General features: G+C 43.0%; 1 protein-coding gene across 1 annotated transcript; it reads left to right on the plus strand.

The window, feature by feature from the left end:
* Positions 1-11,424: 11,424 nt before the first annotated feature.
* On the plus strand, positions 11,425-118,309 carry LOC126412993 (putative inorganic phosphate cotransporter). The gene is made up of 8 exons (XM_050082885.1): positions 11,425-11,511; positions 29,441-29,674; positions 29,756-29,843; positions 55,947-56,191; positions 68,410-68,565; positions 68,654-68,783; positions 110,783-111,024; positions 118,154-118,309. The coding sequence occupies exons 1-8, from the start codon at positions 11,425-11,427 to the stop codon at positions 118,307-118,309; spliced, it is 1,338 nt and encodes a 445-aa protein (XP_049938842.1).
* Positions 118,310-144,179: the final 25,870 nt, after the last annotated feature.

Genomic DNA, 144,179 nt, shown 5'->3' on the forward strand with positions numbered 1-144,179 from the left:
GCATTGGAGTCGACATTGCTCGACATCCCTGTCCTTACTTTCCATAACATCACTGACCCTCCTCCTGCACGTCACATAGCGGTCCGAGCTGCAAATGGTGGTTATTCAAGCTTTTGACAGTTGGTTACGTTAATGAGACTGGACGGTGTAATTGCAAATCACGGCCAGATCAGCGTAAGACTGAAATTTGGTGTGTTGGAGAACAATAGCTACGTTTTGATACGTAACGGGAGTGTTACGCAGAATGTTGTTGACTCTTTGTAAAAATTAGTAATAAGAGGTTCCGACTATAGACATCTTTAAATCCTTCACGAAAAACCGAGCGCGTTAGCGCAGTGGTTAACACTGGAACCGCATTCGACAAGATAACGGTTCAAATGCGGGTCCAGCCATACATACCTGAAGCAAACTCCGGGATGTTTCCTTCGAAAGGTCACGGCCGATTTCCTTACCTCTCCTTCACCAATCCAATCCTGAGCTCCCTCTCTAGTGAACCCTTTGATGACGGGACGTTAAACACTACTCTTCCATTTCTCAAGGACAATAAAAGACACTGATAAATTTTGTACATAATGAATTTTTACATGGAACTTTTGACCGAACACTGAACACAAGCACTTTTTTGACAACTTGCAGTTATGCGCCGGTGTACCGGCCGATGTGGCCGTGCGGTTCTAGGCGCTTCAGTCTGAAACCGCGTGACCGCTACGGTCGCAGGTTCGAATCCTGCCTCGGGCATGGATGTGTGTCCTGTCCTTAGGTTAGTTAGGTTTAAGTAGTTCTAAGTTCTAGGGGACTGATGACCACAGATGTTAAGTCCCATAGTGCTCAGAGCCATTTGAACCATTTTTTTTTAAGCGCCGGTGTCCTGACCTGCGCCGCATATCTTCTAAACATCATACGGTTTGCGTAAATTCTTCATATCATAATACAGTTGAATCTTCCTGTAACTGACAATCACGAACTTATACCTTTTGAATCATTTATGTTGTTAAAAATTCGCGGTACATTATTTACTTACGATATACGCCGTTCTGGATAGCGTCCACGACATTTCCGGTCTAATTAAGAAACATTCTGTATATTGAGTACGACTTATTACACTGTCTAGATATAATGACTTAGGAATTTGACTGTTGTGGTTGTAACTGTGCAACAAGCTACATCTTCCGGACCAGTGACTTGACCTATAGCTTTCTGACACATCTTCCTTCTTTTAAAATATCCTTTATTTCTTTAATAATATGGAGGGCTTATTTCAATAGTGCTACAAGTCCATTACGTCCACTTTTATGCCTATAATACTTCTCACATTAATGATCCAAACAAATAGAAAGAAAGGTTCATCTCTAGCAAGAGGCCATAAGCTTGAATATTTCTGGTATCTCAACTGCAGATTTTTCAGCGCTCATTTAACTTTGGGACTCTGTATCTCAAAATGAACAAAAATGGACTTGTACCACTATTGAAATAAGCCCTACATATATAATAAATTATTCACCTTCCTACAGGGAAAAAAGAGTCCTTAGGCTCTGAAACAAAACCATTTTTGTTCAAAATTCTAATTTCCATGCAGAAATAAGAAAATGTCTCAATCATAAAAGCATTGTTATCGTGAAATATGGACCAATTTCGATAGTCTTCTACCAGACACAGTCATTCGCAATTGGCATTTAATTTTAGTTTTTTCAATTTCTTAACTATAAACTTCAAAACTAAAGTACAACTGATCCTGAAGACTTATGGGGACATTGTATGTGAAATTCGTTGAAGTTTTACATTTTCAGTTTGTTACTCCATAATGTACTTTGGACTTTCCTGAACGTTTTGGTGTATAATACATTAAAATCAGACAATTGTGAGACCTTCAAATAATATTTTGAATGTTGACGTGTGACTGTCAAATTTCGTGGCTACGCATATACTGCCACAGTTGAGCAGTCATATCTTGGGAACTACACAGTCTAGAAGGCTGTGAATTGCTTTGTTTTGTGCCTACTGCTATGTCTCAGATGTTGGAATTACGAATAAACAAATCAGTCATTTGTTTGTGATACTAGTTTTCGTTGAAAGTAGTGTGATTATCCGCTATTTTTAGTGAGCTAACTTCTATTGCTTCTTATACGTAAATAAAATGACTAAGCGTAAAAGTAACTTCAAGAAACGCAAATTTGCGGGTAACATATATGTGAGACTTTTTTTCATCGAATGTCAGCCGATGAAAAACCATGTCATACTTTGTGTCCACCTCCACCAAACACTTGGTGTAAATAGAGGCAAGCTGAATTTTCTGGCACCCTGCATGAATCTACACATAAACATTCTCTTCCTTTGGCAGTAATGGGGGCAATCAAACCTATTTACAGAGATTTGGTAAATCCTGATCCAGAAAGTGAATGAGTCCTTCAATAACGTTGTGTGGTGCCGTGTGCCTAAAAATGTATTTGTTGCTCTTATGACTTTAAAGTTGGCAGTGTCTTATGCTGTATTAACTTTTAATGGGGGGAACTACAAAAGACTTAAGGTTCTGGAGAAGTTAGGGGTAAAATTTTGACAGAACACAGCTAAAGGACAGTGGGAACTGGATGAGCTTCGTGTACATGGAGCAGAGTTAGCTGTTCAGCAAATGACAATAGAAGCAAGAAAGAAGAGGAGGGAAGCACTGGACTGTTGTGACTCTGAAGAAGACGCAGACAATGGGCCAGGGTAATTCTAGTGCATAAAAGATGCAGAAATGTAAGTCTGTATAAGAATTTGTAATAAAAAAAGTTTTAAACATCAGTATCTCTGAACTACATTTTTTGCAATAAATGACCCGTTTTCTAAAAAAGTACTGATGGTAGAGAAGTGAGATTTTCACAGCACGCCAAGTGTAAGATTCAACATATATGTAACTAGAATAATTGAAATATCCTGAGTTCTTTTGTTTTTGTCTTTATTTATTTACAAAATTCTGTCAAGAAATTAAGTATATGAAGAAAAGAAAAGTTGACATGTCCCACAATACAATTTTAGTAATAATTCTAGTTCAGTGTATCTAGAAAGGTGCATTCAATAACTATGGAAAATTGCAAGTTAATGTCTTAAAAAGTTTCCAAGATAATGGGTCACAAAATTCGATATTTTAACATTGGCGGCATAGGGCATACAATGTCCCCCTTAACATTCCAGTGTGCATGATACTTCTCTATTCAGCTGAGATATTTCTTATCTTTACTTTCGCTAATACACTATTATTGTAGCATTAATTTTCGTAATTACTCACATACCTAAGATTTACCAGGAATAAATTTACATGAGAGACTAATAAATGACAAACTGACGTTATGTACCCCAGTAGCTAGTTGAGAAAAGCCAACATAGCCCAATGCAAATCTCAACTTTAATTGTCGCTTCAGTGACATTGGAAAGCAATAATAACCTTCTAGGAAGATCCAAAACAATGAACACTATGCTATGAAGTGAAAGATTAGTTCTGGAAAAGTCGTTAGACTATGAGGAAACCTTTCACCTCCAAGTACTTTCTCCAACGGGGTCTAGTTCAGCAAAGAATGCGCGAGATATCTGATGAGTTTGGAATGTGTATGTGTAAGGGCTGGATCTTTGAGTCATATCTTGTCTGCGAAGAACGTCGTTAGGAATGTTGTCCAGTTGTCCACGAAAGACAAGTAAACGGCTTCTAGAGCTGATCCAGAACTTCGTTTTAATCTACGAGACAGTTTCCCACACAGGGAAGTTTAGATTTTAAGTACATAATTGTGAAGCAGCTTTTATCAGTAGAGTTTTTTATAAAGTCTTACATCAATATGAGGTGGAGGCAATATCTGTCTGGATTCGGCAATCAATGTATGTTTGTTAGAAGACTTATCTAGGCGTTGATAATGGAATCACTTGGCAATCACTCAGTTCCCACATGAAGAGGTATTCTGTCTCACAAAGAAACAATAAACAATGAGTGTACTTCAGTTATAAATTGAACAAGAGGTAGATTAGTTAAAAATTTAAGATATTCCATACATATTGGATATTTGTTTTTCTTGTTAACAATGTTTTTGTACTTTCGTACGTCTATACCGTATTAAGAGTGTGCATAAGGCACTGCTTCAAATTTACTGACGCAATGCAGAAGTCCAGCCTTTAACTTATTCTCGATTCATTTAACGGTAATCAATACCTATTTTGTTTATGTATCTGCGCCAAAAAACATTATCTTATAGGAAATTACTCCTGCAAGAGGTACTATTTATATTTTCAATGACACTGCTTTATGAGGATCAATTGATGAACCAATGACTTAAAATTATAAATTTAATAAGTAATTTGTCAATCTGTTTAGCTGTTTAGGTTCCAAATAACGGTACTCATATTTTATCAGTTAGAAATTGACGTTTTGATCTGCAGTTTACTTTGGACGTAGAATCACATTTACTTTCAAATTATTTTCAATCAGCTAGAATTTTGTATTTCAGTTTGATCCGGTCAGAAGTGGTGAGAAATTGTTCCTAGAAACATTAGTAATTTAAATAGCTTGTATGTGACAGTATAATATTTTTATTTTAAGTTTGTGGATAGTAATAAGAGTGTTAAAAGGAGAATTACTAATCGTCAGAAATGCGCTAAAGTATTAGGTTTGACCCCAATCCTTTCCACGGTCTCTCATGGAGCAAGGGTGTGTCACGCATTCATCGGACGGAGCCTTTAAGTCTAGCCGTGCATTTGATAACAGTGCACTGGAATAAACCGCATTTCATCCTAGCCTTTCGGCCTAATTATTGCCAGAAACATAAACAAGACTCGACTCTCTTATAATCATTCGTCAAAATCACGAACAATAAAGGGTTTTATTTAAAATGTAACTCTCACATTCCACTGCCATCTCTGTTACTCAAAGTAAGCGAACATGTGTGTACCGGGCTGCAATGCAAGAAGTGTTTTCGTCTTCTGTACAGTGTGATTGTCTGATAAATTTGTAATTAGCCGTGTTAACATTCTGCACTGATATTCACGATCTCGCATCCGAGTGTCAAATATGCTTCCTTTTAAATTAAGTAAACGCTTCATGATCGGTTGCGATGTTGCCAATTACCGAATTTGTGATACAATCGCCGGTTCCAAACAACAGTACAACTCATGCCAACACCATTAGCACCTACTGAAATGCAGAGGGAATAATATGCGTATTTCATAAATTTGTTCTTTATTTGACCAACAAACACAAGAAGGCAGTATAAAACACGAAGCCTTTTTACGGGAACCCTGTCAATATTTACCCGAAGAAATTTAGGGCCCTCTGCCGGAATAGCAGTCCACTGCTTTAACCACTGTTTTACCTATCAGTTGTCCTCTTTCGCCGTTTCGATATTTAAAAGGGAGCTCCGCATAAACTTCTGGTCAATACCTACAGCTCTTCTTATTAAAAATCTTAAAAAAATCCTTCCTGTAAAGTAAAATCCTCCCTTGCATAGAAAAATTCGTTATGCTCCGAGATAACAAACTTTCAAATTGCGACAAATTATCACTCACAAGGCAATGCTTTTTCAGCAGCTGCATATTTATTGAAACATGTTTCTGCAAGCACAGTACGGGAAGCTATCAGGGTCCCCTGTGCGGCGAATTCCAGTTCTGCAGGCATCTCTCTCTTATTGGTGATTTGTATCATACAGAGTGAAAATTCGACCATTAGCCAAGAATGATAAACCAAAATTATCATCTGACTGTAGGTCAGCTCGGTCATAGCCTTGGAGTACATTATTCATAAACAGCTGATGAACTGTCGTAAGCCTTATGGCATCCACGGCTTCCCAAAACACCATAGAAAAGCAATTGCATGAGCCAAAGATGCTGACAATATTACACAAGACTGGTCATTCTAATGTTAATAGAGGTATCGGGCTGTTAATTTACTACTTGCTTGGAATGGTGCATCGGAAAGTGAAATTTATGATTTCCAACAGGTGGGGTATCAGATAGTTCATTTATTAATTTTGGGAGCTGAGTTATCGCATAACTTGTATATGAATGTGCTTCTGTCATCCAAATCAGTTTTGTAGTAACATGTGTGTTTTTTAAATTGTATTTTTATATTTTATTAACTATTAAGCTGAATAAACTCCTAATCAAATGAAATTATGTGTTCCAAAGACATAGTAAGTCACAACTTTATCTATGATAATGAATACAGGCCAAAGCAACGGATTAAAATTAGTACCAAGGCCGGGATTCGAGGGAGACGTGCTACAGTATTCCAGTCAGCGGTGTTAGCCCTAGTGCCTCAGTCGTGTTGTGGTTCGAGTATCTTCTCAGTAAGTGCGAGACCTGAGTTTGAATCCTGGCCTTGCTGCAAATTTTAATTCATTCCTCTGGCCTGAGTAAATTACTACTGTGTTTCATTACTACTTTATTTTAATGTATCAAATGTTTTATCTGAGCTATTGTAAATACTATACTGAAACTCAAAACATATTTACAGCTACTATACTCACCCAATCAGAGTCTATGAATACAAAAATAAATTTAAAAGAAATGATGATGATGATGATGGTGAAGTCCCATCCTCCTCGACAGCGCGTAGGGGACGATGAGGGAGACCCGCACCGCCGTACTTGGCAAGGTCCTAGCGGAGGTGGTTTGCCATTGCCTTCCTCCGACCGTAATGGGGATGAAGACGACACAAAAATATCCATTCATCTCGAGGCAGGTGAAAATCCCTGACCCCGCTGGTAATCGAACCCAGGACCCCGTGCTCGGGAAACAAGAACGTTACAGTCCACGAGCTGCGGACTGTAAAAGAAATAACGATAATTAATTAAAAATTAATTTTATACAAAATAATAACCGAATTCTACAAAAAGACAACGTATCCTTAGATCAGTTTTGCTGTTAAACAATTAATTGTATGCATGATCCTTGCTCTCGCGCCACTTTTGGCGGACATATGCTTCATTCAGTCCCAGTCGTGTTACAACTCGTGTTGAGAGGAAATCAAAGTGGTATGTGAGAGCTCATGAAGATGGTGTGGAGATATTTAATATTCATAAATAGAAAAAAGTCATTCCTGAAAAATGAGTTTTAAAAAAGTTAAGTTTTGAAATACTAATCCAGTGATCCAATATTAATATTGCCACGATTCTGGGACCAGATTACAATGGAACTCAAACAGTGGATAAAGCACTGGATGACAACAAAAGACCAACAATTTTTTGTTGCACTCTCAATTTGTTTAGCTAATTTCTTTTTCATAACATCCTAAGTAGCTTTTACACTTCTGAATACAATACAAAATCACATAACTTAGCCGTTAATAGCAAAATTGGGAAGCTACAACTGAAATTACAGCAGATATGATGCGACTGCTTTTTACATTACTTGATTTCAGCTAGGACTTTGACACTGTTTATTTTTATATATATTTTATGAAAATTAAACGGCAGAATTCCTCACAAAGTCCAATTGTATGGTCCAACAGGTAGCTGAAAAAATGCGATCGGTGAGTCTTCTATGACAAGAGAAATAATGGAAAAATTTGCTCACAGTTGTTTTCCTCTCTTTATATCAATATATCAGTGTCATTTCTCCTGTGTTATATTCCTGTAGTTGTAGTTAATATTCTGACGACATCTACCTGTATCTAACCGTCAGTCCTAAGAACTTATCTCCTGTCCTTTTTTTTTTTTTACTGGTGTGGTGTGGTACACGCTACGTATTACTCTCCTGTGCCAACCTCTTCATCTCAGAATAGCACCTGCACCCAACCTACTCAGTTATTTACTGGATATATATACCATATCTGTCTTTCTCTGCAATTTTTACCCTCTGCTGCTCTCTCTACTACCCTAAGGTTATTTCCTGATGCCTTAACAGATGTCCTGCCATTCTCTCCCGTCTTCTTGTCAGTATTTTCCGTCTTTTCGTTTTCTCGCTGGTTCCCTGGAGAACTTCCTCATTCCTTACCATATCAGTCCACCCAATTTTTAACATTATTCTTTTACACCACCTCTCAAATTCTTCATTCTCATGTTTTTCTGCTTTCTCACCATACTTAACTGCTGTCCATACAACGCTGTGTTCCTAATGCACATTCTCAGAAACGTCTTCCTCAAATGGGGCCTGTGTTTGGTACTAATAGACTACTTTTGGCCAGGATTGTTCTCTTTGTCATGTCACTGCTAGTCTGTGCTCTACTTGCTGCTTCCGCCGAGAGTTACTTTGCATCCTCGGAAGCAAAATGCCTTCATTTCTTGTACTTCGAGTTCGGCTATTTTTGCTGCTCCTCGTTACTTCCGCCTTTCTTCGGTTTATTATCCATAGCGTGTGCTCATTACACTGTATAATCCGTTCAGCAGACCCTGTCATTCTTCATCACTTTCACTGAGGACAGCAATGGCATCAGTAAATGTTAACATAGGTATACTTTCGCCTTGAGTTTTATACCCAGTTCACAGTCTTCCTTTTATTTCAGTAATTGCATGCATGAATGTCCGAAGGAAAGTTTCATCGTACTTTTGAACATCACAGATACAGAATAATGCATATACACAATGGATGTATGAGCGCAGGTTGTAGACACATGGTTGACGACATATGGAAGTTTGGGTCTGGTTGAGAGTCGCGCTCGGGTAGCCCAATAGTAAGGCGACAACTACTGTTAAGAAAGAAATTCGGGATCGAATCCTAGTCTGCTACAAAATTTCGTTGTCGTCACGCTGTTACACAGCTGTTGGTTGTCTGTATCCGCAACTGCGAGTACATGTCATGTTTCATAATTGGCTGAATACAAACACGACTGATATATCAAACAGCCACACGCAGTAGTACCAATATTTTGGTAGAAAGCTGCTACAAACTTCATTTAAATTGTTATATAAAGTACAAATTACTCAATGAATGATAAAAGCCACATTTTTTAAATACACTCTTAGTTCTGTACAGTAAATGATGAGCTAATTATCTTGACACACAAGAATTAAGTAGAATTCAGAAAAAACTTCGGCCGCGTGGAGTGGCCGCGTGGTTTCGGGCGTCATGTCACGGACTGCGTGGCCCCTCCCACCAGAGGTTCGAGTCCTCCCTCGGGCGTGGATGTGTGTGTTGTTCATAGCATAGGTTAGTTTAAGTTAGATTAAATAGTGTGTAAGTCTAGGGACCGATGACCCAAGCAGTTTGGTCCCTCAGGAATTCACATACATTTGAACGTTTTTGAAAAAAGTTCGGCTTTCCAAGTAGTTATATAAACATATGGGTTGGTGATTTCTAATCTGTACCTGTTTTTCCTGCAAGTGTAGATTTTTGCGTGTATTTGTCTTACATCGCCTCTCATAGACAAAAGCAGGTGTGTGGCTAGCGGCATATAGCGGTATGTTCAACAGAAGCATTACTCTTATGTAGAACTATTTTAGTGAAACTGTAGCCAGCCAATAGATGTATTAGGAGCGATTGTAACTCACGGTGGTGACGGATAGTAAATCCAGCATACATCAAAGGCACTGTAGCGTATGAAAGCTGTATTGCAGGATGTTTAAGAAATGGGACGGTATCAGTAGATTATATTATGATTTTAGCATCATATTTAGATCGTTTTAGTTGCCGTCGGCAGGGGCAGAGACAGCAACTGGCCATTTTAACGAGGTTCAATGTCATTTCATCCAGATGTCACCGTAGTATTCGTCCCCAGTGCTATTTTGGTAGATAGTAAAGGCATATAATTTCAAGTAATTATATCTATGTATTCACCGATTTTTTAAAACCGTGTTACATTTGTCCGAATATTACTTTACACTAAGTATCAAGAAGTCTTGGATGATACATTCCAATGAAACTTCATCACGGAACATTATCACGAATCAGTTTCTCCCACACTCCTTCATGGTTTCTACTCACTCTATTGAAAAAGGACTCCGTCGTCAGGCCACGAGTGGCCTACCGGGACCATCCGACCGCCGTGTCATCCTCAGTGGAGGATGCAGATAGGAGGGGCGTGAGGTCAGCACGCCGCTCTCCCGGTCGTTATGACGGTATTCTTGACCGAAGCCGCTACTAATCGGTCGAGTAGCTCCTCAATTGGCATCACGAGGCAGAGTGCACCCCGAAAAGTGCATGGCGGTCTGGATGGTCACCCATCCAAGTGCCGACCACGCCCGACAGGGCTTAACTTCGGTGATCTCACGGGAACCGGTGTATCCACTGCGGCAAGACCGTTGCCCCACTCTATTGAAAATCAGTAGAAGAATCTGTGCTACTGCGATGGATTTCAACTTAAAACGTAAACTCCGTCCGCATGCCCTTGCAGGCCAATAGTAGCCGACCAGCCGACATGTCATCCTCCGCGATTGGCATCACTAGATGGAGGGGCTAAGGGTTAGGGCACCGCTCTCCCAGGCGTTGTTAGTTTTCGTGACCTGTAGCCGCTACTACACAGCCAAGTAACTCCTTAATTGGCATCATCAGACTCAACGCTCCCTGTTCAAATTCTCACACCAACGAAAAATCCCTGGCAGTACTGGGAATCGAATTTTGGGCCTCCGCATGACAGTTAACCGCATTGACCAATAAACTACAGAGACGATCGTGATGTAGTTCAACACTTCACAAACAGAAAAAACTCCAGGCACTACTGGCATGTGAGATTCCTCTCTAGAACTTCTGAAGAGAGGCCAGACAGTCAGTCATTAGGAATTGCAGAGCTTCCTCGCTTTTGGAGAAATGCAAACGTACAAGGTGCCGTGCTCTCCCCACTAATAGATTCAAAGTCATAGCCAGCTTATCTCGCCCACTAGTGCACCAATGCAACAATGACATTGGGTTCAATTACTGATGTTTACAAACAGAATTAGAAAATTCTTTGCTAACCTGCTAGTCATCGGCTTGCCGGTGTGGCTGAGCGGTTCTAGGCGTTTCAGTCTGTAACCACGCGACCCCTACGGTCGCAGGTTCGAATCCTGCCTCGGGCATGGATGTGTGTGATGTCCTTAGGTTAGTGAGGTTTAAGTAGTTCTAAGTCCAGGGGACTGATGACCTCAGATGTTAAGTCCCATAGTGCTCAGAACCATTTTTTTGCCAGTCATCGCTTATAAATATAACTAACAATTACAAAGAGCGCCTTTCACTGGAATTAGGCTTACGAAAAATTTTATTACCGTAAAGAGATACAATTCGAGACTATAAGGAAAGTTTTTTATTATTTTTTCCGACGGCAGATAATGGTTGTGTTACACTCATGAAAATATAAAAAGAATTACGTTGTTTGAATACTGTTTTCACAATGTTGAGTGCGTCGAGGTCTATTGCAAAACAACTTTGTCTTTGGACTTGCATGTGTTACCTGTTGCAGCTCTGTTCCCACTTCGCGCTGCCATAGCATTTATGGGTATACTGGCAATCCTGTGCCAGTATATATTAAAGGTGACCCTGTCGGTGGCTATTGGAGGAATGGTCAAACCCGTTCCTCAGGAAAACTCTGTGGATGAAACTTGTCCACTGCCAGGCTCTGCAAACACAAGCTCGTCAGACATTGAGGTATGTGCAACTGCAGTGTAGTAACGCCATCTACAGTTTATTGAATATCACAGACGGAGTACAAATAGCGCAGATAAAATTTGTACCTGAAATGAAACTAAAGGGTTGACAGTTTAAATTTGTGCACGATAGATATTACTGAGTTTTCGATGTGGTATATGCTTCTCTTGTTTTGTATTTATTTGTTCATTTATTCAATTAATATGAATCAAGTTTTTGTTGATTTTGGATTTGATATGGTACTTATGTGTTTAAATAAAAGATAGTATTAGAAATTTATGTTTTGTATCCTTTGCAGTACAGGATCCAATGGATGTGAGACTTGAAGAAATTCATATCAAGGATTATATCCTTACAGCAGTTTTAATCAATTTCACCACACCATTTGTGGCAGAAGACGGTGATGATTGTGGTGAGGGTTGGGATTATAGTTAATGGCTTTATTACTGTTCTTAAATTGTATAACACATGTATACTGCCCAATATTTCTAGATACAATGGGAAAGGTGATAAAAGTGACCATTAATTAACTTAGAGAGTAGGTTATGTATACAGCGAACTAAGAGAAAAAGAAAACAAGGATAAAATCCAAAAAATAGTAACAAGAACTTTAATTATTAGTACGTAAACGGTGGTTAACATTTTCAGAACAAATTTTCACTCTGTAGTAGAGTCGTGCTGATTTGAAACTTCCTGGAAGATCAGAACTGTATGCTGGTCCGGGATCCAATCTTCGGACCTTTGTCTTTCGTGGGCAGCTGCTCTACCGACAGAACTATCCAGGCACGACTCAGACCTGCCCTCTGTACACCATCTCCCACCTTCCAAACTTATCAGGAGTTCTCCTGCGAACTTGCGGGACTGGTACTCCTGGACGAAAGAATACTGCAGCAGATATCCACACTATCCTTCCATCCAGGAGTACTAGTTCCTCAAGGCTGCAGGAGAACTTCTATTAAATATGGAAGGTAGGAGATGGTGTACAGCCGGAAGTAAATCAATGAGGGCGGGTCGTTGCTAGAATGCTTGCCCGAAAAAGGAAAATATCCCAAGTTCGAGTCCCGGTCCGGTACACATCTTTAACCTAGGGTGTCAAGATGTTTAGCATCTATGATACTACAGTTGTATTTAACATAGTTAGAAAAGATGGTATAACTGTGAACATTTAAGTAAATTCTGGAAGTAAAGAAAACATGCAAACAATTTGATCTCATTAAGGGCCTTATATTGGTGTGCATCACTGACACTGAGGAATACTCGTCACATGGAAGTAAATGTCTATTTTTTTAAATGTGTTTGCAGAAGGATCCGAAGCGTTCCATTGAGCGAGAAGGTAAAATTGAACATCAGAGCCGCAGCTGCGTAGTTGAACGCGCACGCTGCAGCAGTTTCTGTTTATATACATGTTTTAGTTTAACCTTTGTTCTCAAATGCTTCTGTGAGGAAATGAATTGCATGCGTGTATTGAACTGTGTTGGCTGGTGTCGATTAACTGATTCTAAGTTCTTACGAATTTTTTCGAGCGGTAGTGTTACGTGAGCTGACTTTGTAGGGTAGTGACAGCTAGAAAAACTGTACCAGCACTACTTACTGCATCTCGCATCTGCTAAGGTTAGTGTTATATTCCTTGCTGTATTCACGAATATAGACTAAAGACGGATAGGGACTACGCTTCTTGTGTACGGTTGCTGGGGGAACTTGTCACTGTTCGCAAACAGAAGATGTGTTGGCCACAGTAGACAGACTACAGGCTGTGCCCGGGGCTGCAGTGAAGTTGAGCCATCTGGAACAAACGCTTTGGCACCTCTGGTGCCTATACCGTCATCTGGAGACTAGAAATCAGAGAAGAGCTCCGTATACTCGCTTTAAAATCACCAGCGAGTCCTGTGACGTCATCACCGAACTCGCCGTCTCCGTGTGCCCCGTAGAAACTGCCGCAGCCCGCCCGTCGCCTGAGTCTGTTGTCGGGTACAAGTGGACTCAATTCGCTCTGGAAGGAGAGCGATTACACGAGTTGGGAAGTATAGCCGCGGACTCGCGGCATTCTCGCTACATAAGCAACTGTTCTGAAAGAAATTTCCGCCATTAAGCTGTAAATTACTATCCATTTGCTTCACACGATCAAGATTTCAGCTTCATAGTCAGTCGCAACTGCAAGTTGAAATGTCACAAAATGTCTGAACCGCCGAAATGACAGAAGCAAGTTATATACCACTTTCAAGATTCCATTATGCAGCCACCCGGTTGCAAATAACTTTTAGGTACGGAGGCCAAGGTTTAGACACCTATTAAGGATGTCTTCATTAGAATCAAATTTTGATAAACCCAATAAAATAATACAAGTGGTTCAAATGGCTCTGAGCACTATGGGACTCAACTGCTGAGGTCATCAGTCCCCTAGAACTTAGAACTACTTAAACCTAACTAACCTAAGGACATCACACACATCCATGCCCGAGGCAGGATTAGAACCTGCGACCGTAGTGGTAGCGCGGTTCCAGACTGTAGCGCCTAGAACCGCTTGGCCACCGTGGCCGGCAAAATAATACAGAGAAAATTAAGTGTGACAAGAAACACGTTAACCAAGACGACGATTTTTACGACGTACAACGTTTACTTACATAAAATTACATTGCTAAAAAGCGATAGTCAGAATTTAGAGCAGCTATGCTCAAGTCAAAAGTAAAATAAAACGTTCCAGCCTTTGCCACGTGTGCCCCACTAGGAACAACATCAGACTAATAGGCCAGTGGCTTCCATTGCTGCCACGAAAACAACGAAATTTGCTCGGCCTATCTGACGCGGTCAGTAACATGTGCCCATTTGAGACATTGTATTAGAAATGATTCAAAAAACGACAGTTACTTTTGAAAAAAATATGTAAAGGAAGAGATATTTTCATTAAGTCGCCGGAAGAGAAATACTTCAATAATTTTTCAGCTGCTGATCTTGGTATTTTGCCTTATGCTCGGTACGTAGAGACCTTCTGTTCATATACACTAGTTCCCGGGAAAGAATTCAGCATTTGTTTGAAACTTTTAATAGTTTTCATGAAAAAAAAAAACAGCTTTACTTGTGAATTAGAAACTAAAAGGCCGCCAGCTTAATTACTTGGATCTCAGTATTGTTATTGACAACGACAGACTTTTTTTCGGTATTTTTCGAAAAGTCACTAATACAGATCAAATTGTGCCCGCTACGTCAGTGCATCCTCATTCCCATAAGATAGCATTTTTCCATTCAGCCATTCATCATGCAGTTTGTCTACCTTTGTCGCCTGCATGTAATAAAAATTATTGGAGTTAATAACGGCTATGATCCCTCGTTAGCTGAAAAGCTCTTCAAAGCTAAAACTGACGCTAAAGTAACCACTTTACACAGCAGTGCTGCTCCTGACAGTAACAAGTACAAAAAAAATTTCTCGATTCCTTTTTTAGGCTCTATTTCGTATAAAATTTGTCATCTTCTGATTAAAAACGTATACATTCAAAGTTACCTTTTTCTCGAATAATAACTTGCAAAAAATCTCATCCTCTACCTCAAGTCCACAGTTGTTCCTATACACTTTCAGGAGTGCATCAAATCACTTGTCATACCTGTCCCGTTTATTATGTAGGACAATCTGGAAGGTCTTTTAGTGTCAGGTACAAGGAACATTTGTTAGGAAAAAGAGGCACTAATGTACACAATCCTGCTTTTGCTGATCATCTGCTAATTTCCGGACACAAACCGAAATGCGCTGAAGAAATTTCCATTTTACGTAGAGAAAGGAAAGGTCATAGGCTTGATGTATTGGAAGAGCTAGAGATATTTCTAAGAACGATGGCGTTATCGTAAGTGAACAGTTACAACTAAGTAACAAAAATTTTTTCAGTGGTTTTAGTCCACTGCTCGGGCAATTTTGATTCCTTTATTTTTACTATGTTTTCCTATTTCTGGTTCCGAAATATCATTTTCTTCGAATCTCATAGATATGTGCTACTAAAGTTACCATCATGCAAATATTTTCTGGATTGTACGGCTGTTTCTAAAATTCTTCTATATCATTCTGCCTTTACATAATAGTTATTTGTGTAAAGCTCTTAGTTATATTTGATATGATTGACTACTGTGTATTTTCAAAAAGATATTAAGCCTCCTTCTTTATATTTGTTTTTTTTTAAATTAACTGTCGTTTTCCCAATTATTTCTGTTATAATGTTTCAAATGGGGACATGTCACTGTCCGCGCCTGATAGGCGGACCAGCTTGTATTGTTTTCGTGGCAGCAATGTAAGCCAGTGGACCAATCAGCCCGATGTTGTTCCTAGCTGAGTACACCTGCCAAAGGCTGGATTGTTTTATTTCACTTTTGTCTTGAGAATATCTGCTTTGAATTCTGACCATTGCTTTTTAGCAATGTAATTCTACGTAAGTAACCTTTGTACGTCATGAAAATTGTCATCTAGGTTAATGTGTTTTTGTAATACTTAATTTCCTGTGAATTATTTTATAGGATTTATCAAAATTTCATTTTGATGAAGACAGCCATAGTAGGTGTCGAAATCTAGGTCATTGTACCTAACAGTTATTTGCAACCGATTGGCTGTATAATCCTATGTTGAAATTGGTATACGGTTGCTCAGTAACAGCCGTGTTTAAAACTGTTATATACAGCTGATCGTTTAGCAGTGAATATTGTTCTGTTTATACATACATTTATAAAGATACAATTTCTCGAAGACGGCTCTAAATTTATTTTAATATCTAGTACCTATTCAGAGAATGCCTAATATTTACATGTTTTCAAGGCGTTGCTGAGTCTGTAATGACAGTACCAGAAAACATGACATGAGGATGAAATGCAGTCTAAATGGTGGTTAATTATTCAAATAAATTACAGAAATAAATGATAAATCATACAACTCGTTGTTACCCTATAAACGCAAGTTGCCATTACCAAATGAATAAAAAAATAACACGTTTTATGGGGGCAGTATATGACAGCAACGTTAATGTGTGCCGGGTTTTCGTTCGATGCAGCACATATATTTTCTCACGGTGGAGCTAAAATAAACAAGAACACAACAATTTTGTTCGCACTGACGAAATTTGTGTGTTTTTCGTCTGAATCATGGACTGTAGCATGAAATTTATTCCCGATAACCTACCTCCTCCTAAAGGAACAGATTTGCAGTTCTGTAAACTTCCGTCTTACACCGACCACAGTATCAGAAAACACAGTTTCGTTAACGACCATCTGAGTCAGGCAATCGATCATTTCACATTGTCATTGCTGCATTAGAACAGCAAGACCACTAGTCACGACTAGCCTTACTCTCACAGCGCCACACTTCTGACTTGTCATATCCGCGGAATTACAGCGGGAACAAAAGAAGCCCATTAGCACTGATGTAATAGTGATGCCTTGATTTTTGAAGTACGCAGTCTGCAACATTTGTCTCGTTCTCGCTCCGTTTCTGATCGCTGCAGTAGACGCTGACGTTCCAGGGCCTTCCGATCCACTCTTCCTGGCCAGATCGACGCTTACCTCATGTCGTGAATCACAGTAGAGCAGCGATTAGCAGTCTAACAACACTTTATTACATACCCACAGAACATACAATACAACATGTCGAAGATACACTGTCCTAACAGTAAACAAACAGTTTCTCACTTGCCAGAAGTACATCACTCTGTGACATCCTCGCCACCCTGGTCGACCACCAAAGGTACGGCCAGCTGCACAGGACGACAAATGATGTGACCTTCTGGTGTCCGGAGTATTATCGTCCTTACCCTGCCGTCTCTTCCTGGTAGTACCTTTTCTATCCTGGCTTTCTTCCACATATGTGGATCACCACGATGTCGCCAGGGCGAAAGGGGATGACTCGTCCTGATGGGCGTTTAACTTCATGGTAGTTCCGTAGCTCCAATAGGTATTCTTTAATCCAACGGTTCCAAAAACTGTCACAGAGTTGCTGTCTCAGTCGGAATTCCTTTGTTAAATTCGTGTTCGCTGAAGGCTCTGGTCTAGTCGGAATAGTCATAAGTTTTTCTCCCGTCAGAAAATGGGAAGGTGTGGGTGCATCAGAGTCATCTGCTGGTGTGATGGGCCTGAAGTTCACCGCGGCTTCAATACTGATCAAGATGGTGTTCAGTTGTTCCTCAGTGAGCTTTGCGAGTCCCAATACCTTCCGTAGGCAACGCTTTATAGTGCCCACCATTCTTTCCCCCACCATCCTCCCCACCAAGCCGCCCGGGAGAGAATGAATTTCCAAGTAATACCGTGGTGGGCGAGGAACTGATAAGTTTTTGTGGTGGTTAATGCCTTCCAGATAGTGTGGAGTTGTTCACAGTTGGTAGCCCATTTTGATAAGGGGAGACTGGTCAATTTCATTAGGGTTACAAGTTCATAGTATATAGATATAACCAAATTATCACCTTCTACTCAGATCACAAAGTCGTCCATGTATGCAGTTTCGTTTATAAGTGGCGCTACGGTGGTAAATGCTGTCATACACTTGTAGGCAAGTGCTTTTAGTGTTGCAGAAAGTAAAAATGGGCTGCAGGTCAGGCCGAATGGGAGTCTGTTAAAACGGTATTCTGTTAGTTCGTCCGTCGTTTGAAGATTTCCTGTTTGATCCTGGTAATTTTGAACCAGAAGAATCTGATCAAGTCTTTGTCCTTTTCGTTCAAGGTTAATTGAAGGAAAGCTTGTGTGATGTCCGCGACGATAGCCGTAGAATATAGTCTGAAACGCAGTAAAATTTCCAGAATCTCTGTTAATAGGTTCGGTCCTACTTCTAATACCTCATTCAGAGAAGGAGGATTGTTTTCGTGAGATGAAGCGTCAAAGACTATTCTCCACTTAGTGGTTCCGTATTTCTCCTTCCTCACTGCATGATGAGGAAGATAAAATAGCTCCTTTCCTGAGAGTGGGGTGGGAGCGACCTCTACTTGCCCCTTCGTAATGTAGTCTAGCGTAAGATCGAAATACATTTGCTTAAATGTCTCTTGACGTTGAAATCTTTCCCTAAGGTGCTTGAATCGTTTTTCCGCGATAGGTCTGTTACTCGAAAGCACTGTATGTTGCCTTTTGGGAAGTGTAACCACTGCTCGATGATCCTTTATAGAGAAAGATGCTCTAAACTCTTCAAGAAGTCTCGTATCCTTGTTGTTCACAGATAGATCCTGGTCGGCAGTAATCCCTATAGTTTCCAAGTCCCAAAAGCGTCTGAAATCATTGTCCGAGTCCAGAGGAGATCGGTCAGTCTGAGCTAAATTTACCACGGTTGCATGCACACAGGCTTGTGACTTGTTATCACTAAGTATCCAGCCAAACAGAGAAGGAACTAACACTAAGGTTTCAGAGATGCGTATGGGCGAATTGTGCTCACTATCTTCCAATAAAAATCGCCTCCTACAAGAATCTCCACGGGAAGATCTTCTGTTGAATCGGTTTTCGGATCTGTTAGCGTAATCTTACGGGCATCTGGTAAACTCTTTATATGTTGTGGAACCGAAGGCTGGTGAGAAATAACATGAGTACTTTCGAAGGCAGTAAGTGCCACTGAAGAATTCTGCCAAAGCCCCTTCATATTAAACTGAACAAGCCTGCGGTGGCGTGGGCGTGTAGGGTTTGATTCAAAGGAACAAACGGTTAGTTCATGTTGGTCTACCGTTTGCAGTTTCGGATCATCAATCAGCGATTTTGCTATGAAGCTGGACTGACTACCTGCGTCCAGTAGACATCGCGTTGTCCTGCTCAATCCTGTAGGTCCTGAGACGCATACTTGAGCTGTCTGAAGGTACGTATATCCATGGGGAGCGACAGATACCTTTCCCACGGAAGTGACGTTTGTCTGACCCGCAGGACCCCTAATATCCTTTCGTTCCTCACAAATGGAATTATGATGCAGTCTTTTACAGTTAACACACCAAGCCTTTTCTTTCTTTTTGCAATTTGACACTTTGTGCCCACGTTGAAGACAAAGAAAGCATTTGTTTGCTAGTTTCAATTTATCTATTCGATCATTAACGTGTATGATCTTCTTACAGTATTGCGCCCAATGACCGCAAGATTCGCAAAAGACGCAGAACGGTCCCTTTACTCTGGTATCTTTCGGAGTCGATCTTTTAGATTTCGCGTGTACGTGAAGTGTGGACGATGTGGGAAGGTTACTAGAAGTGCTGGAAAATTCACCGTGTATCTTCTGCATGGTAAGCGCCCCGTCGACTTCCTCTTTCAGAAACTCCATCAGTTGCAAAATGTCCCCTTCGGATATTCCTGTACGCTTGGCATGAATTATCCAGCGGCTGCATATGTCATCCGGAAAAGCGCGTAAAATTTCGGCGCGAGGACTCAGCCGTATCCGTTCACGTCTTCCCCAAGTGCCCGGAGAGCTTGAATACGTCGCTGGCATTCAATGAATGTTGAATTAAGTTCCTCTGGGGTGGACAGCTGAATTGGTTTTATGGCTTCGAGATAATCTAAGTGGGCTTGAATTATTCGATCCTTGTTGCCATAACGTGCTCGGAGAATCCTCTTCGTTTCTGCGTACGTCTCGGCCGTCACCGCAATACCGTCCACTAAATGCTTTGGTTCTCCCGAGAGATAGCCGCGAAGAAAGATATGTTTATTAATTGTAGTTACCGTCGGATCTTTGTCAACCGACTGCTCAAACTGCTCCCAGAATCGCGCCCATGTCTCGAGATCGCCTGAAAAAGGCTCAAGCTTCATTGGCGGAAGTTTTACTGAAGCTGTGGGAACACTCATTGTTACAGATTGTACCGGCGGATTGTCGGGAATCTTTATGTCTGCTACCGATTTCGCAAGCTGTTTCTCTATTTCGTAAGACAATCGAGAAATTGTGAGTTTCGCGGTGTCTATATAATCTTCACATTTAAGAACATCTTCTTCGTATTCGTCATCGTCTAACAACTCGTGAATATCCTCATCTAATTTAACGAGGCGGTTCAGAACGCTTCCCAATTTTTTTTTCTTTATTGTGATTTTAATACCAGTATAACAGGTAGGCTGGCAGCAGCACAATACGCCGCTCTTCAGCCAAAGATAGTACAATGATAAAACAGAGAAGACATATGGGTTGGAACAAAACGCCGGGAGAAAAACAGGAGACACATGAACAGAAAAAAACATGAAGCCGTTCACACTCGAAGACAATGCACACTACAAACTGTTGACACGAGGCACAAACACTGAAGATGTTGATGGCACTGGTGAACGATGGAGTGTGACGGTGAACACTGAACACTAAACATGACGGCACACACGAAACACTGATGGCGGTGATCTCCGGCGCGCGAATGTCCACTTAGCGCGTGCGAGTCCGGGGACCTGCCAAGAGGGGAACAGGGGTGAGGTGGGGGAGAGGGGAGAAAAAGGATGCCAATGGCTGAGGAGACGGGGGCAGGAGGAGAGGGACAGGGGAGGGGAGGCCTGGGGGAGGAGGGGGGAGAAAGGGAGGAGGGAGGGAAAAGGGAGAGAAGGGAGGGAGGGTGCCCAGAGGAGCAAGCACAGGAGGAGAGTGGGAGGATCAAAGTTGGTAAGAGGGGTAGATGGAGGGGAGGAGGGCATCATCAGGGAGGGGGAGCTGGCGGAAGCCACCTTGGGAGAGGGTAAGGAGGGTGGAGAGATGGAGACCGGGTGGACGTGCGAATACAGGCGCGGCAGTGGGTGGGGGTGGGAGAGGATCGGGGAGACGAGCGGGTGAGGAGGATCGAGTTTGTGGGAGGTGTACAGGATCCGTATCCTTTCAAGGAAAAGGAGGAGGTGGGGGAAGGGGATGAGATCGTACAGGATCCGCGTGGGGGAGAGGAGACGGATGCAATAGGCGAGGCAGAGAGCATGACGTTCAAGGATTTGGAGGGATTGATAAAAGGTAGGGGGGGCGGAGATCCAAGCGGGATGGGCATAACAAAGGATAGGGCGGATGAGGGATTTATAGGTGTGGAGGATGGTGGAGGGGTCCAGACCCCACGTACGGCCGGAGAGGAGCTTGAGGAGACTGAGTCGGGAGCGTGCCTTGGCTTGGATTGTCCGGAGGTGGGGAGTCCAGGAGAGGCGACGGTCGAGGGTGACGCCAAGGTACTTAAGGGTGGGAGTGAGGGCGATAGGACGGCCATACATGGTGAGATAGAAATCAAGGAGGCGGAAGGAAGGGGTGGTTTTGCCTACTATGATCGCCTGGGTTTTGGAGGGATCGCTTCCCAATCTGTCATTGTAATATTTATAATCCACGATTTCCGATGTGTCTGACAACCTTGCAACTTCCGCTACGAGTCACGTAATGTTTGCTCTTTCTCTCATACGTTTTCTCTTTAGAGAGTGTAATTGTGCTTCTGGTTTGTGGTCTGTCATGTCCACTCCGTCCGATTACTCGAAAATTTAAAGCAGTGTCGGCTAGGGATCAGCTGGACCTAGTAAGGCGTTATCTTTGGAGCGCTAGTCGAAGTAGTTGAATCGATGGTCGCTAGATGGCAGCACTAGTCATAAACAATCTACAGGCGTACCGTAGGATATGATAATTCGTTAAAGCGCCAATCGAACAGCTACAATAGCAGTACAGAGCGGCAATAATGTAATCAGTTGCCTTTGCAAATGGCACTACAAAATATGTTGGGTGATAATTCAATTGAACTTAACTGTGTATGTAGCCGGTTGTCGGCGAAGAGCTTGTTGCGTGGTGTGACAAATCGCTGCGGTAAGCCCCCTCGTAGTATTGCCGCGTGACGTGCGTCCAGAATTCGTGTTTCACAACGGCAATCGTGGAAATTGTCTCCCGGGTTTCGGCACCAAATTTTTATGTCGTGAATCACACTAGGGCAGCGATTTGCAGTCTAACAACACTTTATTACATAGTCACAGAACATACAATACAACATGTCAAAGATACACTGTCCTAAGAGTAAACAAACAGTCTCTCACTTGCCAGAAGTACATCATTCTCTGACACCTCACGGTGAATTATGAACAGTGGCGGGGTCACGGTTCTCTAGGCGGAAGGCGATACTGAGTACTGGCCGCACGGCTGTCGTCTTAGGACTTAAAACACGGTTTGTCCAATGCTGAAAGTATGTCTGAGCCAGTACAGGGCGTCTCGTCTCCTGGTACTGGGTGCTATCACTCTGAAATATTTGGACTCGTATGGATTGTGGGTTTGCTGGCCACTGGGTGCTGGTTATGAAGCCCCTAGGAAAAAAGCTGGCTTGTCGAGAAAGAAGGCCATTGCCCACCCTGTTTGCATGGCGGGTGGACTGAGCTCACTCGGCGCACCCAAATGCACATCGTGGCACACGTCGGCAAGAATGACACCTGCCGAACGAGTTCAGTGGCTGGTTGCTTTGGTGGTAAGAGCTAACCTCGCATGCATTATAGACGCATAGCTACCCTTCTGATGCATCGTTCTCGAAATCGCTCGTGCTCTTCTGGTCTGCGCCCGGATGTAATGCTTGAATCAGATGTTAACATGTTTCTGGGACTATCTTTGATGCGTATTTCTCGATCTTGTCACGAAGAATTGTCAGAATAGGTTACGCGTACATTACAAGCAGGAAGCGGCTGCTAGGGTAACGCACGCGGTGAGCTCATATGGGTTTTTAGGATGACAAATACCTTCTCACGTACGATAAGATACGTTCCGATTTCAGAGAGGGAAGAATTTAAGTCCCACTAACTAATGGGACCAGATTCGTCGCAGCAGATCGGAGAAAGAATATCTTTGTATCGTGATAGTTAACGGCAGGAATGTCTATAAAGATGCCAGAACTAGTCTCACTCAGTACGCAATGCAATAAACGTTTTTATATTGATGATAAAATGACAATCACTGCACCAAGATCGATCCTCTGCAGCTCTTCAGACATTCCACTATAATTTTCTAGCGTTGCGACTTCTCTGTATATAATAGCAGCATCCACGAAAAGCTTCACAGAAGTTCTTAAGTTATTCAGTAGGTCATTTCAATGTGTTATATGGTCCTAAAAAGCTCCCTCGGGTTCGCCTGAAGCTAGTTTTACGCCTGAACGTATTCCTCTGTTAAGAATGACACGTTGTGTTCAGTTCTGCTGGGAGCTATTCAGTAATGGTGGTAGTTCAAGCATGTTTACAGCTAATATTTAGTGAGGTTAGTATAAATTCCGAATGGGAAATAATTTGGGTGAAGTGTTCAAGCGGGGAGCGGAGTCAAACATAATAATCGGATGCGTTCATAGTCTCGTTACCTCAGGGGCAGCAGTGGCGGAATATTTGAGGAAACATATGTAGAAATAAGCGCGTAAATTATGGCGGATGCTACGGACAAAGAATAGCGTGATACTGTTGGAAAAGCCTCATTTGAAAATTACGTTGAGCAGTTAATCCGACAACCGAATCGCGAAGGTAACATATCAGATGTCCTGAAACCCGAATTTTATGGTTCAATTAACGTAGAACAGAATATCTGTGAGCATAAGGCAGATGCTGCCGGATTGGATATGACTGTAGAAAGGAATATAAAGAAAGGTACGAAGATACGAGGGTCATTCAATAAGTAATACCCCACTTTTTTTTCTCAGAACATATTTATTGTTAAGAGTCAGAATTTTGTGACAATACAAATCAACAAGTCCTGTCCATATCCTATTTTTCTACGCAGTCTCCATCACGTCCTATGGCCGTACGCCAACGTTGTGGAAGAACATGTCTTCCCTGTGGGTAAAAGCTTTTGTCCTGTAGGCGTAGCCACGTTTTCTCTGCATGACTGACACTCTCGTCATGTTCAAAGTGTGTTCCGCGTAGAGGTCCGTGACAGAAACGCCTCTCCGTCGGTCTCAAAACGCTCCAACAATTCAAATGAAATTCCTTTCTTTGAATGTCGTGGTCCGCTATGAGCATTCGTGGAACTCATTGTGAGCACCTCTTTGAATGTCCGAGAGTCTCGATCTTTGTAGACGCACTTCCAATGCTGATCGACAACTGTAGAGCCAATCGTCGAGTTGTGATGCGCCGGTCGCCACGAATAATAGCATCCGCACGATTCAGCATGTCTGGAGCAGTGGCTGTGACAGGACGTCCCGAACGTGGCTGATCACGGAGCTCTGTTTCTGCATTTCCTGAGGCTGTAACTTTCCTTACCCATCCCCCAACTGTACTCCTATCAATTGTGTCATCGGCATACAATGCACACAAACGCTTACCGCGTTCACCACGGTTTCTTTTTTTGCACACAAGAATTCAATAACAGCTCGCTGCTTGTAACATGAGTCCTAGGTAGACGCTATTTTGACGCCGTACTACGGCTCTGTCATCTGCCATACCGGTTCGAATCTTCACCGGCGCACAGAACAAACATCAAATGTGTAGCACCAACAAGGAGGTTTGTCTACATATGTTAGTGGCTTTGTAAAAAAAATCTGGGGATTGCTTATTGCACGACCCTCGTATTTGTGCTTAACAAGTATGACAAGAGACTGATCTCATATTACCTGAGTGTCAACATGAAATATTCACCTCTGAGACTAAAAATGTTGAACGTAAATGGGCAAAGTTCAAGATTATTGTACAATATACTATACCTTTGACAGGTACGTACAAAAAATTTGTGACAGACGGGAAATATACACCATAGTTCGACAACCACGTTAGAAAGCTGCTGCGAAACCATAGAGAGTTTCGCTGCTAATTTCAATGAAGCCAAAATCACATAGACAAACAAAAACTGAGGGAAGCCAAAAGTTATCGCAAGGAGGACCCAGTGTGAAGCTTTCTACTAGTAGGAAACTAAAACTTGTCTCTACCGAACCAACAGAGAATTCTCAGAAGAATTGGTCTTACGTTAAATCAGTAAACGGATCAAATTTGTCCACACACTAGGTGACCATTTTCGCATAGAAAAGGAGGATCAAAAGTATTTCACTGAGGAAGATCGTACATTGTCAGACAAACGTCATAATGACAGATATCAAAGTAAATGACAGCGGTACTGAAAATCTACTGAAATCGCTCAACAGACGAGAGACGGCTGGACCTGATTGGGTACCTGCACGACTGTAGGCAGAGTAAGTGAAAGAACTTGTTCCGCTTCTGTCAGAAGTATACTGTATATCACGGGAGAAACGACGCATTCCCATGGGTGCATTAATTCGGAGGAGATTTTCGTTTTCAAGAAGGGCAGTAGAACAAACGTACAAAACTATAGGCCTATATCACTGACGTCTTTATGTTGTATTTTGGAGCTCGCTTTGTGCTCTCCGCTGTAGAAATCAAATGGATTTCACAAACAACGGTCGTCCACGAGACCCAGAAGGCAGTTGACACCGACGCCCAAGTTGATGTCCTGTTCCTTGACTTTCCGAAGGCATTCAACACATTTCCGTGCTGATATCTAATGAAAAAAGTACGACCGTATAGAATATCAGACCAGCTTTGTGACTGGAGTGAATAGCTCTTAGCAGAATTGAACGCAGCATTTTATTCTTAATAGAGAAATACCTTCTGGCGTAAAACTAGCTTCGGCCGTGCCCAAGGGAGCTCTGCACGACCATATAACACCGACAAATGACTTTCTCAATAGCTTAAGAAATTCTATGAAGCTTTTCGCGGATGTTGCTATTATATACAGAGGAGTCGAAACGCTAGAAAATTGTAATGGAATGTCTGAAAAGCTGAAGAGGATCGATGCCTGGTGCAGTGATTGTTAGTTTACCCTCAACATGAACAAATTTAATGCATTGCGGATGAATAATCATTACTGCATGATAGTGCGATTACAGAACGATCACATGGAAAAGCCACATCCCATAAAAATCCGGGAGTGTGCGTACGGAGGGACTGCGTGAAAATAATCCCAGGTAAGCCAGATTCATTGGCCGGTTCAAATGGCTCTGAGCACTATACGACTTAACTTCTGAGGTCATCAGTCGCCTAGAACTTAGAACTAATTAAACCTAACTAACCTAAGGACATCACACACATCCGTACCCGAGGCAGGATTCGAACCTGCGACCGTAGCGGTCGCTCGGCTCCAGAGTATAGCGCCCGGAACCACACGGCCACTCCGGCCGGCGTAGATTCATTCATCCCCTAGAAGTGTAGTGCACCCACGAAGAACGTAGCATAGAAAACCCCCGCTCAATCAATACTTGAATATTCGTAATTAGTCTGGGCTCTGAACCAAATAAGGTTGACAGAGGAGACAGAGAATTTCCAAAGAAGAGCAGTGCATTTCGTAACAGGCTCCATTAGTAACCATGAAAGCATGGAAGCTCATGGAATTCCAGCAGCAGAACCATCAAGAGAGGCGCTGTTCATACAGTGTGATTTACTGCTAAAATACCGAGAACGTGTGTTCTCAAGCGATTCAACGAACATATTGTAGCCTTCCATGTATATCTTTCAGGAAGATCTCGGAGGTAAAATTAGAGAGATTGTAACTCACACGCAAGCTCATCAACAGTCATTCTTTCCATTGGCCATTCGCGATTGGAACAGGAGAGGCCAAAAGCGACAGTGCTGCACAAATTACCAGCCGCTACACGCCATAAGATGGCCTGTGAAGTACTGATGTACGAGGGCAGTTCAATAAGTAATGCAACACTTTTTTTTCTGAAACAGGGGTTGTTTTATTCAGCATTGAAATACACCAGGTTATTCCCTAATCTTTTAGCTACACAACACTATTTTTCAACGTAATCTCCATTCAATGCTACGGCCTTACGCCACCTTGAAATGAGGGCCTGTATGCCTGCACGGTACCATTCCACTGGTCGATGTCGGAGCCAACGTCGTACTGCATCAATAACTTCTTCATCATCCGCGTAGTGCCTCCCACGGATTGCGTCCTTCATTGGGCCAAACATATGGAAATCCGACGGTGCGAGATGGGGGCTGTAGGGTGCATGAGGAAGAACAGTCCACTGAAGTTTTGTGAGCTCCTCTCGGGTGCGAAGACTTGTGTGAGGTCTTGCGTTGTCATGAAGAAGGAGAAGTTCGTTCAGATTTTTGTGCCTACGAACACGCTGAAGTCGTTTCTGCAATTTCTGAAGAGTAGCACAATACACTTCAGAGTTGATCGTTTGACCATGGGGAAGCACATCGAACAGAATAACCCCTTCAGCGTTCCAGAAGACTGTAACCATGTCTTTACCGGCTGAGGGTATGGCTTTAAACTTTTTCTTAGTAGGGGAGTGGGTGTGGCGCCACTCCATTGATTGCCGTTTTGTTTCAGGTTCGAAGTGATGAACCCATGTTTCATCGCCTGTAACAATCTTTGACAAGAAATTGTCACCCTCAGCCACATGACGAGCAAGCAATTCTGCACAGATGGTTCTCCTTTGCTCTTTACGGTGTTCGGTTAGACAACGAGGGACCCAGCGGGAACAAACCTTTCAATATCCCAACTGGTGAACAATTGTGACAGCACTACCAACAGAGATGTCAAGTTGAGCACTGAGTTGTTTGATGGTGATCCGTCGATCATCTCGAACGAGTGTGTTCGCACGCTGCGCCATTGCAGGAGTCACAGCTATGCACGGCCGGTCCGCACGCGGGAGATCAGACAGTCTTGCTTGACCTTGCGGCGATGATGACACACGCTTTGCCCAACGACTCACCGTGCTTTTGTCCACTGCCAGATCACCGTAGACATTCTGCAAGCGCCTATGAATATCTGAGATGCCCTGGTTTTCCGCCAAAAGAAACTCGATCACTGCCCGTTGTTTGCAACGCACATCCGTTACAGACGCCATTTTAACAGCTCCGTACAGCGCTGCCACCTGTCGGAAGTCAATGAAACTATACGAGACGAAGCGGGAATGTTTGAAAATATTCCACAAGAAATTTCCGGTTTTTTCAACCAAAATTGGCCGAGAAAAAAAATGTGTTGCATTACTTATTGAACTGCCCTCGTAGATACAGACCTTTTATAATTCCCAAGCAGCCTGCTAATATCCATACCAAACAATTTCGTTAACTCCTCATAAAATATCTTGCGAAATACATTTCAACCGTACTAAACAATCACTCCACCGGTTCTTTACACACTTTGTTCTAAACTATTTAAACCCCTACTTCCTTGCTTCCAACGTTTGCTTATTCCTTTCCAAGTTATCCACTCTAAACTAACCAGATCATTAACCAGAGTCATATTTTAGTTTTCATCTCGTTGCTCTGCCATTATAAAAGTCCAGACTCTTGCCTCATTTCGCATGTAAATCATAGGGGCATATTCATATTCTTTTTCAGATTTTAGAGCACACATTAGTTCTGCAATTAAATACATAGTTTTATTCAGCCATATTTGTCAGCTGTAGTGTTATAGTTTCTTCCCTACCGACTCTTCTCCTTATTTTATGACAAGTTTTAGAGAGCGAGAGGGATCACCATGATGTGTAAACACTAACAAGATATTTTTTATGTACTTTTACGATGTTTTAAAGATTATTAACTACGTTAATCTCTAAATAGTTTTGTTTTGGTGCAGCACCCCGAATACCAGCATCATCATAATTGGGAGTAGTGTGGTTTTCATACTCGGGTGAACATTTTGATTTAGGTTTTCCATCATTTCCTTACACCACATGAGGTGAATCCCGAGAGGGATCTTTCAACAGTGTCGCGGCCCATTTAATGCTTGTTCTTATCCAATGTGAGGTAACGGTACGTCTTCGAAAACTCTTCATCACTGTCTTTAGAACGTTAACTTACAGTCCTAAACCATAAATTTTCTTCTGTTTTTGTTTAATTTGCATGTCTACATCATATTAACTCATTATCGCGCTGCCACAAAGATACGAAATACATCGCTGGTGGTAAATGTTCAGGTTTAAATTACCAGAATCAACTTTCGGTTCTGACGTTATAGGTTACTACAAAAAATATATTAGAACTGACCTGGCTTCTTTTCACTCCAGCTGTTGATGGATTGTGTGTCACGTTTTGTGTGTTTCAGGGAGGAGAATTTGAGTGGGATGAGGTGATGCAAGGTTACATACTGTCCTCCTACTACTACGGGTACGCAGGAGTGAACATAGTGGCTGGTTACGTTGCTGCCCGGTATAGTGCCCGCTGGGTTTTAACCATAGGACTGCTCGCTGCCGGTGTTTTCACGATCTTGGGTCCCGTCTGCGCCAGTGCGAGCCCGGTGGTTTTCATGATAACACGAATACTCGTTGGAACATTTTCAGTAAGTACTTTTGAGGTACGACGTAACACTTCTGTTCTGCAGTCATTTCTAAAATACTGAACATGTTACCATTCTTTTCAGGGTGTTATTATACCATCAATGCACGTTCTAGTTGGGAAATGGTTCCCCGAAAACGAGCGACAAAGACTAGGAGGACCTATTTTCTCAGGTAATGTCCATTTCGACTTTCTAAACGCAGTGGAAATATTCTTCAAAGAAGGCCAACTTCCATGGGACAACGTAATAAAACATGTGACTTATGCATAGATACTGTAACATTTTCTCTCACTGTTATCACATCAGTTATAATGAATCCCGAAAGAATTCCGTATGAGCTAACGTACACTCTAAGATAAAAAAAAAGAACGAACCACGAAGGAACTATCCGATGGGATGGAAATCGGTAGATGTTATGTACGTGTACAGACAAACAAACGATTACAATTTCAGAAAAATTACGTGGTTAATTTAAGAGAAAGTGGTTCACAAATTGAGGAAGTCAATAACGCTTTGGTCCACCTCTGGTCCTTATGCAAGCAGTTATTCGGCTTGGCATTGAATGATAGAGTTTTTTGATGCCTCCTGACGATATCATGCCAAATTCTGTCCAATTGGCGCATTACATCGTCGAAAACCAGAGCTGGTTGGAGGGCCCTCATCATAATAATCCAAACGTTCTCCATTGTGGAGAGATCCGCGGACTTTTCTGGCCAAGTTAGGGTTTGGCAAGCACAAAGACAAGCGGTAGAACTCTCGCCGTGAGTGTGAGGGTTGAAATGCCGCTGTGTTGCAAGGGTGCCGCGGATCACAACCAAAGGGGTCCTGCAATGAAATGAAGTGGCACGTCAGAATATCACTCCTCGTTGTCGGGACGTATGCCAGACATCGGTCACGTGAGTATCTCACTGCCCACCGGGGCATCTCTAGACACGTCGTCATTGGTCAGCGAGGTTCATTTTGAAGCTGGACTCCTCACTAAAGACAGTTCTAATCCAGTCAATGAGATTCCAGTCCGAAGACCTCTTTGATTGTTATCTGCAGCACCTTTACAGCAAAGCGATATGTCGACGATATTCTACGCCCATTTTTGTTGCCCTCCATGACATGTCATCCTGGGCTCACATTTCAGCTCGATAATGTCCGGCCACAAATTGTGAGAGTCACTGTGAGAGTTTCTACTGCTTGACTTCATGCTTCCCAAACACTACTTTGGCCAGCACGATCCCACCTCTCCCCAACTGAGAACCTTTTGAGTATGATGGGCTGTGTCCTCCAACTAACATGCGATTTTGATGATCTAATGCGCCAATTGGGCAAAATTTGGCACAATGTACTTCAGGAGGACATGCAGCAACTCTATCACTAAATGTCAAGCCAAATAACTGGTTGCATAGGGGCAAGAGGTGGACCAATCCGTAACTGACTTGCTCAATTTATGGAGCTCTTTCTTTTCAATAACTCATCCAAGTTATCTGAAATTGTAGTCATTTGTTTATCTGTACATGTACATCACATCTAACGGTTTCCGTCCCAGTAGAATAATTCTTAGTCTTAGAGTGTATTTGATCTAGTCCAAAATGATACATGTTTAATTTGTTTTTCCAAACTGCGTTAATCACTCAATGAATTACTGTAAGTGACGACTGACGTAGACAACAAAAAGATTTCACAGAAAATGTTCCAAATGAGCAGCTGTACATTCATATCGCAACAAGTGTAGCAGATGTTATCCCGTTCTCCCAGTCATTTAAGAAAATTGGTATCTTTGTTGGATTTCATTCTCTAACATAGTTCGTTTAATTAATATGAATGAAGTGTCTGTGAGTTTACAGCCAGGCTCATGGGAAGGGATTTTAAGTTTCATTTTTGAGGTACAGTGGGTAGTCCATCTAATCAGATTAGTTCCAATCACACAAACTTTGAAAAGAGTGTTTTAGTTTTAAAATCTCAGCTATTCGCTGCTTACGATTTATACAAATATGTAACACTGCTCGAGGTAGTGTTCACACCTATATTCATCAAAAAGCACTCATATACTCAGATATCAGTTCTCCATAACAACTTCAGATCAATCCAGTGCGTAGTTATCCTTGAAAAGCGCAACATTCATTCCCAAATACTACTGATATTTACTCGCAAGCCAGATTAAATAAAATGATCAGAAATTTGAAATATATTATTCGTCGGGTAACTTCTGTACAATAAGTCTCGATAACTTCCTTTTGACATTTCCTTCACTGCTTACCTCCAGACAACGTAAGATTCCAAGATAATGGAAGGTTAAGCACTAAAAATTAAATGTGTTTTAATCACAATAGCTCAGGCAACAACACAGTTTAAGAAAATAGGGCGTGGTCAGTTTAGAATATACTGTGTTACATCAAGACAGCGTGAAACTTTCAGTGTAGTAGCAGGAACCTGACAATGGCGAAAAGTTATGTTTTAGAGCAAGGGCCAAATGGTTTCCAAGTAATTATGGATGACAATCTTGATTGAGATACCTATCACTAGAGGCAGTAAAGACACCAGAACTTAAAATTGGTTCCTCTGACTGGTCGCAGTTTCCTGTACGTAAACATAACATATAGTGCGTGTTCTATCTATAATTGATAAGTATAAGCACTTACTGTTTGCAAAAGACTGTAATAAATTCGACCAATTTCAAAAATTAATATAGACTAAAATCAGTTACACAGAATTGTAAAGTATTCTTTACAGTATTTAGAAGTGCATATGTGAACACCATTTCCATCAAGACGGTACATGTTTGAGAATTTGGTGCGTAGTCCCAAAGAGAAAAAGAGCCATGTCTAGTGTAGCATACAGATCCTCAAAGTCTTCCCTATCCAATTCCTCATTCTCAGAATACCAATCAATTATTCACTGCTTGCTTATCAACGGTGCCCGCATTTATCACCTTCCTGTCCCAAGCCCAACCATTCCGTTGCCTGAAATGCCAGAGCTACAACAACCATCTCACCCAAGATTCCAAAAATCATCTCATGTGTTCCCATAGGGACCCCAATCAACTCCCAAAAAAACTGTCCCTGCCTAACTGTAACACCCTAAAAGAGTTTTTCAACTCATCTATTTCTCTGAACGTTATCAAAGCCTCCTCACAGTCAACTTGAAATGATCATCCACATCTGCCCTATCTATACACTATTCCATCCAAACGGTTCATGGATTCCCGTCCAGCCACTAAAGATATATTCAGTTTTGCAATCACAGTTTTCTAAAAAAAACAATCCTTCGACTGTTCTCATTTTACTCCGTGTTTTTAGTGAGCAGTCTACTGACTGGTTGATGTGAGCCACCACAGTTTCTGTTCCAGCTACTTCATCTCAGAGCAGCACTTCGTACTTTCTCAGTTATTTTTTGGATGTATTGCAACCTCTGTCTTCCCTCACAGTTCTTACCTTCTACTGTTCCCTCCAGTACCTTAAAATTTATTCCGTGATGTTTTAACATAAGTTTTGTCACAGTGTCCCTTCTTCTTGTCAGTACCATATGTTGTTTTCTTCATCTATATTGGGGAGAACCTCATTCGTTTTCGGTTCGCCTAATTTTCAAGCACCACATCGGAAACTCTTCATTCTCATCTTTTCGGGTTTTCTCACCATCCATGATTCACTTCCAGTCAATGCTATGTTACAAGAGTAAATTCTCGGAAATTTCTTATAGCAATGTCATGAGCGAATCTTATCGTTGATATCCTTTCACCCTGGATTTTGACCCCATCTTGAACCTTTCTATTATTTCAGTCATTGGTTCTTCGATGTATTAAAGATGAAGAAAAGAGTGGCGCACTTGGCGGCCGGCGTGCGATTCCTCATTCCAGTTGCAGACAAATGTTTAGCTAGCAAAACCCAGTCCCACCAATAGGTTTAAGAGAAAGGTGATTTAAAAAACTAAGATGGAGCAACGCACTGCATGCAGCGTGACCAAGGAGATGTGGCGTGAACTTTCCCAGTACTGTCTCTCGCGTCCGTCGGCCGTCGTAATTTAATACATATATTATTATTTTTTGATTGTTGCCGACTTACGTGGTGGGCCTTAATAAAAATGATATTTAAGTTGAACAATGTAATAAACTTTTCATATTAATTTCCTCGGCTAGTCAGTTCACTTTAAAGCAAGAAATCTTTAGTTATTAATTAAAATTGCGGCCCACACACGCGCGAGAGTATTTTTCTTACCTCCGTTAACCATTGTATTGTAGTCAGTCCTGGCTCTGGGTCTCGGCTATGGTACTGAAAATAAGAATCTTAAAGCTAAGTATTTTCTGCAACGTCGGGCGACTGTGGAGAAAAATTAATATTATGTTAATAGCGGGCGAGTTTTCGCTTCCGCTAATTTTTCATAAGTTAATATCGCCACGTAATGGCGTCGTTGGCTGCATCGGCCGCTGCGATTGTTGAGCTGTAAATTACTTGAATGCAGGTTAATTCAAGGAAGGCGGACATGAAATTGGGATCACCTCTTACAAATTAAAAGTGCACAATAATATTAAATCAGTATATTATATGCTTAACTCATACAAATATGCTTACATTTGCCAGCACTCTCAAGATGTACATTCAAGACAAAAGAGGAAGTAAGTTCGACTAAAAAATTAACAAAAGAGTGTAACTTGTCGTCTCTTTAGATCATTCTGCCATAAATTATTTCTTTGAAATCTAAACCTACACAGAGAAATTATTATTTTACGGCTACATGATAAAAATTTGGTACTGGGGACGCTATATGTCCCATTAGTTCAGTGAGATGAGGCAGTGCCGTGGGGAATGAATGAGCAGACTCGCCTGTCTTTCGAGTCGCGTTCTTGCCAAACTTTTTTTTTCAGTTACAGCATCAAAATTTATCCAATTTACACCTCCACAATGTGGTATCTTTTGTATTTCTATCTGTTGCTGTTACCTTTATCTAAATATTAAGACAAAACGTGAGCTTCTTACAGATGTATACGATCACTTTGTTTTGTTCATAACATAAATAAAACCAATAGAAAACAATAGTGAATACAGTAACATCGTCTGTACTCAGTGTGGTACAAAAAAACGCAATAAGTAGGCTAACAAGATTGCACGTTATGCTACGCATAATAATTCCAGTAAGTACGTTTGATATCTAGGCTTATCTTCACACAAAAACGTTCACTTTAGAGAAGATGTTCAAAGCTACCACCTCGAATTTGTAAACATTTATTCCAGTCAGTACGTTTGGTATCCAGGCTTATCTTCAAACAGAAACGTTCACTTGAGAGAAGGTGTTCAAAGCTACCACCTCGAATTTGCAAACGTTTATTCCAGTCAGTACGTTTGATATCCAGGCTTATCTTCAAACAGAAACGTTCACTTGAGAGAAGATGTTCAAAGCTACCACCTCGAATTTGCAAACGTTTCGCCACTCACTGGATCATACTTTGCTGGGCATTACGCAACACACCTGCATCCAACACTGCCGAAGTGACATGAACACGTGGTATTAGGTCGTGTACGTCCACGGGTGAAGTAATATAAACTTGTTCCTTTAAGTGGCCCCACAAATAAAAATCTAGTGGATTAAACTCTGGAGAACGTGGAGGCATAACAGTGGACCTCGACAACCAAAGCATTTCCCTGGAAACGCTTCGCTTAAGGTGTTGGGTACATTCATTCCAACGCGTGGCGGTGCATCATCATGCTGGAACCGTAGCTGTCGCCGAATACGATACAAGGGCGCATTCAAATTTTCCAGCAAGAGATAAGGACCCAAAAGCCCTCCTCTCACGATTTCAACCCAAAGGTTTTTGCCAAAGCTTGCCTGAAATCCACTTTCACAGGTGACATGTGGTTTACTTTTCGACCAATAATGGCAATTATGGAGGTTGAAAGTACCTTCACGGGTGAAGCTAGATCCGTCAGTCCGTATCACATTATTTATAAAATGTTCGTTGTGTTCCACTCGCTTCAAAAACCATTCACAAAACTGTACTCGTCGAATGCGGTCTTCAGGCTGCTGGCGCTGAGTTAACATATAATGATATGGAGGCAGTTCTTCAACGTGCAACACTCCAGCAGTGAGCCTTCCACATATCTGGAACTGCCTTGCAATATCACGGGTACTTCGCCGAGGGGACTACTGAACGGTTTCTAGAATCGCGTCCGTAGTTTGTGGGGTACCTTTAGTCCTTGAACGACCTCTGTCCAGTACTTGCGTACGAAGGCGTTGCTCCACGCTACGAAAAAACATTCTTATCGGGATGGTGCATTTGAGGGTACCATGCAGTGCGAGCAGCGGCAGCACCAACAGCTTGGTTATCGGATGAACCCAGCACCAAAAGCATATCGACGTATTCATCGTGTGTGTACTGAAGCGCTTAACAAGAACCTGACAAAACCAGTTATGGTTGCGCTGTGCGCGGTTAGTAGACACATGAATGCAGTTTAATGGATCCCATTCTGATATGATAGGCTATTGTAATATGACAAAATGATGACCTGCCTGTAAATGATGAGAGCTAGGGAATGGACGTCTACAAAATAAAAATGGAATCTAACGAGAATTCGAACCATGCCTCAATGGTTAATGTGGGTTCGATGCCACAGCTGTCTACTCAGTGTGCCACGATGCGTGATACAGTAGTGTGGTGTGATACACATCCTCTGTACATTCCTTTCGCTGCACGATGTGACACTGCTGAAAACTTCTGGTTTTCATACATGTGTTTTGGTAATGCGCGCGATCTGATTTTGCCAGATAAACTTTCTTTAGATGTGTATTTACACTTTGAGATTTGTCCACGTCGTACATGCTTAAGTCCACTGTTACGAAATTTACTCTTCAAGCTGTCTCGCCAAGGGTTCCATTCACCTTTACAGTGTAAGACTTTGGCCCGTCTATTCGATAGCAGAGATAGGGTTTTTGCAATAGGGACACGCTTTTTGTAATTCCAAGAGTCATCCTACAACAGTACTTTTGCTTGACTTGTGTAATATTACAGAATTACGGTCTTTCACGAATTATTCTCCTTAAATCTATACCTAATTCCATCAACGTAGACGTCCTATTCTCTATTTTACACATTATCATAATAGCCCCTTACGTCCTATCAGTATATGGAAACGATTCAAGTGTTCAACAAGAGGAAAATGACATTAATTATTTTCAAAAGAGGAATATGTGATAAAGTCACTGTTGTCACGTGTCTGATCCTAACTTCTGGAGAACGGCCGCTTAACCCACGAGTGGGCAACCGGCAAGCCCTGCAGATCCGGCCCGCGTTTGGTTTCATATGTCGTGAGTAAAGGAGGAATGTCCATGACGCGTAAATAAATGTAAACATCTGCTGAGGGGTGGACATAAAAAGAATGTACCATCAGTAAATCGTGTCTTGAGGCATATGTTGTTGGCGTGGCGTGACAGGAAAAGAGGTGCCATTGTCATTGTTGCGTTACCCCTAAACATTACCGCCGTCACGGACGCTACAGTTGTGACTCAGGCGTTAAGAGCGCTGCTGTTGCGTTACGTAACGAGGTGAACCGCGACCTTAAGCAAGTACCAAAGGTTCTCCATGCCTGTCTTAAACTTTAAAACTTATCCTCTTTTCTTCCATAAATGTAATCTTATCCCCTTGACCTACCAACAAAATTCTTCATTTACAGAGCCAGTTTCGGTCGACTGACTATCATCAGTTTCATAAAAATAATCACACCATCCTATTCGGCAAAATATAAAATCATTAACGTAAGCTGATAAAATAAAAAGTTAGACACTGTTATCATATAGTAATACCGTTAACGCCGACTGCAGTTACAGCACGAATGAGTTCACTACAAAGCACATCATATATATATATATATATATATATATATATATATATATATACTTGGAGAACGTTAAAACCAACAAACTGCAGGGACGGATTCCTGGCTGGCCTGACTGGAAATGGAGGAAAAAAGGTCCTGTAGACATGTGTACGGACATGCACCTTTGCCACGGTAGATGGCGCTGACGAATGGTACTCACCACGTGCCCTTTGGTCCTTGTGTTTTGCAGGCTATGTGATTGACGCAGCGTACTGTACACAGCAGAATGATCCGGTATTTGCGTCGGGAACAAGCCGAGATGGTGTTTGTGTACTGCCAAGCTGATGGAAACGGTCGAGAGGCAGCATGGCTATACCAAAAAAGGCACCCTCACAGAAAAAAATGGGTCAAATGGCTCTAAGCACTATGAGACTTAACATCTGAGGTCATCAGTCCCCTAGACTTAGAAGTACTTAAACCTAACTAACTAAGGACATCACACACATCCATGACCGAGGCAGGATTCGAACCTGCGACCGTAGCAGCAACGCGGCTTCGGACTGAAGCACCTAGATCCGCTCGGCCACAGCGGCCGGCCCTCTTGGTTCTTCTTCATCAGCGGTAGTGCAGAGGAACGATTCGTCGCAGAACACAGAGTGACACCATTCGTTAGCAAAAAATGGTTCAAATGGCTCTAAGCACTATGAGACTTAACATCTGAGGTCATCAGGCCCCTACACATAGAACTACTTAAACCTAACTAACCTAAGGACATCACATACATCCAGGACCGAGGCAGGATTCGAACCTACGACTGTAGCAGCAGCGCGGTTTCGGACTAAAGCGCCTAGAACGGTTCAGGCACAACGGTCGGCTGCACCCTCACAGACACCAACTACATCTCCCATCACAACATTTCAAGCCCTCTTAGGACGTTTTTGTGATCATAGTCCCTAATAGTCGAACGTGCAATTAGGCGGCGGACTGTGCGTTCACCAGATTTGGAGGCCCGGATTCTACAGGATATTGAGAGTATCCCTAACACAAGCTCCATGCAAGTCGCCCGCCAACACGGAGTAAGCCAAAGTACGATCATGTGTGTCCTACACGACAACCGCTACTATCCCTATCACCCGCAGTCCCATGGAGATCATTTTAAACATCGGTTGTGACGTGGATGTGATGCAGCTCTGTAGTGTGTTCCGGGGCAATTTGTTGTCGTTGCAAGGACACCGTCACTGTTGGGACACATGTGCATAGAATCTTTTGTCTCTATTTCCAGTCAGGAATCCGTCCCTGGAGTTTGTCGGTTCCATTAACGTTCACCCTGTAGACTGACGATACCGATTACGAAAATTGACAACAGCTAGGAGAGCTGTGTGCTGACCACATGCATCTCCGTATCCGCATCCGATGACACCTAAGGGCTGAGGATGACACGAGGGACGGTCGGTACCGCTGGGCCTTCACGGCCTGTTCTGACAGTGTTTGTTTGTTTTCTTTTCTTTTCTTTTCTTTTGTGGATTTGCGCTCTAATTTATACTACGATATCACAACAACAATAACAATGATTTTATCATCTGGTGTTAATGGTTCTCTATTTCGTCTAATATGATGCTATGAATACTTTAACGCACCTGGTGATGGACAGTTGACCGTAACTGATTGTTTGAATAAGGAATTTTATCAGGAGTAAACATGACATTTTTCAAACACACTGCCGGAAAAAAATAGTACACCGGGAAAGACGACGCTGATTTTGATCCGATGACGGGATATACCACTTGGGTACAGTGGATGTGCTGATAATGGCTTCAGCGTCATCCGCCAACAGATAGTGTAGTGGCATAGCTATTAGAGCGTCATCTGTGTCTATTCTTTATTACGGAATGCTGACAGCCAGAACGCCAGGTGTAGAAATCGTGTGAAGCAAGCAGGCAGCCATGCCATGGATATGCACTCGTGTTTCCTACAGTTTGAAAGGAGGCAGACTGTGGCTTTCTGAGTGGCGGGATGTTTTTTTTACGGAGAACTGCTACTCAAGTTGGATGTGCGGCATCGGTTGTGAAACAACGCTGGTATCAGAGGTTCAAAATGGCTCTGAGCACTATGGGACTCAACTGCTGAGGTCATTAGTCCCCTAGAACTTAGAACTAGTTAAACCTAACTAACCTAAGGACATCACAAACATCCATGCCCGAGGCAGGATTCGAACCTGCGACCGTAGCGGTCTTGCGGTTCCAGACTGCAGCGCCTTTAACCGCACGGCCACTTCGGCCGGCGGTATTAGAGGTCACGGAGCATTCTCACACTCGTGGACGAGGTTCTGGGCGTCCACAAACACATCTACATCGTACTCCGCAAACCACCTAATGGTGTGTGGCGGGGGATACTTTTTGTACCTCTGATCCCTCCAAGCCTGTTCGACTTCCTAATAGCGCATGGGAAGAACGATTGGCTCCAATTTCTCGGATTTTCTCCTCATGGTCATTACGCGAGATTGTTGGGGGGAAGTAATAAGTTGTCCGACTCTTCCCGGAAAGTGCTCTCTCGAAATTTGAATATCAAATCCCTCCGTGATGCACAACGCTTCTCATATAATGTCTGCCAATGAAGTTTATTGTGAATCTCCGTAATGCTCCCGTGCCGACTAAACGATCCCGTGACGGAACGTGCCGCTCTTCGTTGGATCTTCTCTCTCTTCTATCAGTCCTATCTGGCTGGGGTCCCAGACAGATGAACAGTACTCAAGCATCGGTCGAACAAGCGTATTTTTAGCCACTTCCTTCGTCAATGAGTTATATTGCCAGAGAATTCTTACTATGAATCTGAGTGTGGCAACTGTTTTCTCACTATTTATGTTATGTTGTCATTCCACTTAAGGTATCATATTTTACGGCAGATATTACTTGCAGCTATTTTCCATCAATAATGTAGCTATACACTAGTGGATTTCTTTTCCTATGTATGCGCAATATGTTGCCTTTACTTACGTTCAGGGTCAACTGCCAGAGCCTGCACCGTTCATCAGTTCTCTGGAGGTCATTCTCAAAATCGTTAATCTTCTGACGTTGCTACTTTGTAATAGACAACAGCATCATCTGCGAACAGCATTGGAAAGCTTCTGACTCTTTCTACTAGATCTTTTATACATATATATTGTAAACAGTAACCGTCCTACCACACTTCCTTGCCGGCCGCGGTGGTCTAGCGGTTCTAGGCGCGCAGTCCGGAACCGCGCGACTGCTACGGTCGCAGGTTCGAATCCTGCCTCGGGCATGGATGTGTGTGATGTCCTTAGGTTAGTTAGGTTTAAGTAGTTCTAAGTTCTAGGGGACTGATGACCACAGATGTTAAGTCCCATGGTGCTCAGAGCCATTTGAACCATTTTGAATCACACTTCCTTGGTGTACACCGGAAACTACTTTTACATCCGTCGATTTTGTTCCGAGGTGTTGACTTCTATCTGCAAGGAAGTCTTCAATCCGGTCGCAAATCTGCTCCAGTACTCAATAACCTCGTACTTTTTCCACTAAACGGCAGTGTGGGATGGTGTCAAATGGTTTCCTGAAGTCAAAGAAGACGGCATGAAACTGAGCGCAATTGTCTACGGCCCTGTGGGTCTCTTGGAGGTACAGAGCGAGCTGAGTTTCGCAGGATCTCTGTTTGCGGAATCCCTGTTGGTTTTTAGGCGAGATGTTCCTTTTCCAATAACGCTATAATTCTTGAGCATGAAACATGTTCCATAATTCTACAATAGATTGATGTCAGCGCCCGCCCTAATCGTCGTCTTGTAAGGGCAACAGAGGCAGATAGTACAGATACCACGGCACTTATAAAAGGGCTTGCGAGCCAGGGTCTGTCAACACGAACTATTGCGAACCAGTTACTAGCAGTGCGACAAAAGGGCACGCACATCTGTAGCCGTCTTACACTCCCGCCAAAGCATCGACGTGCATGCCTCGACTGGTGTCGTTAGAGGATTAGGTTTGATTATATGTACGTTTCGTTCCAGTTGATCCATAGTGAGAAGATCCTTCAGGATGTAGAATATGTCAGAGGAAAACAATACACAATAAATATTGACAATGGAAACAAATATGAAGATGCTAATGTACCTTCCACAGATCCTAAGCGGTATGATCGTCATGGATGTGGAATGAGTCAAAAAATATTTGAACAGATTTTCATTTATGAGGTATAAACGCTGAATAGGAGACTCATTTTACAACACATACTTACAATGATCACATTGCTGCACTGAATTCGTACGGAGATCAGATTGTACTAATATTCGCATTGTTTTACATATTTAGTAACACACACACACACGCACACACACACACACACACACACCAGTTATTTCTGCTAAGAAATTCATCAGTGGAGTAAGTGGAGTTGGCCACAATAAATCCTTTAGGCTCCTCTTAAACTGAATTGTATTGGTAGTTGAACTTTTTATGACAGCTGGTAAGTTGTTGAAAATGTGTGTTCTTCAATAATGGATACCTTTCTGGACCGAAGTAAGTGACATTAAGTCTTTGTGAAGGTTGTTCTTATTTATAGTATTGATTCCGTGAACTGAGCTGATGGTTTGTAAAAGAGATATATTTAAATGTCAAATTTCATTAAGGAATAAATATGTTGGTGAGCAGTAGTTAATATCCCTAGATGTCAAACTGGCCTCTGTAGGATGTTCTTGAGATCGCACCACAAATAATTCTTATTACATGTTTTGTATCCGGAGAACTTTAGCCTTTCTTGTTGGGTTATGCCAAAAAATAATCACATATGGCATATGACATTATGGAATGAAATTAAGGACAGTATGACAGCTTTTACATTTTTATATTCCTTACGTCTGACAATATTCGCATTGCAAATAGAGATGCGTTTAGGCGCCTTAGCATTTCTGTGGTGCTCCTACCAACTGAATTTATTATCAAGCTACAATCGCAAGAATTTAACACTGTCCACTTCTTCCATCTATTTGTCATCATATTTTAGGCGTGTACTGGAAACCTCTTACAAGTTCTGAATTGCATGTAGTGTGTTTTTTCAAAGTTTAGTGACAAAGAATTGGCTAGAAACCATTTTTAATGTCCATCAAAACTTCATTAGTCGATCTTTCTATGACTACAATTGATTTGTCATTTATTTCAATGTTTGTATCATCTGCAAACAAAAAACCTTGGCACCCGGTAATGTTACTTGTGGAGGGTCATTGATATGCACAAGAAAAAGCAAGGGCCCTGAGATGGAACTTTGTGGGACGCCAGACGTAATTAGTTCCCAGTTGAATGATGGCTGATAACTGAATTCATGCATATTTCCTAATGACACCATTTATTTCCTATCAGAGATGTAGGAACTGAACCATTTCATAGCATTTCCTCGTATGCTGTTATATTCTAATTTACTTAAACGGATATTGTGAATTACACAAGATGGAATGGCGCGCCGTGGTCTTCAGTGGATTAAGCACATTCTGCCTGCACATAAGTGATAGTCGTTTGCGCGTATGACCTAGGCCTAATGAGCGCCGTCCAGTAGAGCGCATTTGTCCAAAACACACTGGCCCCACACCAGGTCTTTTCGGCTGGGGTGGGTTAAGCTTCAACTCTCGTTCACCTTTGGTGTTTTTGGAGGGGACGCTAACCAGAGCTCGGTACGTGCAGAAAGTTGTTAGACCCGTACTTTACCCATTCTTACAACATGAACGTGATGTGTAATGCTCGCCCACACATTGCCCATGAAACTTAATGTGCTCTGCAACAACTTTCCTGACCAGCGCGATCTCCAGACTTGTCTCCATTCGAGCACTTGTGGTATATGATGGGACGATAAATGACTCAGGCGACTCATAAACCAATAACTCTTAAAGAATCACGCAAATAGGTGAGCAGAAATGGAATAACATCTTCTTTCTTCTTCTTCTTCTTTATCGTCGCCTTGTCCCACGTCAAGAAGGGTCGGTGTTGCTCTTCTGGATCCTTCTCCTACAATAGTTCTCCATCCATTGCCTCTTCCTTCTTCCATCCTTTCTCCCTTAGGTCCCCGGATATCTTATCCTTCCACCTCATCTTCGGTCTTCCTCTCCTTCTCGCTCCTTCAATCTTTATATCTTCAACTCTGTTTCCAATATACTCTTCCCCCTTTTCTCTGTAAGTGTCCGTACCACCTTAGTCTGCTCTCTTGTATCTTTTTCCCCGTGGGTCCCACTTTCACAGCTCTTCTAACAAATTCATTTGTAATTCCGTCCTTCCTTGTTACCCCACACATCCACCTCAGCATCTTCATTTCTGCCACTTCCTCTTCCTTTCCTGGGCTACTGTGACTGGCCATGTCTCTGCCCCGTGTATCATAGCAGGCCTTACCACCGACTTGTACACTTTCCCTTTCAACCCAATGCTCACCTTCTAGTCACACAACACTCCACTCATTTTCCTCCAGTTGTTCCAACCGCAATTTATTCGGTGTTCTATTCGCTTTCCAGTCCTCCATCCCTCTGTATGTACGACCCCAGGTATTTAAATTTGCAGGCCGATTTCAGCTCATCATCCTAGATCTTGCAAGACCCCATCTGCACATCCTTCAGTGCTAAATATTCTGACTTTGTCCTGCCAATTTTCATCCCTCTTTCTTCTAATGCCTTCCACCAATGCTCCAGCTTTTCCTCAAGTCTGTCGATGCTCTGCTCATAAAAAACCACATCATATTCCACGGTGCTTCCTTCTTCACATCTTTCACCAGTACATCCATAATCAGGTCAAAGAGGTAGGGACTAAGTGCAAACCCTTGATGTAACCCTGATTTTACTGGAAACTCCTTTGTCATGCCCACACTACTTCTCACCTGTGTCATTGCTCCTCTGTACATTTCCTTCACTAACCTCACATACTTCTCTGGCATGCACTGCTCTCTCATGCTTCTCCATATTTCGTCCCTTGGGACTCTGTCATACGCTTTCTCAAAATCAATGAAAGCCATATGTAGATCGGCTTGTAGCTCTCCGTGTCTCTCCACTATCCGCCTTAAAGCATGTATTGCATCAGTTGTTTCTCTTCCAGGCATGAACCCAAACTGTTCTTCACACACCACAGTCTCCTTGCGTAATCTTGCTTCTATAACTCTTTCCCAAATTTTCATTGTGTGTGCCATCGGTTTAATACCTCTACAGTTACTGCAGTCCTGCACATCACCTTTCCCCTTAAATATTGGGATCAGTACACTAGTTCTCCACTCGTCTGGCATCTCCTCCTGTCGCCAAAATTTTCTTCATTAAATCCCAAAGGGGCTCAATTCCCTTTTTACCGAGACATGGAATAACATATCCGAGGACAATATTCGCCATCTGTTCTATCGAATGGATGTCAGAGTCAGCGCCTGCTTTGCAATCCGTGGAGGCTACACTACTTACTAATATGGGTGTTTCAGCATGGGTCGGTGCCTGTACCTCAGAACCGCTTGTGCTGTTGATATATAGAAGTAATCATTTCATGTACTCCATAAGCACTGTTGTAACAATAAATTTTGAGTAAAGTCGTAACCTGTAAAAAGGTGTACTAATTTTTTCCGGCAATGTATTTACGAGCTGAGGGACAGCACCTGAAAATATATCCTCTCATTCCCGAGAGACCCATTGAGCATATGGTGTTTCATGAACAGTGCAATACCACTGCTGTATTTATTCAAGCACCCGCGCTCTACCCGCTACAACCTGTGGACCCTTAATTCAACTCCTATTACTAAATACCACTTCCCCCTCGTCGTATTTATCTGAAACCTGATATTTCACCCATTATGACTGTTATTCTTTACACTGATTCTGACAAATGTCTTAGGTACATTCTCTGTTACCATGCCTACTGAACTTCGAGGGACCAGTAGCGGTGTAACGACGACGAGTTCGCGAGCGTACTGTTAGAGGTGTGGAGGTGGTAGCAGAAGCAAACACAAGGTCCTAGAGAAACAGGCGGAAGCTTTGAAAAGCATGGTGAACTTATTGCATTATAGAGGAGGCCAGTGCATGATCTAATCCAGCCCTTACGCACCAAAGCGTAAGAAAAAGAATTTTGTCATGATTTACCATAGACCCTACCAAGTGATAGAGACTATTTCAATAGACAACGTTAAGCTACAATTGCCGGCGAGGTCAACAAAGGTGCATATCGAACACTTGCGACTTTTCTGAAGCATCCCAGAGTTGATCCCAGGAGTAGTCTGCGTGGAGGCACAGAAACCGGGAAAAGTGGAAAAGTACAAGCGAGAGTACAGAGGCACCTGTTTGAAAGGTACCATATGCATTAAGATCGAGGAAGTAACATGGGTATTTTATATTGTAAATGTCGGTATTTACTCTTATTTACGATATTATGTGGGAGGTATCGAGTTGAAATACACTCCTGGAAATTGAAATAAGAACACCGTGAATTCATTGTCCCAGGAAGGGGAAACTTTATTGACACATTCCTGGGGTCAGATACATCACATGATCACACTGACAGAACCACAGGCACATAGACACAGGCGACAGAGCATGCACAATGTCGGCACTAGTACAGTGTATATCCACCTTTCGCAGCAATGCAGGCTGCTATTCTCCCATGGAGACGATCGTAGAGACGCTGGATGTAGTCCTGTGGAACGGCTTGCCATGCCATTTCCACCTGGCGCCTCAGTTGGACCAGCGTTCGTGCTGGACGTGCAGACCGCGTGAGACGACGCTTCATCCAGTCCCAAACATGCTCAATGGGGGACAGATCCGGAGATCTTGCTGGCCAGGGTAGTTGACTTACACCTTCTAGAGCACGTTGGGTGGCACGGGATACATGCGGACGTGCATTGTCCTGTTGGAACAGCAAGTTCCCTTGCCGGTCTAGGAATGGTAGAACGATGGGTTCGATGACGGTTTGGATGTACCGTGCACTATTCAGTGTCCCCTCGACGATCACCAGTGGTGTACGGCCAGTGTAGGAGATCGCTCCCCACACCATGATGCCGGGTGTTGGCCCTGTGTGCCTCGGTCGTATGCAGTCCTGATTGTGGCGCTCACCTGCACGGCGCCAAACACGCATACGACCATCATTGGCACCAAGGCAGAAGCGACTCTCATCGCTGAAGACGACACGTCTCCATTCGTCCCTCCATTCACGCCTGTCGCGACACCACTGGAGGCGGGCTGCACGATGTTGGGGCGTGAGCGGAAGACGGCCTAACGGTGTGCGGGACCGTAGCCCAGCTTCATGGAGACGGTTGCGAATGGTCCTCGCCGATACCCCACGAGCAACAGTGTCCCTAATTTGCTGGGAAGTGGCGGTGCGGTCCCCTACGGCACTGCGTAGGATCCTACGGTCTTGGCGTGCATCCGTGCGTCGCTGCGGTCCGGTCCCAGGTCGACGGGCACGTGCACCTTCCACCGACCACTGGCGACAACATCGATGTACTGTGGAGACCTCACGCCCCACGTGTTGAGCAATTCGGCGGTACGTCCACCCGGCCTCCCGCATGCCCACTATACACCCTCGCTCAAAGTCTGTCAACTGCACATACGGTTCACGTCCACGCTGTCGCGGCATGCTACCAGTGTTAAAGACTGCGATGGAGCTCCGTATGCCACGGCAAACTGGCTGACACTGACGGCGGCGGTGCACAAATGCTGCGCAGCTAGCGCCATTCGACGGCCAACACCGCGGTTCCTGGTGTGTCCGCTGTGCCGTGCGTGTGATCATTGCTTGTACAGCCCTCTCGCAGTGTCCGGAGCAAGTATGGTGGGTCTGACACACCGGTGTCAATGTGTTCTTTTTTCCATTTCCAGGAGTGTATATTCTAAAAAGAAAAAAAAGAACTAAGTTCCACTTAGGAATTATTCGAATGGGACACAAGTCGGTAGATGAGCTGTACATGTACAGACAAACAAATGATCATGATTTCAGAAAAGTTGAACCGTTTATTCAAGGAAAAGTGCTACAAAAATTGAACTAGTCAATAACGCGTTGGCCCACCTCTTGACCTTATGCACGTATTTATTTGGTTCTGCATTAATTGATAGAGTTGTTGGATACCCTCCTGAGAGATATCGAGCCAAATTCTGTCAAGCTGGAGCGTTCGATCGTCAAAATCCCGAGCTGGTTGGAGGGCCCTGCCTATAAATCTCTAGACGTTCTCAACTGTGGAGTTAGGGTTTGGCAATCACGGAGACAGTACGTAGAAACTCTCGCTCTGCGGGGGCGGGCATTATCTTGCTGAAATGTAAGTTCAGGATGGCTTACCATGAAAGGCAAAAAATTTGGGGCATAGAATAGAATATCGTCGACGGCTATGTTGTAAGGGTGCCAGCCAAACCGGTCATGCTATGAAAGGAAATGGCACCCCAGACCATCACTCCTGGTTGCCAGGCTGCATGGTGGGCGACAGTCATGCTAGGATGACGTCAGAAACCTCTTCAGCTTAGAAATACGCGTATTCTTCAGAAGCTGACAATTGAGGTGATGAAGTACACAAAGCCATTGGAGGACACTGTGAATCGAGGCCTGAGGATTCCGCAGGCAGGGGTAGAGCTGCTGGACCCAAAAGTCATCAGACAAGATTTCTACAATCGCTAGCGGACGATGTTTGGGACACGAGAGTGAAAATGACATGCTTACAACAGGCTCTTCATGACATATTGCACAAACAGTTGAATCCTGTTTTTCCGTAGCCCGTACAATATCTTTTTGGTTTGAAGTAAGTGCAGAGGGAAACTACTGTCAGAGATGTGATAGGTGGTGGCGTCCAGTCGACAGAGTTTGGCTTGCTGTTATCAAATGGAATCAGTAGAGATCAGGACGGACCAGGCACAGTTGTACCTACTGGTTAGGATCCCAGTAATGGGCAGGAGTGCACAATTTGACTAGAAGAACGGATCGGTTGGTAGGACACGTTCTGAGGCATCAAGGGATCACCAATTTAGTATTGGAGGGCAGCGTGGAGGGTAAAAATCGTAGAGGGAGACCACGAGATGAATACACTAAGCAGATTCAGAAGGATGTAGGCTGCAGTAGGTACTGGGAGATGAAGAAGCTTGCACAGGATAGATTAGCATGGAGAGCTGCATCAAACCAGTCTCAGGACTGAAGACCATACCAACAACAACAACGACCGTGTGGTAGTGGTAGCGAGTTGCTACGAGTAAAAAAGGCTCACAGGACTGAAATGATTAGAACTGTTGATCGACCAGACGGTATGTGACATAACATTTCCAACCTTCCATGTACCAGCTACGGTGGTAGGAATTACTCGCTTTGACATAACACAGCTGCAGCTGTATTGGCGAAACAAACCACTAGAGGTATTCCTAGAGCAGAATCTAACCATCCTGAACCGTACTTCGGGATCAGACCTGGTTCATTTCCTGAAATAGTTAACAGCCACACAAGAAGGGCGAATTTCTGCAAAATAGTTGGTGCGGCATGTTCAAAAGAATAGGGAAGGGCAACGTAGTGTAACCGTCACTTTGATTGTCGCTATACCTTGCTCTAACTCGGCTGTGCATAGCCTTGATCTCTTTCAGGTGAAGAGCTGGCCAACAAACCGAATTTCGGTTAAAAATCACCGAAAACTGAATCCCTGGAGTATGAAAGTGGTGAATGAAAAATATTATAGTGTAAATGTCAGAGAGACATGTATTTCTTAGTGTCTAAGAGGCTGTAAGCCCACAGATTAAGCTCTGAATATTTGCAAGGAGAACAGCGAAGGGGACAGAGAGCGAGAAGTATAAATGCTCAAAGTAATGAGTGTTCCAAGGAAAATAATGAACTGTTAACTAGGTAGTCCCGAGCAGCTAAGTGGTAGCGTAAGAAGAAATTTAGCACGTAATGTTTGTAAGTTTAATACAGACTCTCAGCTGTGTAAAGTGAGGCACAGGATATTTGTGTAATAGAAACTTGTGTGGTACATGTGATGCACTTTGCAGCTCAGTATTAAGGGAGACCTGAGGGGCCGGGTCTTTTAGGCGGAGGAGGCTGGTGTATCGCCACTACTTCAAAAATGGTTCAAATGGCTCTGAGCACTATGGGACTTAACTTCTGAGGTCATCAGTCCCCTAGAACTTAGAACTACTTAAATCTAACTAACCTAAGGACATCACATACATCCATGCCTGAGGCGGGATTCGAACCTGCGACCGTAGCGGTCGCGCGGTTCCAGACTGTAGCGCCTAGAACCGCTCGGCCACACCGGGCGACTTGCCACTACTATTTTGGGGCAAAATCTATGAGAGGATGTAACATAACGGCAATGTTGATTTGTTGCACGACCGGCTAGGCTCGCTCTGAGTGACCTACCGTCATAGTGGTAATGCATGGCACAGGCAAGCGGATTTCTCCATCGTTAGAGTTTCAGTAGTGTGGGAACAGAAACGGTGCATTGACACAGAATGTTCGTTGCTATATGGAATAAATAGTTGTCGATTTTGCAACAGATTCATTGTCAGCCCAGCAACCTACCAGGATGAAGGGACTAAGCCAGACGAGGAGGCGCAGCAGCCATGGGTTCAAATCTCCGCCGCAGTAACAGTTTATTGCACTGAGTTCACCCTCTGGACTTGGTGGCACGGCACGACTTCTTGCCTCACTCGATGGATTCGTACCCAGGGGCACTGAGTCACATCCCGGGCACAGCAGCTGTCTTCCGAGAGTGCAGTGGGCGCACGCTCTCGCTGCACGCTTTGGCTGCCCATGTGCGGCTATTCATACTGTGGTTGACCACCTCTCCTAGCCTCCTGTTCATCTCCACGCGCTGCTGACACCTGTGCCGTGGCTCGCGCAATAGGTGAGCAGGTGTCAGCAGAGCAGGGTGTGAGCACGTGATGCAACAAGCAGGCTGGTCGCCAGCACCCGTGACTCTGGGGAGTGGCTTACTCCCCACATCACCTCAATGCTGACGCAAGAGTAGGAAATAAATTGTTAATTTTGACAGCCGCTTCCCTCTGGACATTCATCGGCGTGCCACGCAGCCTCGTTCCTCAGCCTTTTGACATCCTGAAAATGTAGATACTCTACCATCCCGCCACCTACGGGACCAGCTATACTACATGTAGAGAAATGTTTCGCACCACGTTCCGTCTTCATTGAAAGAGAACTGGCCAAGACTATCGTCAAAGAATTGTCCACGCAGCAGAAACTGAGAAAATGATCTTGGACTGTGTGACAGGTAATTCATTATTAACCACCAGTGAGACTGTCCACGACACATACTCTGCGAAGACTACCACTGAGCAGTGCCGGCAGTTACTCCTCTATGATAGACGACATGTCCAAAAAGGAGCGAAATTTTGAATCAAAGTTCATTTTAAGAAGTGCATTAGGATCCACTGAGACTGGAGGTCTATATCTACATCTCCATGGATAATCTGCAAATCGCACTTAAGTGCTTGGCAGAGGGTTTATCGAACCTCCTTCACAATAATTCTCTATTATTCCGGTCTCGAAGAGCGCGTGGAGAAAACGAACCCCTATATCTTTCCGCGCGAGCCCTCGTTTCCTTTATTCTATTATGAAGATCGTTTCTCTTTAAATAGGTCTGCGTTAACAAAATATTTTTCACATTCGGAGGAGAGAGATGATGATTGAACTTTGGTGAGAATGTCCCGCCACCACGAGAAACGCCTTTGCTTTAATGATGTCCACCGAAAATCCTGAATCATGTCAGTGGCACTCTCTCCCCTATTTCTCAGTAACACAAAACGTGCTGCTTTTTTTAATTTTCTCGATGTACTCCTATCTGGTAAAGATCCCACTCCGCGCAGCAGTACTCCAGAAGAGGCCAAACAAGCGTAGTGGAGGAAGCTCTTTAGTAGATCTGTTGCGTCTTCTAAGTGTTCTGCCACCAAAACGCAGTCTTTGAATCGCCTTCCCCACAACATTTTTTGTGTGTCCTTTCCAAATTACGTTGTTTGTAATTGTAATTTCTAGGTATTTAGTTGAAATTACGGCCTTTAGATTTGATTGATTCATTGAGTAATTGAAGTTTAACAGATTTCTTTTAGCACACATGTGGATGACCTCACTCCTTTCATTATTTATCGTCAACTGCCAATTTTCGCACCATACACATATATTTTCTAATTCGTTTTGCGATTTATTTTGATCTTCTGGTGACCTTAGTAGACGATGAACGACAGAATCATCTATAAACAATCTAAGACGTCTGCTCAGATTGTTGCCAAAATCTTTATTTAGATAAGGAACAACAGAGGTCCTTGGGGAAAGCCAGAAATCACTTTTGTTTTACTCGATGACTTTCCGTCAATGACTACGAACTGTGACCTCTATGACCGGAAACCACGTATTCAGTCGCATAACTGAGACGATATTCCATAAGCACACAATTTGATTACAAGGCGCTTGTAAGGTACTTTGTCAAACGCCTTCTGGAAATCTAGAAATACAGAATCAATTTGAAATTCCTTGTCGATAGCACTCAGCACTTCGTGTGAGCAAAGAACTAGTTTTTCACAAGAACGATGTTTTCTAAATCTGTTCTGTCTGTGTGTCGATAGACCGTTCTCTTCAAGGTACTTCATAATGTTCGAACACAATATATGTTACATAATACCACCGTCATAATGATATGGGCCTGGAATTTAGTGGATTACTCTAATTGCCTTTCTTAATATTGGAGTGACCTATGCAGTTTTCCAGTCTTTGGATACGGATATTTCGTCCAGTGAGTAGTTGTATATGAGTATTTAGTATGATGTTATAGCATCAGCATACTCTGTATATACTCATGTTCAGAAAAAACCGAACACTTTGAACGACTGCGTGATGGAATCGAGGCGTATAAGGCGCAAATGGCATCCTGTGATATAGCGATCCATGCTGCACTCAAGTGGTTCCACAGTTCATCTGTGGTGTTTGGCATTGGGTCTCAGCGCTGCACCCGTCGTATCTCCATATCCCACACATTTTCAGCTGACAGTAAGTCTGGTAATCTGGTGGGCTAGGGGGAAAGGCTGTCATCTTGTAACACCAAAGAGGCACGTGTTCGTGCAGCGCTGCCATTCGGATGCGTCGATCTACTGGGGTGTCATCTGGATGGTGCGACCTGATTGCATCTCGTCGTGTTCTACGGCCTTCCGTGAACCACTGTGCACACACCCGTTGCACTGATAAAACACTTCGTCCCACACGAGGAGCAATTTTCCGGATGGATGCATCACATTCGCGTCATGCCAATAATACGCCCTTTCAAATCACTGATTTGGAGGTATGGTTGGAGTATACGTTTGCGAGGCTTCCTGCACCTCTGTTCAAGTCACACTGATCCATTACCTTCGGTTTGTAGCGACAACGAGAGCCGCACGCTCGTTTTGCGCCTCGTTATCGATGTTGACTTGAACCCGCGGGCCGGCATGAGTCAAATGCTAATCATTTCTGCAAAACATAATAACGTACATGTTCTGTGAATATGAACGTTCTATCTCCAGTCGTTTAAGGAGTTCTGTTTTTTCTGAACATAATACAGTTCGCAACATCAAAACTTCGCCCTATATTGTTCATATTCAGGTCAGCTGTGTTTTATTTTCACGTTAATACTTCAATTTAAATTGAATAAATGCTACGCCCTTAACCATGTAATGACCCAATTATGATTTTGCAGAAAACAGAAAAGCTTATGCCGACAGCGGAATGAAGATGTTAGTCAGTAGTTTTTCACAACTGGTCAGTTTGCTAATGTATGTTGAACTCTTTTATGTGTAAAATGTGTTTTTAAAAGAATATACATATAACGAATGTAAAAAAATGAGGGGGTGGTAGAGTGGATCATAACAAGCATATTTCACTTAACAAACCATGTCCGTATCCCTTAGCATACGACACTAGCGCCGCGCGCTGCGAGGAGGCCATTGGAACCGTCATGGCAGCACGTCTACAGGACAACGTTTTCAATGTATTTGTGGCGTCAAAGTAAATGAGAAGTCGTGGTGAAATGTTATAACCTTTATTTGAAAACAATTACAAAAAGTGCTCGAAATTATGCCCCACTGCTTGAATGCAACGACTCTGGAGTGACTGTCGACTCTCTCAAACACTCCTGGCAAAGTAGATATTGCATCGGGTGACCCCAGAAGAAAAAAAACAACAATGGGCTTCAAGTTGGGTGAATGTGCAGACCATGCCACCGGCCCACCGCGCCTTATCCAGTTCTCACCAAAAGTTTCATCCAAATGAGCTCGCACTGCGTGTTGGAAGACCACAGGTGCACCATCGTGTTACAACCACATTCTCTGTCGCACTTAATGGAACATGCTCCAGAAACTCTGGCAGAGTTTCTCGTAAAAAGATTAAGTATCTGTTTGCGTTCAGTCGCAGGTGGAACATACGAGGGTTGGAACTTTAATAGTAGCAACTATTTATTTACAGCTCGTACAAAATAGATACGTGTTTCAAAGTTTTACTGACCTTCAAAGTAGTCACCAGCATTGTGTATAACCCGTTGCCAGCGATGTGGAAGTCGTAGGATATTCTTAGCAGTGCCAGTTGTGTTGACAGTTCGAGCGGCGCGGTCTATTGCCCGACGAATTTGTAGCAGTTCTGAAGCGAATGCCGTGAAGTGTTTCCTTCAGTTTAGAAATCGAGTTGAACTCACGAGGGCTTAAGTCACTGAAGTGCAGTAGGTGGTATAGCACTTAGCAGCCTCATCAGCAAAACAAATCAGTAACAGCTTGCACTGTACGTGCTTGAGCATTGTCCTGCAAAATGATGGTCAGGTCCTGCAGAAAGTGTCACCACTTCTTTCCCCATACTGTTCATTTTTGGAACACATCCTACGACCAGCTTAGAGACAGAAGTGATGACACTTTCTGCAGGGCCTGACCATCATTTTGCAGAACGCTCAAGCACGTACAGTGAAAGCTGTTACTGATTTGTTTGAATGTTGGAGCTGCTAAATGCTATACCACCTACTGCACTCCCCTGACTTAAGCCCTCGTGAGTTCAACTCGATTTCTAAACTGAAGGAAACACTTCACGGCATTCGCTTCAGAACTGCTACAAATTCGTCGAGCAACAGACCGCGCCGCTCGAACTGTTAACACAACTGGCACTGCTAAGAGTATCTATCCTACGAGTTACACATCGCTGGCATCGGGTTATACACAATGCTGGTGACTTCTCTGAAGGACAGTAAAACTTTGAAACACGTATTTATTTTGTACGGACTGTAAATAAATAGTTGCCATTATTAAAGTTCCGGCCCTCGTATATGCACCGAACAGATTATCACCTACTAAGTAGGCCCAAATGTTGACAGCAAAGTGGTCTTGGTGAAAAAATGGCTCAAATGGCTCTGAGCACTGTGGGACTTAACATCTGAGGTCATCAGTCCCCTTGAACTTACAACTACTTGAACCTAACTAACCTAAGGACATCACACACATCCATGCCTGAGGCAGGATTCGAACCACACATCCATGCCCGAGGCAGGATTCGAACCTGCAACCGTAGCGGTAGCGCGGTTCCAGACTAAAGAGTCTAGAACCGCTCGGCCACAACGGCAGGGCGGTCTTGGTAATTATGTACAAAGGCGGCGTCCGGATTTTCCCCTTGCCCACACGTGCTGATTGTGGCTGTAGAACATACCCTCTCGTGTAAAGGATTTTTCATCCATAAAAAGGTACGCGGTTCGGAAAGTCCGGTTGAATACCATAAATTTGCAAAAACCACCGGCAGAATTGAATTTGACGTGGAAAATCGTCTAGGTTAAGGGCATGAACCTTCTGAAGGCGGTAGGAGAGCAAATCACCTCCATGCCACAGATGCCAAATTGTGGAATGGCTTACATCCCTTTCCCATGGAGCACTACAGGATCTTGAGGGTGCGTTTTCCAACAGTACCAACGCTCCTTTCAAGCCCTGGCGTATGCACTGTGCGTTGACGACTGCCCGTCTTGCTTTCGCATCTGTAACACAAAATGAATATTCCGGGGTTCGAAGTAGGCCTTAAATGTACATGTGCCATCACGAGGACGTGCCAGTGGAAAATGTATCACAAGTGAACCTGTCTCTGGTAGGGATCTGTAATGACAGTAAATGCGCGTGGATCTGGTACTCGATGATTTGTAAACCGCCGAATGTACAACCCTTGAGCAGCGTGAGCATTTCCATCCGCCGACCCGGAAGCACAGTGCATGTCTGCCCTTCCCTCCCAAGAACAACGCTCCATCATAAAACTTTAATCCGACGTATCTTTTATGTTGATGTCACAAATTCGTTGCCCTGCAGACCTGCTACCATGATGGCTCGGATGGCATGCTGTGTGCCTACCGTCTTGGCGGCGCGCGACGCTGTTAAACGACTCTTAGCGCCGCACGCAAAGGGATCCGGACATGGGTTGCTATGAGGAATAGCTTGTTATGACCCGCTCTACCAGCGCTATCATTTTCTATATTCACTTTAAATACACCCTATTTTTAATTAATTTATTTATTTCTATTTGCAGCGTCATACCTGGGCACTGTAATATCAATGGCATTGTCTGGAACCATTGTGAAGAACCTGGGCTGGTACTCTGTGTTCTACATTTTCGGCGGCGTCGCAATAGCTCTGGTGATTCCATGTTTGTACTTTATCTACGATGAGCCTGAGTCGCACCCTAGGATCACAGAGAAAGAAAAGGACTTTCTTTTGACACACACTGGAAGAGATCTGAAAGAGAGCAAAGAGAAGAAGGAGCTTGAAAAGGAGGTAAGCAGTCTAATGCCAGTGACTGAGAGTTGTTGTTGTTTGTATGAATTAACCAGCTACCTGGTAATTTCCTACGATATTAGTGGAACAATGTATGATCATTTTTATATACGCCACCGGAATATATGCCTGTAATTTGTTATCTGCAACGACATTAACTATAACTAAAACAATAAGCATGTGCTGCAGTTATGGTTAACTGACGAAAGATTCACTGTCCGTGGTAGCTTCATTCAATCCATATTCAAAGTCCAAACACTACGCAAAATTTTTAAAGTCGTATATTATGCGTTCAAAACTATTTCAGAGAGAGAGAGAGAGACGTAGCGCATTGTTGTCTGGGAGACTTCATATTACCATTCAGCGGCCTAACTGAATTCCACGGCGCACAATGGCCCCATTCCTCGCGGTGTATGAGAGTTTTGTCTGCAGTGAGTTTGTTCAGTGTAGGTTACTGTAATGGATACGTTTGTGTACTGTGGTGTCATGTTTACGTTGTGTGATCATACCAGAAGGGAGAGGGTGAAACCTGGTGCCAGTCATAATCGACTCCTCTGAAATAGAACCAAGGAGGCACCGAGCTTAACGTTCTCGTCTGTTGGACGGATCACCGTAAAATTTGTCATATGTCCTCACTTCACGAGCCACCGCAGAGGGGTTTGGAAAGTAATCCAGGACATTGAAGCAAAGACAGGGGACGAGAATTTTACTCCACCATTTCTCCGTCACTTGCCGGCCAAATACTGGCAGCGAAAACATCGTCGACTGCCAGCACTGGACCGGCTCATCTCCGAGTCGAGTGACGTCACACACGTGTGTGTTAGCGACCTCGGTAACGGAGGCGGATTACCGTTTTAATGTATGTAGACAATGGCCCGCCCAAGTATAAACAGTCAGTACAATTCTGTCAGTCGCTTGGCCTTCAGCCACAAGTATACCAACGACGGAACAAAAATTTCACGAAATGTATCTAGGACCAGGATTCACGCTACATCCAGTGTGAAGTTTTATTGCCACCCAAATTACACCCACAGCACTGGTGTGTTCCTCCTGGCTCCTCGCAACCCTTATATAGTGCTATCTGCATCTTATATTTGGGTACGAAACACACTCACTGCACCAGTAAGCAATTTATTTCACAACATTTAAACTATTCAAACACTAACTGAGACTCCAGCTGTGTCATTAAAAATGGTGCCAAGGACCAGTTCTTATTTTATCAGGTGTTATAACAAATGTTCTAATTACAATCCCTCACTTGTTCAGTAAAAGAAAATCATTTACTATTAACAGCATACAAAGATAAAATTCGATATTGTGAAAAGATTTTTTATTCCGATTCTTGCGGCAGGCACAAAATTTACTTGTTAGTGGCATTGGCTCTTAATTATGATAGTTAGCATTATTAAGTTGCCAGGGTCAATAATTGAATTAAATACACTCACACAAGTATGCGCCACGAAGAAATGATCCGAATGGGAGAGAAATCGATGAGCGTCATTTACATGTAGAGACAAATAAACGAATACACTTTCAGAATAATTGGATGATTTTTTCAAGAGAAACAGCTTCACAAATTGAACAAGTCGGTAACGCGTTGGTGCACGTCTGGTCCTTATGGAAGCAGTTATTCACTTGGCATTGATTGAGAGAGTTAGTGAATCTCCTCCTGATGGATATCGTGAGAAATTCTGTCCAATTAGTGCGTCAGATCGTCAAAATTCTGAGCGGGTTGGAGGACCTCGCCCATAATGCTAAAAAACGTTCTCAATTGAGGAAAGGTTTAGTGATCCTGCTGGCCAAGATATGGTTTGGCAGCCACGAATACGAGCTGTAGAAACTCTTCGTGTGCAGGTGGATGTTATCTTACTGAAATGTAAGCCCAGGATGGTTTGCCATGAAGGGCAACAAACAGGGTGCAGTATACTGCAACGTATCGCTGCGCTGTGAAGGTGCCGCAGATGACAACCAGAGAGGTCCTGCTATGACAGGAAATGATACCCAGACTATCAATTCTTGTTTTCAGGCTGTGTTTCGGGCGACATGCAAGTTGGTATCCTACTGCTGTCCGAGGCGTCCCCAGACAAGTCTTTGTTGGTCATCGGGGTTCAATTCGAAGCGGGACTCATCACTGAAGATAAATTCTGTTCCAATCAGTGAGAATCCAAGATGAAGAAAGACGTATTTGGAGACGCCCGGACTGTTGTGGCTGTGTTACGGGCGACATGCAAGTTAGTATCCCACTGCTGTCCGAGGCGTCCCAAGACAAGTCTTTGTTGGTCATCGGGGCTCAATTCGAAGCGGGACTCATCACTGAAGATAAATTCTGTTCCAATCAGTGAGAATCCAAGATGAAGAAAGACGTATTTGGAGACGCCCGGACTGTTGTGGCTGTGTTACGGGCGACATGCAAGTTAGTATCCCACTGCTGTCCGAGGCGTCCCAAGACAAGTCTTTGTTGGTCATCGGGGCTCAATTCGAAGCGGGACTCATCACTGAAGATAAATTCTGTTCCAATCAGTGAGAATCCAAGATGAAGAAAGACGTATTTGGAGACGCCCGGACTGTTGTGGCTGTGTTACGGGCGACATGCAAGTTAGTATCCCACTGCTGTCCGAGGCGTCCCAAGACAAGTCTTTGTTGGTCATCGGGGCTCAATTCGAAGCGGGACTCATCACTGAAGATAAATTCTGTTCCAATCAGTGAGAATCCAAGATGAAGAAAGACGTATTTGGAGACGCCCGGACTGTTGTGGCTGTGTTACGGGCGACATGCAAGTTAGTATCCCACTGCTGTCCGAGGCGTCCCAAGACAAGTCTTTGTTGGTCATCGGGGCTCAATTCGAAGCGGGACTCATCACTGAAGATAAATTCTGTTCCAATCAGTGAGAATCCAAGATGAAGAAAGACGTATTTGGAGACGCCCGGACTGTTGTGGCTGTGTTACGGGCGACATGCAAGTTAGTATCCCACTGCTGTCCGAGGCGTCCCAAGACAAGTCTTTGTTGGTCATCGGGGCTCAATTCGAAGCGGGACTCATCACTGAAGATAAATTCTGTTCCAATCAGTGAGAATCCAGGATGAAGAAAAACGTATGTGGAGACGTCCGGGACTGTTGTGGGATACCAAACTGATTGTCGCCATCCACACTGCACAACAACCAGGAGTAATAGCCTTGAGTGCCATTTCCTTTCATAGCAGGACCCCTTAGATTGTCTTTCGCAGCACTCTTGGGGGACAGGGGTACGTCGACGACATTCTAAGCCACGTTCCGTTGTCCTTCATGGCAAGTCATACAGGGCCTACATTTCTGCAAGTTAACGCCCGAGTGCATACGGCGAGAGTTCCTACTGCTTGTCTTCGTATTAGCCAATGCCTATCTTGACACTAAAGTCGCTGGACCTCTCTCCAGTTGAGAACGTTTGGAGCATTAAGGACAGGGCCCTCCAACCATCTCTGGATTTTGACGATCTAACACGCCTATTGGACAGAATTATCACGATGTCATTCATGTGGTCTTCCAACAACTCTATCAATTAAAGCCAAGCCGAATAACTGCTTGCATACGGGCCAGAGGTGGCCCAACGAGTTATTGACTTATTCAATTTGTGAAGCTCTTTCTCTTGATTAAATCATCCAGTTTTTCTGAAATTGTAGCCTTTTTTTTTTTACTAAATGCACATCACATCTACTGGTTTCCATCCCATTCGGATAACTCCTTCGTTGTGCAACCATTTTTTTTGTCTTAGAATGTACAAAAAATTTATGAAATTAGACTTGTGTTATTATTACTGTTTATTAATAACACTGCTTACTTTAACGTTAGTGTGTGTACTATTATTTATTTGTGAATCATAAACCATAGTTCGTTAGCGATTTACCCCATATAATGGCTAATTGTGTGTAGCTCTGATAATTCTGCAGCGGAAAAGCGTCATGCATTGACATCCCACTTGTCATTGTATAGATTTTTATTCGGAAGATATTAATTTTCTTGCAAATTACTTAATTATTTATTTCAGAATAATGTTGAAATTGTGTTCATCAGTCTGAAAACTGGTTTAATTCAGCTTGCCATGCCAGTATCCTCTACAAGCCTCTTCATCTCTACATAATTGTTGCAAACTGCATCCACTTGAATCTGCTTGCTGTAGTCAAGCCCTGGAGTATACTACTTTTCCTCAGACCCTTCCCCATCCCTTTACACGCTTCCTTTCATAACCAAATAGACTTCGCTTTGATGACTCAGGATCTGTCCAATCAACAGGCACCTTCTTTTTGTTCATTTGTGCCATAACACTTTAATTCCCCCAGTTCCATTCAGTTCCTCTACTGCTTATTCGATTTACTCATCTAATCTTCATGACTCTTCCGTGATACCGTATTAAGTATTTTATATCAACAATACATGTTATCAGTTTTCTTTTACGCTAGAAGTTAATGCTTGAATTTTGCATTTCAATGGTGTAGTTGATTTCTGAGTAGCTGAACTGGTACAGGTAGCGATTATTCATATATGTAAATTGAGGATATCGTCTGCTTTGTTCCAGTTTCATTGCCCAGGATGGGCCACCATTAGCAGATTTATGTTTTACGATATTGTACTCTCAGTTGCCTAAGAACTCTGGAACTGCAAAGTCAAATAAGTATACGTAAAAAAAAACCATTGGCCTTGCATGTAATCCTCGATAACCAGGTTAAACTCTGCGTCCTCCGTGGTCTTATGAATAAAGCGTCACCTAGCATAACTCTTCATGTGATATTTGTAATCAGTAAGTCTGCTGATTACTGAAAGTTATGTTGTGCTCCCCCCCCCCCCCCCCCCCTCCAGCTGTCGAAGTGTTTGAAGCAAGCTGTAACGTGTCATATGTAAACACGATGCAGAGCTTAACTGCAATAGTCGCTGGAGTTGATGTCTTCATTCGTAAGACGGTTTCGATGCAGCTCTCCACACTAGTCTATTCTGTGCAAGCCTCTTCGCCTCTTTATGGCTACAATAGCTCACCGCTATTTGAACCCGCTGATTATTTTCTAACTTTGGTATCTTTCCATATTTATTGCGTTCTACATTTCGTTTCATTACGAAATTGACGATTCCCAGATGCTTCAAGATGTTTCCTATCAACCGACTACTTCTTTTAGCAATCTTTTTCCTAGTCTGTCTCAATTTCTCATCATCAGTCATTCTAACTATTCATTTAATTCTTAGGATTTCTCTTTAGTAGCACATTTCAAAAGCTTCTTTGGCGATTTATATGGTAATAAATACGCAACCAGTCGCTTTTTTATTTTTTGGTACTATTTATTCAACCATAAACATGTTTTCGAGCCACTGGAGGCGTCATCAGATGGAGGTGTTAGAAGAACTTTATGCAGTGGACCAAGTGCTAGCTAGATGCTGTGCTGATGCTGCTGGCGGAAATGAAATGAAATCGGTGACGAAACGTGTATGAAACCGAAAGTTTCTTACGTTTTAGGTACTTAAAGTGCACTGCCTTGGGTATCCATATCAAACCTGTTTCTATAATGTACATTATCAAGCAATGTACACAAATATACACAGCATTTAGCTGTAGTTGGTTTTACACTGATTCACAGAAGGTCAAAACTGGATGTTTTCACAAAGAAAATGGATATGATTGATATTACACTTTACTACATCATGGTCTTTGACATGAGATGATTGTATTATTACTAGTACAGATATTGTTTTTAAGTAAATTTTGCTAGCTGCAGGAGTGTTTTTATATTGGCATTCTGTAACTCATATATATATATATATATATATATATATATATAACAACTATATATATATATATATATGAGTTACAGAATACCATAGTTGTTACATAATAAGGAGAACAAAATTAATGTAGGAAGATGAGTGTGTGTTATTGTTGTTACTTTTGACAATAATAATATATATTCATCGTCATGCATTAATTTTATAGTCCTCATCATATCACAACTATGGAATTCCGTAACTGACATATTAATTACATTGTCTGAAGATAGGTCTAACAAAAGGAAAAAAAAGAGAAAGAGGGAGAAAAGAACGCGATAATACATAAAATGCTAGCCGTGTTCACTATTCAGTACGCTTATCTTACTTACGTTTTTGTATTAGTGCACATGTTAATACACTGTGCAAAAAATAAATAAATAGAAATAAAAATAAAATAAGATAAAATAAAAGTACACTTATTCGGAACACCATAATCGTCTCCCACTGCGATGCATAAGTTGAAATTTGGCTCAGAGATGGCTACAACCTCCCCTTCCTCTGTAATGGTGCAAAAGCGTGGCGCTCTGCGACGTCATCCTTGGTCTTGGCGATGCTAGGAACAGCTAGATGTGGATACATCCAAAAAAAGAAAAAAACATTACTTCTTAGAAATTTATGAGATGTGTAAGGTGGGTTAATAATGTGACATTGGCACCAAATTTCACTACAATTCTGCCTAATCTAATGGCTTCGTGCACGCGTCACACCGCCTCTTGTCCACATTTAACCCCCTCCCCCTCCTTCCTCTTTTGCTTTTGACGTCTCCGCGATGGAGGTTAGAATCCCGACACCTAACGTTGAAATAACGCTGTTTTCTCATGGAAGCCCGAGGAAAACATGTTAGACAAACCGCCGCTCTCAATAGACATGAAAAGCCCTGAGAATGTGGGATAAAAGGCGTTAATAAAACCACGCCTCTCCTTGTGACGTTGATTCCCAACATACCATGGTCAAAAACGATAGATTGCAGTGCGATGGGCAACAGAACAACGTCTTAACAACGTTCGTTCGACACTGCTGACACCCCCTGTCGATTGAACTCTACTCCAAGAATGTAACGATCTTCAACCCCACTGAACATTATCTGATCCCTTTGGACTGTAGTGAAACCGCAATTTTGCTCTGGTATACAGGTTCGGAACAACTGGGGACCATTCAAAACCATTCGACGAAATTTGAACGTGACGTGAAGCAGCAAAGGTTGTTTATGCTTTTTTAGCTCTACTGTTTCTCGTCTTCCTGTGCCCTGATTATGGTTCGATACAACGCTGGCATTAGTATGAATAAAGCAGCGAAGGGTCCCTCTAATACCTGCCACATTGACAACACCCTCAGTACCATCCACACTCCTTTGATGAGCGCATTATAAATATACTCGTCAGAGATTTTGTCACCTATCTAGCTCAGTGGTGTCTTAGGTGGGGTTGCGTGGTATCAGACGTTAGAGCAGTTGCAAGGCACCACTCAGCTGGTTGGGTGACAAAGTCTCTGACAGGTACACTTTTAATGTGCTCAACAAAGGCGTGTGGGTGGCACTAAGGGTCTTGCCAAACTGGGAGGGCGGTGGAGTCTTGGAGAGGTCCTTGGCAGTTTTATTCGAACACATGTTAATATTGCACCAATCCATCATCACGCCTCAGGAATGCGCGAGTCAAGCGGACTGAAAAAGCATAAACATCCTTTTCTGACTTACATCACGTTCAGATTTCGTTGAATGGTTTATAATAATCCCTAATACAGCACCCTGCATACCAGTGCAAAAATTTTGGTTGCACTACACTCCAAAGCGGTCAAGTCACGTTCAGTAGGATTCCTGCCCCACAATGTCCTTAGAAAAGAATTGAAACGTCCGAAGGGTGTCAGCAGCGTCAAACGTCATCAAGAACGTTGTACTGTTGTTCATTACACTGGAAATTGTCGTTTTCGACCGCGTAACGTGTGAGAATCAAAGCCCCAAGGGAATGAGTGCTTCCATTGACGCCTGTTATGTTCTAAGGACTTTTCATGTCATTTCTGAACGGCGGTATGTCTGAACTGCTTTCCTTAGCCACCCATAAGGACACCATGTGATTTTAAAGCTGGGTGTCGCAGTACTGACCTCCATCGCAGAGACGTCAGAAGAAGGGGGAAATGTGTGTCAGAGGTGCCGTTCCTATGGGAGACAATTACAGTGTTAAGAATACGTGATACTTTCTTGTGCAGTGTATCTACCAAATACTTCTGCTGTCTACATAAAAAATATGATCTTCTTGATGCTCACAGTAATATCCGTTGACAAAATATTTATTTTCTTTGAACTGACGAGACGCAAAGAAACTTTAAATAGTGGAGAGCCGTCGCCCGTATATGCCAATTGTGGACTACTAATACACTGTCTCTAGCTCTCTCAAACGATGTTCTTACAGTGTATTTTAAAGAATCACTTTTGATTTCGCCTGTCCTTTTAAGTGATCTGCGTGTTGCCATTTTTGTGCGTCATGTAACCTAAAATAATCTTGCAGATAAATTTCCAATCAATGCAGCTATAACGGTTCATTAGTTTAGTATAAGAAATGTAATAGCGGATGTTGTAATCCTCCTACGCACTGCTCAGTGTTCAGTTATTAACATTCCGTCGCATACTTGTTCGCGATATATTCTGAGGGTGAATACGTATATTCCCTTTAACTTGCAGTTCCTTCATTTGCTGGATACAACGTGTATGTTGGAACTATCAACCCATGTGATTTTTCTCCACCTATGCCAGATGCAGTCTCTGTTCCTCTCTGGTGTGTCGATATGTATTTCCATAAAATACCCGTAGTATTTTTTTAAAATGAGAACGTGCATGTAAACGATCTGTCCCACGCTCCAGTTAAATATTTTACTACACAGTGAGTAAATTCAACGTACCATTTCGTGCAGAAGCGTATGCATATCTGGCGTTAGTTCGCAGCAATTGTTTCACTCTTTATGTGTGTACGGTTAAAACGCAGTAAAGCTAGTACAATGACATCCAGACGGTTATTCCGGACGCACACGTAGTTTTGCGGGAGAATGGTATTGATAGCTGTTCAGAAAGGTCCAACATAATATTTTTAGGGTGCTTCCTGGCGGTTTTAGCCGTTACAGCTGGGTTACTTTCTGTGCAAGGAGGTGACGCTCTAAAACATCGCTCCAAATACCGAAAGGAGCTTTCTGGATACATCATACCCACACATAAATGTGGTACCCAATCTGGGCTCTGTGTTGATTGTCACCTCAATGAAAAAGAAAGCAAGGTAACGCATGGGAACCGATTGTCAGGCACTTAAAAGAGAGTAGATAAATCTTGATGTCTGCTCGGATGAAGCTGGAGACCCGACAAGCGACAGAATGTGGCGGAAAACATTGGTTCATCAAACCGTATTACCAAATGTCTGTTACCCCCAGTGCTAATTCACATCCGACATAAATGTACCATCAGTATGTCCTTGCTTGTATTAAGACATTAATAGACATTATTTCTGGCACATCTTCACTTTCTGCTTCACCTATCTACTATGTTTCTATTTGTATAACATAACAGTTCACTTGAAATTATTCCTTTCCAGTTTTACCAAGGTCCACATTTGGATCAAGTGCAATTTTACTCATAAACCTAAAATTTCAGTGAACCTTCTTTCCTGACGTAAGTTTTCCGCCCAGCATCAGCGCTTGTTGTAGGGATCGGCAGTTGCCCGTCAAAGTACATAAATATAAGTTTAAATTAGGTAATGTGCAAAGCTAACTTCAGCTCGAAAGATGGTTCCAACACTTCAGCGCTTGTTACGTGTGGTCCTCAGATCTTTGAACTTACGAGTCACCCTAAAATACACTGACGGAAAGAAATCACTATACCAAAAAATAATGTAGAGTAGTGAAATTTCGGGAATACGTTTGTCTAGGCACCATGTTTCAGCTATCAACATTGCAAGAAAGCAGGTTAATGTAATCGCAAAATAAGCCATTCCAAATCTGAAATGTTGGTACATCAATAACCGGTGTAACCGCCAGCATGTTGGATGTAAGCATGCAAAAGTGCATGCATTTTGTTGTACGCATGCCGCATGTCAATCTGTGAGACGAAGTTCCATGCATGTTGCCCTTGGTCGTCAATAGAGGGACGGTGAATGATGTTTGTGAATGACGCCGCAGTAGTAGTCCGATGACGTCCCATATGAGCTCGGTTGGAGACAGATCGAGCAGACCAAGGCAACAAGTCAACTCTCTGTAGAGAATGTTGTGTTACAACTGCGTCATATGGGAGAGCGTTATCCTGTTGGAGAACACTTCCTGGTATGCTGTTCATGAAAGCAGCACAAACAGGTCGAATTACCAGACTGACGAACATTTTTGCAGTCAGGATGCGTGGGATAACCACTAGAGTACTTCTGCTGTTATATGAAATCGCACTCCAGATGTAGGCCCATTGAGTCCAGCACGCAGGCAGGTTGGATGTATGCCCTCAACTTGCCTCCTCCTAACCAACACACAGCCATCACTGACGCCGAGACAGAAGCAACTTTCATCAGAAAACACAACAGACCTCCCCGCTCTCCAATCAGCTATTGCTTGGCACCGTTTAAGTCGCAAATGGAGTGGTTTGGGGTCACTGGAATGCACACTGCAGGGAGCCTTACTCGGAGATGTCCATGAAGTAACTGATTTGTAACAGTTCGTTGTGTCGTTGTGGTTCCAACTGCTGCTCAGATTGCTGCTGCAGATGTGATACGATGCGGCAGAGCCTTACGCCGAACACGATGATCGTCCCTCTCGGTAGTGGCACGTGGCCATCCAGAGCCCTGTCTTCTTACGACCGTACATTCCCGTGACCACTGCTGCCAGAAATCCTGTGCAGTGGCTACATTCCTGGAAAGTCTTTCCGTAGTACCACAGAAAGAACATTTAGCTTCTTGCAGCTCTATTGTACGACCTCCTTCAAACTCAGTGAAACCTTAAAGGCATTCTTGACTAACATCAAATCATTACGTCCTGTCTCAAAGGTAACTGAAGCTCACGTCCGTCACTGTGTGCATTTGCAGAAAACCTGATTGACATCCTCCAGTGACGCTACCAGCTATACCATTGGATCGAAATTTGAACAGATCGCATTTTTCAGATATAGAGACACATCTACCAACGTCCGTTTATTTTGCACTACTTCTTCTTGATTTGGTGATTTGTGTCAGTGCGTGACGGAAGTTCCGAGTCATGGTGCAATTGGACATATTCATGCGTTTTAACGTACCTTCACTGCACAAATCAGTTTTTTTTCGATAAGTGCACTACGTGAAGTGATGTGGAAGGATCACAGCGCACTGGAGAAGGTAAACCACAGGCAGAAGCTTATTAAAAGAAACCTTAGGTTGTATTGAAGGAGCCTCGTCTATTGAAAGCTTAAGTAACGTTTATCTTTCTGCGGCACTTACCAAATCGGTTTCACTCTAAAGAGTGGTCAGACCAAACAAGAGAAGACAATTTTGTGATGCGTTTGTTTGTGTAGTATCACAGCACTTTAGAAATGTTCAAAAGTCATCAAAGAGCCATAAAGACAACCTTCCCCCAATCACAAGAAAAATGAGCAGTAGATGTACATGTACATATGTGCACCACATGCCATTACACGGCGGGGGCGGAGGGTATATGTTGTCCCTGTGTCATTTCCACGTCCATTTCCAATTTGCTGTTACATTCGCAGATTGCACACGGGGAGGGAAGATTATCGGAACTCTACTGTCTTCGTCCACATGTGTCTAATTTTATTTTCGCTCTTACTTCGCAGCAAATAAATATGAGGACATGTTGACTCGTATTGGAGTGTTAGCGCTCGTATATTGACAGCAAAGGTCTCTGCGATACACTGCTGCATTCTGGAGTGCAGCCACTTGAGTTTGCAGAGCGTTTCTGTGGCGTTTCCTTGCTAGCTAAACAAACTCAAGAACAGGCGTCCAGCTCTTTTGTGAGTCATGTGTATCACTTCCATTAATCAAACTTTCTAAGGACGAAGAAGAGAACTTCGCACATTTAAGTTCGACAACTTACGGTGTTAACGGGCATTCAATATGTAAATTGGCAGCAAAAGAAACATAAAACTCGTGACTAATGCAAAAAACCGAAATTTCAGCAATGAGATGAAAATAGAACCTGAGATATTTCCACTTACCAGTTCTACGAAGAGGAACGTTCAGCTAAGCCAACAACGGAAGAAAATACGATGTTGTTGTAATAGCGCTATTGAATATCCTTTACAAGTAGTTTACTCTTTAAATGTTATATTTTATTCGATTAAAAGGTTAAAACTGCCTGGGAAAAGCAGTTCAGATAGCTAAACAATTGAAACTTCTTTCTATAAGCAAAGCTTTAGGAGATGGTAGTATAGCCAATGAATACTGTACTCTTTAGAGATAAAATTATACGTATTCTTAATTCAGCAGGATGAAATCATTCGTAACCCGTGGCCCGCCATTCTGACGTGCCCTGCTATGTGGACGCACTGTCTAGTTGGAATTGGAGGAGCGTGGGTCAATTACACCCTGCTGTCTGAATTGCCAACCTACATGGAAAATATATTACACTACGACATCGACGAGGTGAGCATCTCCACACTTTGGGCGGAAGTGAGCGCATTATCGATTTTTGTGACAACGCTTACTTAACACTGGTTCACCCATGTTTCAGGCTGGCCTCATCTCAGCCCTGCCTTATCTATTTGGTTGGATGAGCTGCAGTATCTACAGCTTTCTGACAGAGAGATTAACACGGAGAGGAGTGCACATTATGACCATCTTCAGAGCATGGGACGCAGTATGTAAGTATAATTCCCTAGTTATACGAGATGTTTCATAAATCATGTTACAGATTTCTGTGAATAGTAGAGGGTACTTATCAGATAGAGTTTTGATAGGGAACCCGTGTTCGAAAGTATATCTTTTTGGATGCAAAATAAGTTTGAAGGTCGGAAGACTTTCAAATCTTTCGCTTCACGGTACGCAAACAAAATGAGAAAAGGGCGCCGCTGTCAGTCCTATTGTAATTATGACATCTGGTACCATTTTCGTCCGATTACAACAACGGCTACGAAAAACATTTACGTCGGCAACTAGCAGGGCTGATTGTGGTGTTCGACGAACGCGCTGCACTCTCGACTTTGAAGATGGTGTCCTTCGTTACGCAGAAGAGAACCCTGAAACGTCCCCTTTGAACAATTATGCATGACTGTGCTTAAACTGACACACAATATTTTGTTAGCGCAACGCAATCTGACTTTCAAAATTCCCTACAAAAGAATGGCCCTGACTAACATTAAACTATACCTTTCACAAATCACTTACCTCACAAAAATCTTCGCTGCTCAAGCTACTGCAATACAGCGAGCGCCACTACTGCCAGCTAAATAAAAGATTCAAACTATGGAAGGCACTAACTACTGATAGGGATAGTTAGCAAATGAAAGATATTAATAGAGAACAAACAATGTATTTACCTTGATATCATCATATATAAATATAGCAGTTCATGACAAACTTCAAAACTCCGCCATCTCTCTCCCCACATCCACCACTGCTGGCGGCTCACCTCCAACTGCGCAACGCTACGCGCTGTTCACATCCAGCTGCCGCTGCCCAACACTACAATGGCGAGTATTACAACAATGCAAACTACCCACAGACTGCACACAGCACAGCCAGTGATTTTTCATACAGAGCTGGCGTTACCAATAAAAAAACCTAAACAGCCTACTTACATAGAGAAAACATAAACAGCCTACTTACATAGAGAAAACATGAACAGCCTACTTACATAGCCCCCATGCTCCCCACAAAAAAAATTTTACAAATTGGTTTGGGCGTACATCTACACTTTTTCCAAAGATTGCACCTTGTAATTTAATCTTACGTAACGGAAGTGTGGGGCAATCGTTCGATTTGTTGCATTTGCTAAAGGCTGTTTCACTGATTACTGAAATGGGACTGCCAGAGTCAAGTACTGCCGTAAATTTTACGTCATTTACTGTAATGTGAATCACAGGATATGCAATGTTGTTATGTTTTACATCGTGTTCTTGGAGTAAGATGTCCCTAATGTCTTCCATTTTTACGTAATTACTAGCTACGGCAGCTGCGTCGTTAGTTTCATACGTGCGTTTTGTGGCTGCCTGCGGTGTGAGTCATTGCCTATTGTCTCTTTGTTGGCGCGCGTCGTTATTGGGATTTGGAGACCTAACTTCTACAAATTCACCGTGACGAGAGGGCCCTGCCCTGTTTAAATCCCGCCAGTTCTGATGCAATTCGGGTCTGTCGTTACGATCACATCGTCTGTCGTCATGTCGGTAGTTCCTGTAGTTTCTTTCTTGTCGGTTAAGTGGTGGAGAATTTCTCCCTGAATCGTAACTGCACGCTGGACCGTTGCGTCTCAAGTTATTCTGTCTCCCGTAATAATAATTGTTTTGGTTCCCATATTGTCTGTTTCTCTGATTGTCTCTGTGATAGTCATTACCGCGGAGAGGTGATCTTTCCCTGTAATTATTACTACTCTGCCAACGGTTGTCATACGGGTGGTGTCTGTTTTGGTCACGATTTGTGTTGTGAGAATAGCCTTGTCGCGTCCAGTTATTATCGAGGAATTGTGACGGATGTGACCTGTAATTGTTGTGTTCCTGTTTCCGCATTCCGCGATTGTCAGTGTCATTTTCCAATTCTTGTAACAGTCCCTGAAAAGCTTCAATGTCGTCTTTGCAACGTCCTGCCAAAATAATGTGTCGTAAATGTTCAGGCAATTTGATTAAGCAAATGCGGATAAGTTCTGAGGGGCTGTATGGGTTTGACAGGTACTGATTCTTGTGCAACATGTCTTCAAAATATTTCATAAGACTGGAAAATTCAGATTGTTCGAAACGTTTCATCATTATGATGCTTTGTTTTACTCGGTCTTGTGTGGCCTGAGACCAATATGCTGAGAGGAAGGCATGGTAAAACTCTCCTTCACTGTGGCAATCGTGAATGACCGACCGCATTCTTACAGCTGGTTCATTCTCCAAGTAGCCACACATAAATTCTAATCTGTGTTCTAACGACCAGTTGGGAGGAAAACAATGAGAGAATTGATGGAGGCATGCTTGTGGATGAATGTCGTTGCCAGAATTCTTAAATGTTTTGAATTTACGTGTAGTAATGAACAGCTTATAGTCAAAATCATCATGTCGGCGAGTCGCATATCGGTCGTTGTTAGGTCGTGTCGGCCGTTCCATATCAAAATTCGGTGCACATTGCCAATTTCTTTCATAACTTCCGAAATGCCCTGTGTTATTATTTTGTGGCTGTTCCGTATTTCTGTGTCCCTCTTCCCGTATTGGGGCGCGAGTATCCTCTGAAATACGTAATTCTTGAATTACCTGTGTCAGCTGATCTTGTACTTCACGGATTTCTCTTTTGTACTGTGTATTGATTTGATTTTGATTCTGTTTGAATTTTCTAATTTGTTCATACTCTTCTGTGTCAGTGAAGGCTACAGGTGTTGTGTTATTCAGATCATCATCTACCTTTGTAGATAAGTTAGTAAACTGATCTGAAAGTTCAGCGACTTTATCCGATAGTGAAATTATTTCCTCTGTATGTTTTTCTGAACCAAGTTTCAGAGTATCTACTGTGTCCTTTAAGTTTTCCTGAGTTTTTGCAAGTTGCGTAACCGAATCGGTAGATGCAACTGAGTCAATTTTAGCTTGCAAGGTGTCGTGATTTTCATGAACAATGGTTTGCAGTTCTTTTATGGCTGCTTCGTGATTCTGTAATACATTTTCATGCCGCGAAAAAATAGGTTGAAAATGCTCACAAATTTGTGTTTTTACGTCATTACAGACCTTTTGACATTTCGATTCGATGTTATATAACTCAGTGGTTAAATCTTCACGTGTTTGTTCAAGTGTAGTGTCTAACTTTTGAAGATTTTGTTCCATTGTGTCTAACTTTTTGAGATTTTGTTCCACTGTGTCTAACTTTTTGAGATTTTGTTCCACTGTGTCTAACTTTTTGAGATTTTGTCCCATTTGTCTCTGATTTTGTTCAAGTGTTGTGTCTAACTTTTGTAGTTTTTGTCCCATTTGTTGCATTAACTGTAATAACAATGCACTGGTGTCTGAAACATGTTCCTCAGTGCTTTTCGGCAGTGAAGTTGCACCGGCAACATTCACATTTTGACAAGCGGAAAATGTGTCTTGACTCATTTGGGAAAACGGTGAGGACGCAAAACCTGAATCTACAGTATTTGCAAAATTGTGTCCTGTCATTTCGGATTCCTGAGGCGAGCTGTTGCCGACCGATCGATCGATAATGCTTCCCTGTTCACTACCTGTTTCACTGTCTACACCATTGTTTACAGCCCGCTCCATTTCCCTATGCACAATTACCAAATTACTACTTTGAACATCAGTTAATTCATTACTCGGTGGCGCTAACACACTGCTTTCATTTTCACTGTCATTTCTCAGTTTACTTTGGAGCCTAGTATTACGTTTTTCACACGCCATTATTGTCACAATATTTCACACGACAACACAGAAAAGCACAATTTGAAGAGCAAAAATAAGAGAACACATTAACATAACACTGAAAATAATATCTAGTTAATTGCAGCTGCGAAATACTTGGTGCAAATCTACATGCATGCCACAACTGTTTTACTGTACAACAATGAAAGACTGCAACTACAAAGGAGATTTTCTCTACAATTACGCGCTAGCAATAAACAAAATCTACACTAATTACACAAACTACAACAAAAAATCAGAAGATTCCAGTGAGGTATCCTCGGCTAAGGGTCGCCATATGAAACGTCCCCTTTGAACAATTATGCATGACTGTGCTTAAACTGACACACAATATTTTGTTAGCGCAACGCAATCTGACTTTCAAAATTCCCTACAAAAGAATGGCCCTGACTAACATTAAACTATACCTTTCACAAATCACTTACCTCACAAAAATCTTCGCTGCTCAAGCTACTGCAATACAGCGAGCGCCACTACTGCCAGCTAAATAAAAGATTCAAACTATGGAAGGCACTAACTACTGATAGGGATAGTTAGCAAATGAAAGATATTAATAGAGAACAAACAATGTATTTACCTTGATATCATCATATATAAATATAGCAGTTCATGACAAACTTCAAAACTCCGCCATCTCTCTCCCCACATCCACCACTGCTGGCGGCTCACCTCCAACTGCGCAACGCTACGCGCTGTTCACATCCAGCTGCCGCTGCCCAACACTACAATGGCGAGTATTACAACAATGCAAACTACCCACAGACTGCACACAGCACAGCCAGTGATTTTTCATACAGAGCTGGCGTTACCAATAAAAAAACCTAAACAGCCTACTTACATAGAGAAAACATAAACAGCCTACTTACATAGAGAAAACATGAACAGCCTACTTACAACCCGACGACGAATACTCCAACTATTGCCGTTGTCGTGTGTTTCTTAGAGCTCACAGATAAGGAAAAGTTCGTAACGTGGCCATATCTCTCAAAGGTATACCAATTCCTAACCAATGGGAGCTGCGACTACCGCAGCACAACTGCAAAATCGTGTGGGAAAATTTAGCGATGACAGTGATAGCAGAAGGTGCCAGATCTACTGGGTACAAACTGATAAACCAGACAATAGCGACCAACTCCTAGTTTTGCTCCATCCAGTTAAAACCGTCAGCCGCATGTGGATATTGTAATTCGGAGGACACAATCGAACATGGTTTTGAGCGCCCGAAATTTGTCGAAATATGGCATACAGCAAGGGACATGATTCGACTGATAAGTAGAACGGACATATATAATATGCAGGTTTCTAATGCCATGATACCAGTGCGGAAAACGTTTCCCGTAGCAAAGCGATACGCAACAACGTAGATCGTGGCACACGCACTTCATATAATTTTTGGACTTATATTAACGGACAACTTACAGTACCTGGCGTACTTATAGTATGACCACGTGAAAGTAACTCGTCACCCTAAATAGAGACTTATGTACGTGGATTTTCTCATGATTCCAGTATGTAAAGCTTATGATAGTATTTTGACATGAAAGCTCATGGAAGAACAAAAAAAAAAAAAAAATTAAAAAAATGAAGAAAAAGAAGAGAGGAAATATGATGTGAATTCTACAAAAAGTCGTCTAAGAGATAACTCGATGGACAATTTGTTGCAGATTTACGAAAGTTGTAATTTATATCATTATTTTTCAGATGAGTTTGTTTTCTGTTATGTGAAACTGTTAAATGGTAAACAAATATCTTAAAAAGCTGTTAAGGGGACAGCTCGCGTAAAGCGGGAAATCCGAGTTCGAGTCCCGGCTCGGCAAAAAAAAAAAAAAAGATCACAGCTCATTATATCCACCGTGTGCATATCCTGGAGTGGGATATTTGAAAGTGATCTGACCTTTAAACTTATTTCGCATCCAAAAGGGTGCACTTTCGGACATGTGTTCCCTATCAAAACTCTGTCTACTAATTCTCTTCTGCAAGCCTTTGAAACCTGTAACAACAATTGTGAAACACTCCGTACAACTGGACAGCAACGCTTTTCAAAATAACACGCCACGGAGCCAATCCAGAAGGGCAACAGGCCAGACTGAGTAATTCCATGCTGCTCTTCAGTCGTTGGGATTGACAACTGGTGGAGGCGTATCAGTCTATGGCCAACCATGACAAGATGCTTTCAGTGAATTAGAGATCTGGCGAAGAAGCTAGCCAGGACGACAGTCCAAATCCCTCTGTACCGAGATAGATCAGGATGGCCCGCGCAACATGCGGTCTTGTTGAAAATAACGATACGGTAGCCTCGCCAATAAGACATAAATGAAACATCTGCTATCCAGATTACCAACTATGTGAATCGGAAGTGATCGTGTTGTATTGTGTGTTGTGACACCATACCACATCAGGTGCAGGGTCGGATAACGGTGACGAATGCAAACTGAACATTAGAGACCGGATTAGATGCAACATAAGAAGCTCAAAATATGCATGAAAAAATACATGAAAAATGCTTAAAATATGGATGGAAAGTGATGCTAGATCAAATAATAAAAAACAAAATAGTTGCTGCATTCGATATTTCTCAAAGTTGGACGTGTGCATATCGACTGCGAGGAAGAGGGCCGGACACCCGAAAAATCGGGACATTTAGAATGCTGATCTCGTGATCTGTGTCCTTTGTGGTAGAGTTTGGGCAGGATTCCTCTTGATATTAGTTTTAAAAAAATTGTAAAATAAGACGCACACTGTGTTTTAAATACTATTCATTTTTGCTACTGTTGTCGGTAACAACTGAAAACGATGCGAGTTAGCCGCCACTAAACAATCGATATGCACAGGTGCAACTCGAGATATATCGCATATGGAGGGGCACGCACAAGAACTCCATAATATTTTATTTCCAAAGCAACATATAATCATGATTCCAGAATGAGATTTTCGTTCTGCAGCGGAGTGTGCGCTGATATGAAACGTCCTGGCAGAATAAAACTGTGTGCCCGACCGAGACTCGAACTCGGGACCTTTGCCTTTCGCGGGCAAGTGCTCTACGATCTGAGCTACCGAAGCACGACTCAATCCCGGTCCTCACTGCTTTACTTCTGCCAGTATCTCGTCTCCTACCTTCCAAACTTTACGGAAGCTCTCCTGCGAACCTTGCAGAACTAGCACTCCTGAAAGAAAGGATACTGCGGAGACATGGCTTAGCCACAGCCTGGGGGATGTTTCCAGAATGAGATATTCACTCTGCAGCGGAGTGTGCGCTGATATGAAACTTCCTGGCAGATTAAAACTGTGTGCTCGACCGAGACTCATTCTGGAAACATCCCCCAGGCTGTGGCTAAGCCATGTCTCCGCAGTACCCTTTCTTTCAGGAATGCTAGTTCTGCAAGGTTCGCAGGAGAGCTTCTGTAAAGTTTGGAAGGTAGGAGACGAGATACTGGCAGAAGTAAAGCTGTGAGGAAAGGGCGTGAGTCGTGCTTCTGTAGCTCAGATCGTAGAGCACTTGCCCGCGAAAGGCAAAGGTCCCGAGTTCGAGTCTCGGGCGGGCACACAGTTTTAATCTGCCAGGAAGTTTCATATAATCATGAATTTTTTTAACTACATTAACGTTTAATTAATATTATCGGACTAAAGTATCGTTTATAAATTATTTTGCATTTTACTTCTGTTATAAACATTAACGATCATATACTGTTCGGTAGTAAGATTCTGTCTCCGATCACTCAAAACATTTTTATGAGCTGAAAAGGACCGTTCTGCACCAATTGAGGTACATGGGCATATTTGTATCTGGGTGCTTTGTAGGCACTTATATTTTCTGGCAAAAGTTCACCCATTCCATTAATAAAACTATCAATTTGGTACAAGGGTCCATAGCCTGGGTTATTGTTAAAGATCTTTTCAAACTTTTGTTTAAGTTTTCTCGGGCATACCTCCGGCATGATGAATTCAATAGACTAATTTTATTCATTAGCTGAGTAGATTATTCACTGCCAAACCCAGAGTTTAAAGCTTTTTCATACTCGCAGGTATATAGGAAAAATGAGTGCTAATCACTGCAACGTTTTTTTTTTTTTTTTTTTTTTTTTTTTTTTTAATACTGGAATAGTTGAGTGGCTCCTTGTACTGGCACGCCGGCCGTAGTGGCCGTGCGGTTAAAGGCGCTGCAGCCTGGAACCGCAAGACCGCTGCGTTCGCAGGTTCGAATCCTGCCTCGGGCATGGATGTTTGTGATGTCCTTAGGTTAGTTAGGTTTAACTAGTTCTAAGTTCTAGGGGATAATGACCTCAGCAGTTGAGTCCCATAGTGCTCAGAGCCATTTGAACCATTTTTTTTGTACTGGCACACTGCCAAAGCCTCTGCAATATCGAAGTCCTTTACTGCGACTCTGATGGCCTCGAAATGTTCATTTTAAAACAACGCAACCTCGACCCACGTATCCCAACGACTTACCATTGGTTCGGAAAGTAACGGCACACTTGGCAGTTTTCCTTTGTAGGGTTTGATGCGAGCAGGCGCCTTAAGGAACACTTTTTTCGTGGATGAAATCAATTTTTTTTTACTTCTTCAGCAAGGCGATGTACTCCGTCAGCAAAGTACGTCACATGAGTCAAACTGGGATGAAATGCTTGGATGGCTTTCCCTGCTTTTATCATGTAGGGAGCAGCATCTGAGAGAGACACCAACACCCTTTTATCTTCCTGAAAATATGTTTCTAATACCCTCATTCACAAATCTGACGATTGTAGAATCATTTGTCTTTTGAAGTTTCACGCAGGCCACTAAACAGAAAGAAGAAGGCTCGTCTTTTAATGCACCAACAAATAAATTCGCAATGTAACGGCCACAGGTATCGTCAGTTTCGTCAACTGAAATCCAAATAATTTTGCCCTTGAGTTCATTGCGTATTTCTTCCAGAACACATTGTGGGAACGTAATTTTTATGCAATGTTGATTCATCTCGTACATTTTGATTTAAGCAATATTTACGCAAGAAACCTTCGAGTCTAGGATTTCCAAGTTTGTGAAGAGGAATATCACTTGCAGTGAATGCTTCACATAGATCCATGCTAAAGCGATTTTTTCGGTTACCTTTGGAAGTTACATCCCTGCTACTGTTACTTGCCGCTTTCAAAAGTTGTTGTCATAGGCCTTTCCCGAGATATGAAGAATTTTCTTGACATATTAGTCAATTTGAACTTTTTTTTGCACGAATCGTATTTCTCATAAACTGGACAATATAAAAATTTCCGTCGTATGTAAATGTTCCAGAAAGATCAACTATACACGAAGCATGTCTTTTTTCCAGGAGGTGTCGTGCGCCACACGCTACACGTAAACACATTAAACTTTGTACAAATAAAAAGAAAACTAAACTGTAACAATGAACGTGTGACTAATAATTTGCGTAATTTACTTATTGCCGACGCCTGCGGTGTGACAGTGGAGGGGATTGCGCGGGTTCGCAGACGGCAGGCGCATTATCTCTGCCTGCCTCTTCCTGTTCGCTAATCAGTTCGCTAGCCAGTAGCCTGTCGGATAGGATCGCAGTCACTCTGAGGAGCAACAAAACGAAATCGCGCTAGAGCCTGCCAGTCTACGTTTTTAAAATTTTGTAAACACATAGCGAAAGTATGCATCATCACTAGCTATTGGTTAAGATATGCAATAACTGGCGAAAAGCAACCAATTATGCAAATACATATGCAATATACAAATGCATATAATACGACCTGTAGTGATCGTGTTTGTTCTCCTTAGAGCTTCCACACATGGAGCCCATCTCCTGACTCAAGGCACACGGCGTGGCTCCACGATTATTGACGGCCGAACTTAACAATGTGGCGTCAGTCGAGTGGCGGCGTTGACCCTACCGAGCCCCCGATTACACATCGCATGACGGTCGTGGTATCCTGACCGACGCGTGCAGCAGTATCGCTGAACGATAAACCACAACCACGATAGGCCGGGACTCGACCGCTGTCGAATTCAGACACGTCCTTATACATATTTTTCCTTCTTACACGAAGCTTATCACGACATTCTCACGAACAAACAACATTCAAATATGATTTCTGAATGAGAAACCCACTGCGTAATATTTCTTCGTAGGCACACTGTTTATAGAGTTATTCCTACTATGTTCGTGGAATGGCGGTGGAATGCTCATCATCTGCACATCAAAACATGTAGTTATGCCAGTTTGGCGTTTTTGAATGGAATCTTGAAGTGTAGTTCACGGGTCGCGTTTTTCGCTAGAACTGTCCCCGCTAAACCTTCTAGACGGAGAATCCATGGTTAGCAATTGCTGACACAATCAATAAACGACAGATGGATGAACGTGCATTTTGTCATCTCTGACTTTCACTCTCCCCTCAACTGCCACCGCAGTTTATTCGCTCAATGATGGCTCAACGAGACTCTCAGTTTCCTACGAGGTGTGTGCGAAAAATAATGAAACTCACAACACTGCGAGCGATCTGGCAATGCTGCGTTCCTCTGCTGGTGTAGAGCGGTGTGTTCATCCCTTACAGATTCAGTTCGAGTTTCAGCTCTCTACAGCCATCACCTGGTTTTGGAGAACACCATCAGTGAAGTTGTGTTCTTGTCGCGTGTTACGAAAATGGAATAACGGAATTTAGAGCGACGTTATGCCATCGAGTTTAAACTTGGGGAAGCCGCGAGTGTGACCCATGAAACGTTGAAACAGGCCTGTGGGGAACATTCCTTATCAAGAGAACAAGTTTCCCGCTGAAACAAATCATTTTTGGAAGACCCAGAACACGTTGAATGTGAACTCGCTCAGGCAGACCTTCAACTGCAAAAACTGACGAAGACGTCGAACGTGTGTGCTCTTGTGGGATCAGACCTCAAGAACAATCTGTCAACCAGGTTTTTTAGAAATATATTCTTGTAAGGCTCAGGAAAAGGAGCGACCGACTGAGACCAGACATTGCAGACAAGTGGATGCTGCATCATGTCAACGCCTCATTTCACACTGCCACTTCTGTCACGGAATTTTCGAACTCAAAAATCATTACTGTTGTTCCACAGTCCGTCTGCTCACCTGATATTGGTACTTATGACTTCCTTCTTTTCACGAAATTGAAAAAGTCTTAAAAGGACGTCATTTTTGGGACTCTAGAGAACATTAAACGAATGTGACTGGCATGTTAAGGGCCCTAACAGCTGAAGCCTTTCAGCGTTGCTACCAAAACTTGGAATAACGACTCCGTCGGTGTATAGCAGCCGAAGGGAACTACTCTGAATGGACAATATTGTTGTTTTAAGAAAATAAAAACTCTGGTAAATAAAAAATCAGTCTAGTATTTCTGTTATCTAACTCGTCTACTCTCGTTCTCAGAGCACAGCAGTGGTAACACTGTACTTAACTTCAGAGACAATTATATTTCGCTTTCGTGAAATATTGTCACTTTTATCACCAGTGCAGTGTTGTTTAGGGGTACGGTCTTTAACAAGTAATCAAACTGTCCTCAGTCCTGGGTTCGAATCTAGTTACCGATTAAAACCTGAGAAAAAGTCATCATCAATCACGGCTGACGATTTTCGGTATAAGTAGTCACCCTTGTTTTGACAACAGCCTTGTCAAAGAAGGTGGAGGAGTGGACGGAATTTCAGGGCACCCTCGTCCTTTTTATTAGGGCAGAGAGTGAGTTGCTGTGAACAGGTCAGTAACAGGATTATTCTCATCAGAATCAACAGAAAGTGAACGCCAACAACAATAGTAGGAATGGAAAAGGCGACAAAATGACCTGTAACCATCAGCTCAACTACATGTAGCGGCAGAGGCAAATGCATGACTTCATCATTCCCTACCGCTCTCCTTCTACCACACCCCACTCATTCATCTGATCCACATCACTTTCCTCCAATTAGAACAGTCAGAGAGTTTCTAAACCAACACACATATGTAAATCAATTACAACCGAGTATGTTACAGCCTTTAAAAACGAAACGGCCAATCAGTATGTGCCCCAGAGGAGGTCATGTTGTTCTGTGTCTCCTGCTTGGTGTCCAAAGATGACTTGTTTTATCTTGGTACCCACTTGTTGCAAGGCAGAATGGTCCTTCAAATTAACTGCCACAATGTTATTTCCAAGTACAAACTGTCTGTATTATTTATGAAAATACGTAAAGACGCTGGCACACCAGCAAAATCTCACTGTGCTTCGATCTTTGTACCCTAAGTAAAATAGTACTTTAAATAGATGAAAACTTGTCGGTCTTGTTTATCCGAATACATAGACATATGTTCAATAATAGTACTAAACAATGGGGAGCCCTTTTTCCCCTCTAGTGGGTAATCTTACTATGGAGGACTTTGAGGATTAAGCACTTGAGTCTGCTATTTTAAAGCCCACGGTTTTCTGGCGTTATGTAGATGATACTTTCGTTGTATGGCCTCATGGCAGGCAAGAACTGGAGCAATTCCATTGTCACTTAAATTCATTACATGAGAACATCAAATTTGCGATGGAGATTGAGAAAGATGAGACTTTACCCTTTCTAGACGTACTAGTACACCGTATGAATGATGGGTCATTGGGACATTCTGTTTACAGAAAATTCATAAAAACAGTTCTGCATCTCCACGCAGCTAGCTGCCATCACTTCACACAAACTGCTGGTGTTCTTAGTACCTTTACATTGGACGCATTTAATACCGGACGATGAAAATCTGGACGCAGAATTAGAATTCTTGAAGAAGACTTTTAAAGACAATGGCTGTACTTCACGCCAAATGAGGAAGGCCATGCACAGTTGTAATAACAAGATGCAACGCCCTCAGGACGCTGATGACGATTATAAATCAACTACGTTCCTTCCATAAGCCGTGCATGTGTCTTCTAAAACAGGCAGTTTGATTAGGAAAAATAAAGTCGAGGTTATTTTCCGTCCAAAAGCGAGTAGCTTGGTCCTGGTTGCATGCGTTAAACAAGACTTACAACTGAAAAAAGCGGGTATTTACAAAATTCCCTGTGAGTGTGGTGCTGCGTATATAGACCAGAAGACACGAACTATCCAGGAGTGTTGTACAGAACACGAAAGATACAGCCGCTTCCGGCAGCCGTTAAAATCAACAGTAGCAGAACATTGTTTTCCATGGGACACTCAATGGAATACAATAGAACAAAAATTTTAGCTCTGGTTTCCAGTGTTTGGAATTCAGTAATACAAGAATCGGTAGAAATACGTCTTGCCGAGAATCTTATACATCATGTCAACGCTTTTCAACTAGATAAAAATTGGAATCATATAATTACAATTATCCGGTCATAGTGGAATCGACGGGGGTTAGTCGATAATCAATGATGGACCATCTCTCTCTTCCACTACCATGGGCAGCACACACAACTCAACTATCCCACGCATGTAGTCACCTGGCGCATGCAACGAAGACACCAGCAAACTTCATGAGTGTGAGATTCGGCATAAATACCTTGAATGCACGTGGGCTCTTCAGTAGTTGTCTACTCACCCTAAATATGGCTGAACATCTCTCGGCCGAAATATCGTGACAGAATATCGACGGGATCCGGCTGCACACTCGAAAATTACACATCCGCATTTTAAAACTTTTTGTCAGATGATTTGTTGAAAGTAGGTATTTTTGAAACAATTTTTTATGCAGATTCTAGAAATAATTACCGTTTTTGTCCATCACGTCAGGTTTTTACTCAAAATAAAACGTAAGATTTTGACGATTTTCACTTCTGAGAACACAAATATATTCTAACACCATTTCACATAAGGTGAGTTTTTAATCAAAACACATTTAAAAAATAAAATATATTTAAAAAATACTACTCAGAATTCCCCTAATTCGTTTCTTGATATTTTTTTATAAAAACAAGAAGGAAACAGCGTACCATAAACGTTTAAATTTTCTCTTCTTTGACTTCCTTGCAAATCCGTGTATATGATGACTGTCCCTCTTCAACATCCACTAATAGTCAGCCAACATGGCTGCTGTCCAGTGTCGCTGATACCTCCTCTTAATGTCTCAGTGAAAACGTTCACTCTGCTCTTCAATATAATATCCCAAATTTCCGGAAAGTAAGCGATATGTGAGTGTAGAGAGTGGACTTTCACGCTCATTTAACAACCCATCAACTCTTTTCAACAATGGTCTTGTAATTAGGATCTTTGTTATTCCATAGAAAGTTCTCAGTAACTGATCGGAAGACGATCATGCACCTACTTCTCTTTTGTTCATTGTCTTCTCGAAATCTTCATCCTTCGGCCATTTCTTTATTTGAGGACTACAAAAAAATTCCAGCTTTCAATTTGTTTCCTGTGGTGAAGCGAAATTTATTGGAAAGTTATTTGATGAAGGGTCCATCCTGTGGTAGAGCCTTTACAAATTACTTCATCAAGCTCAGTTTTATTTGTAGTGGCGTAAGCATTACTTTTTTTGTTCTACAAGCGGTCCGTGCAGAATACTTTTAATTACAGGCACAAATTTATACACTGTGACCAAACTCTCACAATCCAATGATTTCGCCTTACCCGACTTTCCCATTCGCATAGAAAGAAAGGCATTTTTGCAAACTCATCTTGTTGTCCTAATAGCATTCCGATAACGTTGATGTCACTGCAGGTAGGCTAAGTGTGTTCCTCATACTGGATACTTGTTAAGAGTATCTTCATGTTCTCATACGTCCCTTTCATTTGAACTGAATGGCCCCTAAGAAGAAACCCATACACGCCTCCAATATGCAGTAACACACCTTTGAAACTCCTCATTGACGAGTCTAGAAAAGTTTCCACTGTGTAGGATCATGTTCTGTGCAATGGAAGTGCACTAATTAGTTCTGTGAGAATAAATGAACTAGTTCTTTCCCTCTATGTCTGCACCATGAGTAATGTGTTCCTGGTTCCAGAAGATTCTTACTTTTCAACCGGGAGCCAAGTAGCCCCGCAGATTCCTTAGGCAAATTCAAATCTCGTACATCTACGTCTACATCTACATCTACATTTATACTCCGCAAGCCACCCAACGGTGTGTGGCGGAGGGCACTTTACGTGTCACTGTCATTACCTCCCATTCCTGTTCCAGTCGCGCATGGTTCGCGGGAAGAACGACTGTCTGAAAGCCTCCGTGCGCGCTCTAATCTCTCTAATTTTACATTCGTGATCTCCTCGGGAGGTATAAGTAGGGGGAAGCAATATATTCGATACCTCATCCAGAAACGCACCCTCTCGAAACCTGGCGAGCAAGCTACACCGCGATGCAGAGCGCGACTCTCTTGCAGAGTCTGCCACTTGAGTTTATTAAACATCTCCGTAACGCTATCACGGTTACCAAATAACCCTGTGACGAAACGCGCCGCTCTTCTTTGGATCTTCTCTATCTCCTCCGTCAGACCGATCTGGTACGGATCCCACACTGATGAGCAATACTCAAGTATAGGTCGAACGAGTGTTTTGTAAGCCACCTCCTTTGTTGATGGACTACATTTTCTAAGCACTCTCCCAATGAATCTCAACCTGGTACCCGCCTTACCAACAATTAATTTTATATGATCATTCCACTTCAAATCGTTCCGCACGCATACTCCCAGATATTTTACAGAAGTAACTGCTACCAGTGTTTGTTCCGCTATCATATAATCATACAATAAAGGATCCTTCTTTCTATGTATTCGCAATACATTACATTTGTCTATGTTAAGGGTCAGTTGGCATTCCCTGCACCAAGTGCCTATCCGCTGCAGATCTTCCTGCATTTCGCTACAATTTTCTAATGCTGCAACTTCTCTGTATACTACAGCATCATCCGCGAAAAGCCGCATGGAACTTCCGACACTATCTACTAGGTCAACTAAGGAGCATGAAGTTCATTCTGATAGAAAAGTTGTGGAGTAAATTCGAATTGAGGCTGGTGGACATCACTATCGTCTTCGGTAATTGCGTCAGTTTCACTTTCATCATCATCTTCTGCCACGTTTTCTAAAACAGCCGGAGAAAGAGGAGCATTGACATCTTCTCCAAGTGCAAACTGGCCTAATGGCAAAATCAATGCTTCGATACACAAGTTGCCTCTTATTTTCAGAACTTCACCCCTGAACATTAACTAAGCAGAAGTAACTGTCCTTAAACGTGATTTTTAGGTTCCATAGAGGGCATGAATGTTTTCTTTTTTTTTGTCCACAACCTTGACATTCCCATAAAATAGCGGTAAATTGTCTTTGGCGCCCATCCCTTGTGCGGTCACCAAGTTTCATTTTAAAATAAGCATGGTAAGCTTTTTACACAAATTCTGTTTAACCACTGTATAATTGCCAAAAGTAACAGAAAATATTTAGATTCTTCGCACACTTGCATGTTGGCATAGTAGTAATTATCAACTGTAGGCGAAGTATTTTATTAATACTGTCTTAAATATACAGAATAATCACAATATAGCTCTGGTAACCCAAGCCTCTGAGACAAGCAACATTTTCATGGCCACACAACAACTACTAGCATCATTAGGTGCAACAACCAAAACGTACACAGGGTCATACTGAGAAATTTCCCTCCAACAATACGCATAACCTACTGATACAGCAATGTATCTTTGAATTCAAACTGCGGCGACACTGTACGTGGTAGGAAAAAACTGAAAACAGGTTTGGAATCAGCGTAAAAAATTGAGGCAGTATCACGTATTAGTTTTCATTCATTTGATACCATGCAGAGTAGTGTTTGTTAGAAACCAGAACATAGTTTATAATCTTCTTCTGGTGTTGATTGTCTGGAAGGTTACTTGTGCACCATTCCAGTTTCATGTACTCTTATTGCCACAGCAGACAAACTACAGGACACTGTTAAACGCAACACAGTAACTGTGCCCTAAGCTGTCCATTAATTTACACCACATAGAAACTATTGGCACAGAGTACAGCGAAGCACATTGTAAATACTGTTTGTTGGCATTGACTACCCTTAGACAATCTACCATAGATTCAAACACACAATCCATTCTGCAGTTATAAATCATACTTTCCAATCTGGTCTTTAACCAAGGAAGACAGAAACGTTTCTCATACATGTATATCATGAGCAATCTATAAAATCAATAAAATGGTTACTTATACCACTGTTCACTCCAGGGTTTTTGATTTGATATACAAATTTACTCTATATATCTTTATTCTGCAATTGAAAATAATCCACATTAAACTGACTTTTTGAGCAGTTTTGTATTTGTTCACAATCACATTGCTGTTTCCTTGGTAGTCTTCTTGCACACATAAGTCATGCCTTAAAGTTAAATAGTCATACAGATCTATTTTGTTAAAAATTCCAACAAAATGTTGCGTTTTATCTAAATCCATAAGGCAATAGTCGTTATCATGGACTTACTTCAATATCCTAGGCAACACATAAGTAATAGTTACATCCAACACTCATTTCTTTCTTTAACATTACAGACCATTCCTTCTCTAATTGTTCTTGACAGCCCGCTAGTGCACTGCTGACCCCACCCCTTCTCTTCCCTCCCTCTGGCAGCTACCTGCCACTTGTCCAGCCTACAGCTCCGTAATGTGATAACCTTACATCACACATACGCGGCTGCCCCTCCCATCCCTCCATTTGCGTCCTCGCCATATGTGATCCCCATCCCAACCCTGCCTCCCCCTCGTCCCTACAGACCACAGTGAGTCCATAAATACACTCGAAACCTGAGAAAAAGAACGCACGGATCGATGCGCGTGTTGCGCGTGAGGATGGCTACCGAAAGCATGACGTGATGTAACTATATCTCCAACAGATACAGATGTTAATGATGGTAATGTCACCATATGAGGAATGTTTACGCAAGAAGGCAACATAAATGGAACTTTTACCATTGTAGCTAAGCAACTGAACATGGGTGGACAATCTGGCAGATCACGTACACGCACTTTTTCATCTACAGTGTTCATTCAAAAAACACTTGATGATAACCTTGGAGAGATAGGGTGTTTCATTCGTATAGTGTCTAATATTTTTGATAGAAGTAGGTGTCCCGAAAGAAGCTAACTTGCAAAGTATGGGCCCCACCAAACCCATCTAACCTTCAGATAGACAACAAAATACAAAATCAGTATATGAAAAACTTACTACGGGTGATGTCGTCATGACCTGGACTAAATTAATGCAGATTTATTTTCAAACACACATTTACATCAACATGAAGACACTGTTGTTTCAATAATTTTTTGTTGTGCTGGCGTCGTTAAAGTGACCTGCCAAACAGTTATCAGACAAAAAATAATTTAACAACAACATCAACATATAATACACAGTCCTGCTTGAGGAACATCCGCAACTGAGCATTCTAGTAGAGACTGGAGATACCGCTACAGTAGTTTGGACCTTTAGCACAAAAAAGCAGCTTAATATATCTTATTAAATACGAACATTGAAATCTTCAAAAAGCTATAAGCCAAGAAAGCATTACAAAAACGTCAGACATGCTCCAATAATTTCAATGTGGTCTCCACATTAGTAAACATAAATTGCAACACATACATTGTACTACCTTCGTTAGCAATCAGTTTCTTTATTCATCTCTAACAAAGAGAAGGCGGATTAACATTAAGACAGCAACCTGAAAACTGACTAGTATTAATACCATGCGTTAACAGCTAGACCGAGAAGAACTTATCATCCAGACCCCACATTACATGATAGTCTACACTAGATAATTAAAAGCACCTGTACTTAAAACTACCACAGGGAGTTTCGTCTTTTTTTAAAAAAAGTTCTCTAAATAACCAGTTTACCCACAAGCCGTTACTTCCACAAAACAGCTCACAACATGGACAAGGGCACATTCATCCAGTAAACAGGCAGGACTTAACAATTGAATCAGAACATGTTATCCAGATAAAAACTTTGCCTAAATCACTTTTCTGAATAAGGTATGTCCAGTAAGGAAACCAAAAGCTCCGAATAACAGATAGCAAAGCACACCAAGTCTCTACTGCCTCAATACCGGCAGTAGTAACACATCAAACTTCTAACGACAGCAGTCAACAGCTGCCACTCGGAATAGAGTTCAAGGCACTGATCTCAGTTAAAGAGAGCAAACCACACTGAGGTGACAAGAGTCATGGGATATCTCCTAATATCGTGTCGGATCTCCTTCTGCCAGGCGTATTGCATCAACTTGACGAGGCATGGGCTCAACAATTCGTTGGAATTTCCTTGCAGAAATGCGGAGCCATGCTGACCCTACGATCATCCATAATTGCGAAAGTGTTGCCGCTGCGCCGGCCGATGGTGGCCGAGCGCTTCTAGGCGCTTCAGTCTGGAACCGCGCGACCGCTACGGTCGCAGGTTCGAATCCTGCCTCGTGCATGGATGTGTGTGATGTCCTTAGGTTAGTTAGGTTTAAGTAGTTCTAAGTTCTAGGGGACTGATGACCTGAGATGTCAAGTCCCATAGAGCTCAGAGCCATTTTTTTTTTGTTGCCGCTGCAGGATGTTATGCATGAACTAACCTCTCGATTATGCCCTAAAAATCTTCTCGGGATTCATGTCAGGCGACCTTGGTGCGCAAATCATTCGCTCGAATTCTCCAGAACGTTCCTCAAACCAGTCACGAACAACTGTGGCCAAGTGACATGACATTGTTGCTTGGGAACATAAAATCTATGAATGGCTGTAAATTGTGTCCAAGTAGCCGAATATATCCATTTCCACACAATGATCGGTTCAGTTGGACCAGAGGACCCACTACATTCCTTTTAAACACAGCACACACCGTTATGGAGCTACCACCGCCTTGCACAATGCCTTGTCGACAACTTGGTTCCATCGCTTCGTGGGGCCTGCGTCACATTCGAACACAACAATCGACAATTCTACGCAAATGCCACTGCTCTTTGTGGTTAACAGAAGGCCGTCGGCCGCTGCGTCATCCATGGTGAGGGATAATACCTGAAATTTGGTTCAAAAAATGGCTCTGAGCTCTATGGGACTTAACATCTATGGTTATCAGTCCCCTAGAACTTAGAACTACTTAAACCTAACTAACCTAAGGACAGCACACAACACCCAGTCATCACGAGGCAGAGAAAATCCCTGACCCCGCCGGGAATCGAACCCGGGAACCCGGGCGTGGGAAGCGAGAACGCTACCGCACGACCTCGAGCTGCGGACCCCTGAAATTTGGTGTTCTCGGTAAACTCTTGACACTATGGGTCTCGGAATACTGAAGTCCCTAACGATTCCCAAAATGGAATGTCCCATGCGTCTAACTGAAAGTACCATTCCGCGCTCCAAGCCTGTTAATTCCCTTTCGTGCCGACATAACCACGTCAGGACCTTTTCACACGAATCACCTGGGTAGCAACGACAACTCCCCCAATGCACCATCCTTTTAAACTTTGTATGCGCGATACTACCGCCATCTGTGTGTGTTCATATCGCTACCCCATGACTTTTGTCACCATAGTGTACAATCATAGTTTAGACCCTGTAATTTGTAGCCGCAGAAGACACACCACGCCCCACATTCCTCAAAGCACCACCCACAGCAAGTACCACCCTCACAATGTCTCCAAACGTCGTGAATCATCCAGCCAATATTATCTGACCAAGAGCTTCTTCCTCCCATCCACTGGCTACCCTCATTGTCTCCAGTATAAACATTGTTTACTGCCACACAAAGTTTCACCTACAGACCTCAACACCAAGTTGCTTGATGGATTGCAGCAAAAACTCCCCTTTTCACAATTGTGTGTCTTCTGACTCTGGTAATCATTACACACCCAAGCCATGTTAGACCCACACACATGCCGTGGCAGCCTGCACACGCCGTTCCTTTAAGCGGTTGGTGCGTACCGTCAATTCATGGCAGGTGGTGCGTTACATCCTTCGCTTCTGACAGTAAAACCAGACTTAGATTTAAAATATGTGAGCGAATTGTCATCCAAAGATAAATTAGAAACTTCTTGTCATAAGACCACGTAAATTTGCGTACATGTAAATGTTCACAAGGTACGTCAACACAATGGCGTTAAAAAGATTACAATCTTGATGCATTAAACAGGAAAACAATATCCGAAAAATCTTACAACTTCGTAACTTTGGACTTCGAGTACGTTTACTTGAGCTTGTAGGGAGCGAGCAAAGAGGAATACGAAAGGTTCAGTTTCGTAATAAGAGCTAATTATCACTACTGACGCAGTAATAACATCATTAAGTGGAAGACAATACGTAGTTTCCTACGAGATATGCAACCCACACCGCTGCCATGTATGTTGCGCAAGCTGATCTGGGCAGTCTGTTCTGCGTAATGTTCTGGAGATGTAACCACCAACTTAGTTCGTCTTGCATGGCAGAGACAAGTGACCAGATCGGGTACGACCTTGTACATAGCCTGAAATGAAACAATCAGTTGAATGGAAGAGCAATTTGACTGATTTGATTCTCATTCCACAATGTCTCTAATTTCAAAATACTTTCGCGTCATTAGTGAACCTGCATAAACCAAATTTATGGAAAGTGAATGTATTAGTATAAAGAAGGAGAATAAATGATAAAATACATTATTACTGGCTATAAGGAAAGAAAGACGCTGGCAGGTATACGATCAGAATGAAATGATGGTAGAATACGCAAACCCGAGCCTTAAAAAATCGTAATGATTTGTCAAAAGGCATTGCAACACTACGACGCAAAGCAGGTTTTGTTCAGTGGCAAAAATAATTAAATTAGCATGACAGCAAACTTTAGGCTACCATGTAGTAGTACGGTGGAGGCAGTCACACAAGCATAATATTCGTTCACTTTTCAACTGGGCCAGAAACTTCGTTCCGACCAAACAGAACTGATGTCTGACATTAAAATAAACTTAGTGGAAGATTATCAGAAACCATTAAAAAAATAGTGACACTTTTGGAAGAGGATCTGTTATCATTAGATATTGAAGACTTGGCTGATGAAACTTTAACACAAAAACTGCTATAAAACGGGAAATACACCATAACAGATGAGAGAAATGCGATAAAATACAGAGCAAAAAGTATTCGACGTCGTTAGAAAGAGCTCTAGGAAGGAAGTGATATATTCCGCCAGCTTGTCAATAGAATTCTTCGCAAAATATCAGAAATGTCTGAAAAAACAGTCAAGTCAGATGTGAAACGAGATGCTAAAAACGGGTGCTACCTCACCTGAAGTGAAAGGAGTTTTAGTTAAGACAGCCGTATAGGTGGAAACAAGTTTATTGAAAAACAAACTGCTAACCTCGTACAAGCAGATAGAAATGCAGTATATATAAAACCAAAGCATTAAGAAATATGAAACCGATCATATCAACTGTAATCCACTAATCACCTTAAATGCGTTACCTCTGTGACATTGATTAATTCGTCTAGAGAGTGCAGCAAACAAGCAAACTATTTGGATTAAAACTCTGCCCTTGACCAAACTGTAATCGTTGTAATTTTACAACGATTGTTCTACCATGTTCCTTGGCGATGGATAAGGCAGAAACGAGTATTCATTAGTCCACCAAAAAATCCAAATCCAAGAAGAAAACTGAAATCAGTATAAAATCTTACCTGTATAATTTGACAACAAACACTACAAAACTGCTATAAATCAGAAAGTACAAAAACAATTATGTGCTTCTTTACTAGCAATCTTACCATATTATGTCATGCTGCAGAACAACACAGTAAATGATGCTTTTATTCCTTTTATTACGTATCAAAGTTTAATTATAATGGGATCAGTCACAGCAACTGCACATAGAACTCGCCAGTCCCCAAACAGAAATTTGCGGAAGCTAGTCCGGATTGTGTACAACAGAATCTACTGAAAGAAAGTATAAGAGTACAAGACTATTATGACTCGATACCAGTGCTGTCATCTGCCTTATCGGTCCTGAGGTATGTGATTTTTCCTTCCTTAATATGCATAATTATTTCTGTGCATTTTAAGACCTTACTATGTACCTCGATTTCAGTGTTAGATAACTTATTATTCGCCTATAACCAAGTATAGTGAGTTTACCTATTTACTATGACTCATAATTTTATTCTGTTGTATACGATTTTTTGTCATCTGATAGGAAAAGAGAAAGTATGCTGGAACACATTCGAAGGGCGATACTGTTCGGTTCAAATCACACTCTATATGAATTTTTCATCTTATTGAATAACTGAGACATCCTTTAAGTTGTTGCGGACAAAGCTGGCAACTCCATATTGAGCGTGGTTAATTCGGGACACTAACTTATAGCCTGGGATGCGCCTTCGCTTCCACAGAGCGTTGTCATCTCCAGTATGAGTCTCTTGCAGCGCTAAGACGTCCGCCCTATTCTCTCTCAAAATTTTAGATAGTATTTCGCCCTTATTTCTGGACAGTCCCTCAACATTCAGTTGACATATTCTGAGCACGTTTCCAGGTTGACTCTGAACAGTGCCGTTTGTATATGGTTTCACATTGTTGTTAATTTCGTAACCTCTGTTGAAGATGCATTCGAAGGCGAAAAAAGTAACTGCTCACGTGGAGGTCTCTCGCTTGGCGACTGAGACCAAACGTTTCTAAAACCGAGGTAAGCCTGTTCCACCTCTCTAATCGCCTTTCATCAGCAAAGATCAGTCCACAGTTAAGCCGTCTTGGCACAGCCAAATACAACGAAAGCCCAAAATACCTGGGAGTCACTCTGGACAGAACTTTAACATACAAAAAACACCTTTCCAACTTGGCCAAGAAGATACAAACACAAGTAAACCTTGTGAGAAAGCTGGCAGGCAGTACATGGGGAGCAACTACATCAGTCCTCCGAGGAGCATCCCTTGCACTGGTATACTCTGCAGCAGAATACTGTGCACCAGTTTGGCACCGAAGCGCCCATGAAGTGAAAGTAGACGTCCAACTGAACTCAGTAATGAGAGTAATTAGTGGTACAGTCAGGTCTACACCTACTTGCTGGCTACCACTGCTTTCAAACATCTGTCCGTCGAAAGGTTGCTCTTCACAACCTCTGTCAGCAAATTTCTGAAAACAACTCGATCCCTCTTCATGACAATTTGCTATCACTGCCCAGGAAACGCCTCAAATCTAGAAGACCAGCATATGAAATGGGAGTCCAAATGCTATCCACAGGATTCGACCAGGGCGCAGAGAGGAAACGTGTGTGGCAAGCTACAAGATCCCGAAACCACGGACGGAGCGAGGTGGCGCAGTGGTTAGCACACTGGACTCGCATTCGGGAGGAGGACGGTTCAATCCCGTCTCCAGCCATCCTGATTTAGGTTTTCCGCGATTTCCTTAAATCGTTTCAGGCAAATGCCGGGATGGTTCCTTTGAAATGGCACGGCCGATTTCCTTCCCCATCCTTCCCTAACCCGAGCTTGTGCACCGTCTCTAATGACCTCGTTGTCGACGGGACGTTAAAAAACACTAACCTAACCTAACCGAAACCACGAACTTGTAGACAATCCAACAGTTCCAGTTCCAGGCTTCCACCAACCAAGGGAGGTGTGGGTACAGTTAAACAGACATCGGACTGAAGAGGGTAGGTGCAAATACAATATGCACAAGTGGGTCTTTTCAAGTGACAGTGTGTGTGACTGTGGTGACACCCAAACAATGAGCCAATCAGACGCTTCCCTGGTGGCACTGGGAAGCTCCATGAAGCATCCCACGAGGCACTCTGCTGGATCGAGTCCATCAACATCCGAGTGTTGTCTGAGCCGTTTTAAAACTTGTGTACTGCATATAACTCACATGTGCAATTATTTATATATATATATATATATATATATATATATATATATATTTGTTTTGCTAAAAGTGTATTACTATAATTGATGCATACGATAATAATAATAATAATCTTATTGAAAACACACCTATTATTAAAATACACTGGCGGAAAAAATCGCTCCACTAAAAAATAATTAATGTAGAGTAATGAAATTTCGGGACTACATTTATATAGGTAATACGTTTAAGTGATTAACACTGGATGATCACAGGTTAATGTAAGTGTGAGTTAAGCCATTGCAAATGTGAAATGCTCGTACATTAATAGACCGTGGAACCGCCAGAATTTTGAATGCAAATTTTCAAACGTGATGCATTGTGTTGCACGGGTGGCGGTTGTCAATTTTTGGGACGGAGTTCGAAGCCTGTTGCTCACTGTTGCTCGATAGAGGGACGGTTAATGTTGTTTGTGGATGACGCTGGAGTTGTTGTCTGACGATGTCCCATATGTGCTGGAATGGAGACAGATCTGGTGATCGAGTAGGCTAAGGACGTCGACTGTAGAGCATGTTGGGTTACACCAGCGGTATGTGGACGAGCTGATTCTTTTGGAAAACTCCCCATAGAGTGTCGTTCATGAATGGGAGCGCAACAGATCGAATCATCAGATTGAAGCATGTATTTTCGGACAGTGTGCGTAGGATAACCACGAGAGTGTTCCTGCTGTCATACGAAATCTCACCCCAGACCATAACTCCAGGTGCAGCCGGTCCGGTGTGTCTAGCACGCAGACAGGTTGGTTGTAGGCCCTCAATTGTTGTTCTTCTAACCCCATACGGCCATCACTGGCAATGAGGCAGAACCAGCTCTCATTAGCACACACAAGAGCCCTCCACCCTGTCCTTCAATGAACTGTCGCTTGACACCACTGAAGTCGCAAATGGCGGTGGATTGGGCTCAGTGGAATTGACGCCACCGGACGCTCGCAGTTGTCCTTGAACTAACCGATTTGTAACAGTTCGTCGTGTCACTGTGGCCCCACCTGCTGCTCAAACTGCTGCTGCAGATGTAGGACGATGAGCCAGAGCCAAACGCCGAACACCACGGTATTCCCTCTTGGTATTGCCATGTGGCCGTCCAGAGACCGGTCTTCTTGTGACTATATATATGTTGTGTTGGCAGAAGAGCCAACACCGTGTTACGAATGGAGGCCCAAATGCACGCGTTTTAGCTCACGCAGGCTGGCGTGATGAGGGAAGGACTATACTGACGTGAGGTCTGGAAAATGACAAGGAATTAGAATTCAGAAAGCGGACGTAATTAGTTTGATACCTAGCTTTAATCCATTAATGATGAACGTCGCTCTTGACAGTACATGATACATAATATTATCTGTTCAGAATACATTCATAGTAACTGAATATGGCGCCTTGCTAGGTCGTAGCAAATGACGTAGCTGAAGGCTATGCTAAACTGTCGTCTCGGCAAACGAGAGCGTATGTAGTCAGTGAACCATCGCTAGCAAAGTTGGCTGTACAACTGGGGCGAGTGCTAGGGAGTCTCTCTAGACTAGACGCGCAGGTCTGCAATCACTGGTAGTGGCGACACGCGGGTCCGATGTATACTAACGGACCGCGGCCGCTTTAAAGGCTACCACCTAGCAAGTATGGTGTCTGGCGGTGACACCACAATATACTCCTGACCACTACTGTTAGCAATCGTGTACAGTGGCTACAGTCCTGCCAAATCTTTCTGCAGTATCACAGGAGGAACATCCAGCTTCTCGTAGCTCTATTACACGACCCCATTCAAACTCAGCGACGTGTCTATAATGGCGTCTTTGTCGCCTTAAATGTATTCTTGACTAACAAAAACTCACCACGCCCAGGCTCAAAAGAAACTAACGCTCACGACCATTACAGCGCGTATTTAAAGTAAACCTGATTTGCTACTAGGGTCACTCTTAGGCGACTGGCACCAAATTTGAATAGACATCACCTTTCAGATGTAGAAACACGCCTGCCAACTTTTGTTTATACCGCATGACTCCTTCTTAGCGTTGTGACTTTCTTTCTGTCAGTGTATTTGGGGTTCTAAGGACTGCAGTCAGCTACTTCCCTTCCCTCTCGCAAGCAACGACGCGATCACATATAACATTCCGACAATGAGGCGTGTCTGAGGCTTGGCTATAGGGACACGTCATTGTGAGTGGAACCAGGAAAAGTGGATGTAGTGCCGTGTTAACAGATAAGTCCCGGTTTAGCTATGTGAAAAGTGCCCGAAATGATAACACCGATCTTCTCGTCTTAATCAACATCACGTTAAGTACACATATAACACCAATTACATTTCCCTGTGGCACTGTGGCAGCTGCGATTTGTACGGATGTTATCCTGCATTGGCATGCGCACTCTGTTCTTGGTGCATATCGTAAGCCTCCTCCAGTAACGTTATTAAAAATTTGTTTTGATTAGCGTGCTCTCGTAACTTTGGCACTGCACTGCATTTTAAGGACAGCACTGGAGGGCAGACTTACACCCAAGGTACAAGCAACACAAATATGAACGTTTCTAACTGTATGCCTAGTGACACGTGCCCTATGTAACTCCTACACTTCCCGAATATCATTCCTTACCAAAAAAAATCATGAGGAGGTCTGTTGAAATAAGTCACAGTTTAAATGAACATTAAACATATTGTGCTGTAATTGCGAAGGAAAATGTCCGTGAGTTACCTAACTCTCAGTCATCTCACAGTTCCACTCACAAGAATGAAGTAGCCATTGCTGTTATGTTCGATACGCTCGCCGTAGTACTGAATATTCTTTCATCAAATCCGAAGTTAGTCTTAATCCATGATTATTACACTTCCGCGTCCTTCTCCGCAATGCACGCTAGCGTTCGAACTGCTTGGTTGCCTGACCCAGGCTGGAATGACTAAATATTCCGTCTTGTCCCAATTTGTATATGACTGACGATGATCAACAAATATTAATGTTCTCACAAAACTTGCTCATTTTGACACGCAACCACGCAAACTGCGTAAACCCATTAACTGCCCTGCACGTATGCTCAGACCAGACTGACCAATTCTCGTGCGCCAAAGCCGGCAGGCGCCAAAACCACACGTCTCTCGTGATATGGGGTATCTGTACAGCCTGAACCTGGCATAGACAAGAGAGGGTACATTCGATGCGTAACTTATAGGATCGATATCAGTACCCAGTACACTTACAATAAGTACCCAGCTACATCCGACTTCCGATAACTCCCCAAAAAGACGCGGTTTGATCTCCAACATGAGCACATCACACAAAGTGGAGAGCCCATCTCGTTCAATAGAGTTAAATCTGATTAAACGTGTGAGATACTTTAGGACAAAGAATTCCAATCCTACCAGTGACACCGCACGCACGTCAGTCATTGCTGCTATCTAGATTGCGCCTCAGTAGCGTGGCTGAGGCGAAACTAGGCCACAGGTCAAGTGAACGCTGCTAGTCGGCGTCGCAGTTGCCGAAAAATCCAAAACTGTAGTAGCGGAAAATTTTAAAAAAATGCAAGATGGAGGCGGTGAGAATTTGCAAAAAATCCAAGATGGCACAAAAGTGCAGTTATGCTTTACAGACCCAATGGTGCCCTTTTCAAGAGTATCTGAATAATCTAAATTTTGCATCACATTCAGAAGTATCTGAAAAATCTGAATTTTGCATAAGCTGCCAACATTTTCAAGGGTACCCAAACTTGCCAATATTGCTCCATGTTTGAAAGGATTGTCTACATTGAAGTCATTTTCAAAAGCATTTGAGTGGTCTGAAATTTGTGCGATGTGCAAAAGTACTCAATTACTTTTCAAGAATACATAAAAATATCGAGAGTATTATTGCAACTTGGCATTGGTGATCTAGCTTTTGGGTTAAGCAGCACTTGTCAATGAGTTTCGTTCGACTAATTTATAACATACTTTGTGTAAGGCACAGTGGACGCTCAATTTAATGCGCGCATGCACGCTCTTGCTCTCCCTCCCTCTCCCTCTCTCTCTCTCTCTCTCTCTCTCTCTCTATCTTTCTGTCTCTCTTCCTCTCTCACCCACACCCATTCACCAACCAACCCACCCACCCACCCACCCACACACCCACCCACCCACCCACCTACCCACACACACACACACACACACACACACACACACACACACACCACACACACACACACACATAAACGCACGCACACACCTGAATTTTGGGCCATTTTCATAAGTGTCCAAAAGCCTTGTAGTATTTAGGAATGTTGGCGTCGTTTGTTTCGTTTGTAGTACATGCAGGTATGCAGTCAGCCGTATAATATCCTAAATAGCACGCTAGACGAGCGAGTACAATGCTTGTTATACATTAGTAAAGCAACTTATCACAAGATATGCATACAAGTTAAACGGTCAGATGCTTTATCCATTTTTACAACGGAACACCTTCACAACGAGTCAAATAAATTAGAAATGCTGATAAATTGGCTATATTTATTTTTTAGAGGATAGCCCAACCACTATCAGTTGCAAGACAATTGTCTGGATATGAGATTCAAATCATGTCTTAATTTAACGAGTCATTAATTACTGTAAGATCTCGACATATAACATTTTAAAATGGGAAAGACGAAGTCTCGTAAAACCGGCTGAGAAATTGCTCCAACACAACGAGCACAATGTCTCCCGATACTGAAACACAAAACTCTCCAGGAGATTATTTTCATAAAGACCAACCCCTCCCCCCCCCCCCCCCCCCCAGCGCTGAGGGAAGGTACCCCATTTCCACAGAAGAATAATTGGGAACATTAAAAGCTTTCCTAATTTGTGCAGCTTACACAGTAAACGAGTTCAGGATCCACGAAACAAAACAATTAATCAGGCAACGCAAGTTGCGACGGTAACTCCTGCAAAGTGTCAGTTGCTCAGAAAGTACGTAGCGCTAATGCGAAATGCTACACCAAACTTGGCAAACGTGAACTAGGGCGTGCCAGTCTCCACCAGATAAAGATCGCCCAAATCGGAGTCAGCAAGTGCGCTCTCCACTGGGCCACAAGACAAGAAGTCTCTCTTCCTTCCTGAAGGGTCGCAAATGTCTGAAATTAGTCTCCTCTAACTCCCAAATTTTTAGGAAACTCCACGTAAAAGGGATAACCCAATCGTACTGCCAGTGTGGCGACGAAAATATTGCTTTATTTGTTCGAATACGGGGGAACCCTGCAGAAATTTCCCAATCTTGTCTTTTTTTTCTATTTTGAGCCGTCAGTCTTCTGACTTGTATGATGCGGCCCGCCGCGAATTCCTCTCCCCTGCCAACTCTTCATCTCAGAGTTGCACTTGCAACCTACGTCCTCAATGATTTTGTGGATGTATTCTAATCTCTGTCTTCCTCTACAGTTTTTACCCTCAACAGTTCCCTCTAGTACTCTTTAAGTTATGCCCTGATGTCTTAATAGATGTCTCTTTTTCTCGTCAATGTTTTCCACATGTTCCTTTCGTCTCCGACTCTGCGCAGATCCTCCTCATTCCTTCATTCCTTACCTCATCAGTCCTCCTAATTTTCAAAACTCTTCTGTAACGCCACATCTCAAATGCTTCGACTCTCTTCTCTTTCTTTCTTCTTTTTTTTTACTTTTCCCGCATTTCATGTTTCACTGCCATACAATACCGTGCTCCAAATGCACATTCTCAGAAATTTCTTTATCAACTTAAGGCCCATGTTTGGTACTGCTAGATTTCTCTTGGCCAGGAATGCCCTTTTTGCTAGTGCTAGTTTGCTTCTTATATCCTCCTTCCTCCGACCATCATGGCTTATTTGGCTGCCTAGGGAGTAGATTCCTTAACTTCATCTACTTCGTCATCACTAACCTTTATTTTAAGTCTCGCTGTTCTAATTTCTGCTCCTTCTCATTAGTTTCATCTTCCTTCGATTTGTATTGTATTGTACGGAACTGGGGACCTAGAAACGACGGACAGGCTTCGTCCCCGCCGTGGCCCTCAGTGGTTCAAATGGTTCATAATCCCACAACAACAGGCTACAGCAGTCCACTCATCCCACCGCCGCCCCACACCGAACCCAGGATTATTGTGCGGTTCGGCCCCCAGTAACCCCCCCCCCCTCCCCCACCGCCCCGGGAACGTCTCACAGCAGAAGAGTGTAACCCCAATGTTTGCGTGGTAGAGTAATTATGGTGTACAGGTACGTGGATAAGACTTTGCGCAACAATCCCCGACATAGTGTAACTGAGGCGGAATAAGGGGAACAAGCCTGCATTCGCCGAGGCAGATGGAAAACCGCCTTAAAAACCATCCACAGACTGGTCGGCACACCGTTCCTCGATACTAATCAGCCAGGTGGATTCGTGCCGGGGACCGGCACACATTCCAGCCCGGAGAGCAATGCGTTAGACCGCTCCTTCGATTTATTCTCAGTCAATATTCCGAACTCATTAGAAAGTTCATTCCATTCAGCAGATCCTGTAATTCTTCTTCAAGGTCACTGGGAATATCAATTTCATCAGGGAATCTTATCATTGATATCATTTCACCTTGGATTTTAATTCCATTTTGGACCTTTCTTTTATATGCGTAATCGCTTCTTCGAAGTACAGACTGAACAGTTGGGGCGAAAGACTACATCCCTGTCCCACATCCTTTTTAATCCGAGCACTTCGTTCTTCGTCTCCCACTCTTATTGTTCCCTCTTGCTTCTTGTACATAGTGTATATTACCAGTATTTTTCTATAGCTTACCTTTGTTTTTCTCAGAATTTCGAACACCTTGCACCATTTTACATTGTCGAACGCTTATTCCAAATAGACAAATCCTGTGAACGAGTCTTGATTTTTCTTTAGGCTAGCTTCCATCGTCAACCCTAACATCAGAACTGCCTCTCTGGTGCTTTTATCTTCCCTAAAGCCTAACTTATCATCATCTAACACATTCTCACTTTTCTTTTTCTTCTCTGTATATTATTCTCGTCAGTAACTTTGAAGCAAGAGCTGTTAAGTTGATTGCGCTCTCGCACTTGTCGGCTCTTGCAATCTTCGGAATTGTAAAGATGATGTTTTTCCAAAAGTCAGATAGTATGTCGCCAGATTCATATATTCTGTACATCAACATTTTGTTTCTACTTCCCCCAACGATTTTAGAAATTCTGGTAGAGTGTTATCTATCCCTTCTCCCTTATTCGATCGCAAGTTTCCAAACCTATTTTAAATTTTGATTCTCATACTGGATACCCTATCTTTCCTACATTGACTTTTCTTTCTTCTATCAAGTCGTCAGATAAGTCTTCCCTCTCATAGAGGTCTTCAGTGTACTGTTTCCACCTATCTACCCTCTCTCTCCTTTGCACTTAACAGTGGAATTCCCATTGCACTCTTAATGTTACAACCCTTGCTTTTCATTTCATCGAAGGTTGTTTCGACTTTCCTGTATGCTGAGTCTGTCTTTCAGACAATCATTTCTTTTTTATGTCTTCACATTTTTCCTGCAGCCATTTCGCCGTAGCTTCCCTACATTTTCTGTTTCTTACGTTCCTAAGTGACATATTTCTGTATTCTTGAATTTTCCTGAACATTTCGTACTTCCTTCTTTCGTCGATCAGCTGAAGTATTTCTTCTGTTAGCAGTGATTTCTTTGCAGTTACCTTCTTTGTACCTGTGGTTTTCTTGCCAACTTCTATGACTGCCCTTTTTAGAAATATCCATTCCTATTCAACTGATCTTCCTACTGAGCTATTCCTTATTGCAGTATCTACAGCGTCTGAGAACTTCAAGCATATCTCTTCATTCCTTAGTACTTCTGGTACCACTTTTTCGCACTTTTATTTTTCCTGGCCAGTCTCTTAAGCTTCAGCTTACCCTTCATCACTACTAAATTGTGATCTGAGTCTACATCTGCTCCTGGGTACGCCTTACAATCGAGTACCCGTTTTCAAAATCTCTGCCTGATCATGATGTAATCTAACTGAAATCCTGTCGTATCTCCCGGCCTTTTCCAAGTATGCCTCCTCCTATTGTGATTTTGTAACAAAGTATTCACTATTAATAACTGAAACGTATTGCAGAACTCAATTAGTTTACCTCCTGTCTCACTCCAACTACCAAGCCCATATTCTCCCGTACCCCTTTCTTCTACTCTTTCCCCTACAACTGCATTCCAATCCTACTGAGTTACCCGCTCAGTACCCTCATATACTTTCTTTATCTCTTCATCTTTAGCTTGCGACAGCAGCATGTATACCTGAGCTATTGTTGTCGGTGTTGGTTTGCTGTTGATTCTGATGAGAACAATTCTACCACTGAACTGTTCACAGTATCTCACCCTCTCCCTTTATACCATATTCCACTGCTGTTGATTTTATCCTATAGACATTGATCAGAAATCCTTGTCTTCTTTCAATTTCACTTTAATGATCCTCTTTATACCTACATTGAGCCTTTGCATTTCCATTTTCAGATTTTCTAGCTTCCCTACCACGTTCAAGCCTCTGATATCCGTCACCCCGACTCTTAGAACATTGTCCTTTCATTGGTTATTCAACCTTTTTCTTATGGTCACCTACCTCTTGGCAGTCCCCTCAAGGAAATCCGAATAGGAGACTAGTCCTGAAGCTTTTGCTTCAGACTCTTCCAATTACTGGCCATATGTCCTGTAAATACGCGTTATGTGTCTTTAATGCAGTGGTTTCCGTTGCCTTGTGGATCCTAATCCCATTTATCATTGATGATTCTTCCGCCTTTAGGAGTAGTTTCCCACTTCAAAAGCTAGAGTGCAAGTGCTCTAAACCTGGTCCTGTGCCCTCTTTGACAAGGCCGTTGGCAGAATGAGAGTGATTTCTTACCCCGCAAGTCGTTGGACTGTTCTTGGCTTCCAGATCGTATCTTAACATGCAAAAGGCTGGTATCAGCTGCTAGCGATGCTTCACACATTTGTCGATCCCTCCAAGCCAAAGCACTGTGGTGGATAAGACACATTTGATTGGATAACAAAATGTATGTGCAATGGAACAGTACGAATTTTCTGTCTGTCCCCGAGCAGAGTTGCAGTGGTCTGTTCTCAGATCTGCGTACAGTGAGGTGAAGTCGTCACACTCAGTGACACACTACAGATATCCAATTCCTTAACGACAGACTGCATTAAAAGGAGAAAACGGCATTTGTCGACAAAGCCGGGCGCAGGAGCTTACTGTAGCCGACTTCTGGAAACTGCAGCGCCCTGGGGACCAACGTCTTTTCTCAAGAGCCTCTGTGGCTCACCTTCTGTGCTAATGCCAGACAATGAGACGGAAGTCTAGGCCTGCTCGTTTCCAGCAAGAAAATGTGAAGCCTTCTTCCCGATTTGGCAAGCCAAGTACTCCCCTTAAAAATAGCAAAAAAAAGCATAAAAATAATCAGATATCACACAGTCATGTTACAGTTTACCAGAAAGTTTAACTTTCCTCTGTACTGTGTGTACTGGCTTCATGTTCAAGTATCTGAAGTATGTATATTATTTATCAAAATACTTAAGTGTGTAACTTGTATTTCCAAGTGCTAAATCTATATGAGAAAAATACATCAGAACCTTATTGTCACTTTCACATGTAAAAGATGCACCTAAACTATGGAAATGATGTAACTTGCAGTATTTCCACACGCAAATTGTCTCATAACTGTACAAAACACATGTGCTCTGCTAAAAACATCATATTAGGCAGGCAGGTGATATTTCTTCCTAGGCCTATATGAGACTATGCACGAAAGCGAGCCACAGTATGCACCGTTTTAGGGGGGAAGAAAACAGAAACACACACAATGTTTATATCAAGTATCACAGCGTGATTTCCACATATAAGTGTTCATCAGAATACGTAAAGACTGTAACTTACATCGTTTCCACGCCTGAATAAAATCTTCTCGGTTTTCGTGCCTCGCCAATTCGAATAAAATTCAGCCATACTCTGGGCCAACGAGCAGCAACTTACGACGTGTACCGCAGAGGCGTAGACTGAGACAAGTTTTCCCACCCGCCCCCAAGATATAAGATATGCTGCTACCTGTTAAAGAAGACATAGCTCTTCGTGCACCCGGCTTGTATGGTATCCCTTGCGAGTGTGGCAGTATCTATTTAGGTCGGACAATTCGCACAGTTGCAGAGCGATATACCGAGCACAAGAAACGTACTAAACAAAGGGAGCTCGACATGTCGGCCATGGCTGAGCATTGCTTGGAAAAGGGACACAAAATACAGTTTGAAACGACGAGATTCGTGTCCCATGTGTCAACATACTGGTATTCCGTTAGGCAAAGAGGTGGCTGAGATTACAATGAACAGCAACAGTTTTGGCTCTGAGCACTACTGGACTTAACTTCTAAGGTCATCAGTCCCCTAGAACTTAGAACTACTTAAACCTAACTAACCTAAGGACATCACACGCATCCATGCCCGAGGCAGGATTCGAACCTGCGACCGTAGCGGTCGCGCGGTTCCAAATTGTAGCGCCTAGAACCGCTCGGCCACCCCTGCCGGCAGCAACAGCTTTAACAGGGACCAGGGGCTCACGCTTAGTAAGGTGTGGAGATTGGTTTCGGATGTCGAAAGGAGGTAACTAAGGTTGCTTAACTCTTGTAGGGAGGCGGGGGCGGTAGTCACAAACGTGGCGCCGGCCCCTCGTACCACCTGACATCGCACGGTCCCGCGCGGGGCCAACGAGATACACGGGCCCTGCAACGAATTTGTGACGTCACACTAGTCGGCCTGGCCGCCCCCTTCGCAAACGCTTGGCTTCGTGCAGGGACCACAGGAAATAAATTTTTGACTGAAATCGTACCCAGTAGAGGTCTTAATTTTTCTCGCGTGCTATCGACAAATTGCATGTATTTAACAGCGCTGTCAAGAATTATTAAATTCGTCTGAATAATCACTAGGCCCGCGCCGGACACGGCTGCTGCACTTGTAAGACCTGCAGTGTCACGTGCTGTGACGTACGCACCATGACCTGTCTTTCTCGTGGGCCTCGGTCCTGCGGCGAACCAGAGCTCCTATGAGCTGCCCAACTCACTTTCCGCGCACGTGTCGTTTTGGCCCTCTCTGATTGGTGCCAGCGGCCCTAATCGTGGCTACATGAAGCGGAAAAGCGGAGAGCCAACGATGAAAAAGTATATCTCACTCTGTTACTATGGTCGTGTGTCAGATAAAATTGCTAATACGTTCCATAGAGTCGACGTTACGATGGGTTTTCGGACAAATAATCAAGTTGGCAAAATACGGCGACATAGCCTGGATCCAGCGATTAGTAAGTTTAGCACAATCGGGGGTCTACGAGGTCAGTAGTGGCTCGTGTGCGCAGCATTACAGTGGACAGACTGGGAGGGATGTTCAGGTTACGTATCGTGAGCATGGATATGCTGGTAACCGTAGTTCATTAGGGGGCCGTATAAGAGATTTCAAGCATTGCTTAAGAAGCATTAATGGTGATTTGTCCATCCTGCACTGAGGTGGTAAAGGTACGGAGGGAATTGAAATTTACGTGAGCTATCAGGAGGATCTGAATCTTTTGATAAATGAGCAGGTAGCGAGCTGTCGTAAACGGTTATTCGATTTCTTCCATGATGTGATAGTGAAAAACTAAATAAGGACTTTTTTAACAATACGTTAACCTTCAACTGCTTTTATACTGCTTTGCATTAAGGCCGCAACCTAAATACTGTGAAATTCCCTGTAAGTTACCTTCAGACTTCGTGCATTCACAGCTATAATCAATCGTGAGGAACTCTAGTGGGGCCGGCCAGTGTGGCCGAGCGGTTCTAGGCGCTTCAGTCTGGAACCGCGCGACCGCCATGGTCGCAGGTTCGAATCCTGCCTCGGGCATGGATGTGTGTGATGTCCTTAGGTTAGTTAGGTTTGAGTAGTTCTAAGTTCTAGGGGACTGACGACTCAGATGTTAAGTCCCATAGTGCTCAGAGCCATTTCAACCATTTCAACTCTAGTGGGACTATCGTAAGTTTTCCTCTGAAAACTGTGTTTTATTTGTTTCACAAGAAACTAGAAAGTTTCTGGTGGCTCTTTTTACTTGTTGTCATTTTTCATAATTTTAATGAAGAATAACAAAACATAAAATTGTTTTTTACTGATTTTATTTCTTAAACTTACGACGCATCATACGATGTAGAGGGCGCGCAACTTATGTACTCTGTTCTTTGATTATGGCTCCGTAGTGAGCCCGTCTCACTTCATGTTTTGGTTTTGAGTGATCTACGTCACTTACTGTATTAGACAACAAATGTTGTTTGTCAGTTCTGTATGGACGTCATTATGCATCCACTCAACCTTCTTTTCTAAGGAGTGGTATGTATTTCGTTTTGTTTAATTGCTCTACTCGATTTCAACAAGTTGAAATGCTAAGTCGCTGTATGTACTATTATTTGCATCGTTTCTTTGTATTTTTTTACTAGGCGCTCTGATGATGGACTTTGCTCAAAAAGCGCCAGCGCAGTAAAGGATTTCCTGCCATCTAGATCTCCTTCATTTCAGCAGCCTACCAGCATTTTTAAAGTCATATTTATATTGATTGTGATTATGGCTTCATACTTCCATCAAGTCTTTAAGTCTTATCTACGGAAACTGCACACATAAACAAACAAGGCAATGATAGTTGACCCAACCAACGGGCATCCGGAAGTAAAATAGTATTCTAACACCATAATCTGACAGTGGGTGTCAGTCACTCGATCTTGAAATTGTACTTTGACATCAGTTGCTGACAGTGTATTTGTAGCATGGATGACTTGGTCTAAACGGAATAGTATGCTCTGTTCTACAAACATTTTCTTGAATGCTGTTGCAACTGCACTGACTTGAAGAGTTTTTAGTGACGTTAACATGTGAAATCGTCCAACCCTCTTCACTGGACTGATACTTCAGAAATACTCGTAATATTTACGAAATTTGTGCGCATGTGGTATTAATACTGGTACCATGCATGCAACTACTGAAACGCTTTTTTTTTTCATTGCGATAAATATTTCGTTTTAAACAGTTAAAACATCATCACTGGCAAATACTTCGCCCACTAAGTGCTTTTAAACCTATCAATATCAACGCATTTTTGATAACATATATTACCAATATGGGGGTACTTTAAGATCAAAAAATGTAAAAAATAAAATTCTCGTGAACTGGTGTTGGCTCCTGTGAAAAACTTACTTTCTGAAGATGTACTGATACGTAAGTAGGGTGATGGAACTGAAAATAGTCAATATGACATTCATTGTGAAAAGTCACATCTACTACCACCTCAATGAGCCTTTGATTTTTAATTACCTACAAGTAAAAAAATTTAAAACAGTGATAGAACCTGGTACATGAATTTATTAGAAAAACGTTTTTTAAATATTAAAATATAAAGTACACAGCTACTTTAAAATATTTATAAAAGTTGGGCACAAAGCACACCTCCCCCTCGCCCCTCTTAGTATTGAGTTAATGTGGACGTGATGTCTGCTTGCACATTTCACTAAAATTTTTGCCAATGGCACGGCTGCATTGAATAAAAAAGAAACAGTGGGACCGTAAACGACGATCAACGAAACACAACAAGCCTCACAACGTCTATATGGGCAAAGGCACGTTCACGAACTTCCAACATGCTGGAATAATTGTGGGTCGCCAACTTCCGTTAATCAGTATCAACAAAAACTAGTCAAAGTTGCAAATTTCACATTTTTATTCACTTGATGACTAGTTTTGGGCCCGTACCCATATTCAAATCATCGTAACAAAGTCAAAAATGGTGTTTCCGATAGTGGAATAACCATGTCAAAATTGCTTAAATGAGCAGTTACAGTGCATATACAGGGTGTTTCAAAAATGACCGGTATATTTGAAACGGCAGTAAAAACTAAACGAGCAGCGATAGAAATACACCGTTTGTTGCAATATGCTTGGGACAACAGTACATTTTCAGCCAGACAAACTTTCGAAATTACAGTAGTTACAATTTTCAACAACAGATGGCGCTGCAAGTGATGTGAAAGATATAGAAGACAACGCAGTCTGTGGGTGCGCCATTCTGTACGTCGTCTTTCTGCTGTAAGCGTGTGCTGTTCACAACGTGCAAGTGTGCTGTAGACAACATGGTTTATTCCTTAGAACAGAGGATTTTTCTGGTGTTGGAATTCCACCGCCTAGAACACAGTGTTGTTGCAACAAGACGCAGTTTTCAACGGAGGTTTAATGTAACCAAAGGACCGAAAAGCGATACAATAAAGGATCTGTTTGAAAAATTTCAACGGACTGGGAACGTGACGGATGAACATGCTGGAAAGGTAGGGCGACCGTGTACGGCAACCACAGAGGGCAACGCGCAGCTAGTGCAGCAGGTGATCCAACAGCGGCCTCGGGTTTCCGTTCGCCGTGTTGCAGCTGCGGTCCAAATGACGCCAACGTCCACGTATCGTCTCATGCGCCAGAGTTTACACCTCTATCCATACAAAATTCAAACGCGGCAACCCCTCAGCGCCGCTACCATTGCTGCACGAGAGACATTCGCTAACGATATAGTGCACAGGATTGATGACGGCGATATGCATGTGGGCAGCATTTGGTTTACTGACGAAGCTTATTTTTACCTGGACGGCTTCATCAATAAACAGAACTGGCGCATATGGGGAACCGAAAAGCCGCATGTTGCAGTCCCATCGTCCCTGCATCCTCAAAAAGTACTGGTCTGGGCCGCCATTTCTTCCAAAGGAATCATTGGCCCATTTTTCAGATCCGAAACGATTACTGCATCACGCTATCTGGACATTCGTCGTGAATTTGTGGCGGTACAAACTGCCTTAGACGACACTGCGAACACCTCGTGGTTTATGCAAGATGGTGCCCGGCCACATCGCACGGCCGACGTCTTTAATTTCCTGAATGAATATTTCGATGATCGTGTGATTGCTTTGGGCTATCCGAAACATACAGGAGGCGGCGTGGATTGGCCTCCCTATTCACCAGACATGAACCCCTGTGACTTCTTTCTGTGGGGACACTTGAAAGACCAGGTGTACCGCCAGAATCCAGAAACAATTGAACAGCTGAAGCAGTACATCTCATCTGCATGTGAAGCCATTCCGCCAGACACGTTGTCAAAGGTTTCGGGTAATTTCATTCAGAGACTACGCCATATTATTGCTACGCATGGTGGATATGTGGAAAATATCGTACTATAGAGATTCCCAGACGGCAGCGCCATCTGTTGTTGAAAATTGTAACTACTGTAATTTCGAAAGTTTGTCTGCCTGAAAATGTACTGTTGTCCCAAGCATATTGCAACAAACGGTGTATTTCTATCGCTGCTCGTTTAGTTTTTATTGCCGTTTCAAATATACCGGTCATTTTTGAAACACCCTGTAGATGGTATCTCCGAAAATGCAAAAGCCATGTCGAAAACGTGTAAACGAACAGTTACAGCGCATACAGATAACTCACCTGTATGCGATGAAACTGTTCGTTTTCACTTTTTTGACAAGGTTTTTGCGTTTTCGGCAACAGCATTTTTGATTGTTACCATGATTTTAAAGTGGGTTCCCGCCCGAAAATAATCATCGAGTAAATACAAAAAGTAAAATTTGCAACTTTGGCTGGTTTTTCGTGCTCTGAAAGCCATGTTTCTTTGTTCGCTAATATCGCAGACTACTCGCAACCACGATGTAGAAGTGATCAAAGGGAATTATTATGACGTGGTTGTGTGAGGTGGGTGTGTATTTACAGTTTGAGTAAGTGAATGCATTTCTAGGTGCATACATAATTATTACTCAGCAACATTGGCGTTATAAACGTGTGGCAACTACACACATCAAAAAAAGTTTGCATCACATCGGTTCCGAGGGTCCGGAACCTGTACAGAAAATTGGAATAGAGATCAACATAAACATCGTTTCCGCCCTTTTTATTGCTCATGAAAACCACACATTGCATGTCGTACCACCATATAGTGACACCTTCAGAAGTGGTGGTCTAGATTACTGTACACACCGGAACCTCTAATACCCAGTAGAACGTCATCTTGCATTGATGCATGCTTGTATTCGAGATGGTATACTATCCACAAGTTCATCAAGGCACTGTTAATACAGTTTGTCCCACTCCTCAACCGCGATTCGGCGTAGATCCCTCAGAGTGGTTGGTGGGTCACGCCTTCCATAAACAGCCCTTTTCAATCTATCTCAGGCATGTTCGATAGGGTTCATGTTGGAGAACAAGCTGGCGAATTTAGTCGAGCGATGTCGTTATCCCGAAGGAAGTCATTACAAGAGGTGCACGATGGGGCGCGAATTGTCGTCCATGAAACGAATGCCTCGCCAATATGCTGGCGATATTGTTGCACTATCGGTCGGAGGATAGCATTTACGTATCGTACAGCCGTTACCGCGCCTTCCATGACCACCAGCAGAGAACCTCCATCTTGCTGTACTCGCTGGATAATGTCTCTAAGGCGTTCAGTCTGACCGAGTTGCCTCAAACACGTCTCCGTCGATTGTATGGTTGAAGCCATATGTGACATTCATCGCTGAAGAGAACGTGATGCCAATCCCGAGCGGTCCATTCGGCATGTTGTTGGGCCCATCTGTACCGCGCCGCATGGTGTCGTAGTTGCAAAGATGGAACTCGCCATGGACGTCGGGATTGAAGTTGCGCATCATGCAGCCTATTGCGCACAGTGTGAGTCGTTACACGACGCCCTGTGGCTGAACGAAAAGCATTATTCAACATGGTGGCGTTGCTGTCAGGGTTCCTCCGAGCGGTAATCCGTAGGTAGCGGTCATCCACTGCAGTAGTAGCCCTTGGGCGGCCTGAGCGAGGCGTGTCATCGACATTTCCTGTCTTTTTGTATCTCCTCCATGTCCGAACTACATCGCTTTGGTTCACTCCGAGACGCTTGGGTACTTCTCTTGTTGAGAACCCTTCCTGGCACAAAGTAACAATGCGCACGCGACGCAACCGCGGTATTGACCGTCTAGGCATGGCTGAACTACAGACAACACGAACCGTGTACATCGTTCCTGGTGGAATGGCTGGAACTGAACGGCTGTCGGACCCCCTCCGTCTAATAGGCGCTGCTCATGCATGGTTATTTGCATCTTTGGGCGGGTTTAGTGACATCTCAGAATAGTCAAATGGACTGTGTCTGTGATATAATATCCACAGTCAACGTATATCTCCAGGAGTTCTGGGTGACGCAATTTTTTTTTTATGTGTGTGTATTTCACGTCAGAAAATTACGTTTGATTAATTTTCTTGATCCTTGTTCTTGCATGTTTGAGTAAGTTGCAGAACGAGTACATGAGTACAGCTCTATAGCTTTTGAGTGAGACAGTGGATTTAATTTCATTACATTTAGCTCTGAATTAATCACTTTTGACTAACGCACTTAAGTTCATTAAATGTAACATAATGACTGATTAATGGTCCTTTGCATTATTTAAGTTTAAGTTGACGATCGCATTGGGTTATAACATGAGTGTGTACTTGATTACAACCGTGCTCTTGAAATGTTGGCAGCTTGTTTTGGGCCTGCGATCTGCTTCCTGGCGCTGACCTTCATCGACTGCGACGTGCCAGCCATCATCACGCTGTTCGTCTTCACCATGGTGTTCCGCTGCGCCATTTACGGCGGCTCCTACCTCAACCACATCTATCTGTTCCCTCGCGCCTACGGAAGCGCGGCTGGTCTTTTTCTGACTCTGGCCAACTCCACAGGGATCATCACTCCGATAGTCACCAGCGCTTTTGTATCAGGCCGGGTAAGTACTTGCAAAGTGCCTGGTATTGAACAGACGGGGAGACAAGAAACGGACCTAATAAAAACACGTTAAATAACGTTTCAACGATCGCTATTTCCACTTTTCACTTATGCTTTCATAGACACAGTCACATTTAACATAGTGATGTGTCCATTGAGCTCTACAATACCACAATGAAGAACTCTGGTCTCTGTGCAGAGCACATCATCCTGCCTGTGAATTCCATTCGTTCGCATCGGCCGGCGTGTCGTAGACAGGCAAAAAGTTACTATCGGTCTGTACGTGATTAAGAACTATTTATTTATTTCTGGCTGTAGCCTTACTGTATCGGCGTCTGAGGCAAGGAACTATCAGGTTAGTAAAATATTGCAATACTTCACCAGAAGGCGGTCACACAAGCGAAATAATTTCTGCCTTCGCATAAGCTACGAAATTTTACAATATCGCATGTGGGTTTGTTGCTGCAATTGGCAACTGAAAACTTAGTGATTCAGAAATGTTTCGGGTGAGTCGTATGCTTACCGAGCATCTACAGAAAACTGACGAATATTTGTAACACTACTCCCCAAATCCGAGTTTGTTGCCTTGCTCATATATGTGTTCAAGTTGTCTATGCGTAGTATTCAGAAATGCTGATGATCTTCCTCAAAACTCAATATTAAATATTATGCTGAGAGAATTTTGCTGCGGCATTTGCAATGCGGTACTTGTTTCTGTGAGGTAGACAGCATAAATACTGGTAAGCATTACATCATTCCATATGTGAATAATTTAAACACGTTTTTCGTCTTAGATTCAGAAGTAAAGGGGATTGGACAATTTAATATCATTACTTCCTTGATTCATTCATAATTTTTATCACCAGCAGAGGCATGTCTGAGCAAACAATGTTAGCATCGTTTAATAGGTATCTGGATTGTTCATCGCTCATTATTACAGGATATAGACATACACTACACTGAGGTGACGTTTGTCACGGGATGCCTCCTAATATCCTGCCGGACCTCTTTTTGACCGGCGTAGTGCGGAAACTCTGTGTGGCAAGGACTCAACAAGTCGTTGGAAGTCCCCTGCAGAAATACTGAGCCATGCTGCCTGTATAGTTGTACATAATTGCGAAAGTATTGCTGGCGCAGGATTTTGTGCATGAGCTGACCCCTCCATTATGCCCCAGAAATTTCCCAACGGCTCCATTTCGAGTGATCTGGGTGTCTAATCATTCGCTCTGACTGTCCGGAATTTTCTTCAATCCAGTCGCGAACAGTTGTAGACCGATGACCTAAACACAGCCCATACCATTATGGAGGCACAACCACAGTGCATTGTTGACAACTTCGGACGATAGCTTCGCGAGGTCTGTGCCACACTCGATCCCTATCATCAGCAATTACAAATTGAAATCGGGATTCATTTGACCAGATGTCGTTTTTTCTGTCGCCTAGGGTCCGACAGATATGGTCACTGGCCCAGCAGAGGCGCTGCAGGCAATTTCGTGCTGTTGGCAAGGGCACTCACGTCGGTCGTCTGCGGCCATAGACCTTTAACGACCAATTTCGCAGCACTTTCCTACGGGATACGTTCATTGCACGTCCCGTATTGATTTCTGCGGCTGTTTCCCGCAGTGTTGCTCTTCTGTTAGCACTGACAGCTGTACGCAAACACCGCTGCTCTCGTTCGTTAAGTGATGGCCGTCGAACATTGCGTCTGCCGGGGTGAGAGGTGATGCCTGAAAGTTGGTATACTCAGCACACTTTTGGCGCTGTGGATCTCGGAATATTTAATTCCGTAACGATTTCCGAAATAGAATGTCCCATGCGTCTAACTCTAACACTTTCCCGTCGTGCGGTCATAATCGAGTCGAAAACTTTTTCACTTGAATCACTTGAGTACAAGTGACATCTCCACGAATTCATTGCCGTTTCTTGCCTTGTGTATCCGATACGCACCTGTATATGTGTATATCGCTAGCCTATGACTTTCTGTCACCTCAGTATATTTAAAACTTTGGATAGTACAGTATATATTTTATCAGTTATTGCTGCATTTCATCACGCTGTTTTGCACGTCAGCAGAAAGTATAGACAAAGCTTAACTGAACAGTTTTCTGGCCAGTCTGATAGTTTTCGGATCTCTCTTGAGTTTTGAAATGATACAGCGAAACTGCACTAGTTTTTGAAGAATTCATTTTGTTCTCCAGAAATCTGATCCACTGTATGTCATAGGGTCGTGTAACCGTAGAATCGGAAACTGCGTTCAAGCGACGTTTCGTGGCCGCCATGTTATCGTTGGCAAGAAACGAAATATGAGAATCTTCGGCCTGAACACTCAAGCAGCAGTTCGACATCGTGTTGAGGTAGAAATCAATAGCTATGTCGTGGCTGAAGTCGGCAGTGAGCACAAAGCAGTCAGTTCTGGTTGATATCAGTCAAGTTCTATTGCTTTAGCTAGTCCACGGCTTCCATTAAGTAACTTTATTTTTGTAGTAGGCCGTGGCTAATCCCACCAGACACCTCGCCGAGAATCTTCTTAGAGCACGCGAATACCAGTAGCAGCTGATAACTGCTTTGAACTGCACACCTATGTCAGCTTTTCAGTAATCCACGCAACATTATGACGAAACGAAAATTCAGAGCTATCTTCGTGTTGTACTACACGTGATAAAACGTAATGCTCAAGTACTGAAAAATGAAGATCAGTTCGAGAAACATGGAATGAATAGCAATTGGAATGATACCGTATGCACGGATTTAGTCTTTGTGGCAAGTAACACTGTTATTGCACATTTTATCACAGCAGTTGTGTTACTATTCCATAATGGATATAATGATAGACTGTTTCTTGTTTCTCTATTTATTTAACTGCCCTTATGATTGCACTTGTACTGGCTTGTCATGTTCCCCGTCCACTTCTCCGCACTTTATGTTTGCATGTCGGTCGTTTTCCAGTTCTGTCACTGAAGACTAATTTTCCGTTACATAATTGCTTTTTAATTTGTGTATTTTATTTATTGGTTGGTTTTTGCTGTATTTGTGTGATGGCAGGATGATACAAATTATTGCTTTATCTATATAGTCGTTATTTTTATAATGACTGTACTATCTGATTTGTCTGATGTCATTTCTATTGCATTTTCTGTTAATAGTTCACTATTTCTTTAGTAGAGTATTTTGTTATGTAAATCTGTTTGTTGTAGATTTTCCTATTTTTTATTTATGTTTCTCTAACTTTTGCTACTTTTACTGTTAGCTTGTTTTGCTCATGTACTGGTAAATTTGCCATGTCAGTTGCTAGCTTTGTTATAGGTATAGTTGTTTTACAAATGTGCTGTAAAACTCTGGTTTCAAGCTGTATTTTAGTCCTGTATTGAGTAATTTTATTTCATTTGCGAATTCTGTATTGGTAAGATTTTTTACACACATGTAGAACTTTAGTGGTGATACAATTTCAGTCGTTAGTTTCCGTTTATAGTGCTGATTTTCGATTAACTTGTCAAATGTCTTTTTGAATGTTGTGCATAGGTTGCGACTGGTATGCCAAACATATCTATGTATGAACGCTGTAGTATAAATTAATAGTGTTACACTTTTGCTTGACTGTAAATGTGCTACGTACAGTTCTTGGTTGAGTTTTTCTTTATGATTTGCATTTCACACAAACAAAATTAAGATCAGGCAAGAATGAGGTACCTATTATTTTGTAATCCGAACATTTAAAAAATTTCCTGCGACGACTGCACAGAATAATGCATTGGACAGTCGGGAAGAAACTTTGGTATCAGATGTAAAGAACATACAAGAAACCGTGAAAGTTGTCAATGAAATTATTACTAACATCGGAAAATCCAAATTCTTAAGGCAGAAAAAATTCTCAATTCTTCTGCAAAATTCTACATAAAGTTCCTAAAGGTCATACTATGAACATCTTAGAAGAACTGGAAATTTACATACATACGAAAAAATATCCGAACGACATCCTTAAGGAACATATAGATAAAAAAAACTACTTAGAAAACTTTTTTGAAATAATAGAAAAAGAATAAGAACAAAAATGACGCAACAAATAATAAACAATAGATAATCTTAAACTTTTCATAACTTCACATTTGCGGTATCTGAAACGCAAAGACCGTCCCTGAACTTCTTCAGCCAGCCGGTGTGGCCGAGCGGTTCAAGGCGCTACAGTCTGGAACCGCGCGACCACTACGGTCGCAGGTTCGAATCCTGCCTCGGGCATGGATGTGTGTGATGTCTTTGGTTAGTTAGGTTTAAGTAGTTCTAAGTTCTAGGGGACTGATGACCTCAGATGTTAAGTCCCATACTGCTCAGAGCCATTTGAACCATTTTTTGAACTTCTTCTATATAATTTCTCTGTAAATATGAAGCATCGTATGAGTGAAAACGGTCAAACAACATTCAGAAAGTACTGTATAAAATCACTAAATGTCCAATACAAAACAAACTGTGTGATATATAATAACGACATATTATTAAACTCGCTCCAATATGCATTAGGGGTGTCATTGCACCTAGACTTAAGTACAGTATGATGTATTGTTACATAGAAAATACATATACGTAAATATACTATAACAACTGCAAACTAGCCGCATGTTTGCTACCGTGGGGTCCTTAAATAATACCCAAGTCAGGGGGCAGAATCACGATGTTATACACATCACACCCAAGCGGGTTTATACTGAATCTGCGCACGTTGTGTAACGCAACCTTATGTTGGCCCTGATATAAATCCTACGTGGGGTGGCTAGCCTCTCTCATATTTTATTTATTAAATTAATTGATCAAAGTTCCCCCTCCAAAAATGATTATGGGAAAGGATTATGGTGAGTATGACTGTTTAGCAGAAAAATGTTGTCCTAAAATTTTACAATTACATTTACTTTATTTGAATAGAACACAAAATTGATCAAGAATTTCTACAAGTAACAAACATGTATGTTAAATTAAACCAAATATGTAAATAATCCTCACTTGATAGAGGTGTTGCAAGAACTTAGTACAAACGACACTACGAAAAATCTAGTGTGCTTTTCTCCCATGAGAAAAGAGGTCAAAGAGAAGAGGTAGAATGTTAATGTCGATAAACAAGTGGGTAATCAGATGCAGTACCACGAAATCATCTAAGGAGGCTAAGTGGTTCTACAGGTTTCACCGCTATGAAACCTCATTTCGAATTTTGGGCGGACGAAAAATCAACTGAAGTCTTACAGGAGGGAACTGCGTATGTTGCCGACAGTACGGCACAAGGCGGCGTGCTGTGCTGGCTTTGCCATCTGCTGATGGGCTCTACCTCGGAGACAGCGGAAGTGCGAGCGCAATAAAGAACTAAGCGTTTTTCCATGTCGCTGGACAAGTTAAAACTGCGAATGAAATAACTTTTTTTCCATGTGGCTGGACAGTTAAAACTGCGACTTGAATTACTCTGGAACGAGGGTGGCAAAGTACGTGACCGGCTACTGTGGCCGCCAGGAACCAGCTCCCAATTCTCTTCCGCCCCGCGTCCAGAGAGAGACCGCTCCGCTTTCCTAGAACTCGGCCAATCATCGCCAATAAACAAAGCTTTCGTCAATTATGGCCTTACAAGAAATTCTTCGAGACTCCCACTACCGTACTCCGTCAACTACGCGCCAATACCGTTCATTCCCACCAATTCCCGACGGTGACTTTAAACGTGTGCTGACGTAACAGTCGTGTAGCCTATCATAGCCTCTGCTAGGGCTTTGTGCAGGTATGTTCCTGGTGACAGGCATCAAAAGAATGTGATAACTGGGACGCAACGCGGGGCGCTGTTCTGTCAGCTATCCCATGGAGCTCAGCAATTATTTCTCTGAAACATACCTAACAACAGCACAGTTGTGGCGCGAAGCTGGCACATCCCTGCTCAGTACATGAGGCTTTAGCGAGAAAACTGCCCCCAGTCATTGTAGAAATACGAGCTTGGCCCCTGAGATCCGAAATTTTAGAAATGCAAGAAAGGCTGGTTTGCTGGCTCTTAATAAGTGTATCAAGAGACGTGGGGACCTGCCGCCTTGCATACTTATAACTCTCAACATGAACATTTGAAAATGGCGGTTCCACCGAAACGAAAGAGAAAGCTGCCAGCCAAGAATCGGGTCTCTGTCCGCAGTTCCCAATGAGTGGATGTCCCCCACACCTCGTGCTATTGTGAGCGGCTAGCCTCTTCACAGAGCAAAAGTTCCCTCTCGTCTCCTGATGAAATGAGCAGAATAAGGAAATGCATGCACCTTACTCCCAATTATGTACCTGCTTGTACATAGCATTCGATTACCTACTTTGCGTGACAGTGTAATGGTGTAGTGAAATGCATGCAGATTAATATTTCAGAAATGAAAGATAGGCTGGTTTGAGGGCCCTTGATAATTGTATGAGGAGGCCAAAGAACCTGCCGCCCTGCACAGTTATAAAGTCTCAACATGAACATTTGAAAATGACAGTTCCGCCGAAACGGACTCTTTCTGAATCAGTATAATCAAGACGAGTCAAATAACACAATCTGCAGCTAACCTTGTACCAACTGAAAGAAAAAATTGACCTTGTGTATACTGCGGGCCCAGAGAAGACGTTGTTATGTGTGAAATCAAGAGAAACTACGGGGAACATTGTGTTTTTCTTACGCCTAAAAATCAAAGTGATGAAACCCATACAGCATTCATTATTCTACACTGTGTCTTAAGTACAAAATCATACCATATTACATACACATAAAAGTGAAAGCAAAATATTATCTGGTGGAACGCCTAAGAAATGTTGGGTCAACAATTTGAATGAAACAGGAGACGATGAGCAACTAAATCATAAGGAAAAACTCAACCAAGAACTGCAGGTATCATATTTTCAACCATGGAAAAGTTTAACTCTAATTTTATTACCCATGCCACATTCTTTACTGTTCCAGACGTTTCCGTAACAAGTTTCCCTATTGCACACTCTTTTCTTTGAGTGCCTGTTGCTTTGGATGATACTTGTTCTGTTTAATTGTAGCAGTTATCTTACGCAATTGCGATTAGGCAGTTGCGATTAGCACATTTATCTGAAATATCTTGTTTGACCGAGAGGCATTAAAGAGCACTTGCTTTGGAATTCTTTTACAGGAAACAGTACAGCAGTGGAAATACGTCTTCTACGTGGCGATGACAATTTCATTTATACCGTATTTCGTGTTCCTCATTTTTGGTTCTGTTGACAATCACGAAATTAAATGGGAAGAGCGCAGAGAGAAGAGGAGGAAACAGAAGACGGGCCCATAAACATGAATCCGAATTACGCTGACGCTGTGTACTTCAAACGAGGTAGCAAAACGCCGCCGAAACCTGTATGAAAATAATTGTCTTCTGTCCAGATGCATTTGTTAGGAGGAATTCAGTGACGTCAAAAGGATGTCGTCGTCGCTGAGTGACTGAATATTAATCTAGTACACGTGAAAAGCAACCATTCTTATCAGTCTTTGTCATTAATACTACTTTTGTAACAGTTACGGTTCTGTAAATTAGTGCTTTGTTTCTGCAAAAGTTAACAGCGATGTGCGCAGATCGAGATGAATGTATCAAGCAGTGACAGAAGAGCACGCTTAAAAATGTACTGTTGTGGTATTGGCACATCCGTACTTTCGACATATTCTCTAATACTAGAGTAAATGTTCGTGAATTGTTGTTAAAAATCTAGTATTATGTTCTTTTAGTATACTTGTAAGAAAAGCTATGAGAATCTCTTCTGCATTGCAAATATCGTAGCTGAGCCAGTCTCTTTATAGTTCGATTACCACTGTTCCTTCTAGACTGCGATACGATGCTGTAAAAATTGATAAATAAGGACGAAGCACTCGTAAAATTCTGCTATCATTCATAATCTGAGTTATAAGTCTTCCACTACATAAAACGAAATTACCTGCGCCTATATGCTCACGTGAAAAATGGGTTACCCTTGTGTTTATTGTTCTGAATTACCTTATTGGGAATTAGTGAGATATTTTTGTGAGCTCTACGATACTCCCTTTTCTTTGATGTTCTGTGGTGTAACTAAACGAGCGATCAAAAAATTTCCGTTCGAAGGCCGTATAGTTCAGAAACGGTATGCCAATCAGGCAAAACCGCCGTGAACCCTGAGGCAATCATGCACCAGGTTGAAGATAAGTGTTTGATGAAACCCTTGTCCTCCTACTGCGTGAAGTAATCCATAACTGCTTGCTGCGCATCATCGTCCGGCAGGAATCGTCAACCCTTGAGAGTCTTTTTAAAGGGACCGAAGGCGCGATAATCGCATGGAGAGTGATTAGGATTCTATGGCAGGTGATAGTGTCTTCCACTTGAGTTAGCGTTTCCGTGTTACAAAACTCCGATGTGGATGTGTGCGTTATCATGGAGCAACAGCAGCTCTTGTCGCCGTTTTCCCAGACATTTTGCCTTAATTGTAAGCCGCAATTTCTCCAGCGTTGCGCAGTACCGTTCCCTAAAGTTGGAGACACCAAGTCCCTTGAAATAGATAAGCAATCCCAGATCGAATGACGACGAGCACGGAACTTGGCACACCATTCCGCAAGGGTGGTTTTCGACAGACATGCTGTCCGATGCACATCCTTCATTCTCCGATGGATGTCCACCAGTGTTTGTCCTTCGGCAGCCAAGAAAAGAACAACATCTCGTCGGTCCTGTCTGTACGCATTTACTAATAACGTCGCAATAGTTCACGTTTCCACGTTTATCGCACGCATATCGGAAAGTCATGAATGCACACACTAATCCCTTGCTTACGTGTCAAGGGGTATATAAAGGCATCGGAGTCGTGCTACGTTGCGTATACGCTGCACCAACGCCCTCAAACGGAAGCGTTTTGATCGCCCCTTACATATCGCAAAAGAAATATGCGTAGCATTATATAAATTTCAGACCTGTGAACACTAATTCTTCCAAGATTTGAGCTCTACGCCCTACGTTTAACAAAAACAGTCACTTAACAGACGTTGAATCGCGTATAATGAACCAACAGTACGAATATCTGAAAAAACCCACAAATGTGTGAAAGAGTAGTTGGTTACATCTATCAGCTAATGAAATGATTTCATCGATTATCAACACTTCTGTACTCAGGTTTTTAGTTCAGAGCGAATGTCGAAAGCTTTACGGGAGTCTCGTTTTCGATTGCCTTTCTACTTGTACCTATAGGTACATGCCACTCAGGTTTCTCCCTTCTGTTTTATTCTGTGGCATTGAAAATGACGCCGGCAGGTTTAAAGGGCATAGTAATTGCCTATCCACACAAGAGTAATATATTCCTTCTGCAACCCACATTTTTATTATGTCTTTTGAGACTGAAGGTTTATGTTGGCAAAGTTAGGAAATAAGCAAGAGTACATGTGACTCAAAAAATAGTTTTAGACTACCAGTAACACTCAGATAAAGCCATTAGTTTGTTACCAGACATAAAATAAACTTGAATCTTACAAATTGTCTATTTATGATTGTACAACATACTGTACAATAATTTAATTGAAATGTGAAAATTAATTAACATTTTCTCAATGTGTTTTTCATTTCAGAAGTTAGCATTTCAATTCTTCTTCATAGTAAAAATTGTATTTGCTGTCGCAGATTGACTGACTTGCGAGGTATAATATTTATTTCTTACGTGTAAATATAAGAGACTATCGAAAAGTATGAAACTATAAACTATCAATATTGTTATATTCATCAGAAAGGAGTTTTCTATGAAACAGTTATTAAGAATTAAATTATTCAAACGTTCTTCATGGATAATATCGCAAATGTAATATTGTATTTAAGATTGCCACGGAAAGTGACTCTTTAATCATAAGAACACAATTTAGTCTTACAAACAGTAAAAATGTCTCAAAGACATAAATAATACCGCTCTAGTATCATTTATGAGTTTGTATGTGACAGTGATGTTTGTATAGTAAATAAACATGTTGCCAAAACTATGAAAATACATATTTTAACTCGTTGTAATTGTTGCATTATATTTCCTCCTCAATAAAAAGAAAAACTGGAATCCTTCATAACCTAAGATGTTCCTGAGGTCAAAAACAATATACTTTCACTTATAAGAGAGGAATTTATAGTGTTTGAAGTATGGAACAATTTCATTTCTTTCTTTGGGATTTGTTTCTCATCCCTATGTCAATTAAAGGAAGAGGCTAACTTTCTTCTCTTTTAACTGATTCTGGTGAGAGTGTTACCGTTTTAGAGTTGTCAGTATCGTAAGTCGTCCTGTGTGCTACTAATGAGACAGTTGAGTAATGTCACCAACTTCATAATGTAACGGTCGCTTCCGCCTGATCTCTCGCAGTTAATCTTTTTCCAAGATGATATATTTTACTATTTCTACCCTAAATATCGTTGCTTCTTTCACGGAGCTTTCCCCTTCTCCCCCCCCCCCCCCCCCCCCACGCACCCACCAACAATCAATCATCTACTCTAGAGGGACGACAGCCCCCGATTATCGCACCCACCGTACTTCTCCACATCCCCCCCCCCCACCCCGCGCCCTCACCAACAATCAATCATCTACTCCAGAGGGACGACAGCCCCCGATTATCGCACCCACCGTAATTACTGCACAAGCCATTCAAACTATTTACCGACTGTAATTTTGGGAACAGCAGTGTCACCATGTACGCCACGCCCAATGCTCTGGAGAAGCAGCAACCCAAAAAAACCAGTCTTCATACTTGGAAAAGTGTAGAACTGCATACCTGCACATCAAAAGATAATATGACTACCCTGTTTGCAAAACTTGAGGATGACATATACATTAATATAGCATATCAACTACTCGATGTGAATGAACGAAAATGCGGGAGCATGTTGCCACAAGTCCAACAATCGTGCACAGAAAGCTGGACGCCACATGGCGTGAGGTCAACGTGACTACAGCGCCCTATGGTGCTGGCCCCATAACGCGCGGGAGATGAAGGGGCAAAGGTAGTGTGTGTCAGTGAGCAGTTACCGTGCAATGTGGTGGTGCTCTTCGTAGCAACATGGCCTGGAGACAACAAACGAAACTGGAAGCAAGACGAAGTGTAACGAGTGTAGCTCACGAGTTTAGTATTGCTCACAGAATTGTTTCACGTGCATGGGGAGCGTTCCGAATAACAGACACTTCTGTCCGAAGGAGAGGTTGTGAACGTCCATGGTCAACTGCAGCAGCCAGATGACCGCTACATTGAGCAACAGGAAAGAGGGAACCCATGTCAAATAGTGGGTGCAATTCCAGCCACATATAACAGAACTACAAGGCACGCAATCTCACGCTCCACGGAACCACGACGATTTCATGGGGGTTCCGTTGACACCCGTACGCCAGCAGCATCGTCTGTGATGTCAGAGAAAGCTTACGGTCTGCACCAACGGGGAGTAGGGTCGCGTGCTCTTCTCAGATGAGTGCAGATTCAGTCTGAGTAGTGATTCTGGCCGTACCCTCATATGACGGCTGTCTAGAAAATTCCGGAACTTTATCTACAAAATTTTTGTACGCTGATATTTTACTTACTGTACACTGTCTCTTTCGAAACACTCTCCTACACAATCGATACACCGCTCCCAACGCCGTTTCCACTTCCGGAAGCAGTCTTGATACGCCTCTTGCAGTATCGCTCGAAGCGCCGTCTGCGAATTTTCTTTTATCTCGTCTGTCGTTGCAAATCTTCGTCCTTTCAGTGGGGTTTTCATCTATGGAAATAAAGAAAAAGTCCACAGAGGCCAGGACTGGAGAGTACGTAGGATACGGCAGCACAGTCATATCGTTTTCTGTGCAATAGGCACGTACCAACAGGGATAAATGTGCGGGTGTGTATCGTGATGCAAGAGGCATCAATTGTCTCGACACATTTCAGGCGGTTTCCTCCCAATATTTACTCGCAGGCGTTGCAACACGTCCCGATAGCACCATCGATTAACAGTTTGTCGCCGGCCGTTGTAGCCGAGCGGTTCTAGGCGCGTCAGTCACGAACCGCGCGACCGCTACGGTCGCAGGTTTGAATCCTGCCTCTGGCATGGATGTGTGTGATGTCCTTATGTTAGTTAGGTTGAAGCAGTTCTAAGTTCTAGGGGACTGATGACCTCAGATGTTAAGTCCCATAGTGCTCAGAGCCATTTGAACCATTTTTGAACAGTTTGTCCCTGTGGCACGAATTCGTGACGAGCTAATCCTTCACCGTAGCTTTGACCTGACGATATTTTTTTCGTCTTGGAGAACCTTTCCCGACCCATTGTGAAGACAAAACCATGGTCTCAACATCAAAACCGTAGACCCACATCCTATCAACAGTGTTACGATTCTCCTAAGGAACATCTCTTTGGCATTTGCGTGATTCAAAAGCTCTTCACAGATTGCGAGGCGAAGGTGTTTCTGGTCTTGACCATGAGCCGTGGGACGAACTTGACGGCAAGACGATGCATTCCAAGGTGCTGCGTCAGGATTTCATGACGTGATCCAGTTGAAATGTTACATTCTGCTGCAATCTCTCGGACGTTCGGTCTTCGATTGGCACAATTTCGTTGACGTTCCTGACATGAGCGTTGTAGGTAGACATCGAAGGCCGTCCTGAACTAGGGTCATCTTTAGCTTTTGTCCAGTCATTTTTAAAACTTGGGAACCTTTCCTAATACCGATTACGGCTTATGCACTCATCACCGTAGACTTTCTTCATCTTTTGGTGTGTCTCTATAAAGATTTTCTTGAGTCACACGCAAAATTTAACTCTGCCACCTCGAACTTCGAAAATGTGGGACGCAACGTTCTTCTCAACTCAATACAGCACTGAGCAATAACTGAAAGACATAAAACAATAAAACTTACGGCAGTGACACTTTAAACACAGGCGTATGCAGGGATGCCAACCGCATTTCGCTCCAACACACCACATGCGTGAGATTACTAGTATTCCGAAAATTGTCGAACATCATTGTTTCGGTGGTCTAGGAGTTACGGTGCGGGAGGCATAATGTAGCATGCCCGTACTGACCTCCAAATCTCTCAACACCGTACACTGGCTGGTCAACGTTACTGTGACACTGTGTAAGTTGTCGTGGTCTCCTGCCCTTCACTGCTTACATATTCCGCCCTCACAATCATATTCCGCACATCAAGACGCTTCATTCGAACCCAAACTCGATAAGATAAAGTCAATGTTGTATGAATTCATGTAAACGATATGCAAATAACAAGTAAGCGCACCGTGGTTGAAATACTCGAGGTTGGCGTACACACACACACATTCAAGACACGACGGTCACAGGGGCTTTTAGTGTGGGAGACGCAAACTGCATGCCAGGACGCCGGTCCCTTCAGAGGACGAGTCAACCTATCTATGTCGGCCGGTGACTGCCTGTAGAGCAGACAGCTTTTGCCCGAGTGAAAGGGAGAGTGACCCCATGTTCGGCTTAAAAGCAAATTCCACTACATTTTGTGGGAGGCCCAGCCTACACATTCTTTACAAACATAGCACACAGTTTCAGAGGTTTTCACAGGGAGACAGCAAATGCCAAACACCAATACTACATGAAACTTGTTGTGTCTAGACAAGACAGCCTAGACACAATGAGAGGAAGCCGAAAGGCACGCGCTAAGCTAAAGCAGGATGGCGTGAGGTCTGAAACAGGATACGTGACGAATGCTATAAAGAAAAGTACGTAGCTTCTGGAATACTTAACTTTAATCCATCCTTTTGGTACATCTGGAGATTGTGGCGATACAAGTGAGACTCTTTAGATACATGCAATGTTACTAATGGCGCCTTGCTAGGTCGTAGCCATTGACTTAGCTGAAGGCTATTCTAACTATTGGCTCGGCTAATGAGCAATGCTTCGTCCATGTAGTCGCTAGCAAAGTCGTCCGTACAACTGGGGCAAGTGCTAGTCAGTCTCTCGAGACCTGCCTTGTGGTGGCGCTCGGCCTGCGATCACACAGTGGCGACACGCGGGTCCGACATGTACTAATGGACCGCGGCCGATTTAAAGCTACCACCTAGCAAGTGTGGTGTCTGGCGGTGACACCACATTCCTCCCCCGCAAATCGGCGAACGGTCGTGTTATAAGGCTTCCGCCCGCCGTGGGGAGGACCCCATGTTGACGTATGCGATGAGGTGGGGAGCCCAACAACAGGCGAGGCTGTGCCACCCGCACCCGGCCATTCGGTCCGAGGGGAGCTAGGAAACGCCTGAAAACCTAGTCCAGGGCGCACGTCAACATGCGGCGTATGCGCCCGTTAAGAGACAGGAGGGGCCGAAGGGTCGACTTCCATTGCGTCGGGGTACCCGACGCGCGAAGACGCCATGTGGTCCGGAGCGGGGAAGAGTTCCATGGCGGAGGACGGCTGGTCACGGGAAGCGATCGGCGGCGCGTGACCCAGGGAGGCGCCCGGCGGCAGCAGCGAAGCGTCTAATGCGGGCGGCGCCGGTATGGTAAGTATGGTAAGTCACGAGCAAAAAACACACATTTGTCCTTCCGCAAGCGAGGACCATTTTGTCGCAATACTTGAAATAACGTTCGGAGATGTTCTAAATGTTCGTCTGCTGTCGTTCCGGAGATCACAATATCGTCCAGATAGTTCGCAGCAGTAGGGACCGACGCACAAACAGTTTGTAAATATTGCTGAAACAATGCAGGGGTGGATGCACACCCGAATGGCAGTCTTTTGAATCGGTACAAACCAAGATGCGTGTTAACCACCAAGACGCGCTGGGATTCCTCGTCCACTGGTATTTGCAAGTACGCATCTGCTAGGTCCAACTTCGAAAAATATTTACCCGGGCACAGTGTATCAAAAAGATCTTCCGGGCGGGGTAAAGGATATGTTGCAATCACTAATTGTGGATTCACTGTTGCCTTGAAGTCCACACAAAGTCTCAGTTTTCCGGAAGGTTTTGGTAAAATTACTAAGGGTGAGGCCCAGAGAGAAGCCTGCACACGTTCAATTACTCCTTGTGATTCTAAATCGTTTAATGTTCTTGCGACCTCATCACGCAATGCGTGGGGAACATTGCGCACTCGGAAAAATTTCGGTTGCGCGTTTACTTTCAGTTCCAAATGTGCTTCATGGTTCTTAGCGCAACCAAGGTCCGGTGCAAAAATGTCTGCAAATTCTTCACACAGACGAGAAACACTGTCTGAAGGCACAGTCTGATTCACTGATAGGACCTGATTTACTATAGACATGCTAAACAACTGAAATAAATCTAAACCAAACAAGTTCACTGCAGTAGAAGAACGAAGAACGTAAAATGACACAAGTTTTGTTTGTCCCTTGTATGTTGCAAGAAGAGTGCACTGTCCTAACACAGGGATATGCTGTCCTGAATAACTATGTAGCTTAACATTCGCGGCACGCAACGGAGGTTTGCCCAGTTGTTTGTACGTGTCGTGATTGATCAATGAAACTGCAGCTCCGGTATCGAGCTGGAATGGGATCACTCTGCCTTCAAAGTCCAAGTCTACAAAAAGTTTATTGTCCTGCCGACGACAAGAGCGACTGTCTCGTGCAATTTGAACTGATACAGGTACAGCGTCACTTGCTAATTGACGTGCTTTCCGGCGACGTCGACGCACACTTGTTGTGGGACGAACACAGTCACTGTTGGAAAGAGTGGCACTGGACGGAGTGGAATTAACTACATGAATGTCCACGGGGGAAGGTCCACGAGCCTGAGTGTCCTTGGTTCGATTCCGGCGCGAAGCAAAGGGCCTGGAATGATTAAGAGTGTCTGATCTGAGCTTTTTCTGGCAAACACTTTGAACACGTCCTTTCTTATTACAGTAAAAACAAATAGCTTGGCGTGACGGGCAATTGTCATGCGAATGTCTAGTAGCACACCGCGGGCATGATTTCACTGCATTTGTATGCTGTCGCGGCACACCTGGTTTAGAGCGTGGCGGCAGCTGCGCTGACGTGTGCGAGGGCAGTTTACCGGGCCGTGCAGCGCGCCCGGCGGGCCAGTTAATGTTACACAGGGCTGGCGAAGTTGCAAATGATTCCTGAGCAAAGTCAAGCGTGTCTTGTCTATCCAATATGTCTATCACTTGCTGAAGGGAGGGATTAACTAGTTTCAAAATATGTTCCTGTATACGAACATCAGAAATGTTCTGTGCAATTGCATCACGTACCATAGTATCTGAATAAGGGAGTCCACATTCACACTCAAAAGCACAATCCCTTGTAAGGCCTTGCAATGTTGCAACCCATTCCCTATTAGTCTGACCGGCCGTACGTTTTGTACGAAAAAAAGTATACCTTTTCGCAACTACATTAACTGTTTCCTTGAAATAGGCATCTAAAACAGACAAAATTTCTTCGTAGGACAGAGTTGCTACGTCGCATCGGGGAAATACACTCCTGGAAATGGAAAAAAGAACACATTGACACCGGTGTGTCAGACCCACCATACTTGCTCCGGACACTGCGAGAGGGCTGTACAAGCAATGATCACACGCACGGCACAGCGGACACACCAGGAACCGCGGTGTTGGCCGTCGAATGGCGCTAGCTGCGCAGCATTTGTGCACCGCCACCGTCAGTGTCAGCCAGTTTGCCGTGGCATACGGAGCTCCATCGCAGTCTTTAACACTGGTAGCATGCCGCGACAGCGTGGACGTGAACCGTATGTGCAGTTGACGGACTTTGAGCGAGGGCGTATAGTGGGCATGCGGGAGGCCGGGTGGACGTACCGCCGAATTGCTCAACACGTGGGGCTTGAGGTCTCCACAGTACATCGATGTTGTCGCCAGTGGTCGGCGGAAGGTGCACGTGCCCGTCGACCTGGGACCGGACCGCAGCGACGCACGGATGCACGCCAAGACCGTAGGATGCTACGCAGTGCCGTAGGGGACCGCACCGCCACTTCCCAGCAAATTAGGGACACTGTTGCTCCTGGGGTATCGGCGAGGACCATTCGCAATCGTCTCCATGAAGCTGGGCTACGGTCCCGCACACCGTTAGGCCGTCTTCCGCTCACGCCCCAACATCGTGCAGCCCGCCTCCAGTGGTGTCGCGACAGGCGTGAATGGAGGGACGAATGGAGACATGTCGTCTTCAGCGATGAGAGTCGCTTCTGCCTTGGTGCCAATGATGGTCGTATGCGTGTTTGGCGCCGTGCAGGTGAGCGCCACAATCAGGACTGCATACGACCGAGGCACACAGGGCCAACACCCGGCATCATGGTGTGGGGAGCGATCTCCTACACTGGCCGTACACCACTGGTGATCGTCGAGGGGACACTGAATACTGCACGGTACATCCAAACCGTCATCGAACCCATCGTTCTACCATTCCTAGACCGGCAAGGGAACTTGCTGTTCCAACAGGACAATGCACGTCCGCATGTATCCCGTGCCACCCAACGTGCTCTAGAAGGTGTAAGTCAACTACCCTGGCCAGCAAGATCTCCGGATCTGTCCCCCATTGAGCATGTTTGGGACTGGATGAAGCGTCGTCTCACGCGGTCTGCACGTCCAGCACGAACGCTGGTCCAACTGAGGCGCCAGGTGGAAATGGCATGGCAAGCCGTTCCACAGGACTACATCCAGCATCTCTACGATCTTCTCCATGGGAGAATAGCAGCCTGCATTGCTGCGAAAGGTGGATATACACTGTACTAGTGCCGACATTGTGCATGCTCTGTTGCCTGTGTCTATGTGCCTGTGGTTCTGTCAGTGTGATCATGTGATGTATCTGACCCCAGGAATGTGTCAATAAAGTTTCCCCTTCCTGGGACAATGAATTCACGGTGTTCTTATTTCAATTTCCAGGAGTGTAATTTCACTATCACACGGTACGTTTGCACCCCTACACACGACAATAAATGAGACTGCCGCTCGTTACCTTGAATTCTGTAGGCGGCGAGATGAAATCCAAACTGGCGTGACCACTCCGTCCATGTTTCCACGTCTGCTTGAAAATTACGGAATGGGGGTGCAACTGCATGTTGTGGCTGCGGTAGCGATGAAGCGGCGGCGGCCGCATCGTATTGCAGTGCACGTTGACCCTGGACGAGCTGTCCAAGGGCATCCAATAACGCCTGCGTCTGCTGATTCTGCAAGCGATAAAATTCGGACAGTACATCTGGCGAAGCCATGACACAAGTAAATGTAAGCAATTAGAAAGAACAAGACCATTTTTGGACTCGTCGCCAAAAATGTTGTGTCTAGACAAGACAGCCTAGACACAATGAGAGGAAGCCGAAAGGCACGCGCTAAGCTCAAGCAGGATGGCGTGAGGTCTTAAACAGGATACGTAATGAATGCTATAAAGAAAAGTACGTAGCTTCTGGAATACTTAACTGTAATCCATCCTTTTGGTACATCTGGAGATTGTGGCGATACAAGTGAGACTCTTTAGATACATGCAATGTTACTAATGGCGCCTTGCTAGGTTGTAGCCATTGACTTAGCTGAAGGCAATTCTAACTATTGGCTCGGCTAATGAGCAATGCTTCGTCCATGTAGTCGCTAGCAAAGTCGTCCGTACAACTGGGGCGAGTGCTAGTCAGTCTCTCGAGACCTGCCTTGTGGTGGCGCTCGGTCTGCGATCACACAGTGGCGACACGTGGGTCCGACATGTACTAATGGACCCCGGCCGATTTAAAGCTACCACCTAGCAAGTGTGGTGTCTGGCGGTGACACCACAAAACTTCCTGGCAGATTAAAACTGTGTGCCCCACCGAGACTCGAACTCGGGACCTTTGCCTTTCGCGGGCAAGTGCTCTACCAATTGAGGTACCGAAGCACGACTCACGCCCGGTACTCACAGCTTTACTTCTGCCAGTACCTCGTCTCCTACCTTCCAAACTTTACAGAAGCTCTCCTGCGAACCTTCTCAGATTAATCCGTTGCGCACAATGACAGAATAGCACCCACACATTCACCACAGAACAGTACCCCTTCCCCACGTACTTCTTTTCAGGGGTGCGTTCGGACGTGACTCCATTTTATGGATGACGAAGTGCAACAGCATCCAACAGAGTAGGTGGAGGAGGATATTCGGCGAATGGACTGGCCTGCTCATTCCCCTAACGTAACTCCCATCGAGCACGTGTGTGGGATGCATTGGGTAGACTTATTCCAGCACGTCCGCACGCACCGAAGACCAGCCATCAGCTGTCCACCGCGCTGATGGAGGAATGGGACGGCCTCCCCAAGGCCCCCTTACCAACCTTGTAGCCAGCACGACAGCAAAGTTGCTGTTCGCAGTAATCACACACCCTGTTAAGAACCTTGTTCCGTCTTTTCTAATGTGACGACTTCAATGAAATTATTGTTGTCGAACAAAAGTTTCGTTTCTGTTCGTCTCACCTGCGTATTTCTTTCAGTTACCTTCTGAACTATAATGTAGCAGTTCTTTCTATGTATGGCCCAAGTTTCATCGAGTTAACTTAGTTGGCAGTGACGCACATGCGAAAGTTACTTTCGTCCTTAAGTTTTGCACACCAGTACACTAAACTAAAGAAAAAGTAGAAAGTTCACAGTGTTCATGCTTTTGGAAATAGTGTCAGTTAAAGTACCTACTTTAGTTTCTGAGACCTTCAAAGAAATAAAATTAGTTCTATTTAGAAGGAACTGTTTTATTGAAAATAGAATTTCTCAGATCTTAAGTCAGTTACCATGTATAAAATGAATAAACTGATGCATTAAGTGTCAACTCACCGAGAACTAGGCTTCCTTCCCATTCTGATGGACGATACTCGCTTCTTGATGATGCCAACGAGCAGCAGCATCGGCACCGGCGACTGCTGCATATTGCATCCGCACAAACTCCTTGTTGAAGTTCATTTTATGTGCATACTGAAATGCACCTAAACAGAAAATTGGAATCGATATCAACATAAACATCGTTTCCGCCCTTTTTACTGCTCATGAAAACCACACATTGCGTGCTGTACCACCATACGGTGGTCCACATTACTGCACACACCGGTACCTCTAATACCCAGTAGCACGTCATCTTGCAGCGATGCATTCCTCTATTCGTCGTGGCATACTGTCCACAAATTCGTGAAGGCACTGTTGGTCCAGACTGTGCCACTCCTCAACGGCGATTCGGCGTAGATCCCTCAGTGGTTGGTGGGTCACGTCGTCCATAAACAACCCTTTTCAATCTATCCCAGGCATGTTCGATAGTGTTCATGTCTGGAGAACATGCTGGCCACTCTAGTCGAGCGACGTCGTTATCCGGAAAGTAAGTCATTACAAGATGTGCATGATGGGGGTACGAATTGTCGTCCATGAAGACGAAGGCCTCGCCGATATGCTGGCGATATGGTTGCACTATCGGGCGGAGAATGGGAGAATGGCATTTACGTATCTTACAGCCGTTACGGCGCCTTCCGTGACCACCAGCGGCGTACGTCGCCCCCACATAATGCCACCCCAAAACAACAGGGAACCTCCATCTTGCTGCACTCGCTGGATAGTGTCTCTAAGGCGTTCAGTCTGACCGGGTTGCCTCAAACACGTCTCCGTCGATTGTTTGGTTGAAGCCATATGCGACATTCATCAGTGAAGAGAACGTGATACCAATTCTCAGCGGTCCATTGGGCATGTTGTTTGGCCCATCTATACCGCGCTGCATGGTGTCGTGGTTGCAAAGATGGACCCCCGCCATGGACGTCGGGAGTGGAGTTATGCATCATGCAGCCTATTGCACACAGGTTGAGTCGTAACACGACGTCCTGTGGGTGCACGAAAAGCGTTATTCGGTATGTAGCGGTCATCCACTGCAGTGGTAACCCATGGGCGGCCTGAGCGAGGCATGTCATCGACATTTCCTGTCTCTCTGTATCTCCGTCATTTCCGAAAAACATCGCTTTGGCGTCACTCCGAGACGCTTGGATACTTCCCTTGCTGAGAACCCTTCCTGGCACAAAGTAACAATGCGCACGCGACGTAATCGCGGTATTGACCGTCTAGGCATGGCTGAACTACAGACAACACGAACCGCGTACATCGTTCCTAGTGGAATGGCTGGAACTGAACGGCTGTCGGACCCCCTCCGTCTAATAGGCGCTGCTCATGCATGGCTGTTTACATCTCTGGGCGGGTTGAGTGACATCTCTGAATAATCAAAGAGACTGTGTCTGTGATACATTATCCACAGTCAACGATTATCTTCAAGAGTTCTGGGAACCAGGGGCCACAAAAATTTTTTTATGTGTGTAGTATGGCTGCGTACGTTCCATGTGTCGTACGGAACTCGGAACGGGTTTTTTAAAGATCGCTCAATTACACCTTCGCATTCTCGCTCGACTAGCAACATGCACATTGTCTTTCACGACGGGCATCCTTTGATTAGCTAAATTTTTAGAACGTCGTACTACGAGACCAGCGGGCTCACATACTATACGCATCACATCCCCCCCCCCACTTCTGGCATCCCATTAGGTGATGTTCTATACGCCTCGCTATGGCGAAAGCCTGCTATTCGCTGTTTCACTTGCCTTCCCAACCGGCTTCCATACATTTATTTCAGTTGGCATTTCTCTAGTTAACTGTATCCTTCCTTATCCAAAGATGATTTACAATCTCTATCTAATTCACTCTTTACTGTTTTTAATCTTATCCCATTTTAATATCTAAGACATTTTACTTTAAACTTTCAAAACCGGCTCATCACTGTTACCACCAGCTATCTCGCTCTCTGAAATATCGTATTGGGCCAGCCTACAAACGACACAGCGCTGCCACAATACTGCTTAACACTTTGCCATTGAAATTAAATAAAAACAGTTTTTATTCAGAGTTACTGTAAGACCTACTAAATTCACTCTCGAAACAAAAGAGGGAAAAATGAATATTTGTTTTATTCAAACTTCATTGGAAAAAAGACGTGCCATCAAAAAAACATAGAGGTTTAGATCTAAAGATCAATCGTTCTTTGTGTTACAACCCTTCCAGAGATCGTAGAAATAAGATGAACAGAACATCTCCAATCGTGTTAAACAATGTAGTGCTCAATCAAAATGGTGATTGAGGCAGTAAACTGCCTCACTATCCATAGTTCTCCTGGAGGTGATTTTTCCTTGCCTTCCACCAAACAGAGAAAGAATTTTTCACAATTTTTCTAGGGGAGTCCAATATACTGTGGAATGACAGTTAAACTTCAACTATCGTCAGTGACAAACGCTGAACACAGAAAAAGATTTATCCACAAACCAGTGACTCACGGAATGATTTACCTACACTTTTACATTGTCGTGGGTTCGCAAATACGTTCATGCAGTCTTGCATATTATTAGTTTCATTCTTAGAGAACTTGGGCTCTGAGTGGACTATATCATGTTTATTGCAACAAGTTTCTTTGTTTGGATCTATACTGTCAGTAAGTAGTTGTAAATGTTGTCTCACAATGAAGATCAGATAAGTCGAAGTAAATTAAGGTAAAAAAGGACTGATAACGCCAACTCGAAATGAATTGGAGGCAAGTAACGTTGATTGTGAGTTTTACAGGAAAACATTTCTATTTTTTGTATGGTAGCGTATTTTGCCCATGTGAAGAAAGCCTATCAGCCAAATGTCGGTTTCAGATATTCTCGCTACTACAAGATTTTCACAGAGACGGATCAAAAATTACGTAGATTTGCCGAGAAAATAAAGTTCAGTACTGGCAGGTTGTAAAGACATAAAAAAGTTTGCTCATTTGCCTGTGTACCGTGGAGTCAAATGAAACTGAATGAGTGCTAAATAATAATTATTGGACGGTTAATTGATATCTCACGGATAAGAAGAAAAACAGATCTACGTTTTTCAAGAACTTACTATTATTTTTATAGGTGAAACATTATTTTTTCCACGAGAACGGGAAGTAATTACGATGCCGCTCTTTCAAAATAGCAGTATGGTTATGCAGCAGAAGTGATGGAAGACGAATTTACTGTCAATGCCTTGTTATCTATCAGTCCGTGTCGTGGCGTATCTGGCTGTACTTTGTTTACAGGTACGAAGATTGTTGTCACTCAGTAATGGTTCAAATGGCTCTGAGCACTATGGGACTCAACTAATGGTTCAAAAGGTTCTGAGCACTATGGGACTCAACTGCTGAGGTCATTAGTCCCCTAGAACTTAGAACTAGTTAAACCTAACTAACCTAAGAACATCACAAACATCCATGCCCGAGGCAGGATTCGAACCTGCGACCGTAGCGGTCTTGCGGTTCCAGACTGCAGCGCCTTTAACCGCACGGCCACTTCGGCCGGCTGTCACTCAGTAACAGACTAAACTACATGGCTAACAAGGTATCGAATCCAGATTTCCGAATTATTGTAATTCGTTGTTCTCTACGCTCTACATTAGGCCTCAACTATTTCTTCAAGTCTGAGGGAACAATCTCTATCGAGTCTGGACTAACATAAGCTAAACGTAGCACATATGTTGTGGTTCTGAGACACAGATGGTGCGTACGAACAAGCACGTTTTGACGCAGCTTATGTAGGATGGACCAATTTCGATAGTCAATTTTGTCAAAGATGTACAACAATTTTTGACGTTAAATAATTTTCTCTATGAAATATCCTGTGAAGGAGAGAAAAAACACACTATTTGCCTTAAGGTAACATGCACCACTCCACATCCTGTCGACAACGAATAGTGTTGTAAAATATTCGTATTAACTGAAAAACGTATTTGAAATGAGACGTTACGTATGATTAATTATTCAACAACTTTACGAATTTATGTGTTTTTACGATTTGTAGTGATTATTCTACTTATTCTTTTCTTTCTGATTTAAGTTTTGATGGTATTTCGTGCACCAAAATCGCAAACTGCAGATCGACTCAGTTTAGATTTGAACTTAAGCTTGAGAGCTAACAGTCTTTAGGAAGATTCTTTTTTTAATTACAGCATCAGACATGAGAGGTGAGGTATTAGTTCGCACAGGAAACTCCTGAGCTGCATTACGAGCTTTTTAGTCACAATGTACTCACGTGGCTAAGATAATTGTATTATGACAGAGTACTATGGTTGCTGTCAGTTTATTATCAGGCAATAAGAAATAACGCCGATTTTTTTACTGTGGTTAAAAAGAGTGTGCCAACTGGGTGCCTCCAGCAGTTTTTGGAGCCTTCGTACTCTTTAGAGCTAGGGATCTTTTTTTTCTTTTTTTCTTTTTTTTGTGAACTATTGCTTCCGAGTGGGTGTCACTGGAAGTGCAGCTAACAGAGCAAATTGACTAACAGAATAGTTACACATCAAAATATTCCGGTCAGCATCGTAAATTATCACATGTAGTGTTACGCCATTTTATTGTATGCTAAACGGAATACTGCCAAAAAGTTTACAGTTTATAGCATACGCTCTTTATTTTCAATCTGATGTACAACGTCCTGGCGATCTTCAGTTTCTTCCTTGTTGTTTTGGAGTTGCAGAGTTTATATTGGCGACGAAGTTCCTGTCACATAAGTGGGGTCCGCATCTCGTGGTCGTGCGGTAGCGTTCTCGCTTCCCACGCCCGGGTTCCCGGGTTCGATTCCCGGCGGGGTCAGGGATTTTCTCTGCCTCGTGATGGCTGGGTGTTGTGTGCTGTCCTTAGCTTAGTTAGGTTTAAGTAGTTCTAAGTTCTAGGGGACTGATGACCATAGATGTTAGCCCGCATCTCGTGGTCGTGTGGTAGCGTTCTCGCTTCCCACGCCCGGGTTCCCGGGTTCGATTCCCGGCGGGGTCAGGGATTTTCTCTGCCTCGTGATGGCTGGGTGTTGTGTGATGTCCTTAGGTTAGTTAGGTTTAAGTAGTTCTAAGTTCTAGAGGACTGATGACCTAAGATGTTAAGTCCCATAGTGCTCAGAGCCATTTGAACCATTTTGAACCATAGATGTTAAGTCCCATAGTGCTCAGAGCCATTTGAACATAAGTGGGATCTCGCAATCTCCGCGTTCTGTAATGCATGTGGTCGTTTAAGGGGGGCAGGACGTCAAACGGGCCGACTTCGAGAAGGAGAGGCATCACAGGACATTTTAATTTGCACTGTCTATACTTTTACAAATAAATTCATAAAACTTTGTCAGCATAACCAGGAAGGATTCAGGATTCACACTCATGGCAGTGGAAGTTCAAAAACACGAAAAAATAATATTTTTTAAATGTGAAATTTCATAATTTTTTTCGCTTACTGTTGGCTGCATTTGTTGCTATAGGTACACTTTTTTTCATAAGTAAGAGAGATTCTTCGATGAATTTTGCACAGCTTACAAACCATACTTACAGGTGTATGAAACTCTAGAATTTATTTAATCTATGGAAAAATGAATGGGCTGTTACGTTTTAAACTTTGTGTTTAGAGAAAACTCGAATTTTATAGTTAATTATGTCAATTTAACCGACAGGGCTAAGATACTGTGATATGCAAATGATTAGCTTTTCAGAGCATTCACACAAGGTTGGCGCCGGTGGTGACGCCTACAATGTGCTGACATGAGGAAAGTTTCCAACCGATTTCTCATACGCAAACAGCAGTTGACCGGCGTTGCCTGGTGAAACGTTGTTGTGATGCCTCGTCTAAGGTGGAGAAATGAGTACCATGACGTTTCCGACTTTGATAAAGGTCGGATTGTAGCCTATCGCGATTGCGGTTTATCGTATCGCGACACTGCTGCTCGCGTTGGTCGAGATCCAATGGCTGTTAGCAGAATATGGAATCGGCGTGATGGTATGGGGTGCCGTTGGTTACACGTCTCGGTCACCTCTCGTTCGCACTGATGGCACGTTGAACAGTGGACGTTAAATTTCAGATGTGTTACGACCCGTGGCTCTACGCTTCATTCGATCCATGCAAAACCCTACATTTCAGAAGGATAATGCAAGACCGCATGTTGCAGGTCCTCTACGGGCCTTTCTGGATACAGAAAATGTTCGACTGCTGCCCTGGCCAGCACATTCTCCAGATCTCTCACTAACTGAAAACGTCTGGACAATGGTGGCTGAGCAACTGGCTCGTCACAATACGCCAGTCACTACTCTTGATGAACTGTGGTATCGTGTTGAAGCTGCACGGGCAGTTGTACCTGTACACGCCATCCAAGCTCTGATTGACTCAATGTCCAGGCGTATCAAGGCCGTTATTACGGCCACAGGTGGTTGTTCAAAATGGTTCAAATGGCTCTGAGCACTATGGCACTCAACATCTGAGGTCATCAGTCCCCTAGAACTTAGAACTACTTAAACCTAACTAACCTAAGTACACCACACACATCCACGCCCAAGGCAGGATTCGAACCTGCGACCGTAGCAGTCACGCGGTTCCGGACTGAAGCGCCTAGAACCGCACGGCCACCGCGGCCGGCAGGTGGTTGTTCTGGGTACTGATTGCTCAGATCTACGCACCCAGATTGCGTGAAAATGTAGTCACATGTCAGTTCTAGTATAATATATCTGTCCAATGAATACCCGTTTATCATCTGCATTTCTTCTTGGTGTAGCAATTTTAATGGCGCTGGGAGTGAACTGATGCGACAGTTCGCCCATGCAGTACCTGTGTTCAGAAGAACACTGCAACGTTCCTTTGGACATACATACATGACCATAGGAACATTGCATCGTTCTGCTTAACAACAAAGGCACTGTAATATTGAATTTATCCACCGATACCGGGTATCATCTTTCAATTAAAATATCTGTCCCTGTACGGGATTACATAATGTGTTTACGAGTACAGGTTGTGGCGCAGGAACGACAGCATCTGCAAGTTTGGATCTGGTTATGAGTCGTGCATGGACAGGACAAAGCGATTAAAGCGACCGCTCCCTTAAAGCGGGAAATTTGGGTTCGATACCCTCTCCGGCACAAATTGTCATTGTCGTCATTCCCATATAAAACTAAAGGTTGTTGGTATTCGCAACGGAGAATACATTTTATGATGACGTATTTCCCAATTAATCGCTGAGTTGGAGCTTGCCTGAGGAAATACTGTGAATAAAGTGCTGTGATATTTTCTTAGATCTGATGTTTGGGCAAATTGTCGTGGTCAATAAAACAAGATTGTTTTGTTGTTGTTGTTGAGGTCTTCAGTCCAAAGACTGGTTTGATACAGCTCTCCATGCTACTCTATCCCGTGGAAGCCTCTTTATCTCTAAGTAATTGCTGCAACCTACAATCTTCTGAATCTGCTTCATCTCTTGGTCTCCCTCTACGATTTTTATTCCCCTCCCATCTCCAAACTTCCCTGCAGTACCAAATTGGTGACCCTCTTGGTTTCTCAGAATGTGTTGTAGCAACCAATCCCTTTTTCTAGTCAAGTTGTGCCACAAATTTCCTTGCTCCCCAATTCTATTCATTAGTTACGTGATGTACCCATCTAATCTTCAGCATTATTCTGCAGTACTGCACTTCAAAAGCTTCTGTTCTCTTCTTGTTTCAACTGTTTGCTGTCCACGTTTCACTTCCATACACAGCTGCACTCCATACAAATATCTTTAGAAAAGACTTGGTGATGCTTAAATTTATATTCGATGTTAACGACTTTCTCTTCTTCAGAAACACTTTTCTTGCCATTTCCAGTCTACATTTTACATCCTCCTACTTCAGCCATCATCAGTTATTTTCTGTCCAAATAGGAAAACTAATCTGCTACTTTCAGTGTCTCATTTCCCAGTCTACCTGCCTTGGTATCACCTGATTCAATTCGACTACACTCCATTAACCTCGTTTTGCTTTTGTTGGTGTTCGTTTTATATCCTACTTTCTAGACACTGACATTTCTCTTCAGTTGCTCTTTTGAATCCTTTGCTGTCTCTAAGAGAACTGAATGTCATCGGTAAATCTCAAAGCTTTTACTTCTTCTCACTGAACTTTCATTCCTACACCAACTTTTTTATTAGGTTTCCTGTGCTGCTTTCTCAGGGTACAGACTGAGTAACGTAGGGATAGGCCACAAAACCGTTTCACATCCTTCTCAACCACTGCTTCCTTTTCATGCCCCTTGACACATATAAGTGTTGTCTGGTTTCTGTAATAGTTGTAAATATCCTTTCACTGCCTATATTTTGCCCCTGCTACCTTCGGAATTTCAAAGGCAGTATTCCATTCAACACTGTCAAAAGCTTCTCTATGTCTACAAATACTAGGATCGTAGGTTTCCTTTTCCTCTCGTGTTCCTACATTTCTCAGGAATTCAAACTGGTCTTTCACGAGCTCAGCTTCTACCAGTTTTTCCATTGTTCTGTAAAGAATTCGTGTTAGTATTTTACAAGTATGACTTATTAAATTGATAGTTTGGCAATATTCACACCTATCAGCACCTGCCTTCTTTGGAATTGGGATTATCATATTCTCCTTGAAGTTGAGGGCATTTCACCTGTCTCAAACATCTTGCTCACCAGATGGAAGAGTCTACATCTACATCATACTCCGCAAGCCACCTAATAGTGTGTGGCGGAGGGTACTTTCGGTACCACTATCTGATCCCTCCAACCATGTTCCACTTGCGAATAGTGCGTGGGAAGAATGATTATCGATAAGCCCCTGCATTGGCTCTAATTTCTCGAATTTTCTCCTCGTGGTCAATACGCGAGATGTATGGGGGGGGGGGGGGGGGAAGTACTGTGTTGTTTGACTCCTCCTGAAAAGTGTTGTCCAGAAATTCCAATAGTAAATTTCTCCGTGATGCACAACGTCTCCCTTGAAACGTCTACCAGTGGAGTTTGTTTAGCATCTCGTAACGCTCTCTCGCCAGCTAAACTATCCCGTGACGTGACGCGCCGCTCTTCGTTGGATCTTCTCTGTCTCCTCTATTAGCCCTACCTGATAGGGATCCCAGACAGATGAACAATACTCAAGAATCAGGCGAACAAGCGACTTATAAGCGTGGATGACTTACATTTCCTTAAGATTCTTCCGATGAATCTCAGTCTTGTGTCTGGTTTTCCCACTATCTGTTTTATTTGGTCATTCTACTTAAGGTCACTCTGGATAGTTATGCCTAGATATTTTACGGCAGGAGCTGTCTCCAGCTGTTTGTCATCAATAGTGAAACTGTACAGTAGTGGATTTCTTTTCCTATGTATGCACAATATGTTACATTTATTTACGTTCAGAGTCTGCACCATTCATCAATTCTCTGCAGGAAAAAAAAAATACTTTTATTAATCTGACACGTTCCACATCATTACGAAGTGTCGTATTCATGATCTATGGAACAAGTACTAATCTAATATAATCTAATCTAAAGACTGATCGGAACTTTTACATGTTCACACTGTCAGAATTTAACTTAATGGAGTGAAACATACTGCTAGAGAATAGTTGTATGCGCTTCGAAAAAAAGCAAAGGAGCCCTTTTTATGTGCTACTATGAGCAGTACAACCTAATGGTGAGAGTCAGGTACAGACAACCTGGTAATTTAGTAACCACAGGGCAGTGAAGCCCCTAACTCACGACTGCGATTACAAAATCAAAATATTTTAAAAAACCTACTCCAGTCCGGAATTTTCACAGGCGTCCTGACGACATTTTTACAGTTAGATATTATGATAAGTATCCTGGAATATGCGGAAAAACATGAGTTAAGACTTGGAAGAGAGTGTATCAACTCTGCAAAGGATATCGATAGGACGGCCCAGAAATTTCAACGAATATTGAGGCTTCATATGTTTCAGTACTACAAACAAAAGTTTCCAATTCTTAAATATACACTTGCGACCACACTGTCGTACAATTCTCACAGGGACTTAAGTTCGGGGAGTATGGTGGATGGCACAGTACTTCCCAGCCTCATCGACCGAACAGAGCAGCCACAGCCTGCGCTATTTGCGCCCTTGCATTGTCGTGCAAAATGCTGGATGTGTTGCCCAGAAAGAATATCCGCTTCTTTCGCAAAGCTGATCGCAGGTGATGCTCCAAAAACGAACAGTAATACGACTTAAGTCCTCGTGACTTTTATTTGAGTCCGAAGATGAAAAAACCACTTCGTGACGTTCGCTTCAGAACTGTTCCAGAGATTCGACAGGCAGTAGACCGCTCCATTCGCACCATCAAAAGAAGAGGCTCTGCTAACGGTATACAACGCCTTCCACATCACTGGCAACAGGTTCTAGACAACATGTAACTCTTTTGTATCTGTTGTGAATAAATAGTTGCCACTATTTAAGTTCCAACTGTTGTATATAGTTCAGGGTAGACATTAAAAACATAGCTGTTGGTATATAGCTTCTACTTGCATAATAACTGACTGATCGCCAGATTTAACTAAAAATTGTATGAAACTTCGACGCAGATTAAAAATGTGTGCTGGACCGAGAATCGAGCTCGGGACCTTTGCCTTTCGCGGGCAAGTGCACTACCAACTGAGCTGCCGAAGCACAACTCACGTCCCCTCCTCACACCTTTACTTCCGCCAGTAGCTCGTCTCCTATCTTATAAACTTTACAGAAGCTCTTCTGCGAACCTTACAGAACTAGCACTCCTGGAAGAAAAGATATGGCGGAGACATGGCTTAGCCACAGCCTGGGGGATGTTTCCAGAATGAGATTTTCACTCTGCTGCGGAGAATGTAAACATCCCCCAGGCTGTGGTTACGCCATGTCTCCGCAATATCCTCTCTTCCAAGAGTGCTAGTTCTGCAAGGTTCGCAGGAGAACTTCTGTGAAGTTCACAAAGTAGGAGACGAGGTACTGGCGGAAGTAAAGCTGTGAGGACAGGGCGTGAGTCGTGCTTGGGTAGCTCAGTTGGTAGAGCACTTGCCTGCGAAAGGCAAAGGTCCCGAGCTCGAGTCTCGGTCCGGCATGCAATTTTAATTTGCCAGGAAATTTTCATATCAGCACACACTCCGCTGCAGAGTGAAAATCTCCTTCTAAAAATTATATATTAAACAGAGCCAATAGTGTAACCCACACATATAATAAAAATGGATGTATGTCTGTGTTTACGCTCCACATCTCATCCTAAACTGAGCCAGAGGTGTAACCTACACATATTATAGAAATGGATGTATTTTTGTGTGTACGTTCCACATCTCCTCCTAAAACACTGAAACTATTTCAACCAAGCTTGGTGCGCATATCCCTTACTGTCAGATAAAATTCGCTGTGGGAGTAAAGATCACCTACTTTTCATATGCAGGAGATATGACGTCATAAACAATGAGATGCGTGAAAAGCAGCCGCATCTTGCGTGACATTTAAATTTATTACTTCTGTTATACTAAATCATTCGCAATAAATTTTGCAGATCGTTCCACATAAGCCGCTACGTGCACCTACAAAACAACATCACAGTACCACGCATAGTTCAGGACCTATGACGTTATAAACACAGATGCGTGAAAAAATGCCACATTTTGGATTATGTTAAAATTTATTACTTCTTTGCTGCTAACTCTATTCGTGGCTTCGAACTTTGAAATCATTCTCGCCACTGCTGCATTTGCCAACGGACCTTTACCCGTTCGAATCCCCTTCCTATGGCGATAGGATCTAGCGCTGAACTAGCACATTCCCCATTCTGATAATACAGCTTCACTAAAAGGGGCTTTTCAGGTAACGTCAACATGCTGCGACTGCTGGCGCATCTGAGTTTCTCTCTCATTGCAGCTCCTTTTATACAAGATTGTCATGTGCAGTCACTGCCGTTTTGCTGTCCAGAGCTATCTGTCGGACATTTTGTGAACTTTGTTTTTTTTCCGTTCTAATAAAACCCCATGTCATTCCAAGCATGTGTGCCAATTTTTACCTCTCTATCTACGTTATTCCGTGGCTTACTAAGTTTTCAAATTTATACTGACTTTTTGATCACCCGGTAGATCAGGTGGTATGACATCACAAACACTGACATGTGTAAAAAATGCCACACCATGCATGAAGTTTCAATACACTTATTCTTTACTGCTAAGAAACTCCTGCAGGCTAGTCAACTTAAGGAATTCCCTGACACCTGACAGTGTTTTTGACACCTTTCAACCGCAAAGCGCAAACGGCTACAGCCGAAAGCAATAGCCTTCTATAAAGCTATGAAGATAAGTTGCTGTAGAGACATTTACAAAATCGCGTTGTTGACAAGTTAAGCAGCTGCTCCCGGCGTAAAGAAACTCTCCCGGATACTGTACTTACACATTTGTACATCATGACTATTTCATTGTAGAACTGTTTCATAATTTCAAAGGTGCTTTCATGAATACAGGGAAATGAATTTTTTTCGATATTACACAACAGACATATTTCACATTTCGTTTACGTCTCTAATAGAAAACTGACAAAATGAATACCCAGGAGGCGCCAGGTTTGTCAGTTAGATATTTAATAAATCGTAAGGGCTAAGTGAAAATATCTACAATACCATGTGATCCTCTTAGTTGAGAAATAAATAATCAAAATCAAAGAGCACAGTAACAGCCTTTCTCAACTAAGAATTGCGCATATTCAAGATGACATTGTTTTGTGTGTATATCAGGCTGAGAGTAGACGATTAAGAGCTTAAGAATATGATTAATGAGAAACCAGTCTGCTTCTAGGTTCCCCATTTTTTTTTAAAATGAAACTTTACTTAATAAGAAATAAACGGCGCTACATACATTTGCGCAAGGGAAAAAGCACTAGGAAGTACGCTAGGAAACAGATATTGGGATGTGTGGGATAAATCGCTAGCAACATCGATGAAATTCAGTTAAAACTGGACTGAACATTTATTGTATCATTAATGTCTGAATAACATTGTAATTTGAAGATACAGACCATCAGTTTGCTGCAGAATTCTTGATCATATTCTGAGTTCGAATATAACAAATTTACTCGCGCCCGAAAATTTTATATCCACGAATCAGCACGGTTTTAGAAAGCATCGCTTGTGCGAAACTCAGTTTGCCCTTTTCTCACATGATACACTGCTAACTATGGATGAAGGACAACAGTCAGAATCTAGACTTCAAAGGGTTCAAATGGCTCTGAGCACTATGGGACTTAACATCTGAGGTCATCAGTCCCCTAGACTTAGAACTACTTAAACCTAACTAACCTAAGAACATCACACACATCAATGCCCGAGGCAGGATTCGAATCTGCGACCGTAGCAGCCGCGAGGTTCCGGGCTGAAGCGCGTAGAACCGCTCGGCCATCTAGATTCCGAAAAGCATTTGACGCGGTGCCGCACTGCAGACTGTTAACGAAGATGCCAACATATGGAATATGTTTCCTGATA

Source organism: Schistocerca serialis, chromosome 7, assembly GCF_023864345.2.
Source record: "Schistocerca serialis cubense isolate TAMUIC-IGC-003099 chromosome 7, iqSchSeri2.2, whole genome shotgun sequence".
Classification (NCBI taxonomy): domain Eukaryota; kingdom Metazoa; phylum Arthropoda; class Insecta; order Orthoptera; family Acrididae; genus Schistocerca; species Schistocerca serialis.

Excerpts from the sequence above, each read along its gene's own strand:
- LOC126412993 (XM_050082885.1), top strand. The coding sequence starts at position 11,425 with ATGGTCAAACCCGTTCCTCAGGAAAACTCTGTGGATGAAACTTGTCCA. Across the intron at positions 56,192-68,409 it reads AGAAGGAGCTTGAAAAGGAG|GATGAAATCATTCGTAACCC; the intron begins GTAAGCAGTCTA and ends TTAATTCAGCAG. Across the intron at positions 68,784-110,782 it reads CAGAGCATGGGACGCAGTAT|CTTGTTTTGGGCCTGCGATC; the intron begins GTAAGTATAATT and ends AAATGTTGGCAG.